General features: G+C 43.8%; 3 protein-coding genes and 1 long non-coding RNA gene across 4 annotated transcripts in view; 3 read left to right on the top strand and 1 right to left on the bottom strand.

The window, feature by feature from the left end:
* Nucleotides 1–48,686: 48,686 nt before the first annotated feature.
* On the top strand, nucleotides 48,687–53,173 carry LSM2 (LSM2 homolog, U6 small nuclear RNA and mRNA degradation associated). The gene is made up of 5 exons (XM_081317769.1): nucleotides 48,687–48,778; nucleotides 49,772–49,839; nucleotides 50,048–50,078; nucleotides 50,548–50,607; nucleotides 53,044–53,173. Exons 1-5 carry the CDS (start codon nucleotides 48,776–48,778, stop codon nucleotides 53,167–53,169), a joined length of 288 nt encoding a protein of 95 aa, XP_081173895.1. The 5' UTR covers nucleotides 48,687–48,775; the 3' UTR covers nucleotides 53,170–53,173.
* Nucleotides 53,174–58,946: 5,773 nt separating this feature from the next.
* VARS1 (valyl-tRNA synthetase 1) lies at nucleotides 58,947–114,193 on the top strand. The gene is made up of 31 exons (XM_081317760.1): nucleotides 58,947–58,998; nucleotides 62,728–63,100; nucleotides 64,318–64,461; nucleotides 65,980–66,130; nucleotides 66,566–66,714; nucleotides 68,483–68,567; nucleotides 71,218–71,318; nucleotides 72,630–72,757; nucleotides 75,615–75,779; nucleotides 76,918–76,999; nucleotides 78,181–78,300; nucleotides 78,390–78,498; nucleotides 79,354–79,442; nucleotides 81,606–81,696; nucleotides 82,613–82,737; nucleotides 83,890–83,993; nucleotides 85,318–85,476; nucleotides 88,406–88,496; nucleotides 90,520–90,625; nucleotides 92,844–92,914; nucleotides 92,999–93,124; nucleotides 94,434–94,538; nucleotides 95,832–95,900; nucleotides 97,126–97,204; nucleotides 97,318–97,445; nucleotides 101,650–101,805; nucleotides 104,003–104,212; nucleotides 106,811–106,922; nucleotides 109,556–109,731; nucleotides 111,617–111,766; nucleotides 113,891–114,193. The coding sequence occupies exons 2-31, from the start codon at nucleotides 62,747–62,749 to the stop codon at nucleotides 113,957–113,959; spliced, it is 3,804 nt and encodes a 1,267-aa protein (XP_081173886.1). The 5' UTR covers nucleotides 58,947–58,998; nucleotides 62,728–62,746; the 3' UTR covers nucleotides 113,960–114,193.
* On the bottom strand, nucleotides 75,763–93,011 carry LOC308662210. The gene is made up of 3 exons (XR_014025128.1): nucleotides 92,976–93,011; nucleotides 76,835–76,997; nucleotides 75,763–75,848 (listed from the first exon to the last, which is right to left on the bottom strand). It is a non-coding gene; the product is annotated as an uncharacterized lncRNA (long non-coding RNA).
* Nucleotides 114,194–118,744: 4,551 nt separating the features above from the next.
* The window catches only part of VWA7 (von Willebrand factor A domain containing 7), a 55,714-nt gene continuing 30,279 nt past the window's right edge, over nucleotides 118,745–144,179 (top strand). Inside the window, exons 1-9 of the mRNA XM_081317761.1 lie at nucleotides 118,745–118,992; nucleotides 129,153–129,413; nucleotides 130,831–131,112; nucleotides 133,705–133,801; nucleotides 134,886–134,999; nucleotides 135,893–136,088; nucleotides 139,178–139,347; nucleotides 140,201–140,313; nucleotides 142,405–142,521. Coding sequence (XP_081173887.1) covers nucleotides 129,174–129,413; nucleotides 130,831–131,112; nucleotides 133,705–133,801; nucleotides 134,886–134,999; nucleotides 135,893–136,088; nucleotides 139,178–139,347; nucleotides 140,201–140,313; nucleotides 142,405–142,521 — 1,329 coding nt within the window. The 5' untranslated portion in view covers nucleotides 118,745–118,992; nucleotides 129,153–129,173. The remainder of the gene's footprint in view (nucleotides 118,993–129,152; nucleotides 129,414–130,830; nucleotides 131,113–133,704; nucleotides 133,802–134,885; nucleotides 135,000–135,892; nucleotides 136,089–139,177; nucleotides 139,348–140,200; nucleotides 140,314–142,404; nucleotides 142,522–144,179) is intronic.

A 144,179-nucleotide genomic window follows, 5' to 3' on the forward strand; every position in this document is an offset into this window, starting at 1 on the left:
AGCTTCAGGGAGTTTCATGCAAAATGGAACTGGACACAGGTTCACTATGTCCATCATCTCCATTGGAACCTTCTGGCACATATGCAACCGCAGCAACAGATGGGTCAAACTTTGGCCATCTGACCTTCCGCTCACAGACTTCCAAAACTCCCGAGTGGTGGTCAAGGGCGAAGCCACACTTCTGGTGAATTTCAAGGGGTTTACAGGCCCACTAGATGGTGGATGGCCAATGCACGAGCCTCATAGGGCTTGATTGGTTTGATGCATTGGTTGATTGGTTGATTGGTTTGATGCATTGGGCATCCAAGTAACTGGCATTCACCAAACACAGGCGGCAAACTTGTCTGCCAAGAGTTCGTGGATGTTTTCAGTTCAAGCCTAGGAGAGTACAAGGGTCCTCCGATAGCTTTCAAGCTTGATCCCCTGGTAACGCCAACCTGGGTCAAGCCTCGTCGAGTGCCTTTTGCTTTAAAGCCCAAAATCGATGCAGATCTGGACAAGCTAGTCAGTCAGGGGGTATTGCAGCCCATAGACAATGGGGTGTGGGAGACCCCCATAGTAATGCCACTTAAGGCCAATGGAGTAGTACGCATATGTGCTGACTATAAGTGCCTTCTCTGTGGGCACCCCGGACTTATGGAATTGGTTGCCGGTTGAGCTCCGGACGGCGCCCGACCTTCGCTCCTTCCGACGCGATCTGAAGACCTATTTATTCGAACAAGCCGGCCTGGCCTGATGGGGGATGGGTTGGGATTTTATTGTGGTTCTTATATTATTATTTATTGTTTTAGCTTGGGCCTTGTATTTAATTCTTTTTTAACTTTTGTATCCTGTATTTTATATATGCCCTGTTCACCGCCCTGAGTCCTTCGGGAGAAGGGCGGTATACAAATAAAATTATCATTAACATTAACATTAACCAGACACTTCAACAACACACGTACCTAGTGCCACTTGTCAGCCACATTTTGGCTTCATTGCAAGGAGGCCGCGTGTTCACCAAATTAGATTTGGTGCAGGCCTATCAACAGCGGCTGCCCAAACCATTGTCACCCATTGGGGGGGCGCTTCAAGGTCAAGCGCCTACAGTTTGGGGTGAGTGTAGCCCCAGGGATTTTCCAGGGAGTAATGAAGCGCACACTCAAGGGCATTCTGGGGGTCTGCCCCTACTTCGATGATGTACTCATTGCTGGGGAGTCTACAGAGGTTCTGCCTGAGCAGCTTAAAGCCATCCTTCAGTGGTTCCGCATAGTGGGACTTAAATTAAAAAAAGAAAAGTGCAAGATTGGGGTAGAGACAACTGAATTCCTTGGGTTCTGCATTGATGCCGAAGGCATCCATCCAGCAGATTCAAAGCTGAAAGCGATTCATCAGGCCCCAAACCCAACATCCAAGGGGGAGCTTCAGGCCTTCTTGGGCCTTCTTAATTTTTATCATGCATTCATCACACATAAGGTCGCAGTGGCAGAGCCGTTACACTGGCTCTTAGACAAAAAAGCTCAGTGGCAGTGGAGCAATGTCCACAAAAGAAGTTTCCAGGTAGTCAAATCACTGCTGTCCTCAAACTCGATGCTCACTCATTTTAACAAAAAGCTGCCAGTCTGCATCGCATATGATGCATCTCCATATGGGTTTGGGGCTGTGTTGAGACATTTGTCGGCTGATGGGAAACAGTATTATTCGAGGATTGTCATCTGCTGAGCGTAATTACGCGAAGATTGACAAGGAGGCCTTGGCCATTGTGGCTGGGGTTAAAAAGTTCCATGACTATTTGTATGGCTGCCACTTCATGGTCTTTACGGACCACAAGCCACTTCTAGGGTTGTTCACTACAAACAGGCAGACACCTCAGATTCTGTCTCCTCGAATGCTGAAGTGGTCTATATTCCTTTCAGCCTACAGCTACAGGCTGATTCACAAACCGGGCAAAGAAATGGGCCATGCAGACGGCCTTAGCAGATTGGCCCTGCCACACATGGAGCCAGATCTGGCTTCAGCTGCATGAATCCTAGCTATACAGGATTTGTCAGAGTCTTGTCTCCATGCTGGAAACGTAGCTGCTGGGACAGCAGCTGACAAAACACTTAGCCGCGTGCTAACCTGGGTTCACACAGGATGGGGGCATAACATGGGGCTTAATTCTTCTGCTCTGATTCTAGTCAATTTCACTATCGCTGATTTGATTGTTTTTGTTTATATAAGCAGCAGGCCCTGAATTCTTGCCTCATCCTACCTCTGGACTCAATTGAGTCATTATTACTCTCCTGCACACTTACAAAGAGGTTCTCACACATGTACTCTGAAAATTACAACTGCAGTCTGAGCTATTGCACAATTCGCCTGCTAAATACTACCTAACCTCTCAATAGCTCACTCTTTCCCAACAGAGTGGCAATAATAACTGCTTTTCTTTGTTTGCAAATGCATAGACCACATATTGAATGTGTGAATGGAGGGAGGTGCCGGGCCCCAAAACCCAAGAACAACACATGGAATTACTTCCGAACAGTTTCTTTATTGTTGTTCACCCAAACACAGAATCTTGCCAGACTAAAGCAACTACCTGCATCACTATAGATATATAGATGTGCTCTGTGAACTGCTAGGGATGGTTCGTCTCAGCCCTCTTCCTGCATACCAGACTTTCCAAGCTCCGCTGCCTCTTTGGCCTCCGGGAAAGATCCCCTCCTGCTTGCAAATCCAGACTACATTCTATGGTACTACATCAGATGTGTGCGTGCCAGCAATTTATTTTTTTTCTTCTTGGTTGGGGTGGTTTGGTGGTAAGAAGATTTCAGATGTAGCATCTGAAACACCTCAGATGGTGGTGGTGGCTTTTTAAAAGTCCCATGTTTTTAAAATCTCCTATTGGACAGCTGGAAGGAATACTGGTTGATTCCTGGTGTTTCCCGAAGGTTTTCAAGAGTTTTCTGTCTGGCCATCCTGAAGAGGGTGGAAGGTTGACTGTAGAGTTGTGAGGGACAGGAATATAAGGGCCGTACATATGCAATGGGCAGAGAGAGCTGGCTATATTAGAGCTTTGCAACAAGCAAGAAGAAATACAAATGGAAAGGTGTGTGGCTGCTACTGAGACATGGACGTTGGGGGTATCCATGAGAGGAGCAAAAATATGAAAATGATAGCCGCAGCTGGATGCTTAAAGCTTCATCTTTTTTGTGTGTTTTGCAATGCATGGGATTTCACATGAAAAGCAGAGGGAATTTGATTGCATGTTGTGGTTCCCATCTTAATTTTTTTAAAAAATATAGATGCACTTGCTATGGCTGAAGAGAGCCTAGATACTTCAGCATCCCTCATGGACTTTCTGCTAATTCTGGGACTGAAAAGATGATGTTTTATGCATTTGTTTATAGATAAGAGATGGGATATGGGATGAAGAGATAAATGTTTGTGACTTTAGATGGGTTAAAGAGTACTAACTTTGTTATAGTTGTTGTGATGAGAGTTGGAAGTCACTTCTTTATATATTTTTTACTTTCTTTATTATATTCGTACTTTTTCTTCTCTTTTTCTTTTACCTTGCATTTTTTCCTCTTTATTTTTTTCCTTTTTTTCTTTCTCTTCCCTTTTCTTCTTTTCCTTTTCAATTTTCACTCCTTTTTAGCATTCTTTTTTCTTTCAGTTTAGTTTGTATAAGGGTTAACAATCAGATTAACAATTATAATCAACGTTCTTAATAAAAAAGTATACATAACAGAGAATGATTGATACCTTAACACACCCAGATAAGAAAACAGATAGGAAGGGCCACTCTGTTATCTTCACAGGGAATATGTCACAAAACAAGTATGCAGAACCAGCTTTACCACTCAAAAGAGGCAACTGCAGGCACCTCCCATCTTTTGAAAGATTTCATCACAAAAACGGGGAACAGGCGGACTGATTTTCAACACCAACACCAACAGATGCAAGCCATCTGTAAGGACCTGCCTCAACTAGGTCGCCCAAGAAAGCAGAACTCTTGAAACAGGCATTGTCTCAAAAGGAACCTTTTATTGAGAGTTAGTGATGACAAGAGAGCAAAGCAAGGTCTGAGGATTTGGCGCGTAAAGGATTACATCAAAAAGGCAATTCAAAACTCTTCTCCCCCCCCAATGTCCATCTGTCCAGTTGAAATCCAGCCAATCCACAGGTGCCACAGTGTTATGAGAAGCTGGAGATTTAGTGCCCATCTCAAGATCTCTCCTGGTTTTGATTCCCAAAGGTCCCACGCTCCGTTGTCTGGACATAAGGCAGATGATCACATTCCTCTCGCCCAGAGGGACGGCATCTCACCCAGAGCAGTGCAAAGCAAATAACATTCCTCATGCAAGCACCCTCCCCCAACAGTATGGCAAGCCCCGAAAGCACATAGGTAAAAGAAAGAAAGGGAGAAAGGGAAGGATTAAAGGCAAATATGTCTGGTCTGAGGGGCTCAGACACCATCTCTTTGAATAATTTTGTCTTATGGGACTAGATTGGCCAGGAACATGGTTACAGTAATCATCACAAGAATTTTACAATGCAGATGACCTTGGCTTCCAAACACAATTGCAAATAAGATCATTTATCAGCAGAAGCAGATCATAAACAGCTAACCTGACCCAAAATGATTTGTATTCTAATGCAGGGCTTTTCAACCTTTTCACCCATTGTACCACTTTTAGGATATGGCAACATCTGAGTACCACCAGTCACCTAGCAAGGTGTCAAAAATTTGATGACCGAAAAAAAAAGGAAAAAAGTGATGAAGTACAGGTAGTCCTCGACTTACAACAGTTCGCTTAGTGACTGTTCCAAGTTACAATGGCATTGAAAAAAGTGTCCCCCAAGCCACAGCTTGTGGGTGGGGGGTGTTTGGTTTTTATTTCCCCCCCCCCATCTGCTGGGTGGTTGCAACAGGTTTTGGTCACTTCACATGACCTTGGGACACTGTGACCGTCATAAATATGAATCAGTTGCCAAGCATATGAATGTAAATCACAAGACCCTGGAGATGCTGCAACATTCCAGCTGATCAGTGCTTCTTCTGAGCTCAGAAGCACCAGGATCAGCGTCGAGCTCCAGCTGGAGCCTGGCGCTGATCCTTGTGCTTCCACTGAGCCCTGACAGCCCCGAAGAAGCGCTGATCCTGGTGCTTTCACTGAGCCCTGACAGCCCTGCAGCTCCAGCCATCTCTCACTCAGGCTTGTGTGGTGCTGCCACCGGTTCAGCTCATTCCCCTCCCCCACTACCATTTTTCTAGGATGGGCGCGTACCACCTGCCAGGTGCCAATGTACCACAGGTGGTACCCGTACCACTGGTTGAAAAGCCCTGTTCTAATGTATGTGATCACAGCACCATACAAAGTAAGCTGCTATTGAAAACTTGCACCCTGGAAGTATAAGCTAGAAGAGTGTTTTTCAACCTTGGTAAGCTTAAGATGTGCAGGCTTCAGCTCCCAGACAGAATTCCCCAGACAGCTGCTTTAAACTGATGTTGAAGCACACAACATCTTAAACTTGCCAAGTTGAGAAACGCTAACATAGAATACTGCATTAAAATCAACCTAGGAGAGGTGGCAGCTTGTATAGGCTTCAGAATGTACAAAGGCATCTGTTATGTATGGGGATAAATAAAATATAAGCAGCGGCTCACTGCCACCATCAGGTGGCGCTGTACCGTGACGCCCGGCGGGAAAACCATATAAAGGGATTGGCTACCTGTGTACCTAGCCAGGTATATAAGGGGGTACAGGTAGCCCCTATAGTCCAGTTCAGAGCTTCCTAATAAAGAGCTGCCATGCTGTAACAAGTGTCTGTTGTATCACCATGCGGTCGAGGACCCACAACTCAATAGCATCCTTTAAAACTTACTGAAAGCACATTTAGTTGCAAAGGAGCACTCACCAAGAAGAAACTCTTTTTCTTCAGATGTTAAAAATACATTTTGTCGTTATGAAAGTTCTCCTTCATGAAGAAATACTGGTAGTTCTCAACTTATGACCACAACTGAGCCCCAAATTTCTCTTGCTAAAAAAGAGTGTTATGTGAGTAGCCTCATTTTATAACTTTCCTTGCCACTCTTGTTGATTGAATCATCGCAGTTATTAAGTTAGTAACACGGTTGTTAAGCGAATCTGGCTTCCCTATTGACTTTGCTTGTCAGAAGGTCACAAAAGGGGATTCACATGACCCTGGGACACAGCAACCGTCATAAATACAAGTCAGTTGCCAAGCATCTGACTTTTGATCATATGACCAATAGGGGTGCTGCAACGGTCGTAAGTGAAAAACAGTCATAAGTCATTTTTTCCCCAGTCCTGTTGTAACTTCAAATAGTCCCCAAACAAATGTAAGTTGTGAGTCAAGGACTACCTGAATACCAAGTCTAGAGAACTGGCATATTTGATAATTTTAAAAATCAATAACTCTATTAGCAGCCTATCGGTTAAAATGCAACCCAAGGGAGATTAAAAATGATGAATGGAGTTTAGATAGCAAAAAAATTACATTTACCTACTTATTTCTTTAAAATGTGCATGCCTCCCTTTGCAATCACATATTCCTGGGTAGCTCATAAGGCATTAAGGTCTCTCTTCACAATCAAGAATCCCATTGTATTCTTCTTCTTTTTTTAAAGAAAACACCACAAAAAGAAATATTTATTATAGTTCATAATAAATGGAGCAGTGGAAAACATATGTTATTTCTGCTCCATCTTCAGTTCAGGCAGAGTTGAATATTGAGACCATGCTAATGGTTATGTTGATGGTTCAGCAACATCTGAGAATTCTCGTTCCATCAGTGGTCCAACAAGTGAAGAGACCTGTGTGGCTGGTCCTCATGGCGAAGGACCAGCCACAGATGCTTCCCAAAGACAAACTTAGGTGTTTCACAAGAAGCAATGACGGATTGAGAATAGTCCTTCTACTAGCTTAAAGAAATAGGTCCACCCACCTAATATTTTTATTGTTCACTTGGAATTTCAACTTTTACCTCTTACAGGCAGCCGGAAACAGTACATGCATTTTAAAAATTACATGTCCCTCATATATTCTTCTGCATCAAGTTGGCTTTCCTCTGGCCACAAATATATTCCATTTGTTTAATGCCACGCTGGGGTGGGGAACTATGGCCCCTTTATGACCTGTGGACTTCAACTCCCAGAATTCCTCAGCCAGGCTGGCTCAGGAATTCTGGGAGTTGAAGTCCACAGGTCATAAAGGGGCTATAGTTTCCCACCCCTCCTTTAGCGGCTTGAAAAGAGCAACACAGTTGAGTTGTTGTGCTCTCTGTTTTTCTTCAGCTGTTTTTTGCTTTGTCCTTGCAGCACAAGGTGCAAATATGATTATGATTGAAGGGTAATATAGGCCCTTTATGGTATGTGAGATTTTAGGACCTTTCCCTTTTGGCATACCCTCCCTTCTGATAAAGGGGTCCTAGAAAGTCGATTATTTCTGTAGCCTGAGAAACTTCTCTGAAAAAACTCAGAAATCCCCAGGTAATCTTGCAACTACCTCTTTTCCTGTGAGCTCCCATCAGTGTCGTCACGTTAAGCATCGAAATGACACAGATGCTTCACCTATTTGATGGCGTGCGACTATTCTAGCATCGGAAAGAGATAATCAAGCAGATGCTTCTGGCCTTTGCCTTGAAATTTCTCAGTTGGGCCTCCTGCACCATTTTGTTTTTGCGGCCCTGCCAACTACTGCCATAGCAACTATCTCTCCCGGTTGCCATAGGCTTGTCAAGTCAGAGTCCCTTGTTGCTATGACAACAGAATGACTTCAGGGACAGGAATAAGTTCCATTGCCATTTGATGGGAACAGGATGTAGTTGCTGATGGAGAGATTAGGGTATCAAATACGAGCAAGAAACTTCCTTCTTACGTTCTAGATGTGTGCTATGCTGAATGGAAAAATCACTACACCACAAAGGAGAAATGGTCCTGATATTCTCAATATTTTATCACGGGAGCAAGAAGAGTAATATTCATCGGACAGACATAATTGTAAACATGCAATAAGGGACTAATTAAATTATCTCTTGATTTTGCAACAATGGCATGGAGGGATCCCACTGACAGGTCTTGCCGAAAATTGGAAGTGAGAAAGCTAATGCAGGTAGTCCTTGACTTAGGACCACAAATGAGCCCAAAATGTATGCTGTTTTGCCCCATTTTACCACCTTTCTTGCCACAGCTGTTAAGTGAATCACTGCAGGTGTTAAGTTAGTAACACGGTTGGTAAGTGAATCTGGCTTCCCCCATTGACTTTGCTTGTCCAAAGATAACAAAATGTGATCACATGATCCCAGGACACTGCAACCGTCATAAAAATGAACCAGTTGCCCAGCGTCCGAATTTTGATCACATGACTCTGGAGAAATTGCAACGGTTGTTAAGCATGAATAATGGTCATAGGTCCCTTTTTTCAGTGCTGTGGTAACTTTGAATGGTCCCTAAATGAATTGTTGTAAGTTGAGGACTTCCTGTAATGTGAAATATCCTTTTCCCTATCCTTGTGTTGAAGCCCGAGGACTAATTCAGAAAGCAAGATGACTTCAATATGACTTTAGTGATCCATCCATTTCTTGAAAACCTTTTTGAATATCAACCTTATATAGAGATAATCTTCAACTTAACAACTGTTTGAAATTGGGGGTACTTAGGACCCAGATCCAAAGTTCCAACAGTCCCCCAGCCCCATGGTCCTAGGGCTCCGTGTGAGGTAGCCAGATCCGCTTAATGGCCCCATGATTCATTGAACAATTGCAGTGATTCACTTAACAACCATGGCAACAAGAGCTCATAAAATCGGGCACAAATCACTTAACAATCGTCTTGCTTTCTGCTCCTAATTGAGGTCATAAGTCGAAGTGGTCCTTAACTTTGTGTATTACTTTGATAAGTATCAACATATTGGCAATAATGATCAATATATTTGCAGTTCTCCTTATCTCACCTTTTTCCCCTCTATTTTCCATTCCTCTCAACATGACCCAAATAGAAAAATACGTATACCCCTTTTAATTATAATTTAATTTAATACTGCATTGAGTTTTATAGTTTTGGGGATTCCTGTGCCATGAAAAACAAAACAAAACAGTAAGAACAGCTACAAATATGTGGGATGAAATTCAGCTGTCTGTTTTGTGTGACCAGAAGCTGATACTAGAATTTTTTAATTCCATTTTGTCTCTCGCGTTCTATTTAAAGAAGCATATTTTTAGCATTCCTTGCCAACTTGAGCTTTCTGTGATTAAGATTTGAGAGACATCTTTGCAATCGGGAGCTTCTGGTCCCTTACACAAGGGACATTTCCACCGGGGTAGCTTTCACTCTGATTTTGATCCCAGTCCATGGAGAGGGGACAATTAATGAAACCATCAGGACATCACTGTGTTACAGTCAACCTCTAGTGTGACATTCTGACGCTCATTTGTACAAGTAGTCCTTGACTTATGACCGGTTGCTTAGTTACAGTTTGAAGTTACAACAGACCTCTCTGGGGGTACTTATGACCCAGATTTGAAGTTCTGATGGTCACCCACCCCCACATGGGCAAATAACCATACTTCAGGTGCTTGGCTACCGGGCTGCGTTTGTGGCTGCTGCGGCCTATGATCACATGACTCCATTTTAGGACAGTTTTTGGCAAAACCGCACCCATAGTGAACTCCACTAGTTCACTTAATGACTGTGGTGTTTGCTTAATCACCTTAGTGGCCACTTTATGACTGTGGTATTCACTTAATGACTGCTGTATAATGGTTGTAAAATCAGAGCAGTCACATGGGTAACCCGATTTATGACATCACGAGTGATGATCCTGATGGGCAGACTCCATTATGGTCATAACTTGAGAAGTAGCGTGTTGCATCATAAACTTACACTGTACACTGTAGTGACATTAGCAGGGCTTGTAGGGAGCCCTGTACCTGCTAAGTAGTTTGAAGCACACTTTCTATTTTCTTTACATCAGATAACCTTGAAACTCTTGAGGATAGATAAGGTACATCATGAGCAAGTCAAGTTCTCCTCCACCAACCAAGAGACAGTTTAATGACGAGAAGGTGACATAATAGCAATGTTCCAATATCTCAGGGGCTGCCACAAAGAAGAGGGAGTCAAGCTATTCTCCAAAGTGCCTGAAGGCAGGACAAGAAGCAATGGATGGAAACTGATCAAGCAGAGAAGCAACCTAGAACTAAGGAGAAATTTCCTGACAGAACTTAATCCTTAACATCAGTTTCACACTCTGGAAAGAGACTGGCCAGCTTGATTCTCCTGCTTTTATCAGCAGTTTGAATTTTTACATCGTCAAAGAAGTCCATATTCTGTTTATCTCCATCTCACGCATGCACATAGGCTCTCTGTTGCAACTATGCAACTATTATGAAAAGCACCTGGTTGTGACAATGTCGTCACGTTATCCTGCCAGCATCTGAGTTTTTTGTTTTGATAAAAATAACAGGAATAACTCCATCCCAGCGGGAGAGATTTCTTTCCCCATAAAAACTGTGTTCTCTCTCCCCCTCTCCCCTTTCCTTCCTCCATTCCCTCCTCTCTCCCTCTCTCTCTCCCTCATCCTCTCCCTCCCTCCCTCCCTCCCTCCCTCTCTCCCTCTCTCCCTCTCTCCTTTCCCTCCTCCATTCCCTCCTCCATTCCTTCTCTTCCTCTTCTCTCCCCTCTCCCTTTCCTTTCCCTCCTCCATTCCCCCTCTCCCTCTTTTTCTCCCTCTCCCTCCCTCTTCCTCTCCATCCCTCTCTTCTTCCTCACTCTCCCTCCCTCGCTCTCTTCCCCTCTCCTCTTCCCCTCTGCTTTTGTCCTGTTTCTCCCCTCTCTCTCTCCCTCTCCTCTCTCTCCCTCTCCTCTCTCTCTCCTGCTCTCACCACCACCCCATTTTCCCCGCAACTGTCTGAATAAGTGTTCCTCAATCTTGGCAGCTTGAAGATGTGTGGATTTCAACTCCCAGCATTCCCCAACCAGCATTGTCTGCACTAATCTTGACAATGGTCCAGAGAATGCACACAAAGCATATGAAAGTGTGAATGAAGAGCAATGTGTGCTGGTTATATGCTTTCTCAATTGAATTGAATGTTAAGAGAATGTTGGCAGCTGTGTCAGCTCAATGGATGCTTGCAGGAGTGTTGACAACATATGGTCAAAAAAAGGTCCAGATCTTCTTGTTTTTCACATGTATTGCAATGGTATGGTCCAAAAAGTAAAAATGGGGTGCTAGCAGGCAGAGGTTCAATCACACCATCAGGAACCCCTATGAACAAAACAAAACAGAATAACAGAGTTGAAAGGGACGTTGGAGATCTTCTAGTCCAGACATGTCAAACACAAGGCCCGGGGGCCAGATCCGGCCCACGAAGTGGTTTCATGCGGCCCACGAAGCCATCCTGGAAACAGTGAGGGAACGGCCCCCGTTGCCTTGGCCCTGGCCCAGAGACCCTCCTTCTGCCAGAGACCCTCAGATCTGTCCCACGCCTGCCCAGGCCCCCCTGGGCACCCTTGATGCGAAGGATGCAGAGCTGGCCACGCCCACCCAGTAGGCCATACGCACTCTAGCCACGCCCACCCAGTAGGCCACGCCCTCCTGGCCCCCTGAGGGCAACCGCAATGCTGATGCAGTCCAACCACCTGCTCAGGCAGGAAACCAGATACCATCTCAGACAAATGGCTGTCCAGTCTCTTCTTAAAAACTTCCAGTGTTAAGAGCATTCACCACTTCTGATTAATTCAAACTGCTGATAAAAGCAGGAGAATCAAGCTGGCCAGTCTCTTTCCAGAGTGTGAAACTGATATTTAAGGATTAAGTTCAAGATCACAGATAAAGCTGTACTTCTCCTCTGACTCAGGCAGGTTGTGGGACTGGAAAGGGTGGGAGGTAGGAGAACAAAACCAACAGAGAAACAATCTACTACCAGTCTCGCAATGTTGCAATAAGTAAATAATAATAACCTTTCCTCTGGGTTTGGATAAACTGGGTTAAAAACTAGAAAAATGTCAACAGAGTCTTTGGAATGAAGCAGTGTAACTGGAAAGGGACGGGCATCTTCAGAGCCAGAGATGAGTAGTATGAAGAATGTATGTAATGGAACCCAGATATGAAAAGATGTGAGATATTTGATATGACTAAATAACTGGAAAGGTGTATGGCTTTTGCTGTGGAGGTGGAATCTAATACTTTCCATAATTTTACCCATTTTCACTTCCACCCTGGAGTAGGCAATTATTGCCTAGTCTGAACCTGTTGCTTTTGATATAGGATAAAAAATGACATAAATATGTGGTTAGCATGCTTCCTAACTTGTTGTCACCTGATTTTCAAGCTCCCAGAGCAGAATAAATTAAGAGAAAGAGTGATTTGTTGCATTAGAGCCTTTCCATCATCCATTTGCAACTTTACAAGCCAACTCAGCTTAGTAGCTCCTTTCTTAGACTTAGATACTTCAGATGAAAGCCAACACAAAGATTCAGTTCAACATGACTTTTATTCTTTTTAGGAATTTTGACACAATATTAAATGGAGTTCTTTAACAATATAGAAGATCTTTGCATATCCCGGATGGTGAAGTCCACCACATCCTCAATCTGTTTTGTCAGGTCCTGGTTTGGGTTCCTCAAGGGGGTGCTCAATGACTTCTGAAAGAGAAATAAATGGGAAGACCAAAAGGTCAGAGGTCAGGAAAGAACAGGAAGTAGCTTTACTGAGTAAGAATATTTACTAGGCGAATGAGAAAGCTCAAAGCTATTTGTTCATCTAGGACAGGGGTCTTCAAACTTGGCCCTTTTATGACTTGTGGACTTCAACTCCCAGAATTCCTCAGCCAGCGTGTCTACAAGTCATAAAAGGGCCAGGTTTGAAGACCCCCGATCTAGGAGAAGAGTTGGAATAGGAACTTAGGAGCAAAATGTTTGGATTCCCTACTTTAAAGTTGTCTTAAGTGACAACTTTAAGATGTGCAGACTTTAACTCCCAGAATTCCCTAGCCCCAAGACTGGCTGAGGTATTGCCAAGACTGAGTAACAGTGTTCTACAGAGAAGAATTCATTAGTGATGAAAAAAACTAGAAACTTTACTGACAAGCTTTATGACCTCTGTATTTTATTTATTCTTGGATTTACTTCATGTACTAAGAGTAAAGGTAATAAAATGGTAAATAAAGAACTCTTCATTTTGTGTCAATGCCACTGGCAGAACTCGACTCATCAGGGACTATAACAGGAATGCAATAAAGCATTTGCCATATTGAATGAATATTCTGTGACTGCAGTCCTAATACATGAGGTAGTCCCTATATCAGATAAAGCTGTTATAGGCTGAATTTCCAAAATATGATAAGCTAAAACCAAGAATATGTGACTTCAGTCTTTAAAACAAAATTGGATGTTGATAAGCAAATCTGGCCCTAGGTTCTGCCTCTGTTTACCTTCACAATAAGCAACTGAATTGGAAGATCATTTAAAAGCAAATTATTAGGGTACCCTGATAAAGTGGAATCTCCCTATGAAACATTCCTTTTTATAGTTATCACAACAAAGAAACTGCAAGAGAAAAGTTGATTGAGCAGGATAAAAGTAACTTCCCCTTTGCATAGGAAATCAGTTACATGTAGTCAAACATGTTACATATTTGCATCCCATATGTTCATTAAAATGAGGTTTGACGCCAGAAGGGGCATAAAATTTAAGGAAAAAGGTTGTTTAGAGTTCATAAAGAATAACAGAATGAGAGAGTTGGAAGGGACCTTGAAGGTCTTCTAGTCCAACCCCCTGCTCAAGAGACAAACCAGATCCCCATTTGCACTAACAAATTTTTTCTTATTAGGAGACAGTCTCCAGCCAGTTTATCTTTTCAGGATAGGAGTATTAAAAGCAATCAATCAATCGATCAATCAATCCATACAGCAATAGGATAAAAAGTTTTCCCACATTCCAGTCTGTGATGAGCCTTAAGACCATTTTAAAAGAGAGAAAAATAAGTTAAATTAAAATACAAAGTAACTATGTTAGTTACAAAAGTTACAAAATCCATGTCATGTGCCCCTCAATGCGCATTCACAACATAAAGCCATTCATGTTGTGTATACTATATACTGTGAATGCCCACAATTAGAATATTGGAACTTGCTATGAGGAAAGAAGACACCAAGATTTGGAGACAGGCTAAGGCCAAATATTTAGTGATGTCATCACTTAAGTTACATAATCAGCTCATTGGCCTGCCTGTTGTATGACCTGGAGGTAATTAGAGTCAGACAGTTACAAGGAGCGTGTTGAATCCATGGCTCAAAGCCCGAAGAAACAGGAAAGCGTATAAAATCAATTCGATGCATGAAATAGATTTTGAAACGTGGGAAGATTTATCTTTTGATGATGAAGACATCCTGATGTCAAAACATGGCTAGCAAATTATATTATCAATGCATGTGTTTTAAGATACAGTGGTCTGCTTAACTTCATTTGATAAATTTCTATATTTTTCTTCCCTGCGTGCTTTTCAATGCAACTGGAATTAATCCACATCCATACACTGTTTTTTAAGGATCCTGAAGTTACTCGTCACAGTTTATCACCATAAAGAGCCTCACCTGAAAAGGGATCACCTGAACCCTTTTGGCCAAAGTACAGGTAAGATAGTGAATTAGAGTACATTTTTCCCCTTTAAATTTGCACCTCTCAAAATAACACGGTCCTTTTGTTTTATTTTGTAAACGTGTGGCTTCCTCGCCATCCTCCTCCCCCATTTCTTGAAGATGCTGAAATGGCTACTTGACCAGGATTTGTTTAGTTAGCATATGGTGCTAAATATTCTAACAGTGGGATAAATCAAGAGCTAACCATCACAGCTTTGCATAAAGCTTTATTAAGGCTAATCTGTGTATAGTACAAACAATGTTGGATTTTTCAACAACCCTTTCCTTACCTTTCGTCTTGTCAAATACCCTTTTTACGGTCCTCAGAACCTTCCTTACGGCATTGGCAACACAATCCATGTTACACATCTTGTCGGCTTCTCAATTATAGCACCTGCAGGTAGATATGATGATGATGACGATGATGAAATGCTATCTGGGCTGGTTAAATCTGAGCAACCACTAGATCAGACATGTCAAACTCGCGATGTCATGTGACATCGCGCGACGTATCGAAGCTTTTTTCCCATTGCCGGCAATGCGGTGGTCACGGTTTTGTCATGACGCGTCCGGCCTGTGGGCCGACAGTTTGACACCCCTGCACTAGATGGTAGGAAAGAAACACAAACCACTTTTTGCCAACATCCTTCCTGTGGCCAGCTGGACTTCTGCAGCCCTAGAAAGGAACTATATTGATCCCACAATAACCAAAGCAAGTGTATATACAGGTAGTTCTTCACTTACAGCCATCTGTTTAGTGACCATTCAAGGTTACAACAGCACCGACAAAGGGAGTTACAACTGTTGTTCACACTTACAACTGTTGCAGCATCCCCATGGTCATGTGATCAAAATTCAGATGCTTGGCAACTAGCATGTATTTATGACAGTTGCAGTGTCCTGGGTGTGTGTGTGTGTGTGTGTGTGTGTGTGTGTGTCACATGATCCCCTCTGGTGACCTTCTGACGAGCAAAGTCAACGGGGAAGCCCGATTCCATTAACAACCACGTTATTAACTTAACAACTGCAGTGGTTCACTCATCAATTGTGGCAAGAAAAGTCACAGGATGGGGCCAAACTCACTTAACAACTGTCTTGCTTAATAACAAAAATTTGGGGATCAATTGTGATTGTAAGTGGAGGACCACCTACATATCCTATAATAATTTTTTTATTATTATTTTAATTCCATTTATATCCCGCCCTTCTCCGAAGACTCAGGGCAGCTTACAAGCTTAGCAGTAGCCTTCATTCTATGTATATGCCTGCTTATTAGGGCTTTCACACACACACCCCAGCGGCATTATTACAAAGTCAGCTTAATTGCCCCCAACAATCTGGGTCCTCATTTTACCTACCTCGGAAGGATGGAAGGCTGAGTAAACCTTGAGCCTGGTGGGACTCGAACCTGCATTAATTGCAGGCAGCTGGTGTTACTTAAGGAGGCATTAGCCCACTGCTCCACCAAGGCTAATAATAATAATAATAATAATAATAATAATAATAATAATAATAATAATAATAATAATAATAATAATAATAATAATAATAATGTTGGAAGGGACCTTGGAGGTCATCTAGTCCAACCCTCTTGCTCAGGCAGGAAACCCTATACCATTTCAGACAAATGGCTGTCCAGTCTGTTCTTAAAAACTTCCAGTGTTGGAGCATTCACTGCTTCTGGAGGCAGGTTGTGCCACTGGTTAATTGTTCTAAGTGTCAGGAAGTTCCTCCTTAGCTCTAGGTTGCTTCTCTCCTTGATTAGTTTCCTTGGATTTATTGAAGTTGCTCCTTTTTCTTTATAGCTTTATGGAGTTGTACAGAATGCCAGATGTAAGCAGCAAAAGATTCTCCCTTCAGTTTTGTGCCATACCAGAAAATTGTCCTGAGGTTTTTTTTTTGATATGTCAGGTTGTTATAGGCAATTCAAAAATCAGGCTATTAAAAAAAGAAAAGGATGTTCCATCTCGCGTCAACTTGCACCACTTTGCTCTTCCCACGCCTTAAAATCCAGTCAATTCAAAAATTTAAATACAAGGGAAGCAAATGAAGAAGAAAGCTGTAAAAGCAGCAATCGGAACAGTTCCAAAGTTTTTAACAGCAGATGTGCTTAAAATTAATGTATTATAGGTAGTCCTCAAACTTGTGACCATTTGTTTATCTCCATGACTGACTTTTACACACACACACACACGCAAAATCCATGTAACATCACCCTCATCAGCCCAGAGATGACAGCAAATCTGACTACATTATAAAGGAGCATCAGATCTGCCTCTTTAGAAGAGTCTTTTCAGACCTCAAGTCCTCCAAATGGGTCAACTTACAAACCCAACATCCCAACTAATACAGCACCAGATCTGAGGAAAAACAGGTCAGCATTCCTTGTGAATGTATTTAAAAGTTTGTCGTTGAGGAGAAGTAATCAACTGTTTGCCTTCACTATACCTCAAACAACTTTGTTATCAAGAAGAAAGTTTAACCTAAACTGGTCCTCCAATTATGGTCTTCCTGGAACACTTTTGAGCAGCACCATGAATCTGTCTTGTAGATTCTGGCCCACCTTGTCATCCTCTTTCCTCAAATAGGTTCTCTGTGACCCGTCACGAAGGACCTCTACCACAATTTCTCTCCAGTGGCATCCTACTCATTCAAGACTTAGCAATTCACCTGCTGCAAGATCCCAATCTTTGTGTGTCCTTCTTTGACTTCCCAATTGTTTAGTCTCCCAAGTCCTGAATCACAAGTTTTAGTAATAGCAATTAGCATCAGAATCAGAGAGCTATGCTCTAATTACCTAGCTAGACGCTTCCTAAAGAAATATCGACACCTGGTTCTTTAAATTACCATAGCCTTTGCAGATGATGTAGCCTTTTTGTTTACCTCCCCAAAATTCTGCTTCTGGAGAATTCAGACTGGGGAATGTTCAAAAGGGGAGTGGTCTCCATTCCCATCCCCAATAATATAGGTGCACCCTGTAATCATCTCTTTTCACTCCTGTTCCTCTTCCATTAATATTCCCTTCAGCTTCCCATTCCTGAAGATAGTGTCAGAAGAAGCAAAGCAATTGGAGGCATTTCTTAAAGGGCAGTAAGAGGATTGGCAGCAATAAACTAATAGACTAAAGGTGTTTATGAATCCTCCCCAACCCATATTTTAGTAACTGAACTGGGTAATTTTTTTCTTTTTTTGAAAGAGGAAACATCAAAGGACTGCAAGTAATGATCACAATACAAGAGATTATCACAGACACTCATATTAAAATTATATTATTGGAAGAGAGAGAGAGAGACAGAGAGAGATGCACGGAGAAGGACCATGTGATGTTCTCTGAGCTTAGTTGTTTTCTTACAGATATTTCATTATCCAAACCAGGTAACATCATCACTGGTAGTGTCTCATAGGGGTGGGGACTAGGTAACACCATCAGGATGGGCACTAACAATGTTACCTAGTTTACCTGAAAGAGAACAACAAGCCTAAAGTCACCCATGCAGTTTTCATCCCTAAAGTGGGACTAGGTAAAGGTAAAGCTTCCCCCGCACCTGCGTGCTAGTCGTTTCCAACTCTAGGGGCCGGAGCTCATCTCCGTTTCAAAGCCGAAGAGCCAGCGCTTGTCCGAGGACGTCTCCGTGGTCATGTGGCCGGCATGACTAGACGCCAAAGGCGCACAGAACGCTGTTACCTTCCCACCGCAGTGGTCCCTATTTTTCTACTTGCATTTTTACGTGCTTTCGAACTGCTAGGTTGGCAGGAGCTGGGACAAGTAACAGGCGCTCACTCTGTTACACGGCACTCGGGATTCGACCCGCCAAACTGCCGACCTTCTGATCGACAAGCTCAGCATCCTAACCCACTGAGCCACTGCGCCCCTATAAAGTGGGACTAGAACTCACCATTTCCTGGTTTATAGACTGGCACCTTAACTACTAGACCAAACTGGCTTTCAAAGTACCTACTTTGCCAATAATCTGATGTTTTTACTTATCAACTCCACTTGGATTAAAAACCCAGCTGATCCATTAATTCTGTACAGTCATACCTGTCTTCTCCCCTTAAGGTTTTAACTTACCCAGAAAGGTTGTCTTTGTTATTCTGGAGCTCTTCTCCTTCTGATGTCCTGGAGGAGTTTAGATAGCTTATGTACCTAGCTGCTGAGGCCATCCATCTGCCCACATTGGGGAGGGAACAATTACACACGTGTGAAATCAATTGCCTCTTTCACAATCTCTTTGAAGGATAACAAACTGAACTGGCTAATCTCCACTCACCAGAACCTGCTGACTTTCAGTGGGTGAGGAAACATTTAATTTCCATCTAGTTGTGACCTCTTTGGGGAGAACTGGAATGTATTCTTTATCTGATGCTTAGTGAGATCAATGTACACACACACAAAAAAAGATGTCCAAGATAGATCTAAGCCCTTTTCAGGCATTTGGTTGAATGCCCGGAGGACTCAAATTGGAGAAGGATGAGATCTTCCATGTTGGCCCCATTCTCTTCCCTTGATCCCCTCTTATTCAGCTATCTGTGCTACCTGGGCCTCCCATTTGTTAAAGTTCTAGATTGCATGGAGAAGTTCTCCTGATCATGCCAAAGAGAGTGTTCTCCACCCGTCATAAAAATGTTACAAGCGTGAGATATACTCTCCCATTGTCTATTCAAACCCAGTCTGCCTTGTCCCATTCATTATAGATACATGACTTTCCTCTAAGGATGATCTTGGACATTCCTTTTGGATGGTGTCAGAAAAAGAGCTCAGCATCCTAACCCACTGAGCCACCGCGTCCCTACTTCATTAAACTAAACATAGCCAATTCCAGCAACTATTCTTTGTAAGTTTTAGCCTCCAGTCCCCTAATCATCTATGTTGCTCTTCTCTGTACTCTTTCTAGAGTCTCAACATCTTTTTTACATCGTGGTGACCAAAACTGGATGCAGTATTCCAAGTGTGGCCTTACCAACGCATTGTAATGTGGTTTCACGTGATCTTGATTCTATTCCTCTGTTAACCCAGCCTAGCACTGTGTTGGCTTTTTTGGCAGCTGCAGCACACGGCTGGCTCATATTATCTTTAAATAAAGTCTTTTAAGCCAGTTCCTTTAAAATAAGTAACTTAAAACACGTAACACACTGCTAGGTATGCCAGTAATGTTAAGGATATAGGAAGCTATTTTATACAGGTCAGTACACTTGGTGATTTGATGTATTTGGTAATAATATGATACAGTATAGATCACAGGTCTGCAACCCATGGCTCCAGAGCCGCATGCGGCTCTTTCAGCCGTCTCTTGTGGTTCCCATTCCTCTGCCATGTGTAGTCCCCCCCAAAAAAAGTGGGACTAACAAATTTCAACCAATCAATTCAAATATGCAGGGTCAGTGCATATCTCGCCTTGGCTCCACTCTTCAGTCAAACCCTTTTCTGCACATGTGCGCATGTACGCGCATGCGCACACATTTTTTGCAGCTCCCAGTTTTTCCTTTTGTGAGGGAACTGGTTCCGAGTGGCTCTTTCACTGTTTCAGGTTCCTGACCCCTGGTATAGATAGTCCTTGTGGGAAAAAGAGTTTATTGTTTTTACAGAACTATGAGAAGACATGCCAGCCTGTGAAGCAAATACATTGTATATGTATTAATCTCGTGAGCCTAGCTTGAAGCTTGAGAATTGTATCTAGGAAGGTCTCTGCTATGCTGAAAACTGGTCCTAACCAGAATTTAGCAACTTTAGAGACAACCCCTAGGAACTAACAACCATAAAAGGAAATTCGTAAATAAGGGCTGGGGGCAATAGAATTTGGGGAGTGGGTGAAATAATCAGGGGTGGAGTTAATGTATTCACTTTAGAAGCTTTGGATAGGTTGTAACAACATGATTACAGCATGATTACTAAGCCAATGAAGAAGAGGTGGGAGGTAAATTTGTAATGGCAATGGAGAATATAAAGAATGAATATGGTAGATTTGGGATGTGTCTACCCTGTGCTTGCATGCACAAGGAGCACCCCCTTTGCAAAGGAATACAAATAAATAACCATTGTTTTCTCTTGGAAGTTTTGGCTTGTGATTTTTATTTCAACTAGACAACAAATCCCACAGTCCTTGACTTATGGCGGATGGCGCCCGACCTTCGCTCCTTCCGGCGTGATCTAAAGACCTACTTGTTTGAACAAGCCGGCCTGGTCTGATGGGTTTGGGTTTTATTATTGCTTTTAACGTATTGTATTTATTGTTTTATTGTATTGGGCATTCTGTTTAATCTTTTCTTAATTTTTATATCTTTGTATTTTAGTATTTATTGCCCTGTTCACTGCCCTGAGTCCTTCGGGAGAAGGGTGGTATACAAATAAAATTATTATTATTATTATTATTATTATTATTATTATTATTATTATTATTATTATTATTATTATTATTATTATTATTATTATTATTATTATTATTATTATTATTATACCAGGGGTAGGCAACCTTGGCTCTTTTGTGATTCGTGGACTTCAACTCCCAGAATTCCTGAGTCAGCATGGCTAAGCATGGAAACCTCTCCCTTTCCCCTCAGCATGGCTGGCTCAGGAATTCTGGGAGTTGAAGTCCAAGAGTTGTAAAAGAGCCAAGGTTGCCTACCCCTGACTTAGACCATAATTGGAACTGGAAGTCCTGTTGCTAAACAATGCAGTTGTTAAGTGAATCAGTTGTATCACTTTTGGGCCATGGTTGTAAAGTGAATCTGACTTCCCCCATTGACTTCGCTTGTTGGAGCACCTGAGGAAGATTGCAAACGGCAAACACAAAACCCTGGGACACCGCAACTGTCATAAATAAATACCAGTTGCCAAGAGCACTAATATTGATTACATGACCCTGGGAAGGCTGTGACAGTTATCGTGGGAAGACCGGTCATAAGTTACTTTTTTCAGCAGGGTTGTAATTTCCAACAATCATGAAATGAGTAGTTGTAAGTTGAGGACTACTTGTAATTTGTAACATTAATCATACTGGCTGAATCTTCTGCAAGTTTATAGTCAGTCCTATGTGGGGATGGGAAACCGATATCCTGCATTTTCCTCCATGAACAAAATCAGAGCAGTCCTTCCAAGATTTTAAGAAAGTTTAGAAGGAGGTAACACCTCCTCAGAAGACAATTTGGGAAAGCCCTTGAAACACAACTACCACTTTCTGCAAGAGGTGGGCTGCCTCATTGCTTTGAGGAAAATCACTTCACTTTCAATGAGACCTTTCAAATACTTTGCACAGTTGCAGCAGCTTAAAAACGAAACCATTTGGGAATACAGGTAGTCCTCGACTTACAACAGTTCACTTAGTGACTGTTCAAAGTTACAACAGCATTGAAAAAAGTGACTTATGACCATTTTTCACACTTATCACCTTTGCAGCTTCCCCATGATGATGTGATCAAAATTGAGATGCTGGCAACTGGTTCATACTTATGACGGTTGCTTTGTCTGGGGGTCATGTGATCCCCTTTTGCAACCTTTCGATAAGCAGAATCAGTGGGGAAGCCGGATTCACTTAACAATTGGGTTACTAACTTATCAACTGCAGTGATTCACTTAACAACTGTGGCAAGAAAGGTCATAAAATGGGGCAAAACCCACTTAATAACAGAAATTTTGGGCTCAATTCTGGTCATAAGTCGAGGACTACCTGTAGTCTATTTATAGAATAATTAACATTTATTTATAGAATAATTAACAGTAAATAACATGAATCTTATTGTGCCTGGACTGGGGATGATGAGGACAATGTAAGAACATCAGCAAATAGCCCGAGCCTGCAAAAATGAAGTGGGGAAAGCTAAGGCTCAAAATGAACTAAGGCTTGTGACCAAAGTTAAAAATAACAAAAAAGAGCTTCTTTCAACATGTAAAAAACAAGAAAAAAGTGAAGGAAATGATTGGTCCATTAGTGGGGGAAAGTGGCAAGGTGACAAGCAATAGGGAAAAGCAGAACTATTTAACTCGTTTCTTGCATCTGTCTTTACACAAAGGGAAAAAACAGTCCAACCTATCAAAAACAGTACCGTAAAAAACAGATTAGAAACACAAATTAAGATAGGCAAGAAAATGGTAAGTGAGCACCTGTCCAGCTGAGACGAGTTCAAATCACCAGGACCAGATGGATTACACCCCAAGGTTCTCAAGGAACTGGCAGATGTGATCTCAGAACCCCTGAACTATATTTTTCAAAGATCCTGGAGCACCAGGGAACTACCAGAGGACTGGAAAAGAGCTGATGTAGTTCCCATCTTCAAAAAAGGGAAAAAATGGATCCAGGAAATTACAGACCTATCAGCCTGACTTCAATACCTGGGAAGATTCTGGAAAAGTTAATCAAACAACGAATCAGTGAGCACCTAGAGGCAAACAAAGTCATTACCAAAAGCCAACATGGGTTTGTCAAAAACAGATCATGCCAGACAAATCTTATTGCATTCTTTGACCAAGTGACAAAATTAGTGGACCAGAGGAATGCCGTGGATATAATTTACTTGGACTTCAGTAAGGCATTTGATAGATCACAAACTACTACTTGAAAAGATAGAAAAATGTGGGTTAGACAGCATCACCACCAGATGGATTGGTAGCTGGCTGACCGGCATTACTCAGCATGTGGTCCTCAATGGAACTGCATCTAAATGGAAGGAAGCGTGTAGTGGGGTGCAGCAGGGCTCTGTTCTGGGTCCAGTACTCTTCAACATCTTCAACAACAATTTGGACGAGGGGATAGATGGGGAACTCATCACATTTGCAGATGACACCAAGCTGGCAGGAATAGCCAATACTCCAGAATATAGGCTTAAGATACAGGAGGATCTTGACAGACTTGAGCACTGGGCGCTATCTAACAAAATGAAATTCAGTGGTGAAAAAAGTAAGGTTCTATATTTAGGCAAGAAAAAACAAATGCACAGGTATAGTACAGGACTATAGGTGGCACCTTGCTCTCAACTGTGAGAGGGATCTTGAGTCCTAGTGGACAATCACTAAATATGAGCCAGCAGTGTGCTGCAGCTGCCAAAAAAGCCAACACAGTGCTAGGCTGCATTAATAGAATAGATAGAATCAAGATCATGTGAAGTATTAATACCACTTTACAATGCCTTGGTAAGGCCACACTTGGAATACTGCATCCAGTTTTGGTCACCACAATGTTAAAAAGATGTTGAGACACTAGAAAGAGTACAGAGAAGAGCAACTAAGATGATTAGAGGTCTCAAGGCTAAAACTTACAAGGAACGGTTGCTGGAATTGGGAATGTCTAGTCTAATGAAAAGAAGGACTAGGGGTGACATGATAGCAGTGTTCGAGTATCTCAGGGGCTGCCACAAAGAAGAGGGAGTCAAGCGGTTCTCCAAAGCACCTGAAGGCAGGACAAGAAGCAACGGATGGAAACTAATCAAGGAGAGAAGCAACCTAGAACTAAGGAGAAACTTCCTGACAGTTAGAACAATTAACCAGTGGAACAACCTGCCTCCAGAAGTTGTGAATGCTCCAACACTGGAAGTTTTTAAGAAGAGACAGCCATTTGCCTGAAGTGGTTAGGGTTTCCTGCTCAAGCAAAGAGTTGGACTAGATGACCTCCCAGGTCCCTTCCAACTCTGTTATTCTGTTCTGTAGCCTACAGTCTGTATCTCCGGACAATTTTGGCAAGATCACAAGTCCAAGAGCAGCTCCACAAAACCATAGAGGTTATGATGTTGGAGGATCCAGTTATATTAAATCTTTGCTAAAAATTTCCTCCTCCACCACCCAAGTACCGACCCAAGAAGTAAGCTGGCCTGGGTTAATATTTGGGTAATGGACTACCAGGAACAAAATTAACTGGCAAGTCCAAAACACGCTGAAGGGTGGCAACGCTAAGCCATTTCTGTAGGGAGCAGAGTGCCCACAACCAGGTAAACATCAATATGTCTACCTACAAGCAGTCCAATGAACAACCACAATTGAGCCCAAAATTTCTGTTGCTGAGTGAGACAGTTGCTAAGGGAGTTTTACCCCCATTTTATGTCCTTTCTTGCCACAGCTGTTAAGTGAATCACTGCAGTTGATAAGTCAGTAACCGGGTTGTTAATTGAATTTATCTTCCCCATTGACTTTGCTTGTCAGACGGTCACAAAAGGTGATCACTTGACCCCAGGACACAGAAACCGTCCTAAATATGAGCCAGTTGCTAAGCATCTGGATTTTGATCATGTGACCATGGGGATACTGCAACAGTAATAAGTGTGAAAAATGGCCACAAGTCACTTTTTCCAGTGCCATTGTAACTTTGAATGGTTGTAATACGAGGATTACCTGTATCTGAAGCAACAACCTCCATAACTCATCCACAATTCGTCTGTTAGAAAATATAGGAAGCAAGAGATATAAATCTATCATGTAAATTTGTAGGAAATGACTATGGATGAACCCAAATTTCTGCTTGCACAATTGTTCCAGGTGGAGGTGGAGTTTGTGGAAATTTCTATGTGTTGCACAAACGTCTAAACGTTTGTTGAACATGGCATGAGCATGGGGATGCTGTAAAGGTCATAACTGTGAAAAACAGTCATAAGTCACTTTTTCAATGCCATTGTAACTTTGAATGGTCACTAAATGCTAAGCTTGTAAGCCGCCCTGAGTCTTCGGAGAAGGGCGGGATATAAATGGAATTTTTTTTAAAAAATGAACTGTTGGAAGGGAAGGACTATCTGTACTCTATATCGCTTATGTTACATATAAACCCTTTCCGTGGGAGTTTATCATTTCAAATTAAATTCCCATTAAACTGACAAAAGCCCTTGATTTTGGCTTTGATCTGTTATCTCATAAATCCTTATGAAAGAAGTTTTGATTTGTTTTTAGCCCCAGGTTTGAAAAGAAGAGGCAACTGCTTTAAGAGTCACATTAATTTTATATAATTGATTCCTTAAAGAAGCTGCATCTTTTTCAGGCATAAACATAAATCCAGAAAAAGAGGAGTTATTTTAAGGAACAGCAGAGAGTTCATCTCTCAAATTATTTTTGAAGCATTTGCAGCTCTCTTAAGTAGTATCTCTCTATGTCAAAAAATAAATACTGTTTATTTGGTTACATGTTTGTTCTCTAAGCAACTACTGTACAGCTGTTTCCTGGGAAAGGAGCTCTAAAAAAATTAGAAATCCTCTAAAAATATGATTAGACAGCAGAAGGATTGTAATTAAAGCTAATGCTTTTTTTAAAAACTAAGAAGAGAACTGCATCACAAACCATTTTCAAAGAGTGCAGCTGCTGTGATTTGAGTCAACTGTGGCTAAAAATTGGTGGATCTGAATGTAATATGCTTTGATTGTTAAAGGTCAGAATGGCATTTGGGCCTAGATTCATCTGGTTTAGAGACGAGAAATTAGGATAAACATTTCACACCCACATCCACGATGACAAACATCATCCCAGGGTCAAGTTTAATACAAATGAAAACTGAAACTTGTTAAGTTTGTTTTAACCACTTGGGGACTTGGTTGTTAGAAGGACCATATGCATGATAAACTAATTTTGTTATATGGAATAGGGGCTTGCAACTACCATCTGATTATTGACAAGGTCAGCCTTTAGCCTGTAATTAGATTTTCTATTATTAATCCCAAATTATAAAATTGGGGAATGATATGCTACCCAGAGTTGGCTGATTGGAATAGCCAAGCTTCATAGATGACTAAGTAAACTTGCTCAGGATCTTTAAAAAGTACATATTTGTATACAGGTAGTCTTCGGCTTATGACCACAACTGAGACCAGAATTTCAATTGTAAGTGACCAGACCCAATTTTTCAACCATTTTTATGGCAGTCATTAAGGATATCATGCAGTCGTAAGTCCAAATCACACAGTTATTAAGCATATATCCATTCTCCCAAATGGGCATTAAATTGTGGTCACAGGACCATGGAACACTGCAACCAGCTGCTAAGTGTGAACTGGTTGCCAAAAGCACAAAATGCGGTCATGTGACTGCAGAGGGATGATGTGTCATTTTACAGTGGCCAGAAGTGGTTGTAACAGTGGTGGGATTCACCCGGTTTGCACCACTTCGGTAGAACCGGTAGTTAATTTTGTGTTGCCCAGGCCCAGAATGGAGTTCCGGAAGCGTTATCCACACAGAGAACTGATTGTTTACATATTTGAATCCCACCACTGGGCTGTAACGTCAAATAGTTGTTAAATGAACGGTCGTAAGTCAAGGACTTCCTCTTAGTCAACTTTAGGGAACTCTTTTTAAGGGATCTAGTCATGCATGGGCATCAGGGATGGAGGAAGCAAAGGATGTGTTGTGACATCACAGAGTGCCAGCTTTCACTCCTTTTGAACTTGCATCGTATTCTATGGAAATTTGTAAGGGGCGGGATTGAGCTGCGAAGTCACAACAAACTTTGGTCATTTTTGCATCACTGCTTATAGTGCAGACATGTCAAACACAAGGCCCGGGGGCCGGATCCGGCCCGCAAAGTGGTTTCATGTGGCCCGCGAAGGCATCCTGGAAACAGTGAGGGAACGGCCCCCACTGCCTTGGCCCTGGCCCAGAGACCCTACTCCTGCCAGAGACCCTCAGATCTGTCCCACTCCTGCCCAGGCCCCCATAGGCACCCTTGATGCCAACGATGTAGAGCTGGCCACGCCCACCCAGTAGGCCATATGCACTCTAGCCACGCCCACCCAGTAGGCCACGCCCACCCAGGCAACACCCACCCGGCCCCTTGAGGGCAACTGCAATGCTGATGCGGCCCTCAATGAAATTGAGTTTGACACCCCTGTTATAGTGGGTGCTTCTGAAGGCCGTGTTATTTCAAGCCAGAGAAAGAAAACAATATTTTCTGAGTGGAAAACTGAAGCAGAGCCAGTGCTATCTACCTTTATATCTAGGAATGGATAAGAATGGGTAATTCTTTACGGTCAGTATTAATTAGGTCTCATATCCCCAGATAGCAGCCAGTTAAAATGCTATGCCTCTCTTACAACACATTTATTAAATAAGTCTTTTATTACTCATCTGGATTTTTGCAATCTGGATATGTAGCTCTAAGAATCTTCAGGGCTCTTTAGTTTGTTATAGAAGACTTAAACAACTCCCATTGTTGCAGTCTCCTGAGTTCTCTCTTTAGTAAAGGAGATGAGTAATCAATTATACATAGCAATGTCTCAATGTGAGGTTTACTTTTCGTCTACTTCAGGTAACATCAATTACCAAAGGGTAGAGCTTTTATTGTGAAGCTTCGTGTTAACATTTTGGTTAGGAATGGATGTATACGCTGATAAGGTGACAACAAGGTTTAAGCCAGGGGTCTTCACACTTGGCCCTTTTATGACTTGTGGACCTCAACTCCCAGAATTCCTAAGCCAGTGTGCCTGGCTGAGGAATTCTGGGAGTTGAAGTTCACAAGTCATAAAAGGGCCAAGTTTGAAGACCCCTGGTTTAAGCTGTCTCCCTAGTAGCCTGGAGACAAGAGGAAGGCGGTGACATGGGGATCAGGTGGAAATAGAGACTGTCAGGGCATTTTTGAACCATGATTAGCAACAGGTGTACAAAGGCCCAGAGAAGTACCAATCTCTACAAGCTGTGCTCCTAGACCAGTGTTTCTCAACCTCAGCAACTTTAAGGTATGTGGACTTCAACTCCCAGAATTCCCCAACCACCATGGCTAGCTAGGAATTCAGGGAGTTGAAGTCCACATGTGACTGACTGGGGAAGTCTGGGAATTGAAGTCCATCATGGCTGGCTGGAGAATTCTGGGAACTGAAGTCCACACATTTTAAAATGGCTGAGGTTGAGAAACACTGTTTTAGACTCTCTTTGACAGGATGGTATGTCCATTGCAGGCACCATAGAGATGTAGACATTCTAGACAATCAAGATGTTTAGACATCCAAACTATCTTTAGAAGGTTGAAACATGTCACCTGTCTAAAATTACCTTTACTACCGTTTGTTCGCAGTGACAGACTATGTAGGCTCACTTATGAAGCTGCTGCAAGGCCCAGATCTTTGTAAGCATCACTTTTAATTCCTGTTTATTGACTCTTACAAGGCTTCCACCACAAGGCCCGGCAGTACCAATTAGCATCAGAAACAAAGATCTAGTCTCTGATCATCTTGCAATGGACTTCCCTAGTAAACATCCACGCCTCGTATCTTAGCATTGAAATAATCAGTCAGGCAACTATGCAGATGATGTAACCTTTTGGTTGCTGGAATTCTTCTCAGGAAGCCTGGAGGTTCCTTCTCCATCAGGCTGAGGAGGTCATAAAGGGCAGCACTCAAACACAGACACACACACAGACACACACACACACACACAGACACACACACACACACACACACACACACACGGGCTACCACCATCTAATCCAGGGGTGGGGAACTACGGCCTCTTTACGATCTGTGAACTTCAACTCCCAGAATTCTTGAGCCACCATGGAATTCTGGGAGTTGAGGTTCACAGATCGTAAAACAGCCATAGTTCCTCATTCCCGCTTTAGCCCTTCACCTTTCTTTCCTTCACCTCTAATATTCTCTTTTCAATAAAAAAGGTACAAATGCCCTCAAGCTCTCCTCCTATGATTACATCACACTTCTGTGTTATTTTCTTGGCAATAACTCGGAAGCGAATTGAATTGGAATGTCTCGGTGTGCACGCTCACATACGTGTGCCTTCAAGTCAGTGTTGACTTTTGGCAACTGCCTCAACTAGTCCCTGCCTGAAATCTTGCCAAGATTTCAAACTAGTGCAGGGGTAGGCATCCTTGGCTCTTTTCTGACTCATGGACTTCAACTCCCAGAATTCCTGAGTCAGCCATGCTGACTCAGGAATTCTGGGAGTTGAAGTCCACGATTCATAAAAGAGCCTAGGTTGCCTACCTGTGAACTAGTGGCTTGCCATTGCCTGCTTCCCAGGGCTTTAAGAGCGGGACTGACTCAAAGTCACCCAGAAAAACCGAAAAACAGATTTGGAAAGGAACTTGGGGGTCTTCTAGTCCAGCTGGGTTCATGCCTCAAGCAAGGGTAGAACTTATTCTCCCAGTTTCTATGCTGATGCTTTAACTACTGCATCACATTGATTTTCTGAAATAGGTAGCAACAATTAGCTGCCAAGAACAGTGTTGGGAAGCAAAATTCTCCATTTTAGGCAATTTTGATAGGAAAAGTCAATGCAGGTAAGGGTTCAAAAAGATGTTGGTGTATCGCTATAGTTTATAATATCTCTATGGGGTCTCTATATATCCACATCACAAACTTGTTCTATATCTACAACACAGCAGCAAAAAACAACAACAACAACCCCACAACAGGATTATATATCTCCGTGGATCCACCAGTAGTGGATCTACCAGTTAAGAGAACGTTGATTATCATATGACAGACTATATTTATGAAAAATATAATTGATAAGGGATGTGGTTTTAATGTATCCTAATTGTAGTGTGGAAGCAGATGTTCCGATTGATAGAAATAAAGGTACGAGTTTTGCAGAGTTTAGTTTTCTGCCATGAGAAAAGAACCAGCTTAGAAAGCTGCTGGGTGAGCTAATGATGGATGATCCTGCATTCATCTTCTCTATGAAGGCAGAATAAGTCACTAATTCAGAAGAAGAAGAATTTCAAAACAACCTCAGCCTCTACAGTTAGTCCTCAAATTACGACCAAGATTGAGTCCAAGATTTCTGTTGCTAAGTGAGACAGTAGTTAGGTGAGTTTTGCCACATTTTACGACCTTTCTTGCCATAATTGTTAAGTGAATCACTGCTGTTGTTAAGTTAGTCACACAGCTATTAAATGAATCTGGCTTTCCCATTGACCATGCTTGTCAGAAAGTCGCAAAAGCTGATCACATGACCCTGGGACACTGAAATCGTCATAAATACGAGTCAGTTGCCAAGCATCCAAAGGTTAATCATGTGACCATCAGGATGCTGCAAGGGTCATAAGTGTGAAAAAAAGGTCATAAGTCACTTTTTCCACTGTTGTTCCAACTTCAAATGGTCACTAAATGAACTGTTGTAAAGTGAGGATTACCTGCACTCTATTTTTTTCTCTATATAAATGTATTCTCTTTCTAATTAAGTTAATTCCAGGGAAATGTCCGGGAATGTCCAGCAATGTCCAGATACCCCTGAAACCAACATATTCTCCTCACTACTTATCCAGATAGACTGGAGTATTGTATCAAGACTGAGAACTCAAACTTTGTAGGAATAAGTTAACTAACATATGTTGGGTGTGAAAGATCAGGACCACGTGTGAAGTTCCAATTAAACTGTGGTATTACTATTCATGCTTATGCACTGGAATCTACTCAACTAATGTTAGTACTATCTTGGTATTAGATAAGGGCTACTAAAATTCAAATTCGACTTAGTTCATTTGTGGCTACATAAAGATTCTAGGCTGATTCCTCTTTTGACTCTGCCCCAGGCCCCGTCACTCCTCCTATAATATAAGTTGAGAGTTGGCCCTAGCCTCTTTACTAAGTCCACTTCTAAGTAGAACATGTGCATTTGGGAGATAATAAGGAAACTGAATCACTTGCCTGAAGCAGGTGGACTGAATGATCTCCAGAACAACAATCTTATTCCCTCCACCAAGTTTCACACGCAGAAAGGTGTGCCCAAGATTTGACAATGAAAACTTAATTGCAGTTGCACGTAATGGGTTCTCCTAATGTGGAAAGTACAATATGATCGGGCACTGCCTTTGGACACAACAACAGAGGAATGGACTTGGCAATAGTTGTTGGGGGCAATTAAGCTGACTTTGTAATAATGCCGCTTGGGGTGTGTGTGAAAGCCCTAACAAGCAGGCATATACATAGAATGAAGGCTACTGCTAAGCTTGTAAGCCGCCCTGAGTCTTCGGAGAAGGGCGGGATATAAATGTAATTTTAAAAAAAAAATAGGACAGGAAATGTTATGCTGGAAATTTTCTGCAGGAAGCTCCACGTGGTCCCTTTCAATCCATAATTCATTGAATCTAAGGATCAAAGAGAGCCAGTAGGCAAACAAATCAACCAAAGTTCTCACTGAAGGTGCAAATGACCAAGCTCAGATTATCCTATTTTGACCTCATGATGAGAAGATCCAGGTCTCTGGAAAAGATTCTGATGCAGGGAAAAATGGAAGGAATAACAAGAAAGGGACAGCCAGTTGATGGACTCAAGTTATTTTATTTATTTATTTATTTAATTAAATTTTTATACCGCCCTTCTCCCGAAGGACTCAGGGCGGTGAACAGGGCATATCTTAAAACTATGGTGAATGGGGGGGGGGGCAATATGAGCACTATTAGAAGACCTGGTTAGGGACAGATCCTCATGAGAAAAATCAATAGATGTGGTCTATAAGAGTCAATAATGACTCAATGGCACATAATCAATGTTGAACAAGACAGAGTAACTGAATAACAGAGTTGGAAGGGACCTTGGAGGTCTTCTAGTCCAGCCCCCTATTCAAGCAGGAGACCCTATACCATTTCAAACAAATGATTGTCCAATCCACATCTTCACAATAGGCATGAAGTGACAATAGGCATGAAGTGATGGAAAATCTTTTTTATGTGATGAGTAGCTTTTTCCTTATTAATTCTGTTGGTGGAAAATCATCTTGTAAGGCCTGGCACCAGGTAATCAATTAGCCCTTGTAATTAATGGTTGCTGAGTTGACAATGTAATCAATCAATCTTGAATCATAATTCTAGGATTCCAAGGATTCAAAGATTTTTTTTTATTCTAAAAGAGCCCTCAACTCAATTGGGAGGAATTTTTTTTTAATTACTGTGTTCTGACCCAGAACCATTTTAATCCGTAATGGTTGTGAACGCTGCTGAGTCATTTGCGTGGGCAAAGCGTACTGCAATTTATTGCTGAGTCATTTGGTGGGATAACTGATCCATTCAATGATTTGACTCATTTCAGAAAATAAAATGCTCTGTTCCGAATTAGAGAGAAAGGAAACCATAAAAAAAAACTGCCACTCTGTTCATTGCAAAGCTACAGGGCAAAAACACTTGCTCAATGCCATTTATTACCATGTGTGTTTGCATAAAATTCATACAAAAATGGCACCCACCTAGGAAGGCATGTTTTAACTTGTGTGTGAAGTCTGTGGGATTTTTTTTTAGGGAAGAATTTGTAAGGAGGCTTTTGTGAACGAGGAGGAATCAGAGATGTAGGACAGTGAAGGACAACAGCATTTTAGTATTTTATTTATTTATTTATTTATTTTATTAAATTTATATGCCGCCCTTCTCCCTAAGGACTCAGGGCGGCACACAACAATAAAAATTAAAAACATAAAATAGAAAATTTAAAAAAGAATTAAACAATAAATACAATAATTATATGACAATTTAAAAACCAGTAAAAAGCTAATTAAAACCGTAGTCAGTCCAGGCCCGCTTGTTGGAACAACCACGTCTTCAGGTCACGGCGGAAGGACCGAAGGTCAGGGGTCATCCGCAGCTCTGGGGGCAATTCATTCCAGAGGGTCGGTGCGCCCACAGAGGGGTCGCCAGCTGGCAATGCCTGGCCGACAACACCCTGAGGAGGCCGACTTTGTGGGAGCGAACCGGGCGATGGGAGGTTGACAATGGCAGCAAGTGGTCTCGCAAGTACCCTGGGCCTAAGCCATGTAGGGCTTTAAAGGTTATAACCAGCACCTTGAATCGCACCCGGAGGGCAAACAGAAGCCAATGCAGCTCACGCAGGAGTGGTGTAACATGGGAGTACTGAGATACTCCCATAAGCACCCGTGCGGCCGCATTCTGCACCAGTTGAAGCCTCTGGGTGCTCTTCACGGGCAGCCCCATATAAAGAGCATTGCAGTAATCCAAATGAGAAGTGACGAGGGCATGGGTAACCATGCATAGGGCATCTCGGTCCAAAAAGGAGCGCAACTGGCGCACTAGGCGAACCTGTGCGAAGGCCCCCCTGGTCACGGCCATTAGATGATCATCCAAGTTGAGCTGTGAATCCAGGAGGACACCCAAGTTGCGAGCCCTTTCTGAGGGGGGCAATACCTCCCCCCCATCAAAAGAGAAGGAACTTGTTGGACAGTACAAGATGCTGATATCCACAGCCACTTGGTCTTGGAGGGGTTGAGCCTGAGCCTGTTCCTTCCCATCCAGACCTGCACCGCCTCCAGGCACTGGGACATCACGTCAAGGGCATCACTGGGTTGGCTCGGGGTGCAGATGAACAACTGAGTATCATCCGCATATTGGTGATACTTCACCCCAAAGCCACGGATGATCTCACCCAGTGGCTTCATGTAGATGTGAAACAGGAGGGGGGAGAGAACTGACCCCTGAGGCACCCCACAAGTGAGGGGCCTCGGGGTAGATCTCTGTCCCCCTGCCAATACAAACTGCGAATGGCCCGAGAGGTAGGAGGAGAACCACCGTAAAACCGTGCCTCCCACTCCCAACCCCTCGAGCCGTCACAACAGGATACCATGGTCGATGGTATCAAAAGCCGCTGAGAGGTCAAGTAGGACCAGGACAGAGGAACAGCCCCTGTCCCAGGCCCGCCAGAGATCATCCACCAGTGCGACCAATGCCATTTCCGTGCTGTAGCCAGGTCTGAAACCGGGTAGTAGAAAGAAGATTAAGGATTAAGAAGGAGCTGTCCATTACAAGATATGATGGATGCTGTGTGTGAAAATTGGATTTAGAAAGTGATGGGTGAGTGGTGGCATACTGGGTGATAAAAGGGAAGAAAAAGATGTGTCTAATCAGGTCTGGAGCTCAGCTGAAGTATGTGTGGTGGAGTTGAGTTACTACCAGACAGGGCTGAAGGGGACAAGGAAGATGGAAGAAGCAGCAGCCCTGGAGAGGAGACAATGTGAGGTACTGATGGAGAAGTGAGAGAGGTATCCCAGTCAGAAAACAGAATTCATGTGGTAAACCAGGAGTCTCCATACTTGGCAATGTGAAGACTTGTGGACTTCAATTCCCAGAATCCGCCAGCCAGCCATTCAGTAGATACTGAACTGATAAACCATCTTGTGAAATAACCTTGATAAGCTGGTTTATCCACATGATTGTGACATACTGATGTGTTATCTAGGCACTACCTAAAATATTGCCTGTCAGGATTCAAAAATCCTCTAACAAAGCTTTCATTTTAGAATAACTTCACATATGGTAGGTTTGACTGCAGAGGCTGGTGTACTCGATGCAACTTGGGAAACAAATCTGAATTTGTTCAAGTAAGAGGCCTTCAGTAGATCCTACAGCTCTGCTCTGTATACTTAACACTGGTAAAAATTTTGCCTAAAAACATTTAATACAGTTTATTCAAGTGCAAGGACTTCTGTGATCTATTTCTGCATGGGACCTTTTGGGATCTACAGGTAGTTCTCATCTTACAACCACAACTGAGCCGAAATTTTCTTTTGCTAAAGAGAGACAGCTGTTCAGTGATTTTTGCCCCATTTACGACCTTTCTTTCCACAGTTGTTAAGTGAATCCTTGCAGTCGTTAAGCTATAAACACATTTGGTAAGTGAATCCAGTTTCCTCATCGACTTTGCTTGTCAGAAGGTCACAAAAGGGGAATCACATGACGCCAGGACACTGCAACTGTCATAAATATGAGTCAGCGGCCAAGCGTTTGAATTTTGATCATGTGACCATAAGGATGCTACTATGGTCGTAAGTGTGAAAAATGGTCATGTCACTTTTTCAGTACTGTTGTAACTTCGAACGGTCACTGAATGATATGTTGTAAATCGAGGACAACCTATATAGACATAGTGACATAAAAATCCTCCCGTTCAGGTATCAAGGAAGAACTTATATTCTTCAATAGGTCAGATGCAGAATTCCAGACTATTGCTGAGTTACAGTGGATCCTTTTGTTGACTTCTCAATGGTTCAAACCAAATCAGGCAAGTGTAATGATTTCTTGATTGATTGATTCATTACGTGCCTTCAAGTTGGTGTTGATGCTTAAGTGACCACACAGATAGATTTATCTCCATGATTATCTATTCCTAACCTGTTTCTTGAGATCATCCAACAGTGCACTAATCACCATCGTAACTGAGTCCACCCCTGTTGGCCATCCTCGTCTTCTCTTTCCCTCCATTTTTCCTAGCATTAGAGCCTTCTCCAAAGAGGTGGGTCCTTGCACAGTCTTTCCGAAGTAGGCTAATTGGAACCTGGTCCTTTGTGCCTTAAAAGTGAGAACTCTGGGTTGATTTTCTATTATCCATCGGTTTGTTTCCTTGGCTGTCCATAGTGTTCTCAGGAGCCTTCTCCAACACTAAAGTTCAAAACCCAGTGTGAGTTTGTAGCTTGAGCATTAAATCTTACTTCATTCTGCTCTACGGAGTACCAATGCTCCACGGGGCAGAATGAACTAAGCTATAAACTCACAAAGGTGACTGTGTGGGTGAATCTATGAGCCGATCCCAAGATGCAGATGAATGCCAATAATAAAGATATAATTAGTGATAAGAAGAAATAAAGGGAAGAGGTTTCACCTTTCTTCTAGACTAGCATGCTTGGTATGCTAAGAAGGACTAAAGGCCCATATTTTAAAACATTACCGCACCTGGTTTTACTGAGACAAAAGTCATGAGAATTAAACGTCCTTGTGGTTATGGTTTCAACCTTGCAAGATGGATGTCAGCCTTATCCAGACAAGAAGGACACCTAGAAAGTGTTGTGATTCAGGGTCAGCCTGTGGGCTCGGCAGTTGGGTCGGACGATTCAGAGGAGGAGGAGGAGGGGGGTGTTGGAGAGGTTGCTGAGGGGGTTGGAGAGCTTGCTGATGAGAGCCCTCAGCCAGGCCCCTCCCACCTGGTTACAACGCAGACCCAGCTGTGTGAGCCTGACAGCGTGGATGAAGATGACCCACAGCTGGCCCTGTTCAAGGATGCCCGACGCAGGAGGCAGTCAATCAGGAGTAAACAGAGGAAGGCAATGGGGCACCTCGGAAGGAGGCAGAGAGAAGCCACGCCCTGAACTGTTTAAAAGGGGAATGCGTGGGAGGGCTGGTTTGCTGAAGGCAACCGTTTGAATAGCTCCTGTTTCATGGTTCGTGTCTTGTTTTTGCTCTGTTTGCTTTTGTGTCCATAAATTTGGCAGGCTTAGTTCCAGCCTCTTGCCTTCTTGTAAAGGGGTTGTCCCTGCCTTATCTGCAGGGCCGGTAGTAGGCTGGTACAGAACAGAAAGACTGGCTCTAACTTTATTGTAAGGTTACATTCACATGCAAGTCTGAAGGTACATCTCTTTCCCCACCTTGCCTTTATAGTCCAAGATGCTAACAAGGGTCCTGTCTGAGATGTTTGCCGCACCCCCATTCCTTCTGCAGGCTTAGCAAGTGCTTGTCTGACTATTGATATCTAATCTGCCACTCTTCCTCCTGTCTCCCAAGGTTGTTCCCACTTACCATTACAGAGGAGGAGAGTCCAAAGTACAGAGAAGAGCAACCAAGATGATGAGGGGACTGGGGTTAAAACATATAAATAATGGCTGGGTATGTCTGGTTTAATGAAAAGAAGAATTAAGGTGACATGATAGCGGTGTTCCAATATCTAAGGGGCTGCTACAAAGAAGAGGGGGGGTGTCAACCTATTCTCCAAAGCAACTGAAGGATGTTGTTGTTAGCTGCGAAGTCGTGTCCGACCCATCGCGACCCTATGGACAACGTTCCTCCAGGCCTTCCTGTCCTCCACCATCTTCTGGAGTCCATCTAAGCTCATGTCTACTGCTTCAGTGACTGAAGGATAGGACAAGAAATAATGCTTGGAAACTAATGAGCAGGGGGTTAGACTAGATGACCTCCAAGTTCCCTTCCAACTTTACTATTATGATTATGAAATTGGAGATGCCATCTATTGTGTCAAACCAGAACCAGCTGGTTATGTTAATACTTGTTAGCAAAATGTATTCTCCATTTCACAAGAAGAACAAGGTGTTGTTTGGTGACCTACAAATGATTAGAGATTGATCCCAGGATGTTCTACATGAGCACATGTTCTATCCCAGCGTGACTATCTCTTCCCAAAACATTTCCCATCAGGGAGGTGCTCAACTTCATAGTTATGAAGAACTAATTTTAGCTGGGTGGGATGCTAAGTTATATCTTCCCTTCACATTCGGCTGAGTGTCTGAGATCTTCTTTTTTAAGCGCCAGATGTAGCGCTTTTGGGGAAAAAGAAATATTTTTAATTTTTATTTATTCACGTCCGACCTGCCACAACTTAAACCTCTAAAGAGAAATGATCCTTGGTTCCATTTGTTGAGAAAGATATAGTTTATTAGAGATCAAATGTATTGCAATAATGCATAGCTGGAACTGAGAACCAAGTCCCCAGATCCCTCAGTTCTACTTTTCCCTCCCTTAGCTTTCTCTCATTGCCCACCCCAGTGTAATCAATCCAATTTGGGCAAAGTGTTTTCATAACAGTCAGCCCAAGCACAGTTTAGTATATGGGCCCCTCCTTTTTCTAGCTGGGTGACCTTGAGGCAGTGTCTTGAGGAGATAAAGCACTTACTTTCGGTTTCCCTCAAGTCTTCCCCCCCTTCATTCCCTCTCCTCACACTTCATGGCAATCTGTCACCGCACAGCAGTGAAGCACAAGCAAGCATAAGGTGGCAGCTGGCAATTTATTTCTATAGCTACCCAACTAAGTGACTCTGAGCAGCTATAGAAATTGAATAAATAAATAAATATTCCATACATAATGCAGAATAACATTGTAGAAGGGACTTTGGAGGTCTAGCCCAAGCAGGATTTATTTATTTATTTTTATCAATTTATCAATCATTTGATTATCAAGAAGGGTCAGTGTGACATACAAGACAGAATAGTAGATTTGGAAGAGATCCTAGGGCAGGGATTCCCAACCGGGGGTGTGAGGTAATATTCCAGGGGGTGCAAAAACGTGGGTTTTCAAAATTATAGTGCAGTGATGGCAAACCTTTTAGAGACTGAGTGCTCAAACTGCAACCCAAAATCCACTTATTTATCGCCGGGTGCCAGGTGGGCGTGGCCCACTGGGTGGGTGTGTCTGTGGTGGTCATGGCAGATTGGGTAGGTGTGGCCAAGGTGGGCATGGTCACCTCAATATTGCTCGTGGGGAGCGACACTTGTGGGGGGTGGGCAGGGTTGGGGGAGATCCAGGGGTTCTCTGGTAGGTGGGGCGGTAGGCAGGAGGCTCATCTGCGGGGTGAGGCGAGGCAGGGCGGGGGTGCCATTGCCATGGAGCAAGGCAAGGACCGGAGCAGATGCTGCCTGACACCATCAGCCCCCACACACAGAGGCCAGTGAGCGCATGGGGGCCGACAGTGTCCGTCAGCAGCCACAGTCTGCCGGCCCCTTGACCGGCGCACTCTGGGACTCCACAGGCCGTCACCAGCAGTTCAAAGAAGCTGCCTCTGAGATGGATGGATGGCCAACAGCTGAGGAGGTGATTCAGTGGGTCATGCCCGGGAAAAGGAGAGCATGCGAGGCCAGGAGGGACGGGACGGGGGGAGAGGGAAACCAGCCGTGCCATGATACATCTGGCCACATGGGACCTCGGTGAGTTAGCAGGTAGCTGGTTGAAGAGGGACAGTTGCCATCTCCGGGGCATGTCGCGCGTGCTCACAGAGAGGGCTCTGAGTGCCACCTCTGGCACGTGTTCCATAGGTTCGCCACCACTGTTATAGTGTATATGCAATATTCGTTGCCGTTATTTCAAACTTTTTTAAGGGGTACGAGAATATATCAGGAGCATTCTAGGGGTGCAGGGTATAGAAAAGATTAAGAGCCGCTGTCTTAAGACTCCTGCTTAATGAGGACTCACTAAAGCATCTCGGGTAGATTTATTTATTTTTATTGATCAGCCTGTATGCTGCTTAAATCCTGAAGCATCTCTGGACAGCTAACTCAATAAGATTAAAATATTTAATTAAAAAAATAGCAAATAAAAGTAACCAAAATGACAAAATCCACAAGAAAAAACATTGGGGAAGGACATCTACAGGCACTTATTCCTTCTGGATAGTCAGGTTTTATGGCTTTATGAAAATTCAACATGGCTGAATCAAGTACCTCAAAGGAAGCCTGTTCTACAAGGTAGGCCCAGCTACTGACTGACCATCCAACTTCTGTTTGAAAAACATCTATTTTTTTAAAAAAAAACACCATAATCTTCCTTTAAAAAGAAACACGGTTGCAGTATAATAAGAATAAGTAAGGTAGGTAAATATGTTACTAAGTTAACCCCCCTATGATTTACACAGAAATATTCATATGGTTTTCTTGGCAGTTATGTGTAAAATGCTTTTTTCAACTTCTCAGTATAGCCAAAGTAGCAAATGAACTGATTAATCATAAAGAAACTCTATCAAAGTAAACATCTAGTTTTCTCAACTTTGACAACTATATAGCAGGGGTCCACAACCCCTGGTCCAGGTTGTGGACCAGTACCAGTCTGTGGCCTGTTAGGAACCAGGCTGCACAGCTTCCCCCCACACCCCTCCCCGGGGTCCTTGGAAAAATTGTCTTCCACAAAACTGGTCCCTGGTGCCAAAATGCCTGGGGACCACTGAACTATAGGAGGTAAAGACTTCAACTCCCAGAATTCCTGGGGAATTCTGGAAGTTGAGGTCCACACCTCTTAAAGTTGGCAAAGTTGAGAGACATTCATCTAAACTCTAACAAAGTTTATTGAAAGTGTTCATACCACAGGCATAAGGGAGGCAGCCAGACAAACAGCTCCAAAGCATAAGAGACATATCTGGGGAAAGGTTTTTATGATCTGCAATATCAGGGCTGCATACTATTGTGAAAATAATCACTTGCATCAAGTTCAGGTCAACTTTTAATACCACTCAGAAAAGAATTATCAAGATAGTAGAAGATACCACCCTCGGTAATACAGAAAGTAATACAGAAATCTCCCTAGCACCTGAGGGCAGGACAAGAAGTAATGGGTGGGAGATTGTTGAAGAGAAAACCAACCTAGAACTAAGGAGAAATTTCCTGACAAGTGAAAACAGTTCATCAGTGGAACAGCTGCCTCCAAGGTTTGGATACTCCATCACTGGAGGTTTTCAAGAAGAGACTGGGCAACCCTTTGTCTGAAATGGTATAGGGTCTCCTGCTTGAGCAGGGGGTTGGACTAGATGACCTCCAAGGTCCCCTCCAACCCTATGCTCTAAATTCAAGGTGGATGTCCTTGATTACAGTAGTAATGAGTGTACCGTTGGGAGACCAGAAGGAAACAGGTAAGCTTAGACAAGTTCTACTTATGTGACTGATAAAAGTTGACACCACCTTGATGGTAACGAATCAGCCAGAAAATAACCCTGTTAAAACCACAGCATTCAGTTTAAACATTTTGTTTTGTTTCTTTCTTTTTTTTAGGAAAAGATGGAGGGGACACATCAGATTATTTGTTTGGCACAGAAACATTAGGTAGGTTCTTGGTAAGTCTTTCAAGGACAGGGTGTTCGACAAAAAGGCATCACTGCTGAAGAAGTCACTCTTTCTCTTTTTTTATAGATTGTAAGGAGACCCTAAGATTGGTTTCCATAACAATTGACCCAGCCCATCAGTTACCATTAGAATTCTTGTTTAATTGCTGGAAAGTACAGGTAGTTCTCAACTTACAGCCATTCATTTAGTGACCACTTAAAGTTACAATGGCACAAAAGTGAGTTGCCATCAAGTCCTTGTACTTATGACTGTCATAGCATCCCTGTGGTCAGTTGATCAAAATTCAGGCACTTGGCTACCGGCATGTATTTACGATGGTTGTCCTGGGGTCTTGCGATTGCCATTTGTGATTTTCCCAGCAAGCTTCTGACAAGCAGAGTCAACGGGGGAAGATGGATTTGTTTAATGACTGTGTGGTTCACTTAACAACTACAGTAATTGTCTTATCAACTACAAAATTGTACGTGACTCACTTAGCAGTTGTGTTAGAAATTCTGTTTTATATAAAGCACCACAGAGCAAATAAAGAGTACAGTCACCATGTGCCTTCCTGCTCAACTACATTACCATAACAGGGAGCAGGAAATTCTCCTCAGAACATATAGAAACCATAGATTATAACCATAGATGCACACTAAACACTGCCATCTACCCGCTGAATAATTCTGTACTTGTTGCAATGCAAAATACTTTCTAACACATCTTCCAACAAATTGCCTTGCTTAGCAATGGAAATTCTGGTCTTAATTTTTTTATTTATTTTTATTTTAATTCCATTTATATCCCGCCCTTCTCCAAAGACTCAGGGCGGCTTACAAGCTTAGCAGTAGCCTTCATTCTTTGTATATGCCTGCTTATTAGGGCTTTCACACACACCCCAAGCGGCATTATTACAAAGTCAGCTTATTGCCCCCAACAATCTGGGTCCTCATTTTACCTACCTCGGAAGGATGGAAGGCTGAGTCAACCTTGAGCCTGGTGGGATGCGAACCTGCACTAATTGCAGGCAGCTGGTGTTACTTAAGGAGGCATCAGCCCACTGCTCCACCAAGGCTCCTTAATTGTGGTTGTAATAAAAGGATTGCCTGTAGTTGTGAACTCCTTCCCCTGCCTCAATCAACCTTCCCATCCCAGAGGTCTCTGCAAACCATTAGGTAAAGGTAAAGTTTCCTCCGCACATGCGTGCTAGTCGTTTCCAACTCTAGGGGCTGGTGCTCATCTCCATTTCAAAGCCGAAGAGCCAGCGCTTGTCCGAGGACGTCTCCATGGTCATGTGGCTGGCATGACTAGATGCCAAAGGCGCACGGAACCATTACAAACGCTAATCATTTGTAGGTCAGCTCAATTTCATTACATCCAGGAAACACATTGAATCATTGAAATAATAAATCATAATAACGGTGATGGTTACTGTTAATAACAGCTGTTATAGTTTCTTCATGGTATATTACCCACAGTGGTCAGCAAAACTGGACATGTGAGAGGTGAAATAGAGGGGTCTGTGTGTCATGTTGGTTAGTTTGTTTTTCTTCCTATAATATGTTCAGTGTGAATAAAACTTTACATACAGCAAATCTGAGTGGACTCCATCGCTTCCATCAGCGGATACAACTTTGCAGTATGTTTTTTTACAATCAACCCCCAAATTCTTTAGGTTTACCCTAAAAATATAGGGTGTGAATAAGAGTAGACAGATAAGCAGATATATCATTTCAAATGCATGCATCAAATAGATAAGAACTGGAAATGACTTCAAATTCTGATGCTAGCCAAAAATGGACAAACTGGATATTGTTGTTGGACCTACTTCCTGTAATTCATAACCATATTTGTCAGGCTGAGAAGAGAGGAAGTCCAAGAAATTAATTCATCCTGCATAAACAGTTCAGGATTTAGCATGATGTCTGAACCCTATCAGTTATCTGTGACTTAAGTAACCTCCTATAATACTTTTTTTTAAAAGAGAAGTTCAGACATCAAAGAGGTTAGGACACCTTTCCCAATATATTTCTTACATTAAATTACAGCCATATGCAGATATATTAGTTTCAATCACAAGCAACTCGTGCTAACTACGATGATGCCAAAATGTCAGTATAAATATTACGGTGTTGTAAGGTTAATCCTTTGTCCTTGTGAATCATGCTGGCAAAACTTAATGAGGTTCTAGTCATGTAATTGTCTATGGAGATTCTCCATCATCCACGTCATGGTTGTCCCAAGAGGCAACTGGACTTTCTTTGTTTTTCCTTGAAGGCATTTTGCTTCTCACTGAAGAATGATTAAGATCTTAAAGTTCTTGAAGAACTGAAGAAACTTCTTGGATGAGAAGTGAAAAGGAAAAGGAAAAACAAAGAAAGTCCAGTTGCCTTTTGAAAAAAGCACCTTTGGGATTTCTAGGGCATGGACGGGAATAGCTGTATTATGTTAGATCCGTCGCATCTAAGCTCCTATTCAAATTCTAAACAAATCTTAAAGGTAAAAGGTAAAGGTTCCCCCGCACATGCGTGCTAGTCGTTTCCGACTCTAGGGGCCGGTGCTCATCTCCGTTTCAAAGCCGAAGAGCCAGCGTTTGTCCGAGGACGTCTCCGTGGTCATGTGGCCGGCATGACTAGACGCCAAAGGCGCACGGAACGCTGTTACCTTCCCACCGTAGTGGTCCCTATTTTTCTACTTGCATTTTTACGTGCTTTCGAACTGCTAGGTGGGCAGAAGCTGGGACGAGTAACAGGCGCTCACTCTGTTACGTGGCACTCGGGATTCGACCCGCCAAACTGCCGACCTTCTGATCGACAAGCTCAGCGTCCTAACCCACTAAGCCACCGCGTCCCTTCCAAAACAAATCTTAGGTAAAGGTAAAGGTAAAGGTTCCCCCGCACATGCGTGCTAGTCGTTTCCGACTTTAGGGGCCGGTGCTCATCTCCGTTTCAAAGCCGAAGAGCCAGCGCTTGTTCGAGGACGTCTCCGTGGTCATGTGGTTGGCATGACTAGACGCCAAAGGCGCACGGAACGCTGTTACCTTCCCACCGTAGTGGTCCCTATTTTTCTACTTGCATTTTTACGTGCTTTCGAACTGCTAGGTTGGCAGAAGCTGGGACGCGTAACAGGCGCTCACTCTGCTACACGGCACTCGGGATTCGACCCGCCAAACTGCCGACCTTCTGATCGACAAGCTCAGCGTCCTAACCCACTGAGCCACCGTCAGCAAAGAGTTATAAAAAATATCTCATAACAGATATTTTTGCCATTTGGATATGACAGGGTTCAGTGTTCACTTTCAACCTTTGGAGACCCTTGAAGAAAGGTGTAACAAGGTGGATGGATTTAGTTACGTTGCCTTTGAGTGCACCAATGGGAGACTTGAAAGTTTAGGTTAGAGAGGATCGTTATGGGGGACGGGAATCTATGTGGTCGCTAGGAGTTGAGAATGACTTGATGGCACATAACCAGGCTTGGGGAAAAGATCCTGCTTTTCTCTCCGTTTTAATCATTTGTATGAGAGGGGTTTTTTTACAAATACAAAACACACACACACAAAGAAAACATTTATTCTCAAAGGGATAAGGAACCTTTGGGTTTTTATGAATGAAAGCAAATACACACGTCCCAGGATAATGTTGCAGGATCCAATCTGGGTTAGTCACTCATGCTGGACATCATCCTAAGGGAACTACTCTCTGCCAGAATGTGTGTTACCAAGCGTAGAACAACCCAAAGGACTCATTCTGCTAGAGAGAGAAGTTCCCTGAGCGTGGGCTTCAGCACGAGTCCAAAAGCTCAGAAGACTAAACTTCTGGTCTGGGTGACTGACCCAGATTGGATCGTGTGGACTTTTTTTAAAAAAAAATGAACAACATTTTCTAGCATCTTTTCCTATTGACTCTCTTCATTAAAGCTGGTAAAAGTTGTAATTCAGCAAAACGGGTAGGCCAGAAGTTTCTCTTGACCTGGTGATAGAATGCAGCTATTTAAGGCATCAGAAAAAGCAGTCTCAAGGGATAGGTAAATATTTGTGTGAACCCAGTTGTTTCCTTTAGTGGTTCCTAGCTGCTGAAAATGGAGAAATAAATCCAGCAATGAAGACCTACTGATATATCCAATGATGATTGCAAACCACGCAATCATCCACCTACTCCAGGTTCATGCCATTTGATTGCATCTGTTCATTGTTCACACGCATAATTGAACTGGAATGTAATCTTCCATTGTCCACATTCCACAGCATTAGCAGCATCATAATGAATGGGTGTATAGATGACTAAGTATATGGAAGAAGTCTCATACTAGGAATATGGAAGTCTCATACTAGGAGAAGGAGAGAGAGTGAGAGAGAGAGAAAGAGAGAGGGATTAAGATTCATTCACAATCCACCAATGGCTTCTTGGTGGCCAGCAGTTTGTGTGCACAACCTGACTTTTCTTTCTCTAGATTTTTCAGTTACGAAGGAGTGAGTGAATAAGTGAATGAATGGGGAAAGGGACATGTTGCAGAGCAAAGCAACTGTCTCTAGCAACATATTTATTTTTGCAACAATATCTCTGGATCCCACATAGGTATTGTTAAGAAATAAAAATAGTCAATGCTAAAGGAATGCTTTACAGGTAAGTCTTCGACTTATAACAGTTCATTTAGTGACCATTCAAAGTTACAACAGCACTGGAAAAAGTGACTTATGACTGTTTTTCCCACTTACAACCCTGGCAGCATCCCCCAGGTCAGGTGATCAAAATTCAGATCTTAGAAACTGACTCATATTTATGATGGTTGCAGTGCCCTGGAGTCATGTGATCAACTTTTGCGACCTCCTAACAAGCAAAGTCAACAGGGTTGCCAGATTCACTTAACAACTGTGTCACTAATTTAACAATTAAGTGATTTACTTAGCAACTGTGGCAAAAAGGTCGTAAAACGGGGCAAAACTCATTTAACAACTGTCTTGCTTAAGAACAGAAATGTTGGGCTCAATTGTGGTTGTAAATTGAGGACTACCTGGCCTATCTTCCTCTGTCCAAAAGGAAGAAACTATGCTTGTGTTGCAGAGTACAGAGATGGCATCCAAGAAAATAGTTGGTAACTGCTGGGAAAACACAAGCTTAGCTCAAGAAAACAGGAAGGTGTGAGAAAGAAACTCAAGGCTGTTCCACCTTAATTCTCTTGAGTATAACAGGGAGGGAAGGAGAAATCTGTCAGGCTTTCAAAATTCTTTTGTTATACCCTGTATCAGGGGTCTTCAAACTTGGCCCTTTTATGACTTGTGGACTTCAACTCCCAGAATTCCTCAGCCAGGCACGCTGAGGATTCTCTTCAAAGTAACCCTTTGCTGGTTCACACAAGCAGAGTAACTTTGGTTTAGGTGCTTTTCCTAAACTTGGATTCCTACTGTGGTTAAGGCTCTCCTCTTTGGGCATGTCTTGATCCAAGAGCCATAGCTGTGCAACGTACCGCCTCTTGAAATCATCTGCCACCTTATGTAAAACTGCCTGATGGATGATGAAAGGCGTTGAGGATCTTTTCTCTACCAACAAGATGACTCATTGGCTTGAGTCACCCAAAATCATTTTCTCTAAATACTGTTAGATGGAGTTATGAAACATCTTTATCCAGTCGATACAAAATAAAAGGAAACAGGCTTGCTGCTCTTTTAACCTTATCATGGCAATTTCAGAGATCCTGAAATTTCTTCTGCTTTTGCTGGAAACATTTGGCTCTGGGGTTGAGTTGACATGTTTTCAACTCTGATACATCCGACTGTAGCTCAAGCATTCCTGATATCCTGTTTTTGCCATATTAGAGAACCAATTTGGTGTAGTACTTAAGGCACCAAGCTAAAAACCAGGAGACCATCAGTTCTAATCCCATCTTGGCATGAAAGCCGGCTGGGTGACTTTGAGCCAGTCCCTCTTTCAGCCCAGCCTACCTCCCTGGGTCGTTGTTGTGAGGAAAATAGGAGGAGAAAGGAGTATTAGGTATGTTTCCTGCCTTATTTATAAAAATAATAAGGGGAGATCAACAAAATTCTAAAATGTAGTTCAACAAGAGTGGAGGGCCGTTTCATTTCCATTATTTATTATTATTATTATTATTATTATTATTATTATTATTATTATTATTATTATTATTGCTTTCCATACAAAATATTTTCTCTGCTTTCTTCAAAATATGCCAACTTCCCCCTAATTCCTTGTTTTTTTCACTTAATGAAGTCTTTATTTGCTATTTGAAGTCTTTATTTGCTAAGTTGAAGAAGAAAGTTAATATCAAACAATTATTTTGCTGGCTCAACAATTATTTTGTTGTAGGAAAATAAGATGTGGAAACAATGTCGTCATCAGCAGCAGCATCATTCTAGCCAGTGTCTATCCACTGCAGGATGAAGGCCTCTTCTGCATGTTTCCAACCGATACAGTCCATGGCTTTCTTTTGCCAATTGGACCCACAATACTTGCTGATATTGTCGATCCATCTTGTTTTAGGTCTCTTTTGTGGACGCTTTTTATCAAGTGGGATCCATTCTATGACTTGCCTTGGTCCCCCTGCCATCAGTTCTTCTTGCTATATGACCAGCCCATTTCCCTTTCAATTTTTTTTTACTCTCTTGATGATATTATTGAATACTTTCGTTTGTTCTCTAATCCATGTGCAGGTCTTTTTCTATCTTGTCTTGTGATGCTGAGCATGTATTTTTCCATGGCTCTTTGGGCCCCTCGTAGTTTCTGTATCAATTGAAACAATACGCACTCCAGTACAGGGGTCAGCAACCTGACAACTTTAAAACTTGTGAACTTCAATTCTGGAAGCTGAAGTCCACAAGTCTTAAAGTTGTCAAGGCTGCAGACCCCTGCTCCAGTATGTACTTGAGTTGTACAAATAAAGGTGGGATTGAGTACCAAGGAATCATTTTTAACTCCTAGCAATCTCCTTCTCCACGACAGTAAGTCCTTAATCACTAACTGAATCCACCCACTTTGTCGGTGGGCTTCTTCTTCTCTTTCCTTCCACCTTTCTCAGGATTGCAGTTTTTTTCAAGAAATGATGTTTTCACATGTTGAACTAACCAGCCCTTATGTTTTCTGGCTGTCTCTCTCACCTGATTGGAAATGGGGGGCTCCATTTAATTGTTAATTTGCATGATGATGTTTAATAAAAATGCCAAATCCAGTCCCTGAGTCTTCGGAGAAGGGCGGGATATAAATGGAATTAAAATAAATAAATAAATAAATAAATAAATAAATAAATAAATAAATAAATAAATAAACCACAATAATTGATTACCCTTGAGTTCAATAACGACTCAGGCTCTACTTAATCTTTCAATGCAATGTCTTGGCTGCCTGAAGACTTGACACTGGAGCAAGAAAATAAAGAAAGAAAAAGGCTGACAAACCGTTACAGCAGCGCTGTACAGCAGCACAACAAATCCGACAGCTTTTGAAAAGCAACACAAACACACACAAACAAACACAAATTCATGGTGCCGGCTCCTCTAAGAACAGTTTCCTGTTTCCGGTTCGCTTCCGGGTGCTCCTGAAGTCCCTATTGCTGTCGCCCTTGTACCTTCCGTAAGACATACGTTTGCACCACGCATGCGCAGCCCGGGAAGTTCTTTTTATTTTTTTTTCCTTCCCAGACCCTAGTTCTGCGAGTTGATCCACGCGGGGTTTTTGCTTCTGCTACGCGCAGCGACAAATATGGTGAGCGCAGCGTGGTTCTGCGTGGGGTGATAGCTTGGCTCTGTCGGGGTGGGGTGGGACGGGGGATTTTAATCATTTATTTTGGAGATGCCTGGGTGAGTCAGTCTTTGCACTTAGAAATCGCGTGTGAATCCGATTTTGCAGCCCGGTAAACTTGTGTTGGGCGTTGTTAGCTGGGATCATAACAAACAGAGACTCGTCGCGCCAAATCCTAAATGAGGACGTATACAAAGTATCTGCAAGTGCTCAAATCGCCAATGGTTTTTTCCCCCGAGGCCGTAAAAACGTGTTTATTGAATTTAAAAAGGACCTGCTTTTTAAGAAGGATAGATTGTATATACAGCATGCATATGTAACACGTGGGTGTACATATGTAGGGCATGCATTAAAAAGTTAAAAAGAATCTAATCCTGTTGCTCACTGAGACAAACCAGGAAACTAGTCACTTGGGAATTGCTTACTGGGTGCAGAGAGAAGTGGAGTCTTTCTGCTACAGAAACTGATACGCCATTTTTTCCCCCAAAGAAAACCCCCAAATCCAGTTGGTTTTTGGAAAAAGTATCTTTGGGACAATCATGACCTGGATGATTAAGAATCTCCATAGACATGGTATTCCATTTGGCATTCTTTTTCAACTTTTAAGATCTGTGGCCTTCAAGTCCCAGAATTGCCCAACCAGCATGGGAATTCTGGGAGTTGAAATCAACATATCTTAAAGTTCCTGAACTTGAGAATACTGTAGCTGCTGAAATGCATAACAATGTTTGCTAACTATGAATGTGTAATTTATTTTAATAAGGATTTGCACATGTTTGAACACATGTAGTTTCTGCTCAACACTGTTGTAGTATTTATTGGGCTTTAGAGTAGTGTGAGACTACACTATTTTTTGTGTGTAATAAACAATAGGCATGTCTGTAGATATGCTTTGCACTGGATTGTGAAATTCTTCTTAAAGCTTGCTTTATGTTAATTTGTTTTCCTTATCCTCAGCTCTTCTATTCCTTCTTCAAATCCCTAGTAGGGAAGGACGTAGTGGTCGAATTAAAGAATGACTTGAGGTATGTTTTTATTCACAGCTGTTTGGCTGCAAATGAATGCTGGTTTCTTTGTGACACTAGCCTTCCAGTTTTTAGCTGCTTTCTCCTTAATAAACCCATTCATTTTAGCTTTCATTTCCTTTTTGTTTAATTCACAAGATTCTGTTGCGCTTTTAAAAAAACCTTTGTCACCTTAACTCTGAATTGTGTTTCCTTTGTTTTTTTGTAGCATATGTGGGACCTTACACTCTGTAGATCAGGTATGAAATATTTCTAACCCTTTTTTTTGCAACCCTTCTAAAGAATGTTTTTTTTCATTCTATCTAAGTGGGTCTGTGTTGTTTGAAGAACTACGTTGGTGTTCCTATATCTGAAATATTTCTACACCTCTGCTATACATATAGTCATCCTTCAGTGTATTTCATTTTGTATTCTGTCTTTGCAGTAGTTCAGGGCAGCAAACAAATTTATTTTATCCCCACTCATATTAAAAAGAAATCAGTGGCAATGACCTCTACTTTTGCACCTCTCAAAAGTAATAACTTTGTGGACAATGCCACAAACAATTTGGCTGTGGAAAATCTCCGAGATTGTCTTTCGCTGAGGTGAAAAGAAACTAGTGATGATTTTGGGTAGGCAGCCTCGAATAACTTGGAGATAAATCTCAGGATATACAAAATATTTTGCTCGTTTACTGAACTGTCTTTTCTTTTTCCCCTGATTCCACAGTACCTGAATATTAAGCTCACAGACATTAGCGTGACAGACCCAGAAAAATATCCTCATATGGTAAGTGCTCATGTAATGGCCGTGGCAGGACCTGAAAAATATGGATAAATGGCAGAGTTTCAAAAGTATAAATGCTGTTTATTAGCTTTTCACTTTCACCGAGAAGGCATTATATTCAGGGGTCTTCAAAGTTGGCCCTTTTATGACTTGTGGACTTCAAGTCCCAGAATTCCTCAGCCAGCGTGCCTGGCTGAGGAATTCTGGGACTTGAAGTCCACAAGTCATAAAAGGGCCAACTTTGAAGACCCTGCATTATATCATATATTACTTTTGAATATATTTTTAACTGTAGCTTTTCATGATCTATTTTAACTATCCTGTTTTTTTTAAACTTTATAATCAGCAATTTTGAGTGTAAAATTAAAAGGGCAGCATAAAAACCCCATCCATGGCCATTGCATGACTATTGGGGAGGGAGCAAAGTTGAGGTACCTTACTGAAATGGAATAATCCCATTTTATTAGCTGGCCCAGCTTTTATCTATTGATTTTTTTAAATTTAGTCAATTTACATAACACCCATCTTACAAATGTGGTCCTTGGTGTGACTAGCAGCACGTTATGAACAATGCAAAAACATTCAATGTAACATAAAAAAAATGCCCAGCAAGAACAAGCTCAATAATTATAAGCAGTCCTTGTCTTACAACCATTCCTTTAGTGACTGAAGTTGCAACGGCACTGAAAAAAGTGACTTATGACCGTTTTTCACATGACGCTTGTAACATCCCCATGATCACATGATCAAAATTGTGATGCTTGGCTCATATTTATGACAGTTGCATTATCCCAGGGTTCATGTGATCCCCTTTTGCGACCTTCTGACAAGCAAAGTCAATGAGGAAGCCAGATTCACTTAACAACCCTGTTACTAACATAACAATGGCAATGATTCACTTAACTGGGGCAAGAAAGGTTGTAAAATAGGGGGGAACCTCACTTAACAAATGTCCCGCTTAGCAACAGAAATTTGGGTCTCAGTTGTTGCTGTAAGTCGAGGACTACCTGCACTCAGCAGAGCAATAAGATCACCCCAACATCTAACCTGAGCCCTGAGCCCTGGAGATGTGATTCTTATTTTTTTTTAAAAATGGTGTACAGGTAGTCCTCGAGTTTACAACCACAATTGAGCCCCAAATTTATGTTGCTAAGTAAAATACCTGTTAAGTGAGTTCACCCCATTTTATGACTTCTTGCCACGGTTGTTAAGTGAATCATTGCAGTTGTTAAATTACCAACATGGTTGTTAAGTGAATCTGGTTGCCCCGTGGACTTTGCTTCTTAGGAGGTCGCAGAAGGGGATCACATGACCCCAAGGACACTGCAGCCGTCATAAGTATGAACCACTTGCCAAGCATCCGAATTTTGATGTGACCATGGGGAATGCTGCGATGGTTGTAAGTGTGTAAAAGGGTCATAAGTCGCATTTTTTCAGTGCTGTTGTGACTTTGAACGGTCACTAAATGAAGTGTTAAGTCGAGGATTACCTGTATTTTAACGGTTTGCTTAACAGTGGCTGACAAGACTAGATAAATAATTTTTTTAATCCCATTTATATCCCGCCCTTCTCCGAAGACTCAGGGCGGCTTACAATCTAAGAAGCACAAATCAATGTGCTTAGCAATAGCCTTCATTCTATGTATATGCCTGCTTATTAGGGCTTTCGGGGGCCCCCAAGCGGCATTATTACAAAGTCAGCTTAATTGCCCCCAACAATCTGGGTCCTCATTTTACCTACCTTGGAAGGCTGAGTCAACCTTGAGCCTGGTGGGATGCGAACCTGCACTAATTGCAGGCAGCTGGGGTTACTTAAGGAGGCATTAATAATAATAATAATAATTTAATTTGTATACCGCCCTTCTCCCGAAGGACTCAGGGCGGTGAACAGGGCAATACACAATAAAAAATAGAATACAAAAATTAAAAAGCCATTAAACCATTATGCCCATAAAATTAATACATGTTAAAATTAAAACTATTTATAAAAACCCAACCCCATCCCGTCAGACCAGGCCAGCTTGTTCGAAGAAGAAAGTTTTGAGATCGCGCCGGAAGGAGCGAAGGTCGGGGGCCATCCGGAGCTCAACCAGTAAGCGGTTCCAAAGGTCTGGCGCGCCCACAGAGAACGCTCTCCCCCTGGGGGTCACCAATCGGCATTCTTTGATCGGCGGCACCCTGAGGAGGCCCTCTCTGTGGGAGCGCACTGGATGGAGGGAAGTTGACGCCGGCCGCAGGTGTTGCCGTAGGTAATCCGGACCCACTGCTCCACCAAGGCATAGGAAGCCAGCAGCATTCCAAAATGTCACAGGGCTAAAATAATTCTTGTTTTAGCTGAATTATACCTGGCTGCCTGAATAGCTTGAGTTTAAGACACACGCAAACACACACACACCGATCCTTGCACAGCCCTCCAATGCTCTTCTCTGTTTCTCTCCAGTTGTCAGTCAAGAATTGCTTCATCCGTGGCTCTGTTGTCCGCTACGTCCAACTTCCAGCCGATGAGGTGGACACTCAACTCTTGCAAGATGCTGCACGCAAGGAAGCTCTCCAACAAAAGCAGTGATGGATTTTTTTTTTTAATTCTCTCTGTGTGACTTGATCTTCCCTGAAGTAGAGCTGCAGAATGGTGGAAGGTCACATTATCTCTTTCTCTGGGAAGTACCAGCAAAGTTAGCCGCCCACAGTATTTTCCTTGGATACAGATGACGCTTCCACTTGCTAATGTTTGTGCTTGTTCCTTTGCCCCTTTTAAATGCAGCATCCAAAATGGTTAAATATATTCCCACCAATCTCCATCTCCTAGGACTGCTGGTGATGAAGCTCGGCGAGCACTAAATTGAAGAAGAAATCTTAGATCATCCCTTTCCTGTTTAGACCCAATAATAAAATCCTTCCATTATTGGTCCTCTTCCTTGCTCAACAGTGAAGAGTACTGTTGAGTAGCAGGGAAGTTCAGTTTTGGTTGAGGATTGATACTCGACTATGAAAATTATTTCTGTAACTTGTTTGCCCTACAAAGTGGCCTAAACAAAGTGGTTTTCTTTGTGTATTGCCAGCCCTTTCTAATTTCCTTCTGTCTGATGCAGCACAGTTAATGCTGGTGGGATTTTTTTTTTCATGTTGATGTATTCCCTATTTATAGGATTTGAAAAAAAAATGCTTTCCTTGGAATTTCAGCAGGCCTAGGAATGACCTGCAAGCTTCTGATGTACGGAGGGTGTCAAGTTTATTTATGTAATCCATACACTATAATACCATTCAGTGTCAACCCAAGCTTTTTTCATTGTAATATAAAATGGCAGGTGTGTTTTCTCTGTTGCAGGTTGAGTCCTGCCGTTTGAGTTTTTTTTAACATTTCACTGGTTTTGTTGTCCTTATATTTCTTGTTATTCTTAGATTTTATGGGATATGTCCTTTTTTTAAGGAAGACTTTTTGAAAGCATAATGATTTGTTAAACAGAAAGTGGACAATTAAAAGTATGATTTGAAAGATGGAATTGGTTACGGGTTACCATGTTATATATTTTAAAAAACAACATATAAACGTACCTGCTTGGGTGGGCAACAGCACCTTGGCTTTTAAAGTACAGGAAGTCCTTGACTTAAAACCACAATTGGGCCGCAAATTTCCATCGCTAAGCAAGACAAGTGAGTTTAGGAAAACAAAAACTCTTGGAGTCAGTTCTAGTCCAAAAGGAATTTTTACTAGGACGTTTGGTTGTGGAAATACAAGACAGGACCTGGCATTGTTTTACAGATTGAAACTTTATAAAGAGTTCCTGGTTCAACCCCCCCTTCCCTCAACCCCATTTGGTCAGCCCCCCATCATTTACTTCATGTCATCCCTTTCATGGGAAAAAGGGAACTTCGGATCTTTACGGTTATTGCCTTCTTCCTTTACAGATTCAAATGGGGACACAGGCCAGATGCCTTCTTCCCTAACCCTCCCCTTTGTTCCCCCAGTTCAAAAGGTTTCCCTTGGTCTTTGAAATAACCTAAGGCAGGCTGAATCTACATCCGCTCCTCCTTCCTCAGGAGATGGCAGAATCCAGGGGGGGGGGAAATAATGTTTTAAACATACATTTATGAATGTGATATAAATGGATTCTGACAGTTTAGTGGAATCACTGCAGTTAAAGGAATCTGGCTTCCCCACTGACTTTGCTTGTCAGAAGATTGCAAAAGGGGATCACATGCCCCCTGGACACTACAACCATCATAAATATATGGCTGATACCAAGCTTCCGAATTTTGATCACATGACATGGGGATGCTGCAATGATCATGAAAAGTGGTCATGTCACTTTTTTCAGTGCTGTTGTAACTTCAAATGGTCACTGAATGGTTATAAGTTGAGAACTATCTGTATTCTCTTCAGTAGAGCTCCTGGCTTAAATATAGTGGAATGGGCATATTTCAGTAACATTAGCTTTGTTGCTTTTATGACACATGGCCATATTATGTCATACCTTATTTTTTAATATTAACATTAGCAAGGAGTGTTATATAAGACATGGGTGTGACTGAGGCTGAAAACAAAGTCTTTGTTGTCTGAAAACCTTGACAGACCAAACTCATGGTGGGCAACCTAGATGTATAATTTTGGACACACACACACACACGGGAGCTGCAAAGAATATAGTTTGAGAGTAAGAAATGGTTATGATTCAAAAAAGCATTTTTTTTTGCAGTTTTGTAGGAAACAAACCGTCCTGTAGGAAATAAAACGTCTAAACCAGGAGCTTTTAGCTGAGTGGATGGAGTTAAAAATAAGTGGTGAAATAATTTGGGATGAAAATGAAATAAAGGGATGCTAGAAGGAGTATGTATATTTATTGATAAAATTTATAGGCTGCCCATCTTACCTCAAGGTAAATCTGGGCAACTTAACAATCATAACAATATTTTGATGTTGGTACGTATGGGAATAATAGCGATACATCAAAGAAATGGGATTAAAACAATTGTCCTAAGGGGAAAAAAAAATCTTCAGGTCACAAATGTGAGAATTCTGAAAACTGGAGGGTATGACTTCAGAAATGTTAAAACAGGTGTGGCTTGCAAATGCAAACAACAATTTCTTTCATGTGGGCATGAAGACCAAATTGTTGCTGGTTTTAGGAAGAATTTTCTTTACAAAGGAAAAGGTAACGAGTGAATGCAGTCACCACACAGTAATTAGTTTGACAAGTGCTTGGGAAGGTGTTTGGCAGAATCCTTGTTGATAGGGGACAAGGAAAGACAACACAGCTTTATGAGAGCCAGTTTGGTGTAGCCGTTAAGGTCTTGGTTCAGGAGACCGCAACTTCTAGTCCTGCCTGAGACAAAGCCAGTTATGTGACCTTGGGCCAATCTCTTAGCTCTAGAAAGGAAGAAGCCAAGGCAAACCACTTCTGAAATCTTGCCCCCAAATCTTCAGGGACTTGTTCAGGCAACCACCAGAAGTCAACACTGAGTTAAAAGCTCTCTCCCTGTAACCCCTGCAAATAAATAAGTGAGCAGTTTCCTACTGGGGTTGGATTGTCAAAGTAGTCTTTAGAGCAGGGGTAGGCAGCCTTGGCTCTTTTATGACTCATGGACTTCAACTCCCAGAATTCCTGAGCCAGCCATGCTGAAGAGAAAGGGAGAGGTTTCCAAGCTGAGCCATGCTGGCTCAGGAATTCTGGGAGTTGAAGTCCACGAGTCATAAAAGAGGCAAGGTTGCCTACCCCTGCTTTAGAGCCTTAAGATAATTGTATAAGAATTTGAATTAAAACATCTTTAATACAAATAACCTCTCAGGGGAAGCTGGCATACACCCTTGTTTCTTTGCAGATAGCAGCAAAAGTTGATTTTTGCAAGAGCCACAAGAGGCCTTGAGGATCTTTTGACCGAACAGTGGAAAAGAAATATTTTTAAAACTCAGTCTAAATATGAGTGGCTTACTAATAAAAGCACAGGAAGGGGCAAGCTAAAATTGGTGTACTGTCTTTATTATTTCTTTCTCTCTGCAAGCGGTCTTAAATGAGTGAGCTGTGGGTGGTGCTATTTCAACACTCGGAGCAATTCTATGGTCTCCCATCAGGATGTCTTGGGAATGAGCAGATTGCTGTATAAAGCCCTTTCTGAACAGTTAAGTCAAATTTGGTTGCGTGGATCCTTTCTGGGTAATTTAAGTTCATCACTGATGGAAATCTTTTCCCCACTCAGAACATATTGTCTTGTAGTTTATGCATGCACAGAGAGGGCCAACTTTTCATTGGTTTCTCCACATTCTGTCAACTCTACCTGGTAAGAGTTTTGTTTCTGCACAAAGATGCATAATCGACACCCGAAGTGATCTCTGCAGCCAGAACAGATTCTGGGTTTTAATTTTGTACAAATGGCTGTGCATTTTATAGAGTTCAAATACTTCCTGTACTGTATATCTCCTCTTGTGTTGGAGGAGATGATCACTGATTAAAGTAGTGTGTCAACCTCTGCAATGTTAAGCCGTTTAGACTTCCACTCCCAGCCACCCATGGCTAGCTGGGGGGATTCTGGGACTTGAAATCTGCACAGCTTAATGTCACTTAACCTGGGTGAAAACATTTCCTTCTTGCACTCTTGAAGATTCCTGCTACCTCAAGGAGTTCTGAGGGCCAGTTTAGCGTAGGCCACTTGCTAACTAGAAACTAGGAGAGTGAATTGTAGGCCTCTCTTAGCCATTCAAGCCAGCTGGGGTGATTTGGGGCCAGTCACTCTCAGCCCAACTCTCCTTACTGGATTGCCATTATGGGAAAAATAAGAGGTATGATTAGGTATGCTCACTGCCTTGAATTGTATACCAAAAAAAACGGGGTAAAAAGATTATTGATCACTGCCCAGCTCTTCAATAATCAAGCCTTCAGTTTTCCCCCAAAACCTGTATGTTTTTTCCCTTACTTTCAGGATTTCTCATTTCCTAGAATCAAATTTGATAGTTCTCCATGAGAAATTTCCTCCACTGCACAATAATATAGACAAGGCACTGCAGCATTACAAAGGATTCTCTCTTACCATGAATATTTTTATTTCCAACTCCAGTGTTGGATTTTCCCAATTAGTTTATTCCTCTTCATTTTGTCAACATTTATGTTTTTTGAAAAGGGCCAAAATTTTGCAATACTGCCAGTCTAGATATCACCAGTCAAGTCTACACCAGTCCACCTGATGCTCTGGAGCACAACTAGGAGCTGCGCTTCATCACGTCTGGAAGTTTCAGCTGAGAATGAAACACAACACAATTATGGAGCACTAGCTCCGCGAATGATAGTAATTGTAGTTCTCGACACCATCAGCTTCCTTTGCACCATCCTCAACCCAAGAGGTGCAATACTTTTTTCCCACCACGAGGGGGAACTCGGCTGTTTCCTTTGCAGGGAATGTCCTCGGTCATAGCTATCAATTCGGGTTCAACTCGGTCGCCAAAGCTTAGCTGCAGGCAGTTGTAGCAATGCCTTAGCCTGGTACCCAATGTACGGACCCACAACTGGGGAGTTGTCCATTGCAATCACAATTAATTCCATACTTTAACTTAAATCTGAATGGAGCTCGCGCGAAACAAAGCCACGCCCACGTAAACTCGCCGGAAGCTTTGACGAGTTTCCCGGTTTACCGGAAGTTAAATGTGAGACGTTCTATCGATGTCGAAGCTGCTTTTGATGCGCTCTATGATCATTCGACAGGGTTGATCGACTTAGGTTAAGAAGACCCTTTTTGAGGATTGGCTAATCAAGTGCCTGTGTTAAACGTAGCTCGTTGCCGTGGTGCAGGCGCAGAAACAAATTGTGTAGTATGTCGGGTATAATCCTAATTCATTCGTAGATCTATCAGATTTCGTGCATAAATTAAATTTGCTTTGGAAGAACTTTACACCCCACCCCACCCCCAAACATTCTCCTGTTCGCCGTCTTTGGCAAGTACCTGTCATGTAGTTGGAAACAGAATGAACAAACTGCCTGGATAACTGGTTGTGATCCTGCCGGTGCATTCACACAGTTGCCATTATTTGGGTAGAATGTACATAAGTATTTTTTAAAAAATCCGATTTTTTTTTTAAAAAATATCTTTAGTACTTGCCACGATCCAAATCTTGAAATCTCTTGCGAATCTTTTTTGTTTACTTCTTAAAATCTTATTTGCATCGATTTTTTTTTAAAATCAAAGGTTAGCAGATATTTAGAGAAGTTAAGACTTTCCAAAATTATCTTTTTAACGAAGATACTTTGATTTGATGGTTTGGCTTGGGCTTACTTGTGTACTGGATTCCTACGGATTTACCGGTTCGGAGCAGGCTCTGCCGCGGACGCCTGTCGGAGGGGGTCCTTCGGGAATGTGAAAGTAGCACGTGGGGAAAAGCAGCGGCGGTGTCTACAGCCGGCTGGAGTGGCAGGTAGGGCGGGACACTGGAGTCTCGGGTCAGCCTCCAAACCCCCTTAATTTTTTTCCTTTTTCCAGAAAGCTTTTGTGCTTATGGGATGTAGCTTTTCCGGTCCCCCAAAAAACAGCGGTCTTCAAACTGGGAGTGCACCAAGATGATTTATTGGGGAGCAAGAGGAGCATTTCCGAATGTCTCCTTTTCGTTTAGGGTTCAGCTTGAAGAATTTAAAGTATGCCAATATGTGATCTGCTGCTTGTTGGAAGATCTGCCCCCCCCATCTTAGATTTGGGGCATCCCATTCCCCGCCCTTAGTTGCACCCCAAAAGTTCCAGGTTTTTTACAGGTTGCTTCTTCTGTGGTTTCCACCCCCCCACGACAGAACTCCTGTTCTTGGATTTGGGGGGGGTTTCCTACTGGGAGGTGAATTTATTTATTTCTTTAGTAAGCTCATATGCCCCATCTCGCCTAGAGGCACCTTTAAAAAGGACTAGTTGCCCAGAATTTAATGCCTTTGCATATACACTAATTTTATTCACACCGATACTTTTTCAAACTTGGCAATTTTAAGATTCAGCTCCCAGAATTCCCCAGCCAGCCTGCTGTCCACACATCTCAAGTTGTCGAGTCTGATAAACACTGATATACACTATTGGGTTTCTTTATAAGGAAAGAAAGTAAGGCATTTCCAACATGCAGACTTTCAAGATGTCATTGTTGTAAATCTGATGGAATAATAGCAGATATTGTGGTACAGTACTTTAAAAGAAGTGGCAGTGTTTGTAAGCGTTGCATAAGCCAAGACCCATTTACTAGCTGTCCCGTGGAGCCATCTTTCTCTCTCAGGCCAACCCTACAGAGTTGATGCTGCAAAAAAAAGGATAGAATAACAATAACAGAGTTGGGAGGGACCTTGAAGGTCTTCTAGTCCAACCCCCTGCTCCAGAAGGAGACCCTATAGCATTCCATACAGGAGGCTGTCCAGTCTCTTTTTAAAGGCCTCCAGTGATGGAGCATCCACAATTTCTGACAGCAGGCAGTTCCACTGGTTAAATCTTCTCGATGTTAGGATGTTTCTCCTTAATTCCAGGTTGCTTCTCTCCCTGATTAGTTTCCATCCATTGTTTCTTGTCTTGCCTTTTGGTGCTTTGGAGAATAGGGTGCTTTGGATGAGACATCTTATGTATGCAACCTTGAGCTTCTATTAAAAAAGAAAGGAGATATGAATCCAGTGAACAACTGGCAAGACGTTCTGAGGGAGGTTTACATTAATTAAAGCCAAATAAATTGTACAGGGCTTTGAATGTATGTGTCTGTATGGAAGGAAATAAATCAGAAATATCTGACCTGATCTGGGTCGGTGATAGCTGTAACCATCCAAAAAGAAGCTGATGAAACATTGAAAGTTTGCAGTAGATTACATCTTCTAAAAGAATGATGTAGAACTAGCAAGGTTCATAATGAGTCAAGCACATTCTAAAACTAGGAAATTCTTTAGCTGTCGTTGCTCCATTATATTAGTAAGTGAATCCTGTGTTTAGACGTCTGTCACTAACAGGTTAGTTTGAGGGTGGCATTTGATTTACTATCTTATAAAAAAACCATTTGTTCTGTTTTCTGCCTTGAGCAAAACAATTCTCAGATATTTGTGCAAGGAAACTATTGCAAACTGAAAGAAAATTGGTTCTTTTTTTTTAAGGGGCTGGGCTGTTGTTAATCTATAATATAGATCAGACATGTCAAACTTGTGATGTTGCGTGAGCTTTTTCCCCATTGCCAGCAATGGGGTGGGAGCAGTTTCCTTGTGACGCGTCCGGCCCGTGGGCTGGCAGTTTGACACCCCTGACATAGATGGAGTAGATAAATGGCTAGATGCTGTGTGAGGTGAAAATTATATATATGACAGATTTGCAGTACTGTTTGTTTTGATTCAATTTACCCCCTCCCCCCCCTTTTTTTGCCAAGGATTGTATTTGGCCTTTACATCACATGGTGTACTTCCAAAATTGAGCTGGATAAAAATAAATGCTACATTTAATTTACCCGAGCTTAAACTTAAATATAATTTAAATGGAATTACAGGTAGTTCTCAGCTTAACCATTCATTTAGCGACCATTTGAAGTTGCAACCCACTGGTCCCCGCACTTACAACCTTCCCATGGTCACATGACCAAAATTTGGCAACTAGAATGTATTTACGATGGCTGCAGTGTCCCGGGGTCATCTGATCGCCATTTACGACCTTCCCGGCCAGCTTTTGAAAAGCGAAGTTAATAGGAAAAGTCGGATTCGCTGCAGGGATTCATTTAACAACCATGGCAAAAAAAGGTTTTAAAATCAGGTGCGACTCACTTAACAGTTGCCCTGCTTAGCCACAGAAATTCTGGTACCCGTTGTGGTCGTAAGTTGAGGACTACCTGTCATTAAGTGCAAATAATACAGTTTTTACCTTTGTATTTCTCATTCTGAGTTTTTAAGTGTTTCAGGGCAGCTTTTAGAGGCCCTCTTTGTTCCAAAGGAATCTCGTTAATTCAGCTGGGAGTTCTGCACCATAGTTCAGTGTCACTGGTAGAACCTGTTATGCGTATGAATGAGCAGCTGAGCTTCAGTTGTCTCTTCCACTTTCTCATCCTTTGATTAGAAGCATCTGCCAGCTAGAGCAGAGGGGGACCCCGTTGGATTGGGGTTTCCCAAGCCTGGCAACTTTAAGCTAGATGGACTTTAACTCTTAACATTTCTTTTTTTTCTTATTTTTTCTTTTTTGGTCTTCCTTCTGATGACATTCCTAGCGTAAGGTGCAGAAATATGGGACAGAACAGTATTTCTCAATTTTGGAAACTTTAAGAGATGCCGTGGCTGGCTGGGGGGAATTCTGGGAGTTGAAGTCTGCATCTCTTGAAGTTGCCATGGTTGAGAATATAGTTGTAGGTCGCTCCACTCCAGAACACTCTATACTGCAGGATAGTTGACCTCTCTCCCTCCCTCTCCTTCCTTTTTCTCTCCCTCCTTCCCTCCTTCCCTCCCTCTCCTTCCTCTTTCTTTTCTTTTCTTTTCTTTTCTTTCTTTCTATCTTCCTTTCTTCCTTTATTTCCTTCTTTCTTTTTCCCTCCTTCCCTCCCTCCCTCCTTCCCTCCCTCCTTCTCCTTCCTCCCTCCTCCCTCCTCCCCCCTCCCTCCCTTTCTTTCTTTCTTTCTTTCTTTCTTTCTTTTCCCCTCCTTCACCTTCTCCTTCCTTCCTTCCTTCCTTCATTCTTTCTTTCTTTCTTTTTCCCTCCTTCCCTCCCTCCCTCTCCTTCCTTCCTCCTCCCCTTCCTTTCTTCCTTCCTTCCTTCCTTCTTCCTTTCTTTCTTTCTTTCTTTCTTTCTTTCTTTCTTTCTTTCTTTCTTTCTTTCTCTTTCCCTCCCTCTCCCTCCTTTCTTTCTTTCTTTCTTTCTTTCTTTCTTTCTTTCTTTCTTTCTTTCTTTCTTTCTTTCTTTCTTTCTTTCTTTCTTTCTTTCTTTCTTTTCCCCTCCTTTCCTCCCTCACCTTCTCCTTCCTTCCTTCCTTCCTTCCTTCTTTCTTTCTTTTCCCTCCCTCCCTCCCTCCCTCCCCTCCCTTTTATTTGCCGCCCATCTGGCCTCAAGGCAGCCAGAAATGCCATTTCTTTCCCAATTCTTCAAAGTTTATTACTGAATCATGGTTATAGAGGTGCAGGACGTGAGCAGGCCATTTGTCTTCATCTCCCTTCTTGTTCTTGATTTCCAGGTCTCTCTGTCCTCTCATCATGCCCACCCTCTACATCTGCCCCCATCCTGACAATTTCCAGAACGCCCGTGTGTTGGTCGCAGCCCGTTATGGCCGGCAGGAGCTCACGGTGGTTGAACTTCCTCCCAATGCCGAATTCAAGAATCGTTTTTTCTCTCTGCCCAAACTCCCAGCTCTGGAAACCAGAGCGGGGGTTTATGTATCTGGGCCTGCAGCTGTTTCTTACCTGCTGTCTCCAGATGTTATGAGAGGGCAGACTCCCGAAACAAGAGCCTTGGTGCGGCAGTGGATCAGCTACGCTGACATGGAAATCGCTCCCGCCGCCTGCGCTGTCGCTTTCTCTGCGCTGAGGGTTTCCAAGGAGAATAAACAGGTGAGGGTGCTGAGGTGAGGGTGCCTGGGCTGGGTTTGATAGGCCCAAATCAGAAGGTGTCGGTAGCATGAAAGCTTGTGCCTTTTAAGGAAATGTGTTACAGGGTGGTCCTTGACTTAAAGCCACAGTTGAGCCCAAAATTTCCATGGTTAAAAGAGAATTGTTAAGAGAAATTTTGCCCCGTTTTACGACCTTTCTTGCTACAGTTGCTAAGTAAATCGCTGCAGCTGTAAAGTTAATAACGTGGTTTTTAAGTGAATCTGGCTCCCCTATAAACTTTGCTTGTCGGAAAGTCGCAAAAATTTCTGTGACCCTGGGACACGGCAGCCATCTTAAATACATGCCAGTTGTCAAGTGTAGAAACTGTGTTCATGTGACCATGGGAATAATTTTTTGGCTGCCTATAATTTACAGAATATCTACTTCCCAGGTTTCCCCTACCATATCTACATTTTCAGCCTGTATAGCTATTAGTCTGGCAGATAGGAAATGCTTTAGTCCTGATCATCTGGAAATCGCTAGGCTAAGCTTAATTGTTGTGAGTTAGGAAGTCCTTCATCCACAGAGGGACCAAGACATCGATCCAAAGGAAAAAGAGGAATTAAAATCCAGGTTGCTAAAAATATTGTTAGACCCTTTGGCATTTATCTAGTATTTGAAGAAAATAAGCAGGTTTTTCCCAAAGTTCTCTTTAGCTAGATTTATCAAGAATAAAAGGCTGGGAACAGTATCATAACTGTATAACTAAGGAATTAATGTCCTCAATAAATACGCCCCAGAACAGATTTGCGCGTTTTACAGCCCGTGGGCCACATCCAGCCCTTTAGCTATTGCTGTCTGGCCTTCAGCAGCAGCGGAAGTGGTGATGGGGTGGTGGTCCCCCCCACAAAAGTCCCAGTTTTTCATGTGGCCCCTTGGGAAATTTAGTTGCCCATCCTTGCCCAAGAGTCATTATTGTTCCGAATTGACCTAGGCATTTGATTCAGATGTGGTTTTAAAATCAGGGGTAGGCAACCTTGGCTCTTTCATGACTCGTGGACTTCAACTCCCAGAATTCCTGAGCCAGCACGGCTCAGGAATTCTGGGAGTTGAAGTCCACGAGTCATAAAAGAGCCAAGGTTGCCTACCCCTGCCCTAGATCATAATGTATTTTTAATCCTTTGGGGATCACTTAGAAGCCACTTGCAGATCATGCCTTACTCTCCTCTCCTACTCAGGGGCTGGATCGTGCTGTAGCAGAACTGCAGCATCTCCTTGGGGTGCTGGACGGTCACCTGAAGCTTCGGACGTACCTGGTGGGGGAAGCCATGACCTTGGCCGATGTGACCGCTGCTTGTTCTCTCTTGTTGCCGTATAAATATGTGAGTTTTCCTGTGTCATTGTTCTCTCTCTCTCTCTCTCTCTCTCTCTCTCTCTCTCTCTCTCTCTCTCTCTCTCTCTCTCTCTCTCTCTCTCTCTCTCTTCTTTTTGGTATTTTGGCAGGTCATTTTGTACCCTTATGTAAATTGACCTTTTCTTTCCACGAAGGGGAGAAAAATCAACATCTGCAGTAAGGTCATTTAAACAATAGTGGGCAACTTTTTCACTTTCCACCTTTTAACAGAATTTAGTTTATGCCAACACCATATCTTTCTGTCCTTGCAGCGTGGTTTCCTTAGACTAGTTCTTCTCAATCCTTTCATTTCTTCTTCTTCTTTTGAATAATTCTTTTTTATTCGGAAAGTTAAAATACAGACTAAAAAAAAGGGGAAGTTTTACAAAAACAAATCAAAGAGAGACAAAACATGCATCATTCTAGCCTTTGTCTATCTGCAGGATGAAGGCTGAATGTTTTGAAGACAAAAGATTAGAAAAGAAAAAACGTATGTGTTGAAAAAGACAAAGGACAAAACCACAAAACTCCTGGCAGTGAGCAGAGTTTGCCTGCAATACTGCATTCTAACCACTGTGCCACCATGGTTCCTACATAATATATTACATATATTATCCCCCTTAGTTGGATACTGATAAATATGTCAGTGAAGCAGGCCTCAAATTTATAAACTTCTATTTGTAACCAATTTGACCTGTCATCTATCTATTATCTATACCTGAAGGCAAGACAAGAAGCAACAGATGGAAACTAGTCAAGGAGAGAAGCAACCTAGAACTAAGGAGAAACTTCCTGACAGTTAGAACAATTAACCAGTGGAACAACCTGCCTCCAGAAGTGGTGAATGCTCCAACACTGGAAGTTTTTAAGAAGAGACTGGACAGCCATTTGTCTGAAATGGTATAGGGTTTCCTGCCTGAGCAGGGGTTGGAGTAGATGACCTCCAAGGTCCCTTCCAACTTTATTATTATTATTATGAAGATAAAATAGTTAACAGGTGAACCACAACAGCAAAGTTAAACTTTGAAGCTCTCTCTTAACATTTTATTATTGTATCTAACTCTTAGAAAGTCTGTAGTAGCTTTCTACCATAAATCACCACAATTATCCATCCGGGATTGAATACCCTGATATGATTATTAATAATAATTTTGGTTGAAAACTTTTCCCACAATTGTGTCTTGTTCCCCAAAATCATAAACCTCCTTTGTCGATCCATTTTCCTAAAAACGTTTAGTCCAAATCGTTTTCCAGATAGATATACTAAGTCTATTCCAGTTAGATATACTAAGTCTATCACCGTCAATCTCCTTGAGAAAATCCAATTCATCATTGATTCTGTTAATTCCAAATTTGTAGAATCCATATTCCCCTTCAGCTTTTGAATAGTCATTAATGAACCGGACTACCTGTATATTGCGTAGAGTCCCATGGATAATTATGACAGCTCATCAGTGGAATAAATAATATAGATTAATAACTTCCTTCTCTTGGATGCCTCTTCTAGGTCCTCAACCAAACCCTTCGCACTTATTTTATCAACCTTACTCGATGGTTCCTGACGTGTATCAACCAACCAGAATTCCAGGCTGTCTTGGGCCCGGTGAGGTTGTGTGAAGAGGCCCCAGGAGGAGGCGTTTTAGAACTGGACTTTAAAGGTAAGCCTTGCGTCTGGTTGACCTCTTTTCAAATCCTCATTAGTTGGCAGAGTCACAGTCCAGCTTATGTGAACAACAACAGTTTCACCTAACGACCGAATTGCCGGTCCCAATTATGGACGCTAAATGAGAACGGCTTGTATTTTTCAAATCGTTGTACCCAAGCTTGGATGATGTGTGGACTCAGCTCCCACTGTCTTCATACTGTGTGAAGAATCACAATAGTAACATTTGGAAGCGACCTTGGAAGTCTTCCAGTCCAACCCCCTGCTCAGGCAGGGAACCCTATACAGCAGCACCTTGATGAAGACAACCAGGTTTGCGTGCACAGCGGACTTTTGCCATGTTGCCTGCCTTAGAACGACTGAACGGAGGAAAGCTCGTAAGTTCATCCATTTGTATTTTTCATTTATTTTTTCCCCCACTTCCAATCAGTTTCCTCTGAAGCTGAGATGCTGGAGAAGAAGCAGATAGAGGCGCCCCCTCCGAAAAGCGCGTCGCAGCTGAAGAAGGAGGCCAAAAAGAAAGAAAAAATGGAGAAGTTTCTTCAGAAGAAGGAAAAGAGTCAGCAGCAACAGGGAGAGGTAGGCGTTGTGGAAGGAGAACAGAGTCAAATAGGCCTGCACCCGCAAAAAAGTGTGACTCAACCACTTTAGCTTGTGTGTGTGTGTGTGTGTGTGTGTGTGTGTGTGTGTGTGTGTGTGTAGCATGTGCTTTTGAGCTTGAAATTTTTTATTTTATTTTATTTATTTATTTTTATTACATTTATATCCCGCCCTTCTCCGAAGACTCAGGGCGGCTTACAAGCTTAGCAGTAGCCTTCATTCTATGTATATGCCTGCTTATTAGGGCTTTCACACACACCCCAAGCGGCATTATTACAGAGTCAGCTTAATTGCCCCCAACAATCTGGGTCCTCATTTTACCTACCTCGGAAGGATGGAAGGCTGAGTCAACCTTGAGCCTGGTGGGACGTGAACCTGCACTAATTGCAGGCAGCTGGTGTTACTTAAGGAGGCATTAGCCCACTGCTCCACCAAGGCTCTTGTCATTGTCTTCCCAGCAAAGCTGCAATGCTGGGGAGACATTCTGCTCCACTTGCTAAATTAGCATTCGTCCACCTTGGCAGTTTGCAGTTGTGTGGATTTTAACTGGCTGGGGAATTCTGGGAGTTGAAGTCCACACATCTTTAAGCTGCCAAGATAGAAAAAGGTTGTGCTAGATCAGGGGTCTTCAGACCTGGCCCTTTTAAGACTTGTGGACTTCAAGTCCCAGAATTCCTTAGCCAACAATTCCTAAGAAATTGTTTTTTCCCAAGGATTGGGACAGTACAGATAGTCCTTGACTTATGACCACAAGTTAGTTAGTAACTTTTTACTAACTTAACAACTGCAGTGATTCACTTAACAATTGTGGCAAGAAAGTTACTAATATGGGCAAAACTCACTTAACGAATGTCTCACTTAACACATAAATTCTTGGCTCAATTGTGGTCGTAAGTCAAAGAGTACCATTATTTAATATTTAACTTTCAGGTCATTTTAGCAGGATTTTAGAGGTTGCAGATTGTATTTCCCTCCCCTAGAGAAATAATGCAGCTGAATAATAACATGGAATTTGAAGAATATTTTTCCCAAATGACCTTTAAGAAAAAGAAGTGTATATTGTATCAGATAAATAATTTTCTTAAGATAATGTGCCTGGGGGAAAAAACCTCACACCAGAATATTGTTTGATCTTTCAGTGCTGCCTGCCGGTGTGGGAACGGCCAGAATTTGGCCTCCCAAGAATTTGGCCTCTCAGCCTTCAGCTTTCCCAAACCCCCTTATTGGCCTTCACGTGAGCTGCAGTGATGAGCATACTCTCCTGGTTCACACAGGCTGGCATGTGGGAGGTTTGGGAAACGGTATGATAAAACTTTCACATATATCTTTTAGTATCTTGTTTTTGTAATGATCTCATAGGCACCTGAGTAGTTCTCACTATGTATCCAATTATCACTATGTATCCTATTTTGTATGAGATTGATGGAGTTTTTGTAATGTTGGTATTCAGAAGAGGGAGGTGAATAAAAGTTCAGCGGGCAGTTGCTCAGGAGGTTTTTTGGTGAGACGAGGCTGTCTGGCTGGTTCAGAGCATCTCTATCGACCCGGGTCTGAATTTTTTTCTCTACTGCCGTTCTCTCTGTCTGGGTATTTCTTTTGCAATAAATTCTCATTCTCGTGGATCAAATTCTGTTAGAGAAATTGTAGCTTAACTGGTGTTCTTCTCCATCTGTTTTTTTTTTGCTGAGCCCAATTTTCTTTTGTCTCTTTTTGCTTTAATGTGATGCAACATCCTGATTCTTTACAGAAGAAGCCAAAAGCTGAAAAGAAAGACAAGAAGGATCTTGGGATCATCACCTATGATGTCCCCACCAAACCAGGGGAGAAAAAAGGTGAGTGATTGCAGATAAGGGATTAGAGAGTTTGCCCTTCACTCTTTGCGGGAAACGTCTCTGAACCTATCAAATGACCTGTCTTGGAACTGTATGGTCAAAATAGTTAAGAGCTGAACAAATTCCACTTGGTAAAAATGTGACCTTCTGAGCTTTCTTGTTTTCTTGCAGACGTTTCATTACCCTAACTAGGTAACATCATCAGTGCTAGTAAGGAGTTCGGTTTGCTGTGTGTTTATATTCTGGTGCCTGGCCTGAATATAAACGAACAGCAAACCGCACTCCTTACTAGCACTGAAGATCTAGTTAGGCCAGGGGTAGGCAACCTTGGCTCTTTTATGACTCGTGGACTTCAACTCCCAGAATTCCTGAGCCAGCCATGCTGAGGGGAAAGGGAGAGGTTTCCAAGCTGAGCCATGCTGGCTGAGGAATTCTGGGAGTTGAAGTCCACGAGTCATAAAAGAGTCAAGGTTGCCTACACCTGAGTTAGGGTAACGAAACGGCTACAAAAAAACAAGCAAGCTCAGAGAGCACCAGAGCTCAGAGAGCATTTCAACCCTGAGCCACAAATATTCTCCTTCAATGTGACTTTCATCTTCCAAAAGTTGATTGTGTTGTATAGGTAGTCCTCATTTAAGGACCGTTCCCTTAGTGATCATTTCAAGTTATGATGGGACTCTCCAAAAGGAACCTGAATGACCCGGTGCCAGAGTTCCGATGGCAGCACCCCCTCCCTTTATGGTCACATGACCGCATGTCAGTTGCTTGGCAACCATCTCACTTTTACAGTTCCACAATCACGTAATTGTGATTTATAACGGGGTGTTCTTTTTTGCCAGTTTCCAGCCTTTTTGGCTCGTTTCCAGCAAAAAACGGCCATAAGAACGAATGGACTCAACTTTACGATGGCTCACATTCATTTTAGGATCACTTAAAAAAAAGATCGTGAAATTGGGTTGATCACATGGGTTCCTCGACTTACGACTCTCATAATTTATGATGGAAATACCGGATTCCATTACAGTCATAAGTGAAGGATTATCTGTAGTCAGAATGGTAGTCTGCATTGCTACATCTAGCCCAGGGGTCAGCAACCTGAAACAGTGAAAGAGCCACTCGGAACCGGTTCCCTCACAAAAGGAAAAACTGGGAGCCGCAAAAAATGTGTGCGCATGTGCGTACATGCACGCATGCGCAGAACAGGGTTTTACTGAAGAGTGGAGCCAAGGCGAGATATGCACCTACCCTGCATATTTGAATTGATTGGTTGAACTTTTTTAGTCCTACTTTTTTGGGGGGGACTGCACATGGCAGAGGACTGGGAGCCGCAGGAGACGGTTGAAAGAGCCGCATGCGGCTCCGGAGCCACGGGTTGCAGACCTGTGATCTAGCCAAACCTTAAGGTGTTCAGACACACAACAGTTCTTTAGAGAAAAGGTTTTCCTGGACACGGAAGGTCAACTGACCATTGGATTAAGCCAAAGGAAAAAGAAATAGTGAAAATAATATAAAATATCCTAGGAAAGTATTCACTGGCCAGAACAGTGAAGAGAAGCATTCCACATGACAGCATTGTGTTGCAGAATGCCTGTTTAGATTTCAGAGCTGCAAAGAAGACCTATATTGAGGGGGGGGGCAGTGTAAAAAAAAAAGTAAAAAGAAATGAGACATGGGGATTAAAAGACTGATGTTTAAATCCAGGTTTACACGATTATTTCACGAATTGATCTTCTGCCCTTCAGTAGAAAACGCTTCTAGAGCAGGGAGGCTGCTGTAGAGGTGGACAAAATTTAAATGCTCAGTTTTGGACTTGGAACAACTGGTCCCTTCTTATTGTATGTATTCCACTGCTTTTCCAGTTCTTTCAGGAATGTTCCAAAATCAAAACATAAGTTTGAAATAATTAATTTCAATTCAAATCAGGGGCATTTCAAGGTTGGGCTATTTCCAGAAGGGTCAAAACACTTCATAGAAGGTCAGACTGTAGGTAGTCCTCAACTTACGACCACAATTGGGCCCAAAATTTCTTTTGCTAAGTGAGACAGTTAAGTGAGGTTTTTTTCCCCATTTCACGACCTTTCTTGCCACAGTTGTCAAGTGAATAGCTGCGGTTGTTAAGTTAGTCACACGGTTGCTAAGTGAAACTGGCTTCCCCGTTGACTTTGCTTGTCAGAAGGTCGCAAAAGGAGATCACATGACCTCGGGACAACTGCCACCCATCATAAATATGAGCCAGTTGCCAAGCATCCGAATTTCGGTCACATCACCACGAGGATGGTGCAACAGTCATAAGTGTGAAAAATGGCCATGAGTCACATTGTTCAGTGCCATTGTAACTTCGAATGGTCGCTAAATGAAAGATTGTAAGTCAAGGACTACCTGTAGCTGGTCCCAAACTTTTCAGATTCAGAATGCTTTACAACCATGGTTATTGGACCAAAAGGGTGACGAGGCTTGTAGTAGATGACAGCCATTCTCCAGATCTGTGGCAAAAACCTTTGCTGTCTTCTGCATGAAATCCTTTCCCTTTCTCTTCTTTTGTCCCTGATGTTCTCCAAATGTTTTGGATTATGCTTCGTGGTGTCTCACAATGAACGCTGGGAGCATACACCCTACCTGTCTTGAGCTCAGAACCTTTTTTGCTTTCTAGATGTGACGGGTCCAATGCCTGACTCTTACAGCCCACAGTATGTTGAAGCAGCTTGGTACTCATGGTGGGAGAGCCAGGGTTTCTTTAAACCAGAGTACGGCGTAAGTATGGGCTGGAATTACTGTAAACTGAGATCTCTTCATGAATTACTTTGTCCAGATGGCTTGGACATTTATTACAGAGATGAGCTAAGGTTCATTAGAGCTTCCCATGAGCACCAGCCAGAACGTAATGCTTTGCGTGTAGGCAGTATTCTTATGTTAAATTTCAATTGAAATTGTAGGAGAGGAGCAGGCAGAGCTGGAGGGGGGGCAGGCGGAGTTAAACAAGTCATTAGCCTGGAGTCCTTACGTTCCCACAAAAGGTCTAAGGCCAACCCCTCTTGAATTCTTACCTGATGCCAAATCAGTGTTGAACTTTAGTTGACCAGATTGTGTATAGGCTTAAGTAATAAATCTTCTGAATTGCAGCTTAATGTAATGCCCTGGTTCTTTGCACCCGACAGCAATTGCCCAAATGGGGATCTTAGAAATATCTATTTGTTTCTGAGCAGCACAGAATATGTGAGTTGGAGGGTTCTCTTGAGGCCATCTAATCCAAAGTTCTGATCATTATGGCGATCTCCTAAACCAGGGTTAGGCAGTCTCGGCTCTTTTATGACTCATGGACTTCAACTCCCAGAATTCCTGAGTCAGCAGGAAGAGCCAAGGTTGCCTACCCCTGTCCTAAACCATTCCTGACAGCTGGTTATCCGGCCCTCATGTAAGCACTTCCAGTGTTTGTGGGGGATTCCACCACTGTACTAAGACTCTGTTCCACCATGTAGCAGTTCTTACACCTACTGCAAACTAACATTATTCAGTACATGTAGTCAGGTAGTAGGCAAGTTTTGGCCTATTGGTGGGGAAACAATAAAGGACACGGCTTGGAAGAATCACCACCTGTTATTCTTGGTTCTGGGTCTGACAGAGTTATTATAATAATATACAACTAAAAGTACTTCACACCTCCCCTGGACTTTCCTAAGGGAGGTTCTCCTCACAGTTCGGTAAACCCTGGTCTGGTCTAGAAGATGCCTCTTATCCCATCAGATAGTATAATCTTGCAAGGGTTCAGCATTCTCACATATCTCTTGTGGTTCTGCTCACTTTTAATGTGCTAGTGTACACATGCTTGGGATAAATGCATGCCCGTCATCCGGCAAAAAATTAAAAAATATAACAAAAACTCCCAAGGGCAGACTCGATGGGCCACTAGGTCCTTTTCTGTTGTCCTTTTCCGTGTTTCTGTTAACGCCTGCCCCTGTTCCCATAGGGTGACTTCCCTCTTGTCAAGACAATTCTCCATTTGCAATCAATGACTGCGAAGCCAAATCTCGCCTCCAAACAACCTTTTCTTTCTTTCTTTCCCAGCGTCACAGTGTCTCCGAGCCAAGCCCCAAAGGCATCTTCATGATGTGTATTCCTCCACCCAATGTTACCGGATCGCTACATCTTGGCCACGCCCTCACCAACTCCATCCAGGACTCTCTGACAAGATGGTGAGATCTCTCTTGCCTTTCTGGGCGCAGCCAGTCCGCTGGGTTTATCTTGGGCCTTCTCCATCTTCTACTAGGTTTTCAGGAACTCTTCAGTCTAAATATATCTTTTTTCAAGCACAGTTCTTGTAGGGTTCTCTTTGGTGAAATCCATAAGGACGAATAGAGGGGGTTACAAGAAGTATAGTAGCTGTACTGTTTTCTATTTTCTTGTACTCTTGTCCAACCTTGGCAACGTTAAGACTTGTGAACTTCAACACTCAGAATTCCTCACCCCCCCAAAAAAAAAGCAGTCATAAAATTGTGTCCGGTCACATGTCTCGACTTACAACTATCACGACTTACAACCAAAATGTTGGTCCCGGTTGGGCTCGTAAGTTGAGGACTACCTGTACATAATGCTGTAGTAGTATTAGTATTAATTTATTTAATATAGAAAATACAAAGAAAAATAGAAATAGGAAATTAAAGGAAGGAAAAGGAGAGGGGAAAATGAGATGTGAGGTACAAGAGAAACAAGGCGTTGACGTCCAACTCTTTTTTAGCACAATACATGATAAAAACTCTCCAGCCTCAACTCAACATAATGCTGTCCTGAATCTTTATCAGTCTGGGAACCCACTTCTAAATCCTCTTTATTTTCTCTGGAATTATTTGGCCATTATTTGGCCACTGCTTCAGACAGGAAGGCAGTGCAGAGAGTGGTGAGAATGGGTGAAAAGATCATTGGTGGTTCCCTCCCTTCCATCCAGGACATAGCACAGAAGTGTTGCTTGAGCAGGGTCCGCAGGATTGTCTGGGACACTACACATCCTCTTCACAACCTGTTTTTCTTGTTACCTTCTGGGAGGAGGCTCCATGGTATCCGTAGCAGAACATCCAGATTCGGTCACAGCTCTGTTCCATGCAGTATTAACCTTGTGAACTCTAAAGCTTCCTTCTTTCGTTATGTATTCAAGATGAACAGTGATTAATATTTATATGTTACTTATATGTAAGGGTGTAGGTCAGACATGTCAAACACAAGGCCCGGGGGCCGGATCTGGCCCGCGAAATGGTTTCATGTGGCCCGTGAAGCCATCCTGGAAACAGTGAGGGAACGGCCCCCACTGCCTTGGCCCTGGCCCAGAGACCCACCTTCTGCCAGAGACCCTCAGATCTGTCCCACTCCTGCCCAGGCCCCCATAGGCACCCTTGATGCGAACGATGTAGAGCTGGCCATGCTCACCCAGTAGGCCATACTCACTCTAGCCACGCCCACCCTGGCCATACCCACCCGGCCCCCTGAGGGCAACCACAATGCTGATGCGGCCCTCAATGAAATTGAGGTGTAGGTCTATGCATATGTTGTATATAGTATGTTTAAATGAGTGTTGTGTGTGTGTGTACACTTTGAGAGCAAGCAACTACATTTCATTTTTAATGTGTGCCATTGTGCAACACAGTAAAAAAAATGACAAAGGTTATCTATCTACCTACCTACCTACCTACCTATATGTATGATTTGATTCCATGGGGCTGCTGATAAGGGTGCCATGTCCAAGATAAATAACAATACAAAAATAATAATGATGGATGATGATGATGATGATGATGTTGGAAGGGACCTTGGAGGTCATCTAGTCCAACCCCCTGCTCAGGCAGGAAACCCTATACCATTTTGGACAAATGGCTGTCCAGTCTCTTCTTAAAAACTTCCAGTGTTGGAGCATCCACAACTTTTGGAGGCAGGTTGTTCCACTGATTAATTGTTCTAACTGTCAGGGAGTTTCTCCTTATTTCTAGAATGCTTCTCTCTTTGATTAGTTTCCATCCGTTGCTTCTTGTCCTGCCTTTGGGCGCTTTGGAGAATAGCTTGAGTACCTCCTCTTTGTGGCAGCCCCTGAGATATTGGAACACTGCTATCATGTCCCCCCTCGTCCTTCCCTTCATTAAACTAGACATACCCAATTCCAGCAGCCGTTCCTTATATGTTTTAGCCTCCAGACCTCTAATCCAGGGCTTTTCAACCAGTGGTACGGGTACCACCTGTGGTACATTGGTACCTGGCAGGTGGTACGCAACCATCCTAGAAAAGTGGTAGCAGGGGAAGGGAATGAACTGAACTGGTGGCAGCACCGCACAAGCCTTTGCGAGAGATGGCTGGAACTGCAGGGCTGTCAGGACTCAGCGGAAGCGCCAGGATCAGTGCCAGGCTCCAGCTGGAGCTCGGCGCTGTTCCTGGTGCTTCTGCTGAGCCCAGAAGAAGCGCCTATCAGCTGGAATGTTGCAGCATCTCCAGGGTCTTGTGATTTACATTCAGATGCTTGGCAACTGATTCATATTTATGACGGTCACAGTGTCCCAGAGTCATGTGAAGTGACCAAAACCTGCTGCAACCACCCAGCAGACAGGGGGAATAAAAACCAACCCCACCCCACCCCACCCCACCCCCGCTGCCAATCCTCAACAGAAATGCTCACAATGAAAACCTCGGACAGGAGGAAGAGCGCCACCGGGCGGGCAGGCAGGTGTCTTGCTCGGCTGTGGCTTGGGGGGCACTTTTTTCAATGCCATTGTAACTTTGAACAGTCACTAAGCGAACTGTTGTAAGTCGAGGACTACCTGTACTTCATCACTTTTTTCCTTTTTTGGGGGGGGTCATCAAGTTCTTGACACCTTGCTAGGCGACTGGTGGTACTTGGATGTTGCCATATCCTAAAAGTGGCACAATGGGTGAAAAGGTTGAAAAGCCCTGCTCTAATCATCTTTGTTGCTGTTCTCTGTACTCTTTCTAGAGTCTCAACATATTTTTTTACATCGTGGTGATGTAAAAGATCCTGGGTCTGATGGGTTTCCTGCTCCTATGCTTGTCTTGCAGGCACAGAATGAGGGGGGAGACCACCTTGTGGAACCCTGGCTGTGACCACGCGGGCATTGCCACCCAGGTGGTGGTGGAGAAGAGGCTTTGGAAGGAGCAAGGGAAGACACGTCATGACCTCGGCCGTGAGCCGTTCATCGAGGAAGTCTGGAAATGGAAAAATGAGTGAGTCTTTTTCCTGCGTCTCTTTCTTCAAGCATCTTTGGAAAGATGGGCGGCATACACGTTTGATAGCTGATGAGGAAAGGGAAAAAAAAGAGAAAAGTGAAGGAGGGAGGGAGATGAGATGAGATTGATAGAGAAATAAAATAAAATACGATAGGATCTGGAGAAATGCTTGCCCCTGTGCTACTTGATAACCGTTTATGTATTACCATTATTTGTGTTTTACCTAAAAGGTAAAGGTAAAGGTTCCCCCGCACATGCGTGCTAGTCGTTTCCAACTCTAGGGGCCGGTGCTCATCTCCGTTTTAAAGCTGAAGAGCCAGCGCTTGTCCGAGGACGTCTCCGTGGTCATGTGGCCGGCATGACTAGATGCCAAAAACGCACGGAACGCTGTTACCTTCCCACCGTCGTGGTCCCTATTTTTCTAATTGCATTTTTTACGTGCTTTCGAACTGCTAGGTTGGCAGAAGCTGGGACGAGTAACAGGTGCTCACTCTGTTACGCGGCACTCAGGATTCGACCCGCCAAACTGCCGACCATCTGATCGACAAGCTCAGCGTCCTAACCCACTGAGCCACCCTGCAATATTTAAATAGCTTTCAGTGTATGGTGTTCGAAACATCTCTAGAAGCAACTCAGCATTAAAGTAGAATCTACTGCTGTCCCAATAATCTTCCTGTCCTTAGTCTGATGGAGAAGACTTATCTTCACCAGTTTCTTGGTCCCAGGACCACATGGTGGAGACCCACCTGATCTCAGAGACTTCCTGCTCCCAGAATGAGGGCACTGCTAGGTAGACTGCCGTTCTCTGGGTCCTGACCCTCAGCATCTCAAGGGTTGGCAACCAATGCATCATGTCCCTGCTAGACCATGCAGAATAGTTGTACGTTACATGAAAAAGACACTCACAGAAGTAACAAGGATCTGCATGGGGTTGTCCACTAGGTGCCACCCATGGCTACCATCAAAAAGAGAGGCAACTGGAGAAGAAAAGCTTCTTGGGTGTCCCTCCTTCCCCCTCCCATTTTGTATCGTGCATTCTGGCCTGCAATTACTTATTCAGGAAGTTGTAATATCAATCTTGTGCCTTTTCGGTGGCTCTTCTCAGTCAGTAGACTTCTTTCTTCCTCCTCTCCAGAAAAGGGGATCGGATCTACCATCAGCTGAAGAAACTGGGTTCCTCCATGGACTGGGACAGAGCTTGCTTCACTATGGACCCTGTAAGATTTTGATCAAAGGGAAAAGGGATGTGTGGGTAACTCTTTAGAACTCCTGCTAGCGTTATTGCTTCCATCCTATGTCCTTACTTGAGTAAAGTCTCAGTGCTCCCTGAATAGGAGATGACAGATTTAAGATTACAATTTAGATTAATTACAGATAGCCCTCAGTGTAACAGCATTTCAAAGTTAGCAACACCATTGGGGGGAAAAAACGTAACTTATGAGTGGTCCTTGCACTTAATGACCATTGCATCATTCCCACAGTCATGTGATCAAAATTTGGTCAGTGTATATTTACGGTGTTTGCAAGGGTCCTGGAATCCCAGCAGACTTCCAAAAAAGGAAAATGGAGGGGGAAACCATATTTTCTTAATGATTCACTTAACAATTGCAGCGAGTCACTTAACATGTGTTCCCCCCCAAAAAGGTCATAACATTGTTAATAATTTCCAATGTTAATAATTTCCTCACTTAGCAGCAGAAATTCTGATCCCAATTACGGCCATACAGTTTGTCTTGGACAGATTTTTTTTCCTTCTGAGCCAAGAAAGAATTAAGGATGGAGGAGAAGGAAGATCTGCTAAAAAGTTTCCATCTGTTTGTTGCTGAATTTGGGAGTTGTTATAAGGGGAACATTAGGAGCGTTTTGTCACACGGAGGAGTTGCTTGGCCATTCCCACTCTCACATACACACCAAACAAATAAAAATTGGAAATTGGCCTTTGCTATCAATTTTCAACAATGCCATGTTTGTGCTTTGGAAGTCACTGGAACTTCTATACCAGCGGCACCCCCCCCCCAAAAAAAACCTTTTGGGCACCAGGGACCGGTTTCGTGGAGAGAGTTTTTTCCGTGGACCGGAGGGGGTGGGCGTGGTTTCGTGTGCGTCTGCGTCCCGTGGATGGGGCTTCGCTTGTTTGCGCGGCCTGGTTTCTGGCATGCCAAAGCCCGGTGCTGGTCCACGGACCAGGGGTTGGGGACCTCTGTTCTCTAAGGCCCATGAATGGTGCATTGCCACCCCACAATTCAGAGAACGGAAAAGAATAAAGGCCATCCTGGGGCGGAAGGGAAGCCCAGGTATGGTAGCCATTTTTCAACACAATGCAAAAGCAACCCTTTTTTTTGCCATGTGGACCACAGGGAGAGAATGACATTTTTATGTGTTCTTGTATCGCCAACAGAAACTCTCCAATGCTGTCCAAGAAGCCTTTATCCAATTGCACGAGAAAGGGATCATCTATCGAAGCAAGCGTCTGGTCAACTGGTCCTGCACTCTCAACTCGGCCATTTCTGACATAGAGGTGATTAGGGTAGAGTGACCTGTTTCCTGTTACTAGCGTTTGGCTAAGGGACCCTGATCCGATGCAACTTCCTGTCTCCTTCCTCCCAGGTGGATAAGAAGGAATTAACAGGCCGGACTCTCTTGCCTGTCCCGGGCTACAAAGAGAAGGTTGAGTTTGGGGTGCTGGTCTCCTTCGCTTACAAGATGGAGGACTCAGGTTTAGTATGAAGTTCTCACCAGATGGTTGGAACAGTTTAGGACAGTGATGGCGAACCTTTTAGAGACTGAGCGCCCATACTGCAACCCAAAACCCACTTATATATCATCGGGTGCCTGGTGGGCGTGGCCCATTGGGTGTGGCCCATTGGGTGGGCATGGCTGTGGTAGTAATGGCAGACTAGGTAAAGGTTCCCCCGCACATGCATGCTAGTCGTTTCCGACTCTAGGGGCTGGTGCTCATCTCCGTTTCAAAGCCGAAGAGCCAGCGCTTGTCCGAGGACGTCTCCGTGGTCATGTGGCCGGCATGACTAGACGCCAAAGGCGCACGGAACGCTGTTACTTTCCCACCGTCGTGTTCCCTATTTTTCTACTTGCATTTTTACATGCTTTCGAACTGCTAGGTTGGCAGAAGCTGGGACGAGTAACAGGCGCTCACTCTGTTATGCGGCACTTGGGATTCGACCCGCCAAACTGCCGACCTTCTGATTGACAAGCTCAGCATCCTAACCCACTGAGCCATCGCGTCCCTTAATGGCAGACTAGGTGGTACTAAAAAGTTCAATCAATCAATTCCAACTTTGCAAGATCTTTTTTTCCCTGCAAGAAGTTGAAATTGATTGAGCCTTTTTTTTTTGCACACGGTGGTGGAGGCCTAAAGCGAAAAGGTTTTATAAAACCCATCTGAAGGCCTAGGACTGGGGTGACGGTTGCGTGCCCACAGAGAGGGTTCTGCACGCATGCCATAGGTTCTGCACGCATGCCATAGGTTCGCTACCACAGGTTTAGGATCTGAAGCCTGACTTGGTTGTCGCTCGCTGGTCATCCATCAAACCTTGTCCATTTTCTCTGATAGATGAGGAAGTGGTGGTGGCTACCACCCGTGTTGAGACGATGCTGGGAGACACAGCAGTTGCAGTCCATCCCAAGGACCCCCGATACCAGGTATGGAAGGTGTAACACTGTACAGGTAGTCCTCGACTTGCAAAAGTTCATTTAGTGACTGTTTGAAGTTACAGTGGCACTGAAAAAAAGTGACTTACGACCATTTTTCACACTTACGACCGTTGCAGCATCTCTCTGGTCACATGATTGACATTCAGATGCTTGACAACTGACCCAGGTTTATGACAGTTACACAGTCCCGGGGTTTTGCAACTTTCTGACAAGCGAAGTCAGTGGGGAAGCCTGATTCACTTAACAACCGTATTACTAATTTAACGGCCAGTGATTCACTTAAGAACCATGGCAAGAAAAGTCATAAAATGGGGCGAGACTCAACTAATTTCTCACTTAGCAGCATAAACGTTGGGCTCAATTGGGGTCGTAAGTTGAGGACTATCCATAGTTTTGGTTGGGTCCGGTGACTTCTCAAATGCTTTGAAGGACAGTCCCAAAGGTGCTTTTCAAAAGGCAGCTGGACTTTCTCTTTTTTTCCTTGAAAACATATGAGGAACTGAAGAAGCTTCTTGGATGAGAAGTGAAATGTTTTCAAGGGGGAAAAAAGTCCAGTTGGCTTTTCAAAACCACCTTTGGGACAACCATGATCTGGATCAGACATGTCAAACACAAGGCCCAGGGGCCGGATCTGGCCCACGAAGTGGTTTCATGTGGCCCGCGAAGCCATCCTGGAAACAGTGAGGGAATGGCCCCCACTGCCTTGGCCCTGGCCCAGAGACCCTCCTTCTGCCAGAGACCCTCAGATCTCTCCCACTCCTGCCCAGGCCCCCATAGGCACCCTTGATGCGAACGATGTAGAGCTGGCCATGCCCACCCAGTAGGCCACACCCACTCTAGCCACGCCCACCCAGGCCACGCCCACCTGGCCCCCTGAGGGCAACCGCAATGCTGATGCGGCCCTCAATGAAATTGAGTTTGACACCCCTGATCTGGATGATTGAGAATCTCCATAAACCAGGGGTAGGCAACCTTGGCTCTTTTCTGACTCGTGGACTTCAACTCCCAGAATTCCTGAGCCACCATGGCTCAGCTTGGAAACCTCTCCCTTTCCCCTCAGCATGGTTGGCACAGGAATTCTGGGAGTTGAAGTCCACGAGTCAGAAAAGAGCCAAGGTTGCCTACCCCTGCCATTGACATTTGAAGGACAGTCGTAAGCAGCTTTTTGGTGGTGGTGGTACATCCTAATATTGAATGGTCAGGTCACTAGGTTGTAAGTCAAGGGTTACCTGTACTACTGTAGCAGAACAATGCCAGAATCAGATACAGCTTTTCTATCCAAGGGAACGGAGGACCATCTTGAATAAGGGAGAAGTGTCATCATGCAAGAGTAGAATTCAGATGCAGGACAGCTTGAGACTAAAAGCTCTGGAGTGAAGATTTGGTGTTGCAACAACAAGTGGGAGCATCAGCAAAGGGAAGATCTTTCAAGGATTGAGCCAGGGATATAGGATGCAATAATCCGGAAGCTGCAGTTGATAACCTTATCAGACTGTTGTCTATGGAGGTTCTCAGTCATCCAAGTCATGGTTACCCCAGAGGTGCTTTTTCAAAAGGCAACTGGACTTCCTTTGTTTGTCTTTGAGGACTTTTCACTTCTCATCCAAAAAGCTCCTTCAGTTCTGAACCGAAGAAGCTTCTTGGATGAGAAGCGAAACGTCTTCAAGGGGGGGAAGAAAAAAGGAAAGCCAGTTGCCTTTTGAAAAAGCACCCTTGGAACTATTAAGGTAAAGGTAAAGGTTCCCCCACACATGCGTGCTAGTCGTTTCTGACTCTAGGGGCCGGTGCTCATCTCTGTTTCAAAGCCGAAGAGCCAACGCTTGTCTCCATGTTCATGTGGCCAGCATGACTAGATGCCAAAGGCGCACGGAAAGCTGTTACCTTCCCACCGTAGTGGTCCCTATTTTTCTACTTGCATTTTTACGTGCTTTCGAACTGCTAGGTTGGCAGAAGCTGGGACGCGTAACAGGCGCTCACTCTGTTACGCGGCACTCGGGATTCGACCCGCCAAATTGCTGACCTTCTGATCGACAAGCTCAGCGTCCTAACCCACTGAGCCACCACGTCCCTTGGAACTATTAGACAGTTGCTTATCTGGGTGACTTTGGATTCTTCATTAAGTCTCTTCCTTTGATCTGCTTTCTTTTCTAGCATCTGCATGGCCGGAAAGTCCAGCATCCTTTCACAGGACGCCTCCTGCCTATTGTCTGCGATGATTTTGTAGATATGGAATTTGGAACTGGTATGTTCTGGGCTACGAGCTAGGTCAGGGGTAGGCAACCTTGGCTCTTTTATGACTCGTGGACTTCAACTCCCAGAATTCATGAGCCAAGGTTGCCTACCCCTGGGCTAGGTAAATGCAGCAAGACCTACATGAAAGGACGGAATTGTTGGTGAAGAGCTGGAGTGGAGAGTCTATGAAGAGGGTGGAAGATAACAGGTGACCTAAATTATGGAAGTGGAATAAAATGAGAAACCCTGAATGTATGTTAGTTAGGATTAATGAGTCAGAAGGAACCAAAACAGGCAATCATAACTTAGCATTCCCCAATCTGACTTCATGGATGCATTGGACAATTTTGGGGGTTGAATTCCAGCACATCTGAAGGGTGGATCAGGTTGAGGAAGCCTAAAGTACCTAGAAAAGCTATCTGCTAGAAAAGAGAACGACATCCAACAAAGCTGTTGTCAGGAGCAATAAAATCAGGGCTTACGGCTGTTCAAATGAATACTGCATGCCTACAAGAATCTGAACTACTATCCGCCAAGGCCAATTAGCGGGAGGTAAGAGTCAACGGAATTCAAGGAGGACTGGATTTAGATCTCTTGGGGGTGCAAGGGGAATCCAAACGGATGATGCGCTTGACTCGTCCCTTGGGCTCAGCCTGGTCATCTCCTATAACAGGGGTCTTCAAATGTGGACCTTTTATGACTTGTGGACTTCAACTCCCAGAATTCCTCAGCCAGCGTGCCTGGCTGAGGAATTCTGGGAGTTGAAGTCCACAAGTCATAAAAGGGCCAAGACAGCTTTGGGTCTTCAGGTGTTCTTTGAATCGACAGTGTAGGTGGGGAGTAACTCCCAAGACCATAAATCAGATTGTAGAAGGAAACATCAGGGCACAGCATGAATTCAAATGATCTTCTCCCCTTATTTTTAGGTGCTGTAAAGATCACACCAGCTCATGATCAGAACGACTATGAGGTTGGCCTGCGTCACGGACTCGAGTTCCTCAATATTATGAATGAGAACGGCTATCTCATCAACGTTCCTCCACCCTTCTTGGTATTGTTGGGATGCGTTCGGGAGCGTGGGTGAAACTCAAGGGATCCCTTTGGTCCTCCGTCTGTCTTTTATCAGCTGGGATGGTTTTAGCATTAATTGGAATAGAAGGTCTAGTACAGGCGTGTCCAACCTTGTCCACTTTTAAGAATTCTGGGAGTTGACGTCTACAGGTCTTACATGCCGGCCACATGACCACGGAGACGTCCTTGGACAAGTGCTGGCTCTTCGGCTTTGAAACGGAAATGAGCACCGGCCCCTAGAGTCGGAAACGACTAGCACGCATGTGCGGGGGAACCTTTACCTTTACCTTTACCCCTGGTCCAGTATATAAGAGCTGTCTTTTAATTGGTACTGATGAATTGGGCATAGGGGCCTGCGGGGCCTATGGGGCCTGTCTGAGCTTAGTTGTTTTCTTGCAGAGATTCCTTTACCCAACTGGGTAATGTCATCAGTTCTATTAGGGAGTAGGGCTTGCTTGTGTTGTTGTTGTTGTTAGCTGCGAAGTCGTGTCTGACCCATCGCGACCCCATGGACGACGTTCCTCCAGGCCTTCCTGTCCTCTACCATCTTCTGGAGTCCATTTAAGCTCACGCCTACTGCTTCAGCGACTCCATCCAGCCACCTCATTCTCTGTCGTCCCCTTCTTCTCTTGCCCTCAACCTTTCCCAGCATTAGGCTCTTCTCCAGTGAGTCCTTCCTTCTCATTAGGTGGCCAAAGTATTTGAGTTTCAACTTCAGGATCTGGCCTTCTAAAGAGCAGTCAGGGTTGATCTCCTCTAGGACTGACCGGTTTAATCGCCTTGCAGTCCAAGGGACTCGCAGGAGTCTTCTCCACCACCATAGTTCAAAGGCCTCAATTCTTTGGCACTCAGCCTTTCTTATGGTCCAGCTTTGACTGCCATACATTGCAACTGGGAAGACCATAGCCTTGACTATACGCACTTTTGTTGACAGGGTGATGTCTGCTTTTTAGTGTGCTGTCTAGATTTTTATATACTGGTGGCTTGTTCTGTCAGCGCTGGTAGGAGTGTTGATTTTTTTCTTGATTCAGCTGCAGTTCACTGTTAGCTTGTTTGTTTCAAGGGACCTTTCTGTGCTTTCCGGCTTTCCAACTGCTTCACTTTCGTCTTCTCCTTCTTCTCCTCCTTCCAGGGCATGAAGCGTTTTGAAGCCCGTCAAGCAGTGCTGGAAGCTTTGAAGGAAAAGAAGCTTTTCAAGGAGGTGAAGGACAACCCCATGGTGGTCCCAGTGTGCAGGTGAGTAGTAGCTGCAGAGTAAAAGCAGCCTTCCTCAAAGGTGAAGAACCGTGGTGGCACATTGGTTAAAAGTGAGTACGGCAGGCAAACTCTGCCCACAGCCTGGCCTTCAATCCCGACTGGCTCAAGGCAGACTCGGCCTTCCGTCCTTCTGAAGTCGGTAAAATGAGAAGCCAGGTTGTTGCCAGATTGTAAGCCACCCAGAGAGTGCTGTAAAGCACTGTGAAGTGGTATAAAAGTCAACGTGTAATTGCTATTGCTGTTCAAACCACGATTCCCAAGGATTCCCAGCAGCATGGGTGAAAACAAGGTGTGTGTGTGTGTGTGTCAGCCTTCATGTGAAAAGTGATGCCTTTTTTCGATCACTGCTTCTCCTGTTCTCAGCTTGTGTGTGTGTGTGTGTGTGTGTGAGAGAGAGAGCCTTCATGTGAAAATGATGCCTTTTTTCGATCACTTCTTCTCCTGTTCTCAGCTTGGGAGGGTGTGTGTGTGTGTGTGTGTGTGTGTCAGCCTTCATGTGAAAAGTGATGCCTTTTTTTGATCACCACTTTAGGAATCTTTCGCGTGAAGCCTTATATCCTCTGGGCTGTAGAAATAGTTGAAGATTTCAGACCCTCACCGGACCCCAACTTGTATATAAATAAGATCCTGGTTGCTAGTTTAATTCTGGGGGCAAAATTCTTGAGTTGAGTTGAGTAGGGTTGGTAACTTCAGAAGGAAGGAAGGAAGGAAAGGAAGTGAGAGAGAGAGAGAGAGAGAGAGAGAGAGAAAGAAAGAAAGAAAGAAAGAAAGAAAGAAAGAAAGAAAGAAAGAAAGAAAGAAAGAAAGAAAGAAAGAAAGAAAGAAAGAAAGAAAGAAAGAAAGAAAAAGAAAGAAAGAAAAGAGAGTAAATTTTGTAAGGCAGGAAGGAAGTAATAAATGTATGTACTGTATGTATGTAGTGAAAAATCTTGCTTTCCTAATGCAGATTGGATGGGTAAAAGAGGTTTCCATGTGAGGAAAGGTCCCACTGAGCCAGAGAGGAATCACCATGGAAGAGTTTTCACCATTCTGTAAAGGGGTACAACTAGTCCTCACTTAGTGACCATAATTGCGACTGGCAACTCAGTGAAGCGAAGCAGTCACTAAATGGAGCTGCCACTGTGCTTACGACCTCACGAAGGCAAAGGATTGGGTCGGAAAAGTTACTTTTTCATCACCACTGTAATGGCGAACGGTCACTAACAAGGCAGTCGCTAAGTGAGGACTGCTTGTTCTAACCCTGTTGTTTTCCCAGGGTCTCAGCTAACTTTCTTTTCGGCTTTCTCTCCTGATCCTCTTAAAGTCGCTCCAAAGACGTAGTGGAACCCCTGCTGAAGCCCCAGTGGTATGTGCGCTGCGACACGATGGCCCGGGCTGCAGCCGAGGCCGTGCGCCGGGGTGACCTGCGCATTGTGCCAGACTTTCACCTCAAAACGTGGTTCGCTTGGATGGACAATATCAGGTGAGGCACGTACGGAACCCCTACCACTGTGACACTACCAGTTCACACACACACCCTTAAGCCATTTTGTGATTGGTTTGGGGTTTTTTTTTGCCTCAGTGAGCTGTGTGAAACCCACCTGCTGTGTCTTAATATTGTGAGTGAACAAAGCAATTCTTGAAGAAAGCAGTGATTTTTTTTATATATATATTTTTTAAAAAGTGGTTTTTAGCAATATACTGTACAGGGGTGTCAAACTCAATTTCATTGAGGGCCACATCAGCATTGCGGTTGCCCTCGGGCTGGGTGGGTGTGGCCTGGGTGGGCGTGACCTACTGGGTGGGCGTGGCTAGAGTGCGTATGGCCTACTGGGTGGGCGTGGCCAGCTCTACATCATTCTCATCAAGGGTGCCTATGGGGGCCTGGGCAGGAGTGGAACAGATCTGGGGGTCTCTGGCAGAAGGAGGGTCTCAGGGCCAAGGCAGTGGGGGCCGTTCCCTCACTATTTCCAGGATGGCTTCGCGGGCCGCATGAAACCACTTCACGGGCCGGATCTGGCCCCTGGGCCTTGTGTTTGACATGTCTGCTGTATGTGAATGTGTGACTGTAGCAAATTGGAGAGACAAAGACATCTGCAGGTTTGGATGCTTTCGCAGTGTAAACTCCACCTCTTGTATACATCATCACAATGTCCTTGGTGGTGCAGGGGTTAGAATGCAGCACTGTAGGCAAAAACTCCGCCGACAATCTGGACTTCGATCCTGATGGGGCTCAGTAAGCGATAAAATGAGGACCCAGATTGTAACCACGAGTGCCCATATTGGGGGCAATGTCCACATAATGCTTCTAAGTTGTACACCTCCCGGTAAAGTGCCATGGGGCATTATATAAGTCTAAATGCTACTGCTGTGGTGCGCGTTCAGAACAGGCTACCTTGCATTGCACCGCACAACGCCACTTTTGTCATTTGACACTTCCCGAGATGCCCTGGGAACGGGGATGTAAAGCATTGGAGAGAAGAAAGATTAAGGAGGAGATGAAAAGAGAAGAGAGAAGGTGCGGGATGGTGAAATCACTGCAAATAGGAAATGGGAATAGGACAGTGTGGCCTTCTAATTTCTGGCAGATGTCAGCTGTATCTTCTTCAGTATTTTGCTGTGTTTTTTTCCTTCCCCCCCCTCCCAAACTACACACAATTCTGTTTGAAGGGGCTATTTAAGCCATCAAATGCAACTTCCTGCTCAAAGCAGGAGAATAAAATAGAATGGAATGGAATAGAATAGAATGGAATAGAAAGAAATAGAATAGAGGTGGAAGGGACCTTGGAGGTCTTCTAGACCAGCCCCTTGTTTGAGTAGGAGAACCTATCCCATCTCAGACAAGTGGCTGTCCAGTCTCTTCTTAAAAACCTCCGGTGATGGAGCGCCCACAATTTCTGAAGGCAAAACTGTTCCACTGGTGTAACTGTCTTCATTGTCAGGAAGTTTCTCCTTAATTCCAGGTTACTTCTCTCTTTGGTCAGTTTCCAACCATTGTTTCTCGTCCTGCCCTCTGGTGGGGAATTCTGGGAGATGAAGTCCGCACATCTTAAAATTTGCTGAGGTTGAGAAGCACCGGTTTATACTTTAGCATGTCGTGTTAATGCTGTGGATTGTGACCCATTTTCTAATTAGTACAAATTATTTATTTTTAATTTTTATTTTAATTCCATTTATATCCTGCCCTTCTCCGAAGACTCAGGGCGGCTTACAAGCTTAGCAGTAGCCTTCATTCTATGTATATGCCTGCTTATTAGGGCTTTCACACACCCAAGCGGCATTATTACAAAGTCAGCTTAATTGCCCCCAACAATCTGGGTCCTCATTTTACCTACCTCGGAAGGCTGGAAGGCTGAGTCAACCTTGAGCCTGGTGGGATGCGAACCTGCACTAATTGCAGGCAGCTGGTGTTACTTAAGGAGGCATTAGCCCATTATATGCAGGAGCCCAAAATTTCTGTTGCTAAGCGAGACACTGGTTAAGTGACTTTTGCCCCATTTTATGAACTTTCTTGCCACAGTTGTGAAGTGGATCCTGCAGTTGTTAAGTTAAGACGGTTGTTAAGTGAATCTGTCTTTCTGGTTGACTTTGCTTGTCAGAAGGTCGCAAAAGATGATCGCATGAGACACAGCAACTGTCGTAGGTATGAGCCAACTGCAAGCATCCAAATTTTGATAATGTGACCTGGGGATGCTGCAGTGGTTACAAGTGTAAAAAAAACAACAGTCGTAAGTCACTTTTTTCAGTGCCATTGTAACTTCGAACAGTCACTAAATGAACAGTTGTAAGTCAAGGACTACCTGTAATATTAAATGTAATTGGAAATCGAATGGTAGTGATTTGGTTGTTGCTACAGTCTTTCCGAAAGGGACGCGGTGGCTCTGTGGGTTAGGACGCTGAGCTTGTCAATCAGATGGTCGGCAGTTTGGCGGTTCGAATCCCGAGTGCCGCGTAACAGAGTGAGCGCCTGTTACTCGTCCCAGCTTCTGCCAACCTAGCAGTTCGAAAGCACGTAAAAAATGCAAGTAGAAAAATAGGGACCACTACGGTGGGAAGGTAACAGCGTTCCGTGAGCCTTTGGCGTCTAGTCATGCCGGCCACATGACCACAGAGACGTCCTCGGACGAGTGCTGGCTCTTCTGCTTTGAAACGGAGATGAGCACCGGCCCCTAGAGTCGGAAACGACTAGCACGCATGTGCGGGGGAACCTTTACCTTTACCTTTTACAGTCTTTCCAGCTTCTTCACCTTTTCATCCTGCCTAGCTTCTCTTCTCTGAAAGGAATTGTTTATTTTGTATGCTACTGGATATTGTTTTTTTTCCCCTTTTCACTTTTAATCTGCGTTTGATAAATTGTTAAAACGTTGAGTAATTTTGGACTGGAGCTTTGCTAATTCTTTCCTTTTTTGTAGGGATTGGTGTATTTCTCGACAGCTTTGGTGGGGCCACCGTATTCCAGCATATTTTGTGACTATTGATGACCCTTCGGTGCCGGCAGGAGAGGTAAGATTTCCTGGGCCACTTGGGATACTAACAGGTAGAAAAGCCCTGATTGCTGGGAAAGAGAAACATAATAAATATTTGGGATACTGAAGTGTAAATACAGGTAGTCCTCAACTTACAGCAGTTCATTTAGTGACCATTCAAAGTTACAACGTCACCGAATAAAGTGACTTATAACCGTTTTTCACTCTTAACAACCATTGAGGCATCCCCATGTTCACGTGATCAAAATTCAGATGCTTGGCAACTGACTCGTAGTTATGACAGGTGTAGCATCCTGGGATCATGTGATCCCCTTTTGTGACCTGACAAGCAAAGTCAATGGGGGCAGCTGGATTCACTTAGCAACCATGTTACTAACTTAACCTCTGCGGTGATTCACTTAACAACTGTGGCAAGAAAGGATGCAAAATGAGGCAAAATTCACTTAACATCCGGTCTCACTTAGCAACAGAAATTTTGGGCTCAGTTGCAGTCGTAAGTCGAGGACTGTGACTGTGCAGACATCCGTGGGTTCTCTGAACTCAGAGAGGGAAACAGTGGGTGAAATGGTGCTACGATTTTTTTTTTCATTCTTCCTTTTCACTTTGACTTCTAGAGGAGGCGTTAAGAATTAACATAAAATAGTCAGTGTTTGTAAAATTAATTTCTGATTTTGCATACAGTTAAGCCAAGTATATATAAACCTTTTTATTTGCTTGTATCCCACCTTTATGATTTTTTACAAATAACTCAAGGAGGCGAACATCTAATATTCCTTCTTCCTCCTATTCCCCGCAACAACAGCCCTGTGAGGCGGATTGAGCTGAGAGAGAGACAGAGAGAGAGAGAGAGACAGACAGATGGACGGACGGACAGAGACCGAGAGACTGGCCAAAGTCATCCAGCCACCTTTCATGCCTACATGGGGCTAGAACTCATGGTCTCCCAGTTTGTAGCCTGGGGCCATAACCACTAGGCCAAACTGGCTCTCCTTGAAGAAGAATATTCGGGGTGACCAAGGACAATGAAATGTGATGGATATTAATCTTTTAGAGCAGGGCTTTTCAACCAGGGGTACGGGTACCACCTGTGGTACGTTGGCACCTGGCAGGTGGTACGCAACCATCCTAGGAAAGTGGTAGCGGGGGAGGGGAATGAGCTGAACTGGTGGCAGAACTGCACAAGCCTGAGCGAGAGACGGGTGGAGCTGCAGGGCTGTCAGGGCTCAGTGGAAGCGCCAGGATCAGCACCAGGCTCCAACTGGAGCTCAGCACTGATCCTGGCGCTTCTGCTGAGCCCAGAAGAAGCACCGATCAGCTGGAATGTTGCAGCATCTCCAGGGTCTTGTGATTTACATTCAGATGCTTGGCAACTGATTCATATTTATGACGGTCACAGTGTCCCAGGGTCATGTGAAGTGACCAAACCTGCTGCAACCACCCAGCAGAGGGGGGGGGGAATAAAAACCAAACGCTCCCCACCCCCGCTGCCAATCCTGAACAGAAATGCTCACAATGAAAACCTCGGACAGGAGGAAGAGTGCCACGGGGCAGGCAGGCAGGTGTCCTGCTCAGCTGTGGCTTGTGGGGCACTTTTGTCAGTGCCATTGTAACTTCGAACAGTCACTAAGCGAACTGTTGTAAGTCGAGGACTACCTGTACTTCATCACTTTTTTCCCTTTTTTTTTTTTTTGGTCATCAAGTTTTTGACACCTTGCTAGGCGACTGGTGGTACTCAGATGTTGCTACCATATCCTAAAAGTGGTACAATGGGTGAAAAGGTTGAAAAGCCCTGTTGTCACTGTGTGTTGGGGGGAGAGAGCACGGGGCGGAGGCTCAGCTAATCTCAATGTACACAAGTTGTACTTTGACAATAAAGGATTATTATTATTATTATTATTATTATTATTATTATTATTATTATTATTATTATTATTTTAGAGACTGCGGAGCTTAGAAAAATCCTGGGTAATTTTGATATGTTTTTTTAACATTGAACAAAACTTTTGTCGACCAGTGATTTACCTTCCCAAATTCTGCAGGATGTGGACGGCAAATACTGGGTGAGCGGTCGGAGCAAAGAAGAAGCCAAAGAAAAGGCCGCCAAAGCCTTCAACATCAGCCCGGATAAAATCTCCCTCCAGCAAGGTAGGGAGATCGGAAATGGGAAAAGTGCGGGCAAGGGACTTAGGAAGGGGTGTCCGCCATCACATGTCCTGCATTGCAACCTCGAACCGAAGGGTCACCCCCTACTACATGCGCCCTTGTAAGAGGACGGGCAGTTTTCATTCCGTTGCTAATTCATCTAAGGCCCTGATGCTATCTTTCTACCTAGGAACATTGCACCGTAAGGATGCAAATAGATAGTTCTTGTTTAGCGACCAGGTTTGTTAAGCAAAATGGTCATTAAGTGAAAAGTGAACTAAAAGACTAAAACACCTTTTCACCAGCAATCAGCATCCAGATAATTTAATTTAATTTAATTTAATAATTTAATTTGTATACCGCCCTTCTCCCGAAGGACTCAGGGCGGTGAACAGGGCAATACATAGTAAAAAACAGAATACAAAAATTAAAAAGTAATTAAACCATTATGCCCATAATTAATACATATTAAAATTAAAACTGTTTATAAAAACCCAACCCCATCCCGTCAGACCAGGCCAGCTTGTTCGAAAAAGAAGGTAACCTTTGGTTTAATAACAAGACTAATTTTACGCAGTAAATAATACCCCAATCAGGAAGTACCCACTCAAACAAACAGTCAAGCAACAATCTAATCAAGGAACTACCAAGAAAAAAACAGGACTCACGCCAGCACTTACAGGCAAGCCACTTATATAAAGAGAGAGCGAAACCTGTTCTCTTCTAGCAGTGATGATGGGTAATGAAATGTCTGCAAGAAAAAAACAAAGCTCAGAGAGCACCAAGGATTCCAGAGTTATCAAATTCTCCTAGTTAAAACTTCTGACTTTGTGGCGCCAGCTTTCCCTTTACTCCTTGCCTTCTAAGGTAAAGGTAAAGGTTCCCCCGCACATGCGTGCTTGTCGTTTCCGACTCTAGGGGCCGGTGCTCATCTCCGTTTCAAAGCCGAAGAGCCAGCGCTTGTCCGAGGACGTCTCCGTGGTCATGTGGCCGGTGTGACTAGACGCCAAAGGCGCATGGAACGCTGTTATCTTCCCACCGTAGTGGTCCCTATTTTTCTACTTGCATTTTTACGTGCTTTCGAACTGCTAGGTTGGCAGAAGCTGGGACGAGTAACGCGCTCACTCTGTTATGCGGCACTCGGGATTCGACCCGCCAAACTGCCGACCTTCTGATCGACAAGCTCAGCGTCCCAACCCACTGAGCCACCGTGTCCCTTGCCTTCTAAGATTAGTCAAATTCTTCCTGGGTTTTGAACTTATTCAGGAACCTTCACCTCTCGTTGGCCAACTCTCATCTGCTTCTGTGTGATTCTAGTCTTATCAAAGGGGCTAGCTCTCACTTGCTAACTTGTTAGCCTCTTAAAATATGCATAACCCACCAAATTCTCCTCAAAGGTCTCTTCGGAGCCTCAGTCAAAAACCTCTGCCCACAGTTTCTTGGTTTGAGCTCTTGCAACTGGAGGCACTGCAACTTAAACTAGGGACCTTGTTCCAGACAAAGCTTCACTCTCCGAAGTGCTGACTAAACACCTCTTCTTTTTTCCGCTCTCTGTATCACAAAATTCCTATTTTCAACTTGAATCTAGAACAGGGGTGTCAAACTCAATTTCATTGAAGGCCGCATCAGCATTGCGGTTGCCCTCAAGGGGCCAGGTGGGTATGGCCAGAGTGGGCGTGGCCTACTGGGTGGGCGTGGCTAGAGTGCGTAAGGCCTACTGGGTGGGCATGGCCAGCTCTACATCGTTTGCATCAAGGGGGCCTATGGGGGCCTGGGCAGGAGTGGGAGAGATCTGAGGGTCTCTGGCAGAAGGAGGGTCTCTGGGCCAGGGCCAAGGCAGTGGGGGCCGTTCCCTCACTGTTTCCAGGATGGCTTCGCGGGCCACATAAAACCACTTCGCCGGCTGGATCCGGGCCCCGGGCCTTGTGTTTAACATGTCTGATCTAGAACGTCTATGGAGATTCTCAGTCATGCAGGTTATAGTTATCTCAAATCTAGAACCTCTGCAGAACAAAAGGTTCCCCCTGATCTGCCCACATGTGGTGGGATGCGACTCCCAGAATTCCCAGCCCGCCTAGCTGGGTGTCACAACCCAACATCTTTGGAGGGTCCCAAGGTTGGGAAGCTAGGCTGTGAAAAAAAAACTAAGCCACTTAGAGGTTACACATGGAAAACCAAACACGACTCTAATCTGTGTGCCTTTCTTGTGTCCTTCTTCCAGATGAGGATGTCCTGGACACCTGGTTCTCCTCTGGCCTGTTCCCTTTCTCCATCTTTGGGTGGCCCAATTCAGTAAGTGAATGTGAAATGAAGACGTACGCGTGGATGTCTTTGCTCTACAAATCTTGCTCACCTTTTCCGTCTTGTTCTTTCAAGAGTGAAGATCTTCAGGTCTTCTACCCAGGAACTCTCCTGGAGACCGGACATGATATTCTGTTCTTTTGGGTGGCCCGAATGGTTATGTTGGGCCTCACGCTTACAGGAAAGTTACCCTTCAGAGAGGTGAGAAACAAACATCTATTCCTGCCGGGTTGTATGAGTTCTTCTCCACTTTTCTTTTTTTAATCTATCTATACCTACACACAGACACAGACACACGTGTATGTATGTATGTATGTGTGTATGTGTGTGTGTGTGTGTGTGTGTGTACATATACATGCACACACATATACACACACATACACATACACATATATACACACATATACACATATATACTGTATATATACTCACATATACATACACACATATACTGTATATATACTCACATATACATACACACATATACATATACATGCACACACACACACACATACATATCTCTATATATATTCATACATATACATACATACACACACACACACACGTTTTATAATCACAAGTGCTTGATATTTTATCAGCAACATATTGTCTGGGTTCCAACATTTAACTTACTAATGCTTGTTAAATTCCTTTCTCACTACCTCGTTTTCCTAGCCATTAATAAAAGGTGTCCCATATTCTAAAATATACTGAATCTTCTTTCACTTTCATTTTTAATGTCAAATCTATCCATTTGTGCACAATCTAATTTTTTAAAAAATAACTTCCTCCGTTGGTAAATCTTCATTTTCCCAATGTTGAGTGAATACATTTTTCGCTGCGGTTAATACATGTAAAATTAGATATGTCCACTCTTTCTCATAATTTCCTACAATTATGCCTAACAAAAATAGTTCTGGCTTAAAATCTATAAGTTTTTTTAGTCATTTTCTCTAACCATAGGTGTATTCTTAACCAAAACAATCTTTTTGGCTTTGGGGCATGTCTACCAAAGATGGTAATAAGTGCCTGTTTTTTGTCTACATTTCCAACAATTGTCTGATGTATTCTTAAACATTTTTGCTAACCTCACCGGTGTTAAATAGTTCTCCACTTTTCCATCATCCCTTCTGCCTGTGGTCAAATCAGGGAACCTTTAATTGCAAGAAAGCCAATTTCACCCCAAATAGAATGGGATGTCTGGTCTAAAGAACAAGGGGCTAGTCCTCCTTGAGACAACATAAAAACCTTCAGTCAACTAAAGCTCAGAAAACCACAGAATGAGTCTCACGACATTCATGAGTTGAACTTTGTGAGTGTTATACTGTCCTGATGCATGTAACGCAACACATAAACGTGGGCAGTTGTTTGTAAATTTCATGCTTAACTTGCATGCTTGGAGCTAGCGCTTGAAAAATCAAGGATCAAACTTCTGAGATTGGTTTCCAAATTGCATTGACTGTTTCCAGTCTACCTCAACATTTAACAATTTGCCGTGCTTCCTTTTCAGGTTTACCTTCATGCTGTCATTCGGGATGCCCACGGCAGGAAGATGAGCAAATCACTGGGAAATGTCATAGATCCATTGGATGTGATCACCGGGATTACTCTGCAGGTGACCCATTGTTGGTGGGCTCTCAGCTGGTAGCCCAGAAGATGGAAGCTGCAAGATGGTTTAGATTCCTGTCGCGTTGATAGAGGAGAATGTTTGTAGCTGAGAGTTGAAATAATGGGTCCTTGCTACAGGTACACCCTTGAGCTTGGTTGTTTTCTTGCAGACGTTTCATTACCAAACTGAGTAACGTCATCAGTGCAGTGATGACGTTACCTAGTTTGGTAATGCAACGTCTGCAAGAAAACAACCCAGCTCAGGGTGTACCATGGATCCCTTGATTTCTGTTGTGGTTGGCAGCCAGCAGGCCTGTCTTTCCCCTGAGAATCGGAAACTTGATTCTTTTTCAGATCAGCTGGGAACGTATGAATGGTTGCAGAGAGGAAGGTTGGCTTGGGCTGAAGGCAGCAGTAGTCAGCTGTGGTTAACGGCCAGGCCTGCGTTTCTACTTTTCACCCCAGTTATTGTGGCTTCTGTCTCAGTTGCTGCAAGGGCTTGGGTGGGATGTGGTTGCCTTTAGCTTTGTCACAGTTGAATATCACAGATGTATTTTTCTTGAGGCTGCCTTGTTTGAGTTCCAAAGGCTGCAAGGAGTGTGGGGAGGGATGTCCTGACATTAACTAGGGAAACAATTAGCTTCTTCTTCTTCTTCTTCTTCTTCTTCTTCTTCTTCTTCTTCTTCTTCTTCTTCTTCTTCTTCTTCTTCTTCTTCTTCTTCTTCTTCTTCTTCTTCTTCTTCTTCTTCTTCTTCTTCTTCTTCTTCTTCTCCTCCTCATCCTCCTCCTCTTCCTCTTCTTCTTCCTCCTCCTTCTCCTCCTCCTCTTCTTCGTCTCCTTCTCCTCCTCCTCCTCCTTCTTCCTCCTCCTTCTCCTCTTCCTCCTCCTCCTCCTCTTCTCCTCCTCCTTCTCCTCCTTCTCTTCTCCTCCTCCTCCTCTTCTTCTTCTTCTCCTCCTCCTCCTCCTTCTTCCTCCTTCTCTTCCTCTTCCTCCTCCTTCTCCTCCTCCTTCTCCTCCTTCTCTTCTTCTCCTTCTCCTCCTCCTCTTCTCCTCCTCCTCCTTCTTCTCCTCCTCCTCCTTCTCCTCCTCCTTCCTCCTCCTCCTCCTCCTCCTCTTCTTCTTCTTCTTCTCCTCCTCCTCCTCCCCCTTTCCCTCCCCTTCCTCCTCCACCTCCTCCCACATCTGGAGAAAGATTGCAAATGAGGTTTCTCTGAGTATAGCCTTACTAAGGAAACTTTGGTTTTACCGTTTGGTTGCTACATCTTATGAAAGACCACCATTTTTCCCTCTGTCTCTGTAGGGTCTACATGCTCAGTTATTAGACAGCAATTTGGACCCAGTTGAGCTGGAGCGAGCCAAAAAGGGACAGGTATATACATATATATCTATATATGTGTTGTCTCAAAATTTTCTTTCATGTTGATAGACAGCATAGAGATGTTCTTTGACTGTATTGGGTGTGGCATAGTTGGGTGTTTCTCTATGAATGTATTCCCTCAGTTTCTCTATGAATATATTCCCTTAGTAGCTTTAGGTTTAAATAGCATTCATACGTCACACTTATCCAAAGTATGTTATATGTATCTCAACAAGTTGGTTGGAAGCCCACTGAATTTCCTGTTTTGGGTTTGACATTTTGAATGTAAGGGTTTGTTCAGGTAGTCCTTGACTTACAACTGTTCATTAGTGACCATTTATTTATTTATTTATTTATTTATTTATTTATTTATTTATTTATTTATTTATTTATTTATTTATTTATTTATTTATTTATTTAATTGAATTTTTATACCGCCCTTCTCCCGAAGGACTCAGGGCGGTGAACAGGGCATATAAATAGAAGTACAAAAGTTAAAAAGGATTAAATTGTTGCCCAAATTAAAACAATCAAAATATAAAAAACTTTAAAACCCTAACATTCCCCCATCAGGCCAGGCCAGCTTGTTCGAATAAATGGGTCTTTAACCCGCGCCGGAAGGAGCGAAGATCCGGTGCCATCCGGAGCTCAACCGGCAGTTGATTCCATAAAGCCGGGGCGCCCACAGAGAAGGCCCTCCCCCTGGGGGCCACCAGCCGGCATTCTCTGCCCGGAGGCACCCTGAGGAGGCCCTCTCTGTGGGAACGCACAGGGCGGAGGGGAGTCGACGCCGGCAGCAGGTGTTACAGCGGCACGGAAATAACTGACTTAGGACCATTTTTCCCATTGACAACTATTGCAGCATCCCTGTGGTTACATGATCAAAATTTGGACGCTTGGCAACTGGCTCATATTTATGACAGTGTCCTGGAGTCATGTGATCACCTTTTGCGACCTTCTGACAAAGAAAGTCAATGGGGGAAGCCAGATTCACTTTACAGCTGTTACTAATATAACAGCTGCAGTGACTCACTTAACAACTGTGGCAAGAAAGGTCATAAAATGGGGCAAAACTTACTTAACAACTCTCTGGCTTAGCAATGGAAATTCGGACTCAATTGGGACTCAGTTGTGGTCAAAATCTATGACTATCTGTGTACATCTTTAGAGAAAAGGCTTTGAAACTGGAGCAAAAAACTTACAAGATCCAGTGTGTATCTTGATACTTGCTTTGCAGAAATCAGATTACCCCAACGGGATCCCAGAATGCGGGACTGATGCCCTTCGATTTGCTCTTTGTGCTTACACAACTCAAGGTACATTTCTGGCCTCCACTTGAGAGCCTGACTCAACGTTGTGACGTAATTCCTAATTTTGCTTTTATGTTGGCTTCTCTCATAATGTCCGTCTGTTGCCTTTCTCTCTTCAGGCCGGGATATAAACCTGGATGTGAATCGGATTCTGGGCTACCGCTATTTCTGCAACAAACTCTGGAATGCCACCAGATTTGCCATCCGTGGTCTTGGGGAGGAGTTCAAACCACCCCCCAGTCCAGAGGTAAGCTTGTTCTTCTAGATTCTCCTTTCCATTTTTGTAGAAGAGCAGGTGATGCTCTGTGTGTGTGGGGGGAGGGGTGGAGTTAAACATGTCATCAGCTTAGAATCCTTACATTGCCACAAACAATCCAAGTCCAGCCTCCCTGGAATTCTATTGACCCTTATCTAGTGCCAATTCATATTGTGCTTCCCCAAAAGTAAGCCTTACCCCCAAAATAAGTCCTAGTTTTGGGGCAAGGCACATGCCTAAAACTCAAGCTAGGGCGGGAGTGGGGAGGGGTGGAGCTACCCCACACACCCACTTACCATTGCAGCCTGCCTCTCCTCACCAGCCCAGTTCTTTTGCAGCGTCCCCCCGCCTGCATTTTGCAGTCAAAGGCCTTTCCGGAAGGCCTCTGCAGCCGAGAAGGATCCATAGCTCGGTTTGTGGCTGCAGAGGCCTTCTGAAAAGGCCTCTGACCGCGAAATGCAGGCCAGGAGACGCTGCAGAAGCGGGCCGGCTGGGTGGAGCTGTCAGTGCCGGAGGTGAGTGGAAAAGACACCCCCGAAAATAGGACCTGGTGCCTCTTTTGGAGGAAAGGAAAGAAGGAAGGAAGGAAGGAAGGAAGGAAGGAAGGAAGGAAGGAAGGAAGGAAGGAAGGAAGGAAGGAAGGAAGGAAGGAAGGAAAACCGGATCTTATTTTCAGGGAAACATGGTATTTCAACTCAGTTGATGAGATTCTGATCTGTAGGGTTGAGTGATAAATACAGGTAGTCCTCGACTTACAACTGTTTGTTTAGCAACCAGTCAAAAGTTACAACGGCACTGAAAAAAGAGACATATGATTGGTCTTCACACTTAAAACCATTGCAACATCCCTACAGTCAGTGATCCGAATTTGGGCACCTGGCAACCAACATGTATTTATGATGTTTGCAGTGTCCCACGGTCATGTGATCAGTATTTGCAATCTTCCCAGCCAGCTTCCAGCATGCAGAGTCAATGGAGGAAGCTGGATTCGTTTAGTGACCAAGTGATTCACTTAATAACTCTAGTGAATCGCTTAACAGTTGTGGCAAAGGTAAGACTGGGTGCGGCTCACTTAACAATCACCTTACTTAGCCACAGAAGTTATCGCAGTTGTAGAGGTAACTCAAGGACTACTTGTCGTTCTGAATTGCTGCTTAACTTTTATGCTCCTGATCTTTTTACGCCTGACAATTTTCCTTAGATATTCTTAAGCAACTGACCATCCATAATACGGAGCAGGACCTTGGTGCTCTCTGAGCTTGCTTGTTTTCTTGCAGAAGTTTCATTACCCAAACTAGGTAACCTCATCAGTGCTAGTCTTGATGATGTTGCAGATGTTGAGACTAGCACTGATGATGTTGCCTAGTTTGGGTAATGAAATGTCTGCAAGAAAACAGGAATGGAATGGGATGGAATGGAATGGAATATGATATGGAATGGAATGGAATGGAATGGAATAGAAGAATAGAATAGAATAGAATAGAATAGAATAGAATAGAATAGAATAGAATAGAATAATAGAATAGAATAATAGAATAGAATAGAATAATAGAATAGAATAGAATAATAGAATAGAATAATAGAATAGAATAGAATAGAATAGAATAGAATAGAATAGAATAATAGAATAGAATAGAATAGAATAATAGAATAGAATAGAATAGAATAATAGAATAGAATAGAATAGAATAGAATAATAGAATAGAATAATAGAATAGAATAGAATAATAGAATAGAATAGAATAGAATAATAGAATAGAATAGAATAGAATAGAATAATAGAATAGAATAATAGAATAGAATAGAATAATAGAATAGAATAGAATAATAGAATAGAATAATAGAATAGAATAGAATAATAGAATAGAATAGAATAGAATAGAATAATAGAATAGAATAGAATAGAATAGAATAGAATAATAGAATAGAATAGAATAGAATAATAGAATAGAATAGAATAGAATAGAATAGAATAGAATAGAATAGAATAATAGAATAGAATAGAATAATAGAATAGAATAATAGAATAGAATAGAATAATAGAATAGAATAGAATAGAATAGAATAGAATAGAATAGAATAGAATAGAATAGAATAGAATAGAATAAAAGAATAGAATGGAATAGAATAGAATAATAGAATAGAATAATAGAATAGAATAGAATAGAATAGAATAGAATAGAATAGAATAGAATAGAATAGAATAGAATAATAGAATAGAATAATAGAATAGAATAATAGAATAGAATGGAATGGAATGGAATGGAATAGAATAGAAGAATAGAATAGAAGAATAGAATAGAATAGAATAGAATAGAATAGAATAGAATAGAATAGAATAGAATAGAATAGAATAGAATAGAATAGAATAGAATAGAATAGAATAGAATAGAATAGAATAGAATAGAACAGAATAGAACAGAATAGCAGAGTTGGAAGTGACCTTGGAGGTTATCTAGTGTTCTGTCCCAGCCTGCGTACCTCCTTGTTACTTCACAAGGCAACCCCTAATTTAGCAGTAGACGGGATAAATAAACCCCTTTTATTAAAGTTACAGACCTTGTCCACAAACAGAACAGAGCACGAGCCAAAACAAGAAATAACTCACTGGTAAAATAAACAGTAATGAGAAGGAAGGTCTCACTGGAGAAGAGCCTAATGCTGGGAAAGGTGGAGGGCAAGAGAAGAAGGGGATGACAGAGAACGAGGTGGCTGGATGGAGTCACTGAAGCAGTAGGCGTGAGCTTAAATGGACTCCAGAAGATGGTAGAGGACAGGAAGGCCTGGAGGAACGTTGTCCATAGGGTCGCGATGGGTCGGACACGACTTCGCAGCTAACAACAACAACAAAATAAACAGACCATCGTCTCTGGACACAGAAGTTCTTTGCAAACGGTTACCTCCAGCAACCAGCCCTGCCCACACATTCCCTTTTTGTTACGCAGCCCCCAAGGCGTGGCTTTTCACTGCTTTCTCCTTCTCCCCTGGAGTCGCCCCATTGCTTCTCTCTCATTTATACTGTCCACATTTACCTGCGGTGCGTCTCTGAGGTCTTTCAGCTGTGCTGCCTCTGAGTCTGACTCATCCACCCAGCACAGCTTTCGGCTTGACCACGAGTGGAGGGGCCAGGTTCCTCCTCACTTTGTAAGTCTTGTAACTCATCAGAGTCTTCCTCTGACTCTGATGGCTCCCCGGGCTCTTACTTCTCCTCCTCCTCCTCCTCCTCCTCCTCCTCCTCCTCCTCCTCCTCCTCCTCCTCCTCCTCCTCCTCCTGATTCCCCGGACTCAGCTGCCGGGATCACAGGCTGGCATGGAATCACAACATCTAGTCCAACCCCCTGCTCAGGCACGGAACCCTATACCAGTGGTGGCGAACCTATGGCACGCGTGCCAGAGGCGGCACTCAGAGCCCTCTCTGTTGGCACACGCACCACCGGCACCAGCAGCAGGCCCATCAGGCCGCCACTGCCGCCCGGAGCAGGAGCCCCACCCAGCACAAAGGAGGCGAAGCAAGCTCGAGTAGAGGTGGTAGAACAGAGGTCACCAACCATTGTCGATTGGTGGACTGGAAGAAAAGGGAGGGGGAAGCATTTTACATGTGTGTGCGCGCGCGCACAGGGCCGTGAGCATGTACGCGCTGCAAATGGGGTGGGGCTAGTGCCTGCATGATACTCACTAGCCCTGCCCCATTCTTGCATGGTGCAGCGCCTTGTGTCTGCACCCTGCGGCATGGCGGCGGCTGTTTTTGCGCCTTGCAGCATGGTGGCACGTTTTTGCACCCCCAGTTTTTGCGTGCCAGAGGCAGCATTCAAGGCGCCTCCCTGGGTCCCCCCCCAAGTGCACCACAATGCTGATGTGGCCCTGGCACTTTGCGATAAATAAGTGGGTTTGGGTTGCGGTTTGGGCACTCGGTCTCTAAAAGGTTTGCCACCACTGCCCTATACCATTTCAGACAAATGGTTGTCCAATCTCTTCTTAAAAACCTCCAGTGTTGGAGCATCCAGAACTTCTGGAGGCAAGTCGTTCCACTGATTAAGCAAGCATAATTAATTAAGCAAGCAAGCAAGCTCAGAGAGCACCAAGGAACCCGCATTCCAACCCTGGACTACAACTATTCTCCTTCAAGGGTACAGAGTGTTTGTTATTCTGGATTTAGCAGAAGTTCTTCTTTACTAATCAGATTTGTTTGTTGCAGCTCAGTGGCCCTGAGAGCCTGGTGGACCTCTGGATCTTGAGTCGCCTGAGCCACGCTGTGGAGTTGTGCGATGTGGGATTTCAGGCCTACGACTTCTCTGGCATCACCACCGCAGTGTACAATTTCTGGCTGTATGAGCTGTGTGACGTCTACCTTGTGAGTGAGACCTCTCAGCCACCAAACTCTCATCGCGGGAGGCATAATATTTCCATTAACATCCAGTTGCAAGTATTGCACTATTACACTCAAGGTGTAATAACACCTAGATCAGCGACGGCAAACATTTTAGTGCTTAAAAAAAAAATTCAGGAAAGGCCTGACTTGACTCTGCTGGTGTGTCCCGTCCCTCCCAAACAGAAGAGAAACAATTCTTTACATATTTATTCATCTCTTTAAAAAATACCATCCGATCATGTCTATATAAAGAATGGTCAAGATAATTGCAAAAAAATGAAGTATGAGTAAAACAGATTCGCTTTCGGAGAGTCCAGAGGCTGCATAAGAGCACACCCCATTCGTATGCAGCTTTGTGGCCCCCGAAAATCATGTGAGAATGGGGTATGCTCCCGAGAATAGTTGGGTGTTGGTAAACACCAGCGTGTTACCCGAAACTCTCATGGTGTGTCTCCTTTGACACGTGTCATAAGTTTGTCATCACTGGCCTTGAGTAATTTCCCCAGTCTAGTGTGCCTGGATGGCATCAGCTGCACCTGAGGGCCGGGTAAGAAGTCATGGGCAGAGGCTTCTTAAAGAGAGATCCAGCCTAGAAGTAAGGAGGATTTCCCACAATGAAAACAAAACAGTGGAATAGTTTGCCTCCTGGAGTTGTCGGTGTTCCAACTCTGGAGGTTATCAAAAATAGACTGGACGACCATTTGACTGGGACGGTATAAGACCTCCTGTCTGGAGCAGAGGGGTGTACTTACAAGACCTCCAAGGTCCCGGCCAATTATTCTGTGCTCTTTTATCACTCCAGAATTCCTAACTAGCTGGGATTCTCTCAGTCACTGTCCCGATATATTCGGGAGACCCCTGGTTGGTGGAAGGCTGATTTTGATTTTGCTACTGAGCCAATTTCAGTATACAGGCTCATTCATTCCATTGATCGGTTTAAGTTGCAACAACTGATAGAACAGGTAGTCCTTGACTTACGACCACAATTGAACCCTTTTTTTTTTGGTTAAGCAAGACCGTTGTTAAGTGAGTTTGGCCCCATTCTGCGACTTTTCTTGCCACAGTTGATGAGTGAATCACGGCAGTTGTTAAATTGGTAACATGGCTGTTAAGTGAGACTGGCTTCCCCGTTGACTTTGCTTGTCAGAAGGTCACAAAAGGTGATCACGTGACCCTGGGACACTGCAACCGTCGTAAGTATGAACTATAAATTTGATCAAAGGTCATAACTCAGTCATAAGTCACTTTGCCATTGTAACTTTGAATGGTCACTAAACGAATTGTCGATGACTACCTGTACAAACTCACTCGAAGCCACTCCACAGAGTAGTTCTGAGTCGGTAACACTTTTCTTGAGTTCCTTGTGTTAAGGCAATGCAAAATCTAGTGAACGCTTAAAATGCATCATGAAACAGATTTGAATTTGAATCTCTGCCTGGTTATCATAGGGGACACAAGCATTTTGTGAAGATGAGTTGAAAAAGCGGCAAAAAGCTTGGTTCACTTTGGCTTTCGTTTATGTAAGACTTTAAAAAAACAAAACCAAGTCTGCTAATAAGTTAGTAGCCAGTGTTTCAAAAACATAAAGTGCAAAGGAATGGACTTCCGGAAGTGACATCCACACAGAGAACCGGTTGTTCACATAATTGAATCCCATCACTGATTATAAGTTACTGATCTCTGACTGGAATAGTAAAAGATACACAGCTGAATTGGTTGGCTAATAAATTCAAATAAATACAAATAGTCCTCAACCTATAACCGTTTGCTTAGTGACTGTTCAAAATTACAGTGGTACTGAAAAAGTCACTTAACAGCCATTACTTGCGCTTATGACCATCACAGCATCTACAAGTCCACGTGATCAACATTTGGGTGCTTGGTCAACAGCGTATATTTATGACAATTGCAGCATCCTGTTCTGACAAGTAAAATCAATCGGGGGGGGGACTGGATTTGCTTAATGACCATGTGATTCACTTAACAACTGCAAACGTTTGCTTAACAACCGTGGCAGTAAAGTTGTTAAAATCAAGTGTGACTCGCTTAACAACCAAACTTCCTTAGCATGCGGTCGTAAGTCAAGGGCTGCCTGTACCTGCGTTTAGTGGGCTTATCAGCTTGACTGAATTAAGGATCACTTTCTACGTTTTTGTTCTCTTCTTTATTTTCCACTTAGGAGTGCCTAAAGCCTGTGTTTGCCGGATCAGACCAGGTTGCGATTCAGACGGCCCAGAATGTTCTTTACACCTGCTTGGATGCCGGCCTTCGTCTCCTCAGTCCTTTCATGCCTTTCGTTACCGAGGAACTCTTCCAGCGTCTGCCTCGACGGTCTCCTTCCTCTGACCCTCCCAGCATCTGTGTCACTCCTTACCCCACTACTGAGCAGGTAAGGGGGTAACAGAATCTGAAGCTTGAGTCTGGCAACATCTACTGCCTTGGTAAGACCACACTTGGGCTACTACGTCCACTTGGGGACCACTTGGGGAGTACCTTGGGGACCACCTGCTGCCGGCGTCAACTTCCCTCCGCCCTGTGCGTTCCCACAGAGAGGGCCTCCTCAGGGTGCCTCCGGTCAGAGAATGTCGGCTGGCGGCCCCCAGGGGGAGGGCCTTCTCTGTCGGCGCTCCGGCTTTATGGAACCAGCTGCCGGTCGAGCTCCGGATGGCACCAGACCTTCGCTCCTTCCGACGCGGTCTGAAGACCCACTTATTCGAACAAGCTGGCCTGGCCTGATGGGGGAATTTTAGGGTTTTTAATGGGTTTTTATACTGTATTGTTTTATTGGGCGATTATTTAATTCTCTTTTTAATTTTTGTATTTGTTATTTATATGTGCCCTGTTCACCGCCCTGAGTCCCTCGGGAGAAGGGCGGTATATAAATTTAATAAATAATAATAATAATAATAATAATAATAATAATAATAATAATAATAATAATAAAATAATAATAATAATAATAATAATAATAATAATAATAATAATAATAATAATAATAATAATAATAATAATAATAATAATAATAACAACAACTTCGGGTCACCACAATACAAAAAAAGTTGTTGAGACTCTAGAAAAAGTACAGGGAACAGCAACAAAGATGATCAGGGGACTGGAGGCTAAAACATATAAGGAACGGTTGCTGGAATTGGGTATGTGTAGTTTAATGAAGAGAAGGGTGAGGGGTGACATGATAGCAGTGTTCCAATATCTCAGGGGCCGCCACAAAGAAGAGGGAGTCAAGCTATTCTCCAAAGCGCCTGAAGGCAGGACAAGAAGCAACGGATGGAAACTGACCAAAGAGAGAAGCAACCTAGAACTAAGGAGAAACTGCCTGACAGTTAGAACAATTAACCAGTGGAACAACCTGCCTCCAGAAGTGGTGAATGCTCCAACACTGGAAGTTTTTAGGAAGAGACTGGACAGCCATTTGTCTGAAATGGTATAGGGTTTCCTGCCTGAGCAGGGGGTTGGACTAGATGACCTCCAAGGTGCCTTCCAACTCTGTTATTCTGTACATAACATTGTTGGATGAGATCTATCTAGTACACCCTGGGGAGGAAGCCAAATTATTATTATTATTATTATTATTATTATTATTATTATTATTATTATTATTATTATTATTATTATTATTATTATTATTATTATTATTTATTTGACTTATATACCGCCCTATTCCCATAGGACTCAGGGCGGTTTACAGGGCAATTAAAACCATACAATACGAAAGTTAAAATAAATTTAAAACAATTAATTAAATTTAAGCCCAAAAGTTAAAACTTCTGTTATCACGGAAGCTCCTTTTGAAGTAAAGCCAGACATTCATGTAACAAAAAAGGAGACAACAAATTGGTTTCCAACAAAATCATAATCCAAGGTATAATCATAATGAAATAGAACATTAAGACTGCTAACCTTGGCTCTTCATCAGTATAGTACTGAAACAGGAAAATTAGTACAGGGAATGCTCAACTTAACAACGATAATTGGGATCACAATCTGGTTGTAAGTTGAGGCACCATGTGACCCAAAGTAATTTTTTACAGTGGTGTTTAAATGCTTAAAGCCTTTTTTTTTAACAGTGGTCATTAAGTGTATGCTGCTATCATTAAGAAAACCCAACAGTCATTAAGTGAATCCATTCTGTCAGAATCCATTTATATCACATTCATAAATGTATGTTTAAAACATTATCCCCCCCCTTCCTGGATTCTGCCATCTCCCGAGGAAGGAGCAGCGGATGTGGATTCAGCCTGCCTTAGGTTATTTCAAAGATCAAGGGAAACCTTTTGAACTGGGGGAACAAAGGGGAGGGTTAGGGAAGAAGGCATCTGGCCTGTGTCTCCATTTGAATCTGTAAAGGAAGAAGGCAATAACCGTAAAAGATCCGAAGTTCCCTTTTTCCCATGAAAGGGATGACACGAAGTAAATGATGGGGGGCTGACCAAATGGGGTTTGAGGGAAGGGGGGTTGAACCAGGAACTCTTTATAAAGTTTCAGTCTGTAAAACAATACCAGGTCCTGTCTTGTATTTCCACAACCAAACATGTCCTAGTAAAAATTCCTTTTGGACTAGAACTGACTCCAAGAGTTTTTGTTTTCCTAAGACGTGAATTGGGGTGGGTCCTGACACATTCATCTGAATGATCTTTTTTTTTACCAGAAACTGGCAAAAAATGCCAGGAACCATCCAAAAACATTGGATATCATGATCATGAGACCCCGCAGAATGCCCCGATGGGTAGTAAAGCTGACCCACCCAACATGCGGTCACATGACCATGGTGGGACAGGACAACCCTTTACGATGGCCAGAGTGCTTTATAGGCTGTCATAACCTTCAAAAGATCATAAAATGACCAGTCGTAAATGGAGGACTAGCTGTTTTGAAACTAAAGAAATTCTTCTCTTAGCCCATTTTCATTTTGGTCTGATGTTGAACTTAAGAATTAAATCGAGCAGCTCATACCTCTGCCTCCTTTCAGTTCCATTGGAGGAATGAAAAACTGGACCACACCTTTGACTTCATACTGAACATCATCAAGGCTGTGCGTTTTCTCCGGGCGGACTACAACCTTACCAAAACCAAAGCTGACTGTGAGTTTTTCACTAATGAATGAGAGGCTATGAATCCGGGTCTTGAGCTGGCTTGAAATTCCGGAATTTGCCATCCTGCCAAATCTGGAGAGGCTTAGTTTGGAGAAAGTTGCCTACCTGAACAATTAAAATATGTTAGCAAACCAGGCCAACTTTTGGTAGTCACTTGGCTTGAAGATCTATCGATGGAGGTGGAAGATCTTTAATATCCCTGCAGCTACAAATCTTTTCCCCAATATTGGTCTTAGCTTGGCAGTCGGAGATAATGATGGTTTTAGTGATTTCGTAGACTTGAGATGGACCGGTAGTTTGCAACATCTCAGTTCAGTATCTGGAGCCACCAATATTTCTCTCCCTGCCAGAACGTGCTGCTCAGAATTGCTAGTTTTCCATGGCGTGTTTTTGGGTGGTCTCCCCACCTCTGAAAAATAAGTGCTAAATTAATGTCAAGCCTCTGCTAGCTTAATACCTTTTTGCTAGAGAGCTAGGAGCCGTTGTGTCAGATGTCACAGATGTCAGAAGACGAACACCAGAGCCCAAAGCAGTAGAGAAAGGGATTCATTTCTTCGTATTTGCCCCTTTGACACTGTGTTCTGTTGAAGTATTCCATGAATTGTTTTGCATCTAACTAAAGAGAGAGACACCTGACATTTCTGATTTTGGGCCTTGGAATCTCCTCTTTTTTTAGGGAATGGGTCAATTCTCCATTAGGGAAATTAGCTATTTCATACCTGGGCTTTTTTGAACAGCTGGGTGAGTTGAACAGGTCTACTTAGAGAAAGCCAGTGGCGGTTTCTTCCACCTTTCTTCCTTTCTTTTGAGACATCAGCTTGAATTTCTTCTCTTTCTCTCATCCTTCCTTTTTCCCTCTCCTTGTAGCCGTTAAGGCAGAGTTCCCCAATCTTTCTGGCTTTGTGGATCAGTGGAAGGGTGGGTGGGGAGAAGATGGTTCTGCCCGAGTGGTCAGCAAATCTGCGCGGGCAGCTCCATTTGTCCAAGCGGCGTGCACCTGTGCCCGCTGCTCATGCAAACGTACCGTATTTTCCGGCGTATAAGACGACCCGGCGTATAAGACGACCCCCGACTTTTAAGAAGATTTTCAAGGTTTTTCGTCTTATACGCCGGAAAATACTTACATGCCCTGCCCTCCCTGTCCGTCGCAGAGGAGGCGAAGGCCCGACTGGCCCCGCCGGCCCTCCCGCTGCTCCCGCGCTTCTGCCGGCCCCCGAGGCGCAGCGTTTCCCGGGTGGCAGGCAGCGCCGGAGGGCAGCCGCCACCCCGCCACGGCCGGCACCCCTCCTGCTTCCCCCCCTAGGCCTTGAACTTCTCCCATTCGGCGCAGGGCGGGGCAGCTCCGCCCGCAGCCTCTTTTTTAGAACTCACTGTCGGCCGAGGCGCGCTCAGCCCGGGCTCCCGGTCCCTCTTCCCGGCCGGCTTCCCGCCCTGCCCCTCATGGAGCTGGACTGGGCGTGCAGCCTCTTGGTGTGGCTGCTTTTCCTGGGCAGCCTGGCGGTGCGGCTCCTGCGCTCGGACCTGTTGCTGAGCCGGCGGCTGCTGCTGCGCATGGGGCTGCTGGCCGTCCTGCAGGTGCTGGGCCAGGCCGTCCTGCCGCTGCCCCTCAGCGCCGCGCTCACGGCGGCTGCCTGCTGGCTCATCTCGGCCAGCACCGCCCGGCGGAAGCGCATCCCCGCGGGGGGGGAGAGCGGTGCTGGTGACAGGTGAGTCCGGCGGGCGCGAGGCCCTCCCCTCGGGCCAAGAGCCGACGGGCAGCGCCGCCTTCGCGTGGGGAGAGCCGCCCGACGCTCCCGCCCAGCCGTGTCCCGGAGCCGCGCCGGAGATAGCTCGGTTGCGCGGGGCGGCCCGGCTTTGCAAGAACGGGGACGCTCGACTGATTTGGTTTTTTTCCAGCGTATAAGACGACCCGGCGTATAAGACGACCCCCCAACTTTTGAGAAGATTTTCATGGGTTAAAAAGTCGTCTTATACGCCGGAAAATACGGTAGTGTGCAAGTACATGCTCGCCTGCTGCTTTCAGGAATTTCTGCGGCCCAGTTGCGAACACCTTATGGCCCACTAGTGGGCTGCGCCACAGAGGTGGGGGACCCCCGCCTTAAGGCATCAAGCACTTGAGTCTGAAAATGCAACCTCCCATCCCAGACCGGCTGCTTGTCCTTGATCTTAGAGGTCATGATTAGACCAGGAAATTAACTCCCTAGGAAGGCTAAAATAACTTTTATTAAGATTGTCTATCATAGTAGAACCTTGCAAATCTGAACCCCTTCCTCTTTATACTTCTGTGAATTAGGAAGGTGACTGAGCTGCTTCCAAATGTTATCTGTTAGTTCTGAACTTTAAAAAAAAATGTTTCAGCCACTTTGTCTAGGCCAGGAGCGTCCAATTTTGGCAACATTTAGATTTGTGGACATGAACTCCCAGTATTCTGGCAGCTACGCTGGCTGGGGAATTCTGGGAGTTGAAGTCCATAGGTCTTAATGTTGCCAAGGATGGGCACCCCCGATCTAGGCCGTAGCTTCTACATATTTCTGTTGAGATCTTCCTTGCTCTCTACAACGAGGCTGACAAGAGCTCCCCTCAACTTCCCTGATGTTCTTCCTCTGTTCATCTGTCCCTAGGTTACTTGCAGTGTTTGGATCTTCCGACAGCAGAGACCGTGACTCGTTGCTCTGAATATATCTGCATTCTTTCCTCCTCCAAGCAAGTTTTGGTACTAGAACCTGGGCAGGTTCCCCCTTCTGGCTGTGCTGTAGCTATAGCTTCCGACAAATGCATTGTCCATCTTCTGCTGAAGGTACTAAAAAAATAAGCAGGCCACAAAATGTTGACTGGCAGTAAAGAACCAGTGGAGCCCTTAGTTTTGGGGACCAGATTTCCATATATATATGTGTGTGTGTGTGTGTGTGTGTGTGTGTGTGTGTAATATATATAGCTAATAAAAGAGAGAAAGAACCTGTGGCTCAGGAAGTTAAAACAACTGCCTAATATATAATCAGCCCAGGTTCGAATCTCAGATAAAGGGCTGATGAGAACATAAAGAGTTCGAAATGATCATCTCAGCCTCCCAAAATTCTTTATTAGCAATTTGACCCCCAGGTTCCACTCTGCCCCACACCAGTGTGAGCCCACCCTCCTCACTGTCGCACCAAACATCAACATAATCGGGTCTCCCTCAGGAATCAGCCTTTCCCCCCCCCCCATTTTCTTCTTCTGGTGTCCTACCTTACTTTAACTTCCTTAGCAGTTAGAGCAACGAGACTCACGGTGAGTAAACCCAGGTCCAATTATTCACTTTTGTGAACTTGTGGAAGGACGAGGAAGCATTCTGGATTCTGCCAGCCTACAAAAGGAACACTTCCCCGCACCATCCAAAGGCTAGGAAACTAATAGATTTTGTTCTGTAACGGAACATCAGATCACCATGTCCTAAAGATAGTCTTGCATACCATTAAGACATAGGCTTCACCGCCCCGCCCCCACTCATAACACTTTATTCCATCATCTGCAATGCGGTAGGTGATCAATCACAAGGTGGTTCTGAGGGCCATTAATCACTTTTAGGCACCCAAATGATTGACTGACTGGTTTCATGAGGTAAAAAATCTGAGGGGGTCATATTTTGTATACAGGAAGTCCTTGATTTAGGACCACAATCGAGCCCAACATTTCTGTTGTCAAGCAAGACAATTGTCAGCGGAGTTTTCTCCCATTTTACAAACTTTCTTGGACCTTTCTTGCCACAGTTTTTGAATGAATCACTATGGTGGCTGGGTTAGTAACGGTCGTTAAGTGATTCTGGCTTTCCCATTGACTCTGCTTGTCAGAAGGTTACAAAAGCTGGTCACATCTCACACACACACACACACACACACACACACACACACACACACAAACACACACACACACACAGGGACACTGCAACCATCATAAATAGGAGTCCGTTGCCAATCATCTGAATTTTCATCATGTGACCATGGGGATGCTGCAACAGTCACAAGTGTGCCAAATGGTCATAAGTCACTTATTCAGCGCCATTGTAACTTTGAACAGTCACTAAACGAACTGTTGTAAATCAAGGACTACCTGTACTTCACTGCTTTCAAGAGCAGGGAATGGTTTGCCATTTGAACTTAAAGCAAATTAACCTTCAGGTTCTGTGTCATAAGTTCTGGTGTTGGTGTTGTTGTTCTTTAGCTGCTAAGGGGGTCCAACTTTTTGTGACCCCATGGACTAGGGCACAACAAGCTCCCCTGTCCTCTATCTATCTAACCATCTCATCCTCCGCCGTCCGTTTCCCCTTTTGCCTTCAGTCTTTCCCAACATCAGGGCGTTCTCCAACGAATCTTCTCTTCTCCATTGGTGGCCAAAGTATTTGAGCTTCAGCTTCAGTTTTTGTCCTTCAAAAAATCATCCGGGGTTGATTTCCTTTAGGATTGACTGATTTGATCTCCTTTTTGCTGAAGTTAAAACGCCAGAGATTTAGCAACATTTTGGGTTTTTCCATTTGGGCTGTTTCTGTAGTATTCAGGAAGATAATGGTCGTGATTCACCTCAGATCTCAGGGAATTCATGTATACTCAGATGACTTGTGGATCCAGTTGGTTACAGTGACTCTCAACTCATAGTGCTACCCATGAGGTAGCACGGTAGCATTGCTGACTCTCTGAATTCCTTGACAGGGCTTGATTGACGCAGAGAAGGAGATAGCCAAACTGACAGGGAAAAAGGCAGAGCTGCAGAAACAAATCCTATTATTACGCCAGCGTATGGCGAATCCAGAGTATGCTGTGAAAGTACCGGCCAAAGTCCAAGAATTGGATGCAGCCAAGGTAACTCATACAGGATTGGCAATTGGGGCTTGCTTTGTTAGGGATGATGCTCGATCCACTGCCTCACTTGTGGGTGCCGAGATACCAAATGTCCCAAAAGATTTGGGGGGGTGTGTGTTGTTTCTGTATTCAGGTTCTGAAATCTCCATGATCATAAGACATTGAGAGATTTTAGCCATTTGGGGACCCAGCATTCAGGACTCGGGGCCAGAAAAGTTGCTGGTTCCTTCAGAAGATCTTGAGTCAGGGGTGGATAATTTTGGTGGCCAATGATCACTTTAACATTCTGGTTCTTGCTTTCATCAGAATGTGGTGGGAAGGAGTTTAGAAGTCTCTGGAGATTCTCAAGTCATCCAGGTCATGGTTGTGCCAAAGGTGCTTTTTCAAAAGGAAAACTGGACTTTTGTTTTTCCTTGAAGACATTTCACTTCTCATCCAAGAAGCTTCTTCAGAACTGTAGAACTGAAGATGCTTCTTGGATGAGAAACGAAACAAGTCCAGTGGTCTTTTGAAAAAGCTCCTTTGGGACAAGGAGTTTAGAAGGTTTTTGAGTTTTTGCTTGCCTTTTAGCCTGAGACACTTATTTTCTCTCTCTCTCTCACATACACGCAATTTTATTCATTTATAACATTAAAATATGAAAATACAAAAGCAAATAGTAAGGGACAACAATAGGTAAAGGAAAAAGGAAAAAATGTGGAGAAGGGGAGGGGGAAGAAACAAAAGGTGTCGACTTCCAACCCCCTCTGTTGCAGTAAAATAAGAGATTAAGATTGAATCTCGAACTTTTTACATTTCTATAGTAGCATGAACTAGCCATTTCTATATCAACAAACCAGTCTAATTAGTAAAACCTAAAATCATGGCATCATTTTTTTTTTCACCTCAAGCACAAAGTCCAGAAGCGGTTTCCAAGTAGAAACAAAAGTACTTACATTCTTTTCTTTTATCAGAACAGTCATCTCTTGTTTTGATAAAGCCATCTCTCCTAATTGGAAGCCTCCTTCCATTTTTGTGCACAGAGCAGTCTTGCTGCCATCACCATATATAAAATCAGAGTTCCAATTTTTTTTTTCCACCCCCAAGTCTTTTTCCATTAGACCCAGAGGGAAAGTTTCTGGTTTAATCTTTATGTTAACTTTAAGAATTTTCTGCATTAATGTATGAATCCTACTCCGATATTTCTTTGCTTTATCACATGTCCCCCCCAAAATGATAAAAAGTCCCTTCTTTACATTTACATTTCCAACATTCATTTGAAATACCTTTATACATTCTAGATCAGGAGTCTTCAAACTTGTCCCTTTTATGACTCATGGACTTCAACTCCCAGAATTCCTCAGCCGGGGATGCTGGCTGAGGAATTCTGGGAGTTGAAGTCCACAAGTCATAAAAGGGCCAAGTTTGAAGACCCCTGTTCTAGATAGCCTATTCTGCATATTTCTTGAGGGTAATTACAAAAAGACCCTTCAGAACAAGAATATGAAGTGTGATGCAGATGATGATGATGATGATTAATATTATTAATATTATTATTAATATTAATATTATTTTCATCACAGAGTCACCCAGATGTTCAGACTAGATTTGTCTGTTTTGTCCACCTATCAAACCCTTCCCAAGGACCTGGGCTAGGCAGATGTTGGGGTTTGATGGTGTATCAAGAGGTATCGTCGCAGGATGTAAGCTGTTCTGAGTAAAGCTGCCTTTTTGCAATTGACTATTAAATTCCTTGGCCGCCTATATTGCCATGGGGCTCCTCTAGGCAGCTCCCAACCATACAAAGTGAAGGGACAAAAAAGGTTTAATCAAAATTAAAGTAAAATAATGGAACAGTGAAATAAATAAGGGAAAAGAAACAAAGAAAATACATTGATATGACTAGTAAAAAAGATGGGCGTAGGGAGAGCAGAAGTGCGTGTGTGAGGGGGGGGGGAGATGGAGTCTGCTATCAATCAAACAGCCACTTCCAGAGTTGAATTCCCCCATTGGGTCCCCAGGCCAATCTGCAGGATAGGAGGAGGTTTGGGGCAGATCTTACCACGGATGGATGGCAGGATGTCCCAAAGGGACATATCAACAACTTGATCATCACATCTGTCTTGGGCATTTTTTTTCCCTCAGCTGAAACAAAGTGAGACAGAACTGCAGAAGGCGGACGAAGCTCTTCAGAATTTCAAGAAGATGATCTGAAATTGAAGGATACATGAGGTCGCTCGGATGGGCTTGTTCTACCTTTGGGAGTTGGGAAAGAAACCTTTCAGAGCAAAACCAGAGGACCCGTTTCTGTTCGGCTGTTCTTAGTTCGTTATATTTTCTGTGAAGACATTAAACTATTTTGCTCAGTTAGAAGACTGAATTGGCACTGGCATTTGCAGAAAGGAGACGGAGCAAAGATTGTCCCTTAATCCTGCTCTTATGGTCCAGGCATTAATAAAGTAATAAGAGCCATAGAACTGGGAAGCTGGAAGGGGCTTTTAAGATCATCTAGGCTAGTGGTGGCAAACCTTTTAGAGACCGAGTGCCCAAACTGCAACCCAAAACCCACTTATTTATTGCTGGGTGCCAGGTGGGCGTGGCTCACTGGGTGGGTGTGGGTGTGCTGGTCATGGAAGATTGAGTAGGTGTGGCCAAGGTGGGTGTGGTCACCAATGTTGCTCGTGGGGAGGGACACCTGTGGGGGGTGAGCAGGGTTGGGGGAGCTCCAGGAGGTCTCTGGCAGGTGGAGCGGTAGGCAGGAGACTCATCCTGTGGGGTGAGGCGAGGCAGGGTGGGGGTGCCATTGCCATGGGGCAAGGCAAGGCCTGGGGCAGCTGCTGCCTGACACCATCGGCCCCCGCACATAGAGGCCAGCGAGCGCGTGGGGCCCAACAGTGTCCGTCAGTAGCCACAGCCTGCCGGGCCCTCAACAGGCGCACTCTGGGGCTCCGCAGCCCGTCGCCACCAGTTCAAAGCCGCCTCCGAGATGGATGGTCGGCCAACAGCTGAGGAGGTGATGCAGTGGGTCGTGCCTGGGAAAAGGAGAGCGTGCGAGGCCAGGCGAGATGAGATGTGGGGGAGGGAAACCAGCCGTGCCGGGATGCATTCAGCCACATGTGACATTGGCGAGTTAGCAGGCGGCTGGTTGAAGAGGGACAGTTGCCACCTCCGGGGCTCTGACTGCCTCCTCTGGCACCCGTGCCATAGGTTCACCACCACCGATCTAGGCTACCCAGGATGTCCATCCAGTTTAAACTTGCCAAAATTGAAGGTCACTGCCCTTGTCTGACCTGCAGTCTTAACTTCTCCCAATCTAGACTAGATAGAACAGTGTTGAGGAAAGGATGGAGAATCTCAGTTGTCCTTTAGACTTCGCAGATGCCTTGTGATTGATTGATCGATTACAGGTAGTCCTTGACTGACAACCATTCATTTAGTGACCTTTCAAAGTTACAATGGCAATGAAAAAGATGACATATGTCCGGTTTTCACACTAATGACCCTTTCAGCATCCCTATGGGCACGTGATCAAAACTTGGGCACTTGAAAACTGGCATGTAGTTACGATGTTTGCACAAGCCTGAGTGAGAGATGGCTGGTGCTGCAGGGCTGTCAGGGCTCAGTGGAAGCGCCAGGGTCAGCGCCAGGCTCCAGCTGGAGCTCAGCACTGATCCTGGCACTTCTGAGCCCAGAAGGCAGGTGTCTTGCTCGGCTGTGGCTTGCGGGGCACTTTTTTCAGTCACTAAGCAAACTGTTGTAAATCGAGGACTACCTGTACTTCATCACTTTTTTCCTTTTTTTTTTTGGTCAAGTTTTTGACACCTTGCTAGGAGACTGGTGGTACTCTGATGTTGCCATATCCTAAAAGTGGTACAATGGGTGAAAAGGTTGAAAAGCCCTGGTCTTGGCAACTTTAAAATTTGTGGACTTCCAACTCCCAGAATTTCTCACCCAGCACGGCTGGCTATGCTATGCTATAATCTAGTAGAAGGAACTTTTCAAGCATGATTCTTGAAACCTGCTGCCAACCTAGGTATTAAAAAAGCTTCATATTTCTACATTCATTCCCAAAGCAGCCAGAATTTCTGAGCTCCATCATAATCCCACTAAACCAGGGGTGAGGAACGATCACCCTTTTATGATTAGTGGATTTCAACTCCCAGAATTCCTGAGCCAGCCATGAAGTCCACAAGTCTTCTTTCAATCTACATTCTGGGAGTTGAAGTCCACAAACCATAAAAGGGCCACTGGCCCTCATCCTTGGTTTAGTGGGATTATGATGTAGCTGGCTCAGGAATTCTGGCTGGCTCAGGAATTCTGGGAGTTGAAGTCCACAAGTCATAAAGGGGCCATACCCTAGTTCCCCACCTCGGCACTAAACATTATTATTTGAGTAGCTGAGAAATCCTGGTGTTCAGAAACTGTGATTTTTATTTCCAGTCTAATCCGCTCCCACACCTATTTCCCTGGAGTGATCTTTTGTCATGACTCAGTTCTATCTCCTGAGCCAAGATTCCACTTAGTTTATTGTACTGTATTGTGGAAGGATCTTTTCCCCGCTGGGCCAAATTTTCTCTCTTGTGGATTAGTCACACTGCAGAAGAACAAACAAAAGGCTGTCTGGACTAGGGGCATATTTCTCTCTTTCCACTTTCCCAGACCAAAGTGTTTTTCCTTTTCTTTAAATGGCTCATCCATTCCTTTCTCAGGGTCATGTCCATGGACCTGTTGAGGATCCAGCAGGATCAGGAAACCCCCTCTGCAAAGCAGACTGTCTGGTGGAAAGCGCTGCTTCACTGGTGTGATCAAAGCTCTACCTTCCCCCCCCCCTCTAATGTTCATTGATTGCACAGTTGCTAATGGCATCTTGTTTGTTTTGACTGCATCCTGTGGATACCCATGTAAGAAGCTCAGGAAAATTTGGTCTAGTGCAGGGGTAGGCAACCTTGGCTCTTTTATGACTCGTGGACTTCAACTCCCAGAATTCCTGAGCCAGCCATACTGGCTCAGGAATTCTGGGAGTTGAAGTCCACGAATCATAAAAGAGCCATGGTTGCCTACCCCTGGTCTAGTGGTTAAGATGCTGGCTTATGAACCAGGAGATCCTGAGTTCTAGACCCATTTTAGGCATGAAAAACTGGCTGGGTATCTAAGTCTCTCTCTCTCTCTCTCTCTCTCTCTCTCTCTCTCTCTCCCTCTCCCTCTCCCTCTCCCTCTCCCTCTCCCTCTCCCTCCCTCTCCCTCTCCCTCTCCCTCTCTCTCTCTCTCTCTCTCTCTCACACACACACACACACACACATACACAGTCTCTCCCCAACCCACCTCGCAGGATTGTTGTGGGGAAAATAGGAGCAGAGAATATTAGGCATATTCATCACCGTCCTTATAAACAATAATAAAGACAGGATAAGAAAATAAATAGCTAAAAAAATACATCAATTCCCTCTTTCCGTTTTCCTCTCTTGGCTAAAAAGCATGAATCAGAAACGAATGTGTCCTCTGATAGGGCTTATCAAAGTTGTGATAAGGCACACCTGTGTGAGCCAGGAAGGTTTCGAGGCAGATAAGAAGCTAAAAAGTTCTACAAAGAAGTGTCTGGGGGGTCACTGTCTCTGTATTAAGACACAGCCGCACCTTATTTGCGCACCCATCAGTGTAATTTACAGAGGACTTCTGTGGCTGTGTTTGTGTGAGAGCGTGCCTGTTTTCTTCTCCCCTCCCGCAAACTTTAGGAACGGGGAGGGAGGGAGGGAGGGGGGGTCTTTGGGTTAATTGGAAAAACCCGAAAGAGGTGCCTTGTTGCGAAGGGGTGGGAGGAAAAGACGCGGTGGGTTAAGCGCCTCAAGGCCACGGGGAGCGGCAGCAGGTGCATTTAAGGCGGATAGAGAAACTCCATCAGGACTCCTGCAGCTGTTGGACCCTGAGTGGCTTTCCTCCCGAGCCATTAAAACTGGGAGAAGGCTGGGGGAGAGGGAGAGAGAGAGAGAGAGAGAGAAAGGGGCTGGGGGGGAGCAGGGGGAGGCAGGGAGCAGGGGAGGCAAGGGAAGAGGGAGAGAGGGAGAGGAGGAGGGAGACGAGGAGAGAGGAGGAGGAGGAGGGAGGGGGAGAGAGGGAGGCAGGGAGCAGGGGAGGCGAGGGGGGAGAGAGTGAGAGGGGCAGGAGGGAGCAGGGGGAGGCAGGGAGCAGGGGAGGCGGGGGGGAAAGGGAGAGAGGGAGAGGAGGAGGGAGGCAGGGAGACGAGGAGAGAGGGAGGGAGAGAGAGAGGGGGGCAGGGGGAGGCAGGGAGCAGGGGAGGCGGGGGGGGGGTAGAGAGAAAGAGAGGGAGAGGAGGAGGGAGGAAGAGGAGGAGGGAGAGGGAGGGAAAGAGAGGGGGCAGGGGGAGGCGGGGGGGGGGAAAAGGCAGAGAGGGAGAGGAGGAGGGAGACGAGGAGAGAGGAAGAGGAGGGAGAGAGAGGGGGGGCAGGGAGGGAGCAGGGGGAAGCAGGGAGCAGGGGAGTGGGGGGGGAGAAAGAGGGAGAGAGGGAGAGGAGGAGGGAGGGAGGGGGAGGGAGAGAGAGAGGGGGGGCAGGGGTGGAGCAAGGGGGGGCAGGGGTGGAGCAAGGGGAGGCAGGGAGCAGGGGAGGCGGGGGGGGGAGAGAAAGGGAGAGAGGGAGAGGAGGAGGGAGGAAGAGGAGGGAGGGAGGGAGAGGGAGAGAGAGGGGGTAGGGGGAGGGAGGGAGCAGGGGAGGCGGGGGGGGAAGAGGGAGAGAGGGAGAGGAGGAGGGAGACGAGGAGAGAGGAAGAGGAGGGAGGGAGAGAGGGGGGCAGGGGTGGAGCAGGGGGAGGCAGGGAGCAGGGGAGGCGGGGGGGGGAGAGAGAAAGAGGGAGAGAGGGAGAGGAGGAGGGAGGAAGAGGAGGGAGGGAGGGAGAGGGAGAGAGAGGGGGGGCAGGGGGAGGCAGGGAGCAGGGGAGGAGGGAGGGAGAGAGAGAGAGAGAGGAGGAGGAGGAGGAGGAGGAGGAGGGAGGGCGCCCGGGTCCTGCAGAGTCCTCTCCGCCCTCCGCTCACGTGTGCTGGAATTGTAATCCGCGCCAGTAGCGACCTCCCTGGATGGCGAGCTCCTGGCGCTGTTCGCCCGCTATTTCCGCAGCTGGCCCGGGAGATCGTGGGCTCCGGCCGAGGGGCGCCGCCGCCGCCGCCGGGAAGGCAGAGAGGCGTCCGGCGCGCTCGGGCGCTCAAGGTGACTTCTGCCCCACCCCACAGCTGGCTGGTGCGTCTGGCTCGGAACTCGGCGTTGGGGGCTTTGGGGAAAGAGGTCCTTTGGGACCGCGGATCGGGGGGGCGGCGGGCAGGGGGGGGAGGGCTCCGGTTCGGAAAGATGCACCTGCTTAGTAAAAGTGGCCTTGCCCGGATTGCCGGCTGGAGATGTGAACGAGCCTGGTGTGAACGAGCCAAGCTTTTTATTTATTTATTTTTATTTTTAATTCCATTTATATCCCGCCCTTCTCCGAAGACTCAGGGCGGCTTACAAGCTTAGCAGTAGCCTTCATTCTATGTATATGCCTGCTTATTAGGGCTTTCACACACACACCCCAAGCGGCATTATTACAAAGTCAGCTTAATTGCCCCCAAGAATCTGGGTCCTCATTTTACCTACCTCGGAAGGATGGAAGGCTGAGTCAACCTTGAGCCTGGTGGGATGCGAACCTGCACTAATTGCAGGCAGCTGGTGTTACTTAAGGAGGCATCAGCCCACTGCTTCACCAAGCCTCTTTAAACGCAACACTTGGTCCTGGTTTTTGCATCTGAGTCTTTTAGTCCGCAAGGGAGACCTCTGAGAATAATAGACGATTCTCTCTATAGTATATTTATTTCATTTTATTTAATCCCATTTATATCCCGCCCTTCTCCCGAAGACTCAGGGCGGCTTACAAATTAAAGCACAAATCAATGTGCTTAGCGATAGCCTTCATTCTGTGTATATGCCTGCTTATTATTAGGGCTTTCACACACACCCCAAGCGGCATTATTACAAAATCAGCTTATTGCCCCCAACAATCTGGGTCCTCATTTTACCTACCTCGGAAGGATGGAAGTAGTAGTTCACACGCTTCTGTCTTCGTTTGTTCAGAAACGCCAGAAAAGCAGCCGGAGTGTCGCTTTCCTTTTAAGATTGGTTATTTATTTATTAAAGTTATATGCCTGCCTCCTTACTATTTTCAGATCAGTACTTTAACCACTTTCCTATGCGCTAGTCTTTTTTATTATTATTATTATTTCCTGGAAAGCTTTTGCAGTAGTCAAAATGTTTATTATGCAATAAGAGTTTTTGCTGTGCACTAACTGCCTGCCTCCTTACTACTTTCAGATCATCACTTTAACCACTTTCCTATGCACTAGTCTTTCTTCTTCTTATTATTATTATTATTATTTCCTGGAAAGCTTTTGCAGTAGTCAAAATGTTTATTATGCAATAAGAGTTTTTGTTGTGCACTAACTGGGCTACTGTTCCATAGAGTATCATTGGGTCCATTTTCTACTCCGAATCCTTTGTTTCCCAACTTTTTGCATGTCTAATTAGCAAGGGAAGATGGAAGAGCTGCATAATTTTTTTGTTGTTCAGTTGTGGTAGGAGCTGCATCTCCGGAAAGGGGCAAAACTTGATTGTTGTGGTGAATTGGTGGCATCCCACTCTGGTTTTCAGTTGAGTGCCATCTGGAGAAAAAGGCACTCTGCACGTAGTCAGAGGCACTGTTTTCTTGCATCATCCTAGGCTAAAATTTGCAGTTGAAAGCAAGCAAACAAAAAAAGGTTGATTAATCCTGGCTCAGGTAAACAAAATGCTGTGCTTTAAAGGCTGTTCCTCTGTAGCATGCCAAAATTTGTATAGAGTTGTATGATAGGGTGTTTGTGTAATCAAAAGCCACCATTTTAGGAATCAAATTGCAGACATAAGGGACTTAACTGGAATGAGTCTCCCAACCTTTGCTATTTGTACTCTTGTTTTTAAAGAAGTGATTCATGTATGGAACATTATTTAGAGCATTATTTAATTTGGTCTTGAGGGCATTTTTGTACTTGTAGGGCGGGATATAAGTTTGTAACTCACAAGAAGTATCGGCAAATATAGATCTGTTTCAGTTAATATATTATGATGATTAAATGCCATAGAGGTAATGCCAAATATAGATTTTAAATGTTTATCGGAAACCTTAATCTATAATGTTAACAAGAAGAATCAGAAAGGGATCGTGCTGTCTCCGAGATATATTCTTTGTGACAATTGATGGTGGTTAACTTAGTTCAAAATGTATAATCTGTTTAGTGTGGCGTTTCTCAACCTTGGTGGCTTTAAAATGAGTGGGAATTCTTGGAATTGAAGTTCACCCCTCTTAAAGCCACCAAGGTTGAGAAACACCGCTCCAGGTAGTCCTCAACTTACAACCATTCATTTAGCGACCGCTTGAAGTTTATGGCAGCACTGAAAAAAATGACTTCTGAACAATCTTCCCATTTACAATCATTGCACCCCCCCCCCATTGTCATGTGGCACTTGGCAACTGGTATATATTTACAACAGTTGCAGCGTCCCAGGTTCATGGGATTTCCGTTTGCAACCTTCCCAGCCATCGTGACCCTATGGACAATGTTCCTCCAGGCCTTCCTGTCCTCTACCATCTTCTGGAGTCCATTTAAGCTCACACCTACTGCTTCAGTCACTCCATCCAGCCACCTCCTTCTCTGTCGTCCCCTTCTTCTCTTGCCCTCAACCTTTCCCAGCATTAGGCTCTTTTCCAGTGAGTCCTTCCTTCTCATTAGGTAGCCATCAATCCATTTCATAACTTCCCCTTGGAATTGTTTAATGACCATTTAATTCACCTAATAATAGCAGTGGATCACATAGCCTTGGCAGAAAAAGTCATAAAACTGCGTCTGACTCACTTAACAATCAACTTGCTTAGCAACAGAAGCTCTGATCCCAATTATGGTCATGTTTTGCATTACCTGTACTGAGTTTATCAGATTGTTTATTGCACGGAAAATGTGCTTGTAAGAAGCCAAAATGTCAGCTTGGCTTAGTGGACAATAGGAACTTGGTTATTTGTATTGATAAACTATAAGATAAAGCTAAGAGGGACATAAGAAACAGCCATTATACCTGATTCCACAGACTGGGGATTGAGGTTGTGTGGTCCTCGTGGACAACCACTTAAATATGAGCCAGCAGGGTGCTGCAGCAGCCAAAAAAGCCAATGTGGTCCTAGGCTGCATTAACAGATGGATAAAATCAAGATCACATGAAGTGTTAGTACCACATTATAATCCCTTGGTAAGGCCACACTTGGAATACTACATCCAGTTTTGATCACCATAGTATAAAAAAAGAAGTTGAAACTCTAGAAGGAGTGCAAAGAAGAGCAACAAAGATAATAATAATAATAATAAGTTGGAAGGGACCTTGGAGGTGATCTAGTCCAACCCCCTGCTCAGGCAGGAAACCTTATACCATTTCAGACAAATGGCTGTCCAGTCTCTTCTTAAAAACCTCCAGTGTTGGAGCATTCACCACCTCTGGAGGCAGGTTGTTCCACTGGTTAATTGTTCTAACTGTCAGGAAGTTTCTCCTTAGTTCTAGGTTGCTTCTCTCCTTGACTAGTTTCCATCCGTTGCTTCTTGTCCTGCTTTCAGGTGCTTTGGAGAATAGCTTGACTCCCTCTTCTTTGTGGCAGCCCCTTAGATATTGGAACACTGCTATCATGTCACCCCTCACTCTTCTCTTCGTTAAACTACACATACCCAATTCCAGCAACCGTTCCCTATATGTTTTAGCCTCCAGCCCCCCAATCATCTTTGTTGCTCTTCTCTGTACGCTTTCTAGAGTCTCGACATCTTTTTTACATCGTGGTGACCAAAACTGGATGCAGTATTCCAGGTGTGGCCTTACCAAAGCATTGTAAAGTGGTATTAGTACTTCACTTGATCTTGATTCTATCCCTCTGTTAATGCAGCCTAGCACTGTGTTGGCTTTTTTGGCAGCTGCAGCACACGGCTGGCTCATATTGAAGTGATTGTCCACTAGGACTTCAAGATCCCTCTTACACTTACTACTATTGATCAGGGGACTGGAGGCTAAAATATATGAGGAACAGTTGCAGGAATTGAGTATGTCTAGTTTAATGAAAAGAAGGACTAGAGGTGACGTGATAGTGGTCTTCCAATATCTAAGGGACTGCCACAAAAGAAGAGGGGGTCAACCTATTCTCCAAAGCAGCTGAAGGCAGGACAAGACGCAATGGATGGAAACTAATCAAGGAGAGACCCAATTTAGAATTAAGGAGAAATTCCCTGAGCGTGAGAATGAACCAGTGGAACGGCTTGCCTTCAGAACTTGTGGATGCTCTATCTCAGACATGTCAAACACAAGGCCCGGGGGCCAGATCCGGCCCGCGAAGTGGTTTCATGCGGCCCGCGAAGCCATCCCGGAAACAGTGAGGGAACGGCCCCCACTGCCTTGGCCCTGGCCCAGAGACCCTCCTTCTGCCAGAGACCCTCAGATCTGTCCCACTCCTGCCCAGGACCCCATAGGCACCCTTGATGCGAACGATGTAGAGCTGGCCACGCCCACCCAGTAGGCCATACACACTCTAGCCATGCCCACCCAGTAGGCCACGCCCACCCTGGCCACACCCACCCAGCCCCCTGAGGGCAACTGCAATGCTGATGCGGCCCTCAATGAAATTGAGTTTGACACCCCTGCTCTATCTGGAAGTCTTTAAAGAGATTGAGCAACCATTTATCTGAAATGATACGGTTTCCTGCTTGAGCAGGGGGCTGGACTAGAAGACCTCCAAGGTGCCTTCCAACTCTGTTATTTTGTTATTCTATCAAATCAGTCAATATATACAAGATGATGGTTCCAGGTTTTCACACAATTAGATTCATTGTTGTGGAGCATTTTCTACTGTGTAAGGGGGGAGAGAGAGTGTGTGTGTGTGAGAGAGAGAGAAATGGGCACTTTATCAGCTACTTCTTGCAGTTTTACAGTTGGAGAGTTTGTATGTGTATGTGTGTGCATGCACTCGTGCTTATGTGCCTTCACTCCTAGGAGCTGTTATCTTGGCCAACCAAACTGACTGCTTTGCCAGCCAAGTTCTCAGAAACAGCCCAGATCGTAACTGTCAACACGCAGAGAGTTTGTGCAAAATGAGGGGGGGGGGGAAAGACCAGACAGAGACCCACAACAAACGAGAGGAAAGATGTTGTGAGATTGGGGAACAAAACTGTTGACATTGGAGGGTGGGGGGGGGACTAGTTTCCACTGTCTGAAACTGCACTTGCCCAAATCATTCCGGAACAATTTGCTTCTGGCTGGGACTTTATTGCTCGCTTTTTGTTACGTTGCCCAGACTGGTAGGTGTTAAATCCAGGGGAAATAAGGGCAAGGAAGCAGACAGACCAGAAATGCTTCAATTTGGTGCAGGTGCCTTTAGCAATTTAGGTCACGTGCATGTCATACGCCGGGTAGGGCTTTGGAGCTCCAGAGGAATTCCTCCAGAGTTGACCTTGGAGGTAAAAAACTAGTCTTTCAATTGGCTGATCCCCCTCTTCCCCCCCCCTCTGATAAACATGATTCCCTATGTTAAATTTGCCTTTATTTATAAGTAACAGCAGCAAAACAAGGGACGCGGTGGCTCAGTGGGTTAGGGCGCTGAGCTTGTCGATCAGAAGGTTGGCAGTTTGACGGGTCGAATCCCAAGTGCCGCGTAACAGAGTGAGCGCCTATTACTCGTCCCAGCTTCTGCCAACCTAGCAGTTCGAAAGCACGTAAAAATGCAAGTAGAAAAATAGGGACCACTCCGGTGGGAAGGTAACAGCGTTCCGTGCGCCTTTGGCGTCTAGTCATGCCGGCCACATGACCACGGAGACGTCCTCGGACAAGCACTGGCTCTTCGGCTTTGAAACGGAGATGAGCACCGGCCCCTAGAGTCGGAAACGACTAGCACGCATGTGCGGGGGAAACTTTACCTTAACAGCAGCAAACGTACCTGATACTCTTTCCTCCTCCTCCTATTTTCCTGTCAGCAACCACCTGGTGTGTGGTGGGTTGGGGAGAGAGAGAGAGAGAGGGAGGGAGGGAGGGAGGGAGGGAGGGAGGAACTGGGCCAAGGTCACCCAGCTGGTCTTCATGCTTAAATTGGGACTAGAACTCATAGTCTTCTAGTTTCTAGACCAGGGGTAGGCATAGCATAGCATAGCTGGCTCAGGAATTATGGGAGTTGAAGTCCATGAGTCATAAAAGAACCGAGCTTGCCTACCCCTGTTCTAGACTAACACCTTAACCACTGCACCAAACTGGCTTTCCAAATTCTGCAGTGACCTATAGTCATTCATTCCTGCTATTAACAAATGCGGGATGCGGCTTTTCTTTCTGTTCATCTTGCACTGAGCCAGCCTTTACCATTAGGGAGACTGAGGCAGAGGATGTTGAAAATGGAAATGGGAGGAAGGTTTTGGAGGGCTGGGACCTATCTTAGTTGATGTCTACCTCCCTGCTTGGCCTGCATCGAGCCTAAATGTTATAAAGGGGCATCCAAAAATTTGGGAGAAGATTACTTGGTTTTGTTGGGTCTTCTAATTTTAGGGGAACATCTAGCTTTGCTTGTGTCAGTCCCTGTTTTTATCCCTTGATCTACACAAAGCCTTTTATTTCTCAACTTCAGGGGCAATGGATCCAATGAGGAATTCTGTAAAAAAAAAGTTATTCTAAGAAAAAATGAATGCTGTAAGGCAGGGGTCTTCACACTTGGCCCTTTTATGACTTGTGGACTTCAACTCCCAGAATTCCTCAGCCAGCGTGCCTGGCTGAGGAATTCTGGGAGTTGAAGTTCACAAGTCATAAAAGGGCCAAGTTTGAAGACCCCTGCTGTAAGGAAAGATATGGAAGAATTGAAGCAATTGATAATGCTAAGCACATTGGTTTGTGCTTAAATTGTAAGCCGCCCTGAGTCTTCGGAGAAGGGCGGGATATAAATGGGATTTAAAAAAAATGCTGGTAAGATTAGAAAGTCTATGAAATTCCGTATTATAGGATTAAGAGTCCAGATGGTGCTTCATCTGGTCCTTATGATCAATTAGAATTATTATATTACAGCAAAGGAGTTGATGTCCAGTTGCATCTAAAATTAACTGTTCAACCTGTGTGTCTAAAAATGGTACATCTATGATGTCGTTTTTCCATTCTTAAATAACAGGACTTACTCATAGTCTCATAAAACAGATTAATTATATAACGTGACTGCAAGCTCTTGAGGTCTTGTTTATAAATATAATACTCATGCAAGGCAGTTTACACAGATGATTTGTTGGAGCAAACTTGCTGAGTGATCTGTACATAAATGGGGACTGCATGGGAATTCTAAAATATATACTTTATGCAATTAAATGAAAAAATAATAGATTATTTTTCAGTAGAAGAGGCCTATGAAATGTCCCTTATCCAATGATTTTGGAAAGTGTTTCCTGAACGTCTGGGAGACTTCAGTATGCATTTAGAATTTTAACATTTCTCACTATACAATCTTTTATATTTCTGCTTTGACCAATAGGACTTATTCTCTGGAAACTATCTGATTATAGTGATATAAGTTAGTTCATTTAGTCATTAATTTTTCAGAGTCTCTATTTTGATATGCAGTACAGTACATTCAAAAGGGACGCGGTGGCTCAGTGGGTTAGGACGCTGAGCTTGTCGATCAGAAGATCGGCAGTTTGGCGGGTCGAATCCTGAGTGCCGCGTAGCAGAGTAAGCGCCTGTTACTCGTCCCAGCTTCTGCCAACCTAGCAGTTCGAAAGCACGTAAAAATGCAAGTAGAAAAATAGGGACCACTATGGTGGGAAGGTAACAGCGTTCCGTGCGCCTTTGGCGTCTAGTCATGCCGGCCACATGACCACGGAGACGTCCTCGGACAAGCGCTGGCTCTTCGGCTTTGAAACGGAGATGAGCACCGGCCCCTAGAGTTGGAAACGATTAGCACGCATGTGCGGGGGAACCTTTACCTTTACCTTTTTACAGTACATTCAAGGGCAAAGTATGCCCACTTATCTTGCAAAACATCTGGGCATATCTTCTTATGAGAAATTGGTCTTTTTTTTTAATGTTCAGCTTCTTTCCAATTTCTCTAGAAGTGTCACTTGTAAGGAGAGAGGCATATACATATAAGTGCCTACTCAAGATTTTCTTTCCCTTCTCCTTCTGGAGTATATATTCGGATGAAAAGCCGCGTTAAAAGTGTAAATGTTTGCTCAAAAGCTTTGCGACTGTTTCAAATCTCCCTTAAGATGAGGTCAACTCTTAGTGCATAGGTGAATGTATTTATGAAGTTTTCTTGCTACTGTCTTTTTTTGTAGATTTTTTTTTTAATAGTGGCCTGGAGATTGTGGTACGGTCTCCCACTGAAACACTTGGCAAGCCTGACGCAGCTTAGCTTTTAAACACATTCAAGCAAAGTCAGCTAAGGTCAAGTAATATCCCCTGTAGTTTGCATTTGGTCAAGGTATATACTCAAAAAAGCAGAGTTCTGTCAATAATAAAGTTACTTATCAACCTAATCAAATATGCAGCCCTCAAAAATGTCTGCTTAAACTCTTGAAGGACGCACGATTTTTAAATGAACAAAATAAAAATGTCAAAATGTTACTGGATCTAGACATACAGTGAAATGAACCGGCTGAGTGGGCTGTAATTCAGGAAGCTCGGCGATCAATCCATCACTCAAAATAGATCACTTGGATCTTTTGGCCTTTCTAACTGATGTGATTATTCAAAAATAGCATTTCCCTTTTCCTGACCATGTGGATCCTGGGAAAGCACAGCCCCTCATTCTATCATTGTGGAACATCATTTAACATTACTGCAAGCAAAAATTGGTATTTATTGATGTATGCATGATAAAATGCAGTTTTGAAAAAGAGGACAATAACAGAAGCCAAACAAACCAAAAGCTTTTTCAAATCTAGCTTAAACTATTTGCTATTTTAGCACACCCTAGGGGAAAAAGTTAATATTTATTAAATTTATTTACCGCCCATCTTGTTTCAAAACAACTCTGGGAAGCTAGATTTAATAAACTTTATATTCTTATGTTTTTTGGTTTGTTTGTTCGTTCATTCAATTTCTATAGCCGCCCGTCTTAGTCAAGGACTCTGGGTGCGTGCAGTTCAAAAACTATAGGTAGTGCTCAACTTACAACAGTTCATTTACTGACCATTTGAAGTTGCAACAGCACTGAGAGACTTATGACCATTTTTCATACTTATGACCACTACAGCATCCCCATGGTCATGTAATCAAAATTCAGACTTTTGGCAACTGACTCATATTTATGACGGTTGCAATGTCCTGGGGATCACGTGATCACTTTTTGCAAGCTTCTGACAAGCAAAGTGAATGGGGAAGCCAGATTCACTTAACAACCATGTTACTAACTTAACTGCAGTGATTCACTTAACAAGAAAGGTCATAAAGTGGGGCAAAATTCACTTAACAATTGTCTCACTTTACCAACTGAAATTTTGGCCTCAATTAAGATCGTAAGTAGAGAACTACCTGCAATCTTATGTTTATGTATTTATTTATTCAATTTTTATAGCCACCTGTCTCAGTTAATGATTCGGTGGCTTATACTTCAACCACTGTATTACAATTCAAAATACTAAAGACATTTTAAAACAATAGAAACAACAGAAACATCCAAAATAAATATGCATAGCAGCTGAGATACTTGACCAGTTGGCAAAATAGCCAGGAAAGAGGCCCCTTAACACATTCAGTGCCCCAGGCATGGGAACATAGCCAGGTTTTAAGGGCCTCACGAAAGGCTGACAGGGCTGGGGCCATTTTAATCTCCTTCTGTGTCTCAGCATCCATTCCTCCATTTTGTAGGCCAACACTCAGTTTTAACCACCTTTTGTGCTCAATCATTCTCTGTTCCTTTCTGTGAAATCTGAAGTTGCTTCTCCTAACCAAAGAGAAGACAACGTGATGGGGTGGCCTGAGGGAGCAAGGAAGGCGAGACAAATCATAATAGTAAAGTTGGAAGGTACCTTGGAGGTCATCTAGTCCAACCCCCTGCTCAGGCAGGAAACCTTATACCATTTCAGACAAATGGCTGTCCAGTCTCTTCTTAAAAACTTCCAGTATTGGAGCATTCACAGCTTCTGGAGGCAGGTTGTTCCACTGGTTAATTGTTCTAACTGTCAGGAAGTTTCTCCTTAGTTCTAGGTTGCTTCTCTCCTTGATTATTTTCCACCCGTTGCTTCTTGTCCTGCCTTCGGGTGTTTTGGAGAATAGCTTGACTGCACAACTGACTGTACAATGGCAGCATAGAAGTGAAGACCTTAGCTTAAAAGCAATTCTCTTTTCTTCTATAGTTTCAGATAAATGTATCCAATATGGACCATCCCTTGGACTGTTTTGGGCATCTCCTGTGGATGCTGATGTTGGTTCATTTGCCACTGCAAAAAGTCCATGGATTTTTCCCCAACATCTGGTCTCGGAGCCTCAGCTTCTCCTGGGGATCCATCACCCACCAGGACATGACTGAAGATGCAATTCTGAACATCACTCTTCGCCTCTTTTCGGAGATACCTCACCTTGCCAAGAGGGAACGCATCCAAGAAGAGGACTTTAAGGTGAGAGAAAATTGGATGTGGATATCTGAAAGGAATGTCAGGTGAAGGGAGCAAGTGATATTTTCAGCAAAGTAGCAGAGGGGGACAATTAATTTTCCCAAGGGACCACATGAGAAGTTTTACTGTTGAGGAGGGCCGAACCAATTGAGCTGTGAAGATGCATTGGCACGCGCGCATGCACATATGTAAATTGAAAAAAAAATAGCAGTCACCTTCAAAATGTACATTTAATTTCTAATTTCTAGTTGATCTCATGCGGGCTGGACAGAGACAGCCAAAGGGCTAGATGTGGCCCATGGGGGGGCTGTAAAATGGCCGGGTCTGAGTTATAGCAAACCCTATTCCTCAGTGACTTTCAAATCAAACAACTTTATTGCAGTTATTAACCAGCAGAAAGAAGAAAGAGGAGAAAATAGTTTTTGAATATCCAGCACATTCAATAATAAATAAGGAGGAATGATACGTTTTAAAAAATGCTTAATAGTATCATTCTTATTAGTTAAAACTAACCTATAATCTAGAATTAATGACCAATGGGTAATGCTGAGGCAGAACCGTTCCTTGCTCAAACAAGTTCAATTACTCTTAATTAATCTTTGTCTAATTTTGTACGCCAGTGCACAGAACCAGGCAATCTTACACATTGTTTCAGAATTAGTATCAGAATTGCTTGTAGTTGAGTGACATTGTACAAAACCTTCCTTTGTTTAGATGGGTTGCAATGTCATTGAGGGGGCTGGGTCTTGCTCAGGCACCCGCAAAGTGCATCTTGTTCTTTGCTTATCAGCAAACAAAAACCAAAAACAGGCAGTCTAGCCAGCTTAATTGTTTTTTGCTGGCAATTAATTGGTAATTCCCAGCTGGAAAATGTTCCTTTATCGTTGCTAGCATTGCTACTGATGTTTTCAATTGCACAACCAACCCGATTTTACGACTTATTTTGCAACAGTCATTCAGTGAATGGGGCAGATGTTAAGCAAACACAGTGGTCATTAAGCAAAGCTATTGTTCACAATGGACAGTTTTTGCCGAAAACTGGACGTCGATGCCAGTTTCCGGCAGAAAATGTCATAAATCACAGTGACATCACCACAGGATGCCACAAATGGCCCTAAGTGTAGGCTGGTTGCCAAGGGCCCCAAATTCAATCACATGACCACGGGAGAGGCAATGGCAGAACTTTGAGTCTGGTTGAGGACTTCTGTGAGTGGAAGTCCACACATCTTCAAGTTGCCATGATTGAGAAAAACTGATTTACAAATTCAATCCATTTATCCATAACATGTATTTCAGTTGAGACCTAACCTTTCATTCGCCTTCAACACACACTTCCTTATCTATATTGTAGGGGGGGGGGAAATGGATGGACTTATCTACCATGGTTTTTTAAATATTACTTCTGATTCCACCTCAACAGGGCAAGACCCTATTGGCTGATGACATCTTTGCCGCTTTCTATGGTCCTGAGGTGTCAGCCAAGCGTTTCCGTGGAGCCATTGCAGAAGTAGCCAATGCCAATGCCGCCATGGACTTTGGGAATACGACTCGGGATGACCCCATTTTTCACTTTGATTCAGAGCTCATTCACTCTGCCAACAGCTGGCTGTTGCATGTTCGTAAAGAGATCCTCCAGGCTGTGCATTCTGAGCAATATGGCATTGCCCGAAAAAAGCTGGGACAGCTCCTCCACTCCTTGCAGGTATCCACCGAAATGTACCAAATTCAACATTAGAATAGCAGGAAAGATGGCAGCCTTCTCGGTGGCAGCCCCAAATCTGTAAATGTAACGGTCGGGCGAGAACATGTTTGAGAGAGGAAAAGGAAGAGGTGAGGTAGGACAATAATCAGATAAGAGACATAGAATGCTGTCCTGCATTCTAATCACTGTGTGGTGGCGCAGTGGTCAGAATGCGGTACTGCAGGCTACTTCTGCTGATTGCCTGCTGCCTGCAGTTCAGCAGTTCAATCCTCAAGGTTGACTCAGCCTTCCATTCTTCTGAAGTCAGTAAAATGAGGACCCAGACTGTTGGGGGCAATATGCTGACTCCGTAAACCGCTTAGAGAGGGTGTCAAGGTTATATTGCTAAGATGCTTGCTAACCTCTGTCGCTACTCAACTTGCCATAGAAACAGGGGAGAGGAAGTATATGGGAAAGAAATGGGACCAGACTGTGGGACCCAAGGTCACAAAAGCAGGTGTTTGACAGAGAAGTGGATCGTAAGAGATGTGCTTTCAAACTTGCAAGATTCTTTTACAGGTAGTCCTCAAGTTACAACCATAATGGAGCCTGCCCAGGTTGTAGGTCATAAACAGTCATAAAACCGTATCTTAGCACATCGTACCCAGATGTACAGGTTAAATACAGTTAACTCTTGTTTAGCAAATTTAGTTGGGTCCAGCAACTCAGTGGTTAAGCAAAGTGGTCACTAAGTGAAACTGCAACTGTGCTTATGACTTTACTTCAGCTTTCTTATGCTTTACAGACCTACAAATGTCATTGATCATAAATGCTGGTTTCAGGCAAAAAACGGCAATAAATGTCCATTGGAGAACCAAGATTCACTTAACAATCATGTGATTAGATAGATAGATAGATAGATAGATAGATAGATAGATAGATAGATAGATAGATAGATAGATAGATAGATAATTTTTATTGTCATTTTTTACTGTGGGCACAACGGCACACATTAAAAATGAAATTTAGTTGCTTGCTCTCAAAGTGTACACATACATACCACACATTTAAACATACTATACACAACATATGCATAGACCTGCACCCTTAACATATAAGTAACATATAAATATTAATCATTGTCCATCCTGAATACTGTATATAACGGAAGGAGAAAGCTTTAGAGTTTGCAAGGTTAATGCTTTATGGAACAAAACTGTGACTGATTTACTTACTGACTGGTAAAAATGGCCACACAATTGGGGTCTGATGTCCTATTGACTCACCGTATGACCACACCGGCTTGTGACCAAAATTCCAGTCCCAACTGTGGTCATAAGTAGAGGACTACCTGTATGTGTTAAGAAATGAAGATAGCGAGGCTGGGTAGAACAGTCTCTGGCCAGAAAGAGAACCATGGTCCATGTGGTATCTTCCATGGCCATCAAGAAAAAGACCAAGGATCTGTTGACTTGGAAAGCCAGTGGAAAAAAGCCTAGAATTTAAACCCGGAACTTTAGATCTATTATAGGGACTTTGATTTCTACACCCACCAATGGATAATTCTGTGACTCTGTGGCTTCATTCTTATCCAATGAATAGACTTAAGTTTGCTGAGGCAAACTTTATGCCAACTATCCCATTCCTGAGTAAGGGATTAAATATCCGAAGAGAATTAAAAGTTCTGCCTGGAGGAAGCATAACCAATTACACCCGTTCACTAACTCCCTTATATTGTCTATTATGAGTCAGCATACCTTCATCTTTCTGCCTTTTCAAATTTAATTTTGCTGTTCTGCAAAAAGTACCGGTAGTCCCTGACTTGCAACCATTCATTTAGTGACTGTTCAGAGTTACAACGGCACTGAAAAAAGTAACTTATGACTGGTCCACACAGGACTGTCACAGCATCCCCATGGCCATGTGATCAAAATTCGAGCTCTGCATGTAGTTGCAATATTTGCAACGTCTCGAGATCCTGCGATTCCCCCTCTGTGACCTTCCCAGATGGCGAAGTCAGTGGGGGAAACCAAATTCGCTTAACAGCCATATGATTCATTTAACAGCTGCAGTGATTTGGTTATCAACCAAAGATTGTAAAATCCGGCATGACTCACTCTCATAATCATTCTGCTTAGCAATGGTAATTCTGGCCCCAATTGCTGTTTTAAATTGAGGACTGCCTGCACTGAAATCACACAAAAAGACAAAGAAGCTATAGAATAGAATAGAGCTGGAAGGGACCTTGGAGGTCTTCTAGTCCAGCCCTCTGCTCAAGCAGGAGGTGCAGCTATACCATTTCAGATAAGTGACTGTCTAGTCCAGGGGTAGGCAACCTTGGCTCTTTTATGATTTGTGGACGTCAACTCCCAGAATTCCTGAGCCAGCATGGCTCAGCTTGGAAACCTCTCCCTTTCCCCTCAGCATGGCTGGCTCAGGAATTCTGGGAGTTGAAGTCCACGAGTCATAAAAGAGCCAAGGTTGCCTACTCCTGGTCTAGTCTCTTCTTCTCAACTGGAATTTGCTAACTTTAAAATCGAAGTGGAGGATCGCAGTCCATAATTTAACAAAATAATAATACAGGAGCTGCTCACCATCTTTCTTTCTGGGCAGGATTTCTACAGCCACAGTAACTGGGTAGAACTGGGAAATGAAGGAATACTTCTGGATTTGGTTCAGCCGGGCCACAAAATTCAGTCTGTCGCTGAAGGTATGGATCGGATGCAATTTTTCTCGTTTACCTGAGTTTGCCTCAACATGAAATATAGTATTGTTAGTGGGAATCAGCCCCTGATTCACTCAGAGGAGCCCGTTCCTGGCAATATTTAACATAAAAGTTAAAATAATTACCAAGCTGCCCAGAGAAATACAAATAATACAAATAATCCTTGACTTACAAGCATTCACTTAGCGACCACCTTGAAGTTAACAATGACACTGAGAATTTATTGATTTAGCCTGTTTGTTTGTTTGTTTATTTGGCCAATTTATGCAGCTGCCCATATCAACAAATCATTTGGGGAGGTGAACAATATTTAAAATAAAATTAGAATCCCAGCTACAAAAACTGAAATACTTAGCAGCCGAGAGAAATACATTAATTTAGTGACTGTTGGAAGTTAACAATGACACTGAAAAATTTTTACTTGCAAACAGTCCTCACACTTAAGACCGTCACAGCGTCCCCAAGGTCATGTGATCAAAATTCAAGCGTTTGGCAACTGGCATGTATTTATAATGGTTGCAACATCCCGAGATCACGTGATCACCATTTGCGACCTTCCAAGCTGGCTTCTGACAAGCAAGTCAGTGGGGTAAAGCTAGATTCACTTAATGATGACATGCTTCACTTAACAACTGCAATAATTTGCTTACCAACTGTGGCAAAAAAAAAAAAGATTGTAAAACTGGTCATGACAAAACTCTGCCCATAGCCTGGAATTCGATCCTGACAGGGCTGAAGGTTGACTCAGCCTTCCATCCTTTTCTGAGGTCGGTAAACTAGGGACCCAGATTGTTGAAGGGGATGTGCAAATAATGCTTCTATATTGTAAACCTCCCAGAGACTGGAGTAAAGAACTATGGAAGGATAGACATGTCTAAATGCTATTGTTATTGCTATTGCAAGATTTTGTAAAGGGAAAGAGAGGAAAAAGTGGGACTTGCATTCATCAGTCCATTTTGCTGAGACCGAGGAGGGTGTCGGTCGGACACCCCCCCTTCTTCCCTGCCTTTTCTCCTACCACCACCACCCCCTTTTTTAATTCCATGGTATTTCTCTTATGCCTTCTCAGCTGGCATCCGGACTTGCCACGACTGCTCTGAATGGACTTGCAAAGGAAATCTCCTGGACAATCTTGCCGTTCTCACCACGGGTTACTATGGTTCCCATCCCGAAAAGCCTATTGGTATGTTTTTGTTGCCAACGGAGGGAGAAAAAAAAAGACTCTGTTTGGAAACCAGGGAGATTTTTTTCTCTCCCCTTAATACTATCAAAGCTGACAGTCTCATTTGTATTCTTCTTGCATCCTTAGAGAGTTGATGCTAAAATCTGTAAGAAGGCGAAAATAAGCTCTGAGATTTTTTTCCCCCCAAAATGTGTTTCTTTGAGATGTTCTCTCCATCGTCTGCCTGCTTTATTTATTTGGTGTCTGGTTTGTGTGTCTGAGAGAGAGAGAGAGAGAGAACGCTTTTACAGCAAGTTCCACTTATTCCTGTGGAACTGGAGAGAATTGGAAGGCCTTTTCATAGTTAATTGATGGGGAGATGAATGAATCTTTTCTGCTTTAGGATTTGGAGATTTTTTTTTTGTCCTGTAAAAGCCTAATGGAGCCTTCCATATTGTTTCTCTGACACAGGAAGAAAGAAAAATAAAATAATAGAAGCCCGTAGCAATAAAGCTTTCTGGATCAGTCCAAATAAATCAGTTTTTTTTTATCGTTCTGTCCTCACAAAAAAATCTGTGGTGTGTTTTTTTAGTGCAACAAAATCCTTTTCTTTGTTTGTTTTTGCACAAAGCATATGCACCTTGTGCAGAATTGTTGAAGGGTTTGGGCAGGCAAGATGAAATTATAGAGCAGAGAATACCTGTGGCTAACAGACCCCCTAAAGATGATGTGACAGAGCTCATATTGGTAAGAGTCTGGGAGGTTTAAAACAGCATTAAAAAACAACAACCCTATAAATGATTTTATAAAAGGCAGAGTTTTCTTCAGAAATGGTATTATTCCACCCTTCTCCACCTCTGCAAATGAAGATGCCAGGCTGACACTCTTTTTTTTTGTCCTTCCTGTCTGCTCAGGGAAGTGCAGTCATGGCGGGAGGTTTGATGAAAGCCGCCATCAAGAACCTCGAGGTGGCATTAATAAGGACAGTGCCTCCTTATTCTTCTCACCTCACCATTACCTGCACCAGAAGGCAGCTCGGTTGGCCCAAGAAGCCTCCATACACTTCCTGGAGAAGATGTGGCGAGAAATAGGGAGCAGGCAATTTATGAGGTAATATGGTCCATTCTTTAAGGCAGTGTTTTTCAACCTTTTTTGGGCAAAGGCACACTTGTTTCATGAAAAAAATCACGAGGCACTCCACCATTAGAAAATGTTAAAAAAATTAACTCTGTGCCTATATTGACTATATATAAAGTAATTCTCTTGAATAGGAATCAAATAAACACAAAGAAAGTATTTTATAATTATTTTTCAATTTTTCCCACGGCACACCAGGCAACATCTCGCGGCACACTAGTGTGACGCGGAACAGTGGTTGAAAAACACTGCTTTAAGGTTCTTACAGTTTTCACCTGTGGAAATGTTCTTAATGGAGGCTGGCCATAGGCAGCCCCATGGCCATTTTTAATGAGGTCTCCAGAATTCCCTCTGATTCATTAGTCCTGAAATTAGGAATAGGACCATTTTACATTGATTTTACACTGCCCCAGATTGGTCCCACTGGAGAAAATTAGAAATGTCATAAATGATGAGATTCATACTGTATGCTGCCTATCTCACAGTAGAGTGACCCTAAAGAAATTAAAAGACCACATGTATCTCTCTTGCGGTAAGCAGCATGATGTAAAGTGGCCGAAAAGAATTAAGGAAAAGCAACCCAAGGAAATTGCAGGGGTGAAATGAGGCAAGAGAACCAGAATACATAGTTAAAATTAGTTTTCGCCAATTTCACCTGCCATACATTTCTATATTTGCCAATTATCCTTGATTCTAGTATGTCTGAAGACTTGATTCATGCATTTCCTTCTCCATCATATTTTCTCATCTCCTTCCTCACAACCCATTGGCTGTTCTTTTACTTGTTTGTTCTGTGTTTTAATTCTCATTTGCTTTCTCTGTGTGACTAAACCACATGAATGTTCCTCTTTCACCCTTGCTTTTGTATGAATCCACATTCTTTCATCACTCATTCATTTTTGAGCCTTTCTCTTCTCGTTTCAATAAGCACATTTCTTTACTCCTTTCCCATCGCATTCAAATTACTTTCTCCCGTCAATCTCAATTTTCATTTACACATAACAAAGCAAGCAGAAGTGTCCTTTTATATCCAGCTGTCTCAGCTTCTTTAAACCAACATTAATTACTCACATTTTCACTTCTCTTGACAATCATTAATTCCTTATGATAGGCCACATGCTACCTAATGCTCTAAAAATTCCCTATTCATTAATTCCAAGTAACTGTCAAACAAGCCCATCTTGATCTTCTGGATATTAATTTTCAAATCTCTTCTTTGCACTATACAGTTTAACAGTTGCTGTAGGTCAACAGAGACAATATCCAACAAGATAGCATTGACTGAATACAACAATACACACAGCAAAACACAGACGTACATGTTCCATTTTAAAGTGTAATTTTTATGAAGTGTTATTACAAAACATATAAGAACTAATGTAAACTAATAAAGAGCAGAAGCAGGAAAGGAAAAAAAACAGAAGAGGAAAGAAGGAAGGAAGGAAAGAAAGAAAGAGAAAGGAGGGAGGGAGGAAAGGAGGGGAAAAGGAAAGGAAGGAAGGAGAAAGAAGAAAGAAAAAAGGAAAGGAGGAGAGAAAAGAAAAAAAAGAAAAAGAAGGAAAGGAAGCAAGGAGAAAGAAAAGGAAAGGAGAAGAGAGAGAGAGAGAGAAAAGAAAGAAAGAGAAAGAAAGAAAAGAAAGAAAAAGAGAAAGATAGAAAGAAAGAAAGAGAAAGAAAAAGAAAGAAAGAAAAGAAAGAAAGAAAGAAAGAAGAAAAGAAAGAAAGAAAGAAAGAAAGAAAGAAAGAAAGAAAGAAAGAAAGAAAGAAAGAAAGAAAGAAAAAGAAAACAAAACATTGAAGGCCTTCACACTGTACATTTCCAAAGATCCATATTGGTTCATTACACTAAGCCACACTTTGTTGTATAAAGCACAATTGGTTGTTTTTCCCTAGCCCTGGTAAGCTGTAATCCTTATTTTACAGAATAGAATGATTAAGCCTACATAACTCTCTACATGGGGCTGCCCTTGAAGTCCACTCGGAGGCTCCAACTGGTGCAGAATGCAGCCGCGCAAGTTGTGCTGGGAGTCTCCTGATACTCCCATGTTACACCTTTGCTCCGCGAGCTGCATTGGCTGCCGGTTGTCCTCCCGGTGAGATTCAAGGTGTTGGTAATGACTTACAAAGCCCTACATGGCATGGGTCCGGATTACCTACGGCAGGAGTGTCAAACTCAATTTCATTGAGGGCCGCATCAGCATTGCGGTTGCCCTCGGGGCCGGGTGGGTGTGGCCAGGGTGGGTGTGGCCTACTGGGTGGGCGTGGCTAGAGTGCGTATGGCCTACCGGGTGGGCGTGGCCAGCTCTACATCGTTCGCATCAAGAGTGCCTATGGGGGAGCCTGGGCAGGAGTGGGACAGATCTGAGGGTCTCTGGCAGAAGGAGGGTCTCTGGGCCAGGGCCAAGGCAGTGGGGGCCGTTCCCTCACTGTTTCCAAGATGGCTTCGCGGGCCACATGAAACCACTTCGTGGGCCGGATCCGGCCCCCGGGCCTTGTGTTTGACATGTCTGACCTACGGCAACACCTGCGGCCGGCGTCAACTTCCCTCCGTCCAGTGCGCTCCCACAGAGAGGGCCTCCTCAGGGTGCCTCCGATCAGAGAATGCCGATTGGTGGCCCCTAGGGGGAGGGCGTTCTCTGTGGGCGCGCCAGACCTGTGGAACCGCCTGCCGGTTGAGCTCCGGATGGCCCCCGACCTTCGCTCCTTCCGGCGCGATCTAAAAACTTATTTGAGCAATCTGACCTGGTCTGATGGGTTAGGGTTGGGGTTTTAATATGTTTTTAATACTGTTTTAAACTTGGGCTAAATATTTAATCGTTTTTTAACTTTTGTATTTCGTTTTTTATATTTATTGCCCTGTACACCGCCCTGAGTCCTTCGGGAGAAGGGCGGTATAAAAATATAATAAATAAATAATAATAAATAAATAACATGCTAAGCCTACATAACATACATAACTTGCTAAGCCAGCCCCAAATAAACCACATTATCTCTTAGCATCATGTATGAATTTGTCCTAAAGAATCATTGCTAACACACAATTCACACTATTTTGTTTGAAGGTTGCTAGATATCAGCCCAACCACAGGCCTGAGCTTCGTTGTGGATACCACGGGAAGTATGGGGGAAGAGATCAACGCTGCTAAGTTTCAGGCACGGGAGATCATCAAACGGCGCCAAGGCACCCCTCAACAGCCAGATTTTTACCTCTTGGTGCCTTTCCACGATCCCGGTGAGATTACGAAGATAGTCTCTTTTTTAGTTGAATTTCATTTTTTATTCTACTGTATTTCTTGTTTGTTAACTCTGTCCCCAGCTTTACAACTAGTAGAATACAGTTAAAAGTGCAGAATGCAAAATAAAGCATCAAAGGAGACACACTGAGAAAAAAAATAGCAAACTGCAACAGATAAACAAGGATGACAGAACTTCTGGTTATCTAACCGCAGACGTTGGTGAATAAAAACATCTTTGCCTGCTGGAAGATAAGACTTTGGAGATGAGACTCTTGTTGCAATGATTTGGGAACCCTTCTGGGATTTCTGATCAGAACTGTCCCAACGATCTAAAATCTCAGGGAAGCTGATGTGAAAAAAATATGTGGAAGGGGGAGGGTGGGGAGTTTCCCTGCAAGATTCTAAATCAGCGTTTCTCAGTAAAAACAGTGTAACACCATCAGTGATGATATTACAATAAATGGCTGCAAAACATCAGGATAAGAATTGAAATTTTAAAATGGTTTTCCAAAATGTCTTGGAAAATATAAAGGTTTTCATCTAGTACTAGATAGGTTATAATATACAGTAGTTGTGTGTGTGTTTTTCTGCAGTGGACATTCAATGTTCCATATACTGAAATACTAAGAATTAATATCAGAGCTTTTGATCTGATATTGATCTCTCCCCCCTGTCTCTCTCTCTTCCTCTTCCTCTTCCTCTCCCCCTGTCTCGCTTCCTCTCTCTCTCTCTCTCTCTCTCTCTCTCTCTCTCTCTCTCTCTCTCTCTCTCTCTCTCTCTCTCTCTCTCTCTCTCTCTCTCTCTCTCTCTCCCTTTCTCCCTTTCTCCCTTTCTCCCTTTCTCTTCTAGGTTTTGGACCAGTCAGTAAGACCAGTGACCCTGAAGAATTCTGGAAAGTCTTAGACACCATCAGCCCATTGGGTGGTGGAGATGAGCCTGAAATGTGTCTGTCAGCCTTGGAGGTAGCATTCATGAGACACCCCTTATTGCTGCATGATTTTATAAATCAGAAGTTCTCAAACTGCCATCCATACAAACTCCATTTAAGAAAACCCAGAGAAAGATTGAGGATAGGGGGTGGGGGTGGGGGGTGGGAAATCAAAATATTGGATCTCTACTTGATTGATGGATTTCTGAGGATGGGGTTTTTAAGCTATTTTGACCAGGACTGGATTATTAAATGCATGGTAAAAAAAAAAGAGAGAGAGAGAATCTCTTCAATCTTGAAATAATAATTTTTTTCCCCTGACACTGAGAACAATTAATCGATGGAACAATTTGCCTCCTGGAGTTGTGGGTGCTCCATCGCTGGAGGTTTTTGAGAATACACTGGACAACCGTTTGACTGGGATGGTATAAGGGTCTTGCCTTGAGCAGGGGGTTGTACCAGAAGATCCTCCAGATCCAGCCCTATGATTTTATGACTCTAAACGATCCTAATTGGATGAGTGTGCCCCTTCCATAATGTAACTGAGGCGCAGTCTGTTCTCTTTTTAAAAAAAACAACAACAGCTGAAATAGGTTTTTCAATAGCTGATCAAAGCAGGGATCTTGATTTTCATAATGTTTGGTTGATAATTGATTAATTGTTCACCATCGGGTTGATGTTGACTGTTAACAGCCACATAGATAGGCTTTCTCCAGAACGATCTTTCCCCACCCAGACCTTGGAAGTCTCCCAGTAATGTATCCAGCAACACAAACATGCTGAAGCCCGTCTACCTTGCTGCTGGTAGTCCTTTATCCTGTCTTTCTATCAACAATGTCAAGCGTGTTCTTTTCAAAAGAAATCTTATCTGCCAAAGTAGCAGTCTTCCAATATCTAAAGGGCTAAAGAAGAAGGAGTCAAGCTATTCTCCAGAGCAGTTGGTGGCAGGCCAAGAAGGAATGGATGGAAACTAATCAAGGAGAAAACCAACCTAGAACTAAGGAGGAATTTCCTGACAGGGAGAACCATCAACCAGTGGGACAACTTGCCTTCAGAAGTTGAGGGCTGCAACACTGGAGATTTTTAAGAAGAGATTGGATGGCCATTTGTCTGAAATGATCTAGGGCAGCGATGGTGAACCTTTTAGAGACTGAGTGACCAAACTGCAACCCAAAACCCACTTATCTATCATCGGGTGCCAGGTGGGCATCGCCCATTGGGTGGGTGTGGCCTATTGGGTGGGTGTGGCTGTGGTGGTAAAGGCAGACTAAAGGTAAAGGTAAAGGTTACGTGCTAGTCGTTTCCAACTCTAGGGGCTGGTGCTCATCTCCGTTTCGAAGCCGAAGAGCCAGCGCTTGTCCGAGGACGTCTCCATGGTCATGTGTGTGAAAGCCCTAATAAGCAGGCATATACATAGAATGAAGGCTACTGCTAAGCTTGTAAGCCGCCCTGAGTCTTCGGAGAAGGGCGGGATATAAATGGAATTTAAAAAAAAATGTGGCCGGCATGACTAGACGCCAAAGGCTCACAGAACGCTGTTACCTTCCCACCGTAGTGGTCCCTATTTTTCTACTTGCATTTTTACGTGCTTTCGAACTGCTAGGTTGGCAGAAGCTGGGACGAGTAACAGGCGCTCACTCTGTTATGTGGCACTCGGGATTCGACCCACCAAACTGCCGACCTTTTGATCGACAAGCTCAGCGTCCTAACCCACTGAGCCACCGCGTCCCTAAAGGCAGACTGGGTGGGACTAAAAAGTTCAATCAAGTCCAACTTTGCGATATCTTTTTTTTTCCTGCGAGAAGTTTAAATTGATTGATTAATTGAACTTTTTTTCTTTGTTTGCATACGGCGGTGGAGGCCTAAAGCGAAAAGGTTTTATAAAACCCAGCTGAAGGCCTAGGCCAGGGGCGATGGGGCGTGTGCCCCCAGAGAGGGCTCTGCCTGCCACCAGTGGCACGCGTGCCATAGGTTTGCCACCCCAAGGGTATAAGGTCTGCTGCTTGAGCAGGGGTTGGACTATATGACCTCCAAGATCCCTTCCAACTCTTGTTACTCTCTCCTGTTAAATATCGTACTTGGTGGATATAGGTGAATCTTCCTTGTCTTTCTCTTTTCCACGTAGCTTGCCCTGCAGAATTCGCCACCCTATTCTGAGATCTTTGTCTTTACCGATGCATCTGCTAAAGATGCTCATCTGAAGAACAGTGTGGAATCCCTCATTCAGGAAAAGAAATGCAAGGTCAGCTGAGCCTCTTACATTTATCCAAGTTCCCTCTTGGGTATATTTCTTTCCAGTTGCGTAGCATACCAGTGCAAACTATGCCAGCCTCTTCCGCCTAATATCCTAGAAAAGTTTGTACTGGGGTGTCGCTGCAATGCTGTGGTTACGGAACCAGGTGGGGGTGTGGCAGCAGGAGGGAATGATGATGTGTGCGATTGCATCATCACACAAGTATTGCAACTTACCGTGTTTCCCCCAAAATAAGCCCTATCCCAAAAATAAGCCCTAGCTTGATTTTTTTGGTGGTGGGCCTAATATAAACCCTACCCCCAAAATAAGTTTGGGGATGAGGCACTTGCCTAAAAATCTAGCTAGGGCGGGGGTAGGGTGGGTGGAGCTGCCCCACACACCTCTCACCTGTTTACAGGCGGGCCTCCCGCACTCCAAAACTTGTCACGCCACGTGTCTCGTTGCGCCGGTGCCGCTCCTTGCGGTAGGAGACTACACAGTGCTTCGGGCCATTGCCACGCCTCACGGCAGGATGTCAAGCAGTGGCAACGGCCCAAAGCACTATGCGGCCTTCTGCAACCGGCCCAAAATACCACGCAGCTTCCTGCCACGATTGGCGGCAACAGCATGAAACACCATGCGGCTTCCTGTCACGACCAGCAACGCCGGCACAATGCGCCACGTGGAATCTGGCTGCAAGTGGCGGCAAGCAGCCGCTGAAGAAGTCAGGCAGCGGTGCAACAGGTGTCGGGGTTGTAGAAGGCCTGGCTGCAGTGGTGCTAAGGTAAGACATCTCCTGAAAATAAGACCTAGTGCCTCTTTTTGAGGTAGAAAAATTATAAGACCGGCTCTTATTTTTGGGGAAACACAGTAGATACATGCATCAGCCAATGGGACACAAGTATGTAGTGGCAGCAGTTGGGTACAGGCATCGCTGTGGGCATGTTAGCACAGTATTTTCCAACTTGGCAATTTGAAGATGCTGGGATGGGGAATTCTGGGAGTTGAAGTCCGTATGTCTTCAAGTTGCCAAGGTTGAGAAACACTGTTAGCATATTTAACTTAGGACTGGGAAGAACAGGAGTCAAGTCCATCCTCAGTTATGGAAGGTTTTCTGGGACCAATGAGAATCTTTCAGCCCCATCTAACTGATTGTGGGAAATAAATTGGAGGAAAAGATATATCTCACCTCAGACTCCTAGCAGAAAGGTTGAAGGTAAATCATATCACAAAATGAAAATAAAAAACAATGAATGATTATAATCCAAAATGGTATATTCTTTCCCCAGCCACTATTTCCAAATATGTTGCCGTTTTTATGCAAAATTGATTCATATTTCTAAACTATTTTGGTCCCCACATTCTGTATTTAGAATATTCTGTACAGGTTGTCCTCAGCTTATGACCACAATTGAGCCCAATATTTCTGTTGCTAAGTGAGACAGTCATTAAAGTGAGTTTGCCCCGTTTTATGACTTTTCTTGCCATACTTATAAGTGAATTACTGCAGTTGTTTATGTTGTAAAGTGAATCTGGCTTTCCCATTAACAGATTACCATAGATGGTAATCACGTGACCCCCGGGACACTGCAACTGTCATAAATATGAGTCAGTTGCCAAGCATCTGAATTTTGATCATCCATGCGAATGCAGCAATGGTCATAAGT

Source organism: Vipera berus, assembly GCF_964194415.1.
Source record: "Vipera berus genome assembly, chromosome: 2".
NCBI classification, from domain to species: domain Eukaryota; kingdom Metazoa; phylum Chordata; class Lepidosauria; order Squamata; family Viperidae; genus Vipera; species Vipera berus.

What these genes read in the sequence shown, in the direction of transcription:
- VARS1 (XM_081317760.1), top strand. Translation starts at nt 62,747, where the DNA reads ATGCCCACCCTCTACATCTGCCCCCATCCTGACAATTTCCAGAACGCC. An exon ending in TTGTGCTTACACAACTCAAG is followed by an intron (nt 97,205 to 97,317) that starts GTACATTTCTGG and finishes TTCTCTCTTCAG; the next exon opens with GCCGGGATATAAACCTGGAT. An exon ending in CTTACCCCACTACTGAGCAG is followed by an intron (nt 104,213 to 106,810) that starts GTAAGGGGGTAA and finishes GCCTCCTTTCAG; the next exon opens with TTCCATTGGAGGAATGAAAA.
- LSM2 (XM_081317769.1), top strand. An exon ending in GAATTAAAGAATGACTTGAG is followed by an intron (nt 49,840 to 50,047) that starts GTATGTTTTTAT and finishes GTTTTTTTGTAG; the next exon opens with CATATGTGGGACCTTACACT. An exon ending in CAGAAAAATATCCTCATATG is followed by an intron (nt 50,608 to 53,043) that starts GTAAGTGCTCAT and finishes GTTTCTCTCCAG; the next exon opens with TTGTCAGTCAAGAATTGCTT.